This window comes from Schistocerca cancellata, chromosome 4, assembly GCF_023864275.1.
Source record: "Schistocerca cancellata isolate TAMUIC-IGC-003103 chromosome 4, iqSchCanc2.1, whole genome shotgun sequence".
In the NCBI taxonomy this organism is placed as follows: Eukaryota; Metazoa; Arthropoda; class Insecta; order Orthoptera; family Acrididae; genus Schistocerca; species Schistocerca cancellata.
Genome location: NC_064629.1, coordinates 696,586,729 through 696,730,907, shown reverse-complemented (window position 1 = coordinate 696,730,907; position 144,179 = coordinate 696,586,729). Strand labels below are relative to the sequence as shown.

Genomic DNA, 144,179 nt, shown 5'->3' with positions numbered 1-144,179 from the left:
TTTGACGTTAGATTTACTGCATTTTGACCCCAGATACAAGAGATTTTGCAAATTTTATCATCACAATTTGATTTACACTTGCGTAGTCACTATTGCGCTCTATATTTCCCCATGCAATGAGCAAGATTCTGTACCGTAAATATTTTCGCAAATTTCTTTCAAAACGTGACCGAAATATTCAAAATTTTTCTTCATTCGAGTTGTTGCCTCGCTACATTATTAAAAAAGACAGTTCTTTAATAACAAAACCTATATTATCTACGAAAATTTAAATTTTTTACAGAGAGCTAATAACCACATACCTGATGGTCCGGCGTCCGCAGCAGGAAGAAAGATCATTGCCGAGGAATTGACATTTGAACATCGTGATGATAATCGATATCGTAATTATTGAATTTTTATAGCTTGTAATTATTTATATTAAGTACAGTATGCAGTTTAGGTGGCTCGCGAGGGACTGGGAAAACTCAAAAACATTCCACAAATATTTAAAAAAATTAAATCAATTATTTCGTACTACTAGCCGGATATTATCTGTGGAGCAAGGATAGTCACTTACGATTAAAAACAAATATAATCCTTTTAATACCACAAATAATCTACATTTAAATCGAGGAATTGTACATGAATTTTTATGTTACAAAAATGGGCAGAGTAATCCTGAAATTTGTTGTTGGAGCCTAACTGGAACTTCTCCTTCGATGCGCAAACTGTAAATTGTTACTGTTCTTGCTAGTGTTATATGGTGTCTTTTGATGGCAATGCTTTTGATAACCATTTCGCACTAAGAAACAGATTCTAAAAACAGAAGCAAACAAGTAAAAAAAGGTCCACATTTTTGAAACTACGGAAAACCTTTGCACATAAACAAGTAACGTCTCAAAATACCAAATGTAACGGCAATCTTAAAGTTTGTCGTAGGTATATTAAAGATATACCGATCACTAATACATTTATGATTCTCTCTATCTTTAATCGTATCTGCACTCAGCAGTCTGGTCTTGTTCCATATAAGTGTCATTCGAATATACAGCTTTATTTCTCTGCCAAGTTTAACGTTCTCAAAAAAATGTATTTTGTGTTTCTGTTTAAGTCACTTGTCATCATTGGTCCGTCTGCTCTCGTTTGCTTATTAGTGGAGCAGTAGTAGCAGAATCAACGTTTTCATAATCGTAAAAATCGCTTGAAACGGTAGCTTGACAGACACTGCCTTTATCATTTTGTTTTCTGCTAGTTAAAAGTTCCGTACCCAAAATTAGTGCGCGTCCGTATGTAGATCGCAGCGAAGCGCATAACAGAGTGTAGGCCTGCTTCCCATTGTAGCGTAATACCGATCGCCCGACGTGACTCCCGCAGAACATTTATGAGACATAATCTCCTCCTCCCATTCTGGGTGCTTCACTTTTTTGTCAGACGGTGCGGTATCTTGTTTTGGCCTTCATCCATGGTTCACAAATTGTAATGTGTGAAAAGGATGAGCTGTGTTTCAAACGAGCTGATTTCTGGATAGAAGTGTTTTTCTCTCTAGGAAACTCATTGTATTCACCGTTAGAATATGCTTAAGGATCCAGAACCAGATTCAAATTCAGGTATTTGTCTGTAACTTTGCACATCCGTTCCTTCACCCTTCTTATCTAGGCTACGAGAACCACTTGGAACTCTTTACCGTGGGAGAGTCACAGTAAGAGTGAGCTAAGAAAGGGGCCAGTGCCGCAGAACCTTCTCTATGGAACCAAATTGGAATTCCATCAGGATCTGGTCCTCATTCGTTTGCAAATGCTTCAGTCGCTTTTCTGTTCTATTAATAATCATTTCTATGTCATCCATTTAAGAGTTTGTGCAGCGGTCGGTACTATCTTCGTATATGAATTATTTTTAAAATACGAGATTTAAGATTTCGTCCTTCTTTTTTTTTTTTACTTTTACTTGAGCAGTATATTGTTCGACGAGTAATTTAAATGAAGGATTTGAGCTGGTTAATGGCTTTACGTATAAGTAGAATCTCCTGAGATTCTCTGAAAGACATTTATGGTAACGTGTGACAGTGTTATGTGTGTCACCCTTAGCTCTCATTATAGACACACCTATTGGAAGACGAGTTCATGACCTTATAAAGCGTGCAGGAGCAACATGGTTACGAAAGACAGAAGAGCTCAATGCATGGAGAAATCTGAAGGGGACGTTTGTCCAGCATTGGATCCCAAATGGCTGACGCCGATGAGGATTGGTATACCTCTGTCTTTCTCGTGCCTCACTTAATCGACAACCTCAAGAACCTATGCGGTATGGATTATATCCCCTGAAGGATAGTGACCAAGGTTCTCTGAACGACGACGCCCTCTCCGCTGTCGTGATCACGTACGGAAAGATGTGTTGCCCCTAGTGTTATACAGTCCCGCTGAGCTTCGGAAGACACCGTAACAAACGCCAAGCAAAGGGGCTGTCGACGGCCTCACATCTCGGTAGAGCTGCTGCATGTCATTATGTACTCGTTACTGAGAACCAAATATTTCACGAAGTGCTTTGTACGCCCAGAAATGTTTCATTAAGCACGTTTTCTTGCCCATATGCAATTCGTGAATTCGTGCGCGACTCGGCGGTTCTCATATTCCTCTGATTCGTTAGCCACAACGGACTCGGAATGTCGGAAACGTTTCGTTACTCGCATGTCTTCATCTCCATACGCAGTTTATCGTGCCGACTCGGTAGTTTTAGAATTCCTCCGATTTTTTATTCTCTGCGGGTTTAGTCGGTAGTGACACGGAGAACCGAATGCATTTTGCTACTCGCCACCTTTATTTCTCCTGTGAAGTTCGTGTCCTGCTCAGCCAGAGTAGGGAGAGCTTCTCTTCAACAAGTTCAAAAGATGTTACTTGAACTGCTAGAGCGACATCATCAGCACAAATAAATCTCTTTGTCCCTTGCGGGCAGAACTGATCATTTGTGCAGATGTTAAAAAGTATGGGAGCTTGCACACTCCCTTGTGGAAGGCCGTTCTTTACCTTCCTCCATCTGCTCCGCTGACCTTGAAATTCAACAAAAAACCTTCTGTTTTGAAGAAAGCACTCTATCATTTGGGTGAGTTTGTTATCCCCAGTTACGTTAAGCACTTTATTTAGCAATGTGTGTATAACAAAGGTTGTGTAATAGCTCTTCTTTACACTTTGATAAACCTACAATGTTTACAGAGATGATTGTAATGCTAGGCTCTGGCATGAGCATTTCCCGATAGCTGGATACCATCTTGTTCATCTTATACTGAATGTGTGTTTGTTTCTGGAATGCTGGTATTCAGTTCAGTATTGGAAATCGATTCCAAGTACCTATGCAGGGGCACCACGTGCAGGAATCAGCTTCACCCCCTCTGTGAATGTTGCAAGTGAACTTTATGACTCCTCCGAACTTTGAAGGTCTTCATTGCATAGAAAAGACGTTTGATTGATTAATTACGTCTCCGTTGTGGGTTTCTGATAAAGCTATAAAAGATAAATTCTCTCAGTAGTATTTCATATGCAAAATTAATAGCAACTTTCATTATTTTCCTTTCTTATTCTTGTCTAGGTAGTCTCAATTTTTTCACATGAATCCCAGAGTTTACTTTCAGAATCGTTGTCCCGTGAGCTGCCATCAGTGCTCAGGTTGATCTGTAGCAGTAGTTTTAACATAGAAATTCTTTCTTCATGGCGAGTCCACTATGACTGAATGTGATGGAGAACAGGGTTGGACAGCAGAGAATGAAAATGGCCAAGGTTAGGGATGGCCGGTTCGGAGGAACGGAGATTTTTTTGTGGCGGAGTCTACAATCTGAGAGAAACGGTGTCACAGATTCACCAATTGGCTCTTCAGAGTGCGATTTTCTGTAGTTTATATCTTTTACTTTGAACAAGTAGATGTCAGAATAATGAATCTGAGTGAATACGGCAAATCTAACATAGTCTACATCCATAAACTTGTTGTGACGTACAGAAAAAGAGAAGAGATTTTTATGACGATTAGCATTTGATGAAATACAGGTCGCCAAATAACGTATCCCGAGTGCTAGCGAACCTCACAAGTTCTTGTGCATGACAGGAAAGTGCTAAAAGGCCAGAGCTTATGCTTCCAGACGGTGACGCTGATACCGACAGGTCTTTTCCCAGACCTGACAAAGTGTAGCCTGTTGTTGTTGTTGTGGTCTTCAGTCCTGAGACTGGTTTGATGCAGCTCTCCATGCTACTCTATCCTGTGCAAGTTTCTTCATCTCCCAGTACCTACTGCAGCCTACATCCTTCTGAATCTGCTTAGTGTATTCATCTCTTGGTCTCCCTCTGCGATTTTTACCCTCCACCCTGCACTCCAGCACTAAATTTGTGATCCCTTGATGCTTCAGAACATGTCCTACCAACCGATCCCTTCTTCTAGTCAAGTTGTGCCACAAACTCCTCTTCTCCCCAATTCTATTCACTACCTCCTCATTAGTTATGTGATCTACCCATCTAATCTTCAGAATTCTTCTGTAGCACCGCATTTCGAAAGCTTCTATTCTCTTCTTGTCTAAACTATTTATCGTCCATGTTTCACTTCCATACATGGCTACACTCCATACAAATACTTTCAGAAACGACTTCCTGACACTTAAATCAATACTCGATGTTAACAAATTTTTCATCTTCAGAAAGAGCTAAGCACTTGAAAACTATTTCTGCAGTTCCCCAAGGAGTGGTGACACGTGGCCTGCCTTACTGGACTGGCCTCTGGTGACCTGCAAAGATGAATCTCTTCTTTTACTAGGCAGAGCTAGCGAATTTTTTTGGATCGTGCTGGACTTGGTTAGTGGGGTGATGAGTTGATGGGTGAACGATGATGATATGGTATCGTGCCAATTTCTGGACTGGTTAGGAAGGGTGTTGCAATGACAGGTTATTAAGGCTGTCCATGCTGGTCTCGTCGTCTGGCCCCGTATCCGGGAGTCCGAAACATCTAGGACACATACTGGCACCATTCTTCCTTTGTTGGCTGGGAGGACATGCTGGATAGTTTCAGTGGATGGACGTTACCCATAAAGTGGACTATGTAACCCACCTCTTTGAGTTGCAGCTGAGCAGCGAGGCGCGCGCATCTCTGGTGGAGCGTGCTACCTGCTCTAGGCGTGAAGAAGAGCTGCGAAGCCGTGCTCTGACTGTGACGCAACGCTAGCGCAAATTGTCGTGTGTCGTTACTACGACTCTGCAAATTTGTCGTGTTATCGAGCGTCACAGCATGGTCAGAAACGCACAGAACAAGAAGACGCCGCAACCCAGCAGGAATGCGGATCGGAAGTGTGAAGAACTTCATGTACCTGTCCCCCCCTCTGTACATCCAGTGCAGTAGAGGGTCGTGGACAGAGATATATGATGTTATAGGCAGCTGCTGTAGCGAAGAGGTTGGCGTCGAGTCACTTGACTCAGGCGCTATCATTCAACTACAGGCAGCGAGTGCGGCCGACCACCGCGCACTTAAGAGCGCTGTGGCCGCCCACATTGTGGATCCACCCAGCGTGGAGAAGACGACGGCGCCAAGACAGCGTGAGGGGCAATCCGAGGCCCTGATAAGGGGGCTGCCTTGGATTATCGACGAGGAGACAGTCCAGGAAGGGCTGACACGAGCAGGATTCCGGGGTGCAACTATCAAGCTGCACAACCGGACGAACAGGAAGAGGCCGCCGTTGTTCATCGTCGTAGTGGGTACAGCGACGGACGGCGGCGACATCTTCGGGTTAAGGACAGCCGAAGCTCTCCCCCTGGGCACGGACCCCAAGCCACAGTGCTTCATGTGCCAAGCCGAGGGGCATGTGGCCAAATACTGCCGCAACTCACCACGTTGCGTGAAGTGCGCTGGCGCGCACCACACCCGCGACTGTGACAGAAGAAGAGAGGCGGCGCCGACCTGTGCTCGCTGCGGCGGGTCACACGTGGCCAACTGGCGTGGCTGCCCGGCTTTCACCGGTGGTAGCTGCGATGGCGAAAAGGCACAACCCGAGAGACGTCGACGAAGGCGCCGCAAGCGCCGCCGTAAGAAGACGGCGCCGGAAGGTGAGGAGACTGCTCCCACTGCCAACAGGCGGCCGGAATATCGCACCAGTGAGAGTGGGGCGGGGGACCGGCCGCCGACGGCGGCTGAGCAGGCGCCGCAAGTACAGGAGATGCGCGCCATGCTGGCGGCCGCGGCGGAGGAGGCGACTGCGGCCTTCAAAGCCGCCACGGAAGAGGACAGGGCGGCCTTCGAGGCCGCCCTGACCGCAGAGACGACGGAGGCATGCAACCTGCTGCGGCAGCTGCGCTACGTCAGCCGCCTCTCCCCCGGCGGAATAGCCGGCGGCAGGACACACCGACACCGAAGCCCATCGGCTCCGAGCAGCTCTGCTCCGGCGAGTGGGCAAGCGTGGCGATAAGGACGCTCGAGGACTTGGACTACGTCATCCACAACACGGGGAAGACGCAGCCACGGCCCTCACTGAGCCTCTCTGCACGGCCGACAAGCGAGGAGTGGTGCCGCTACGCGGTCGCTCATCTCCGAGCACTTGGCTACGACGCACGCCCGCCAGACGCCGATGGACGACCTGGGCCCTAGCCCGCGCGATGTCATCACTGACAGCGCGGTAGGGGCTCTCACACCTCAAATTGCACCGTCTAGGACTGATCTCTTATGACGAAACTTGGCATGACACGGTATCCGATTGCATGATACCCGCTTTTAACATAACCTACCCTTGCATGACCTATCGCAGTCAGCAAGACATCCGCTACTGCTCTTACTACCCGACCTACCTATCGCAGAGGTTTTTTTTCCTTGGCGCTTGCCTTGGCACTCTTTTCCCTCTGCCCTTAAAAACCGCTACCCTTCGTTCGATCTTCGACCCAATCTATCTCCAGATGAGCGCGTATAAATGGCTAACCTTAGCCAGACGTACGCAAACATCGCAGTACCCACATCCTGCGACACCTCACTTTAGTGAATACTAACCCTTTATGCAGAGGTGGCAGTAGACCTTTTGAGTTGTCCATCATGCCGGTGTGGGCGTGCAGGGGCTCCACCTCTAAAGGAAAAAAGAAACCTCTTTGAGCAACTTGATGATGTACGGGCACCACTTTCGTTTCAGAGTTGGTCTCGTCCATTGTCGCCTAGACTGTGGCTGTGCCTGCCCCTTGGGAGAGGCCGCGCGTGGCCACCTGTGGCGCCGCGGCGCGGGCGTTGCTGGGAGCGACCTGCAGCGACGCTGGTGTTGTCTGGGAGCCGTTTGCACTAGCTCTGCCGGCCCGTGCGAGCAGGCAGCTCTTAGGGCGGCCTGCTGAGTCCTCAAGACCATCTTTCCTACCAGCCGCGGCCGTTCCGTCTGTGTGGTGACCTCGATACGTGATGGCGTGGTGGCGGCTTCATTCTGCAGACTTGTAACAGCACAAACCGCAGCTATGGACGTCTTGGCTCGCCTTGCACCGCGCGAGTCGGCGTCTGCTCCCGTTCTACTTGTGGCTGTTTAGATTAGATTAGATTAGATTAGTACTTGTTCCATAGATCATGAATACGACACTTCGTAATGATGTGGAACGTGTCAGGTTAATAAAAGGTGTCTATACATGATATTACATTAGACAAAATATTACATGACACGCAATAGTTTTTTTGTGTGGGAGTTGTGAAATTACCCACTTACCATATCCAAAAATTCATCTAATGAGTAGAAGGAGTTGCCATTAAGAAAATCTTTTAATATCCTTTTAAATGCTATATGGCTATCTGTCAGACTTTTGATGCTATTAGGTAATGAAAGGTGGCTACACTGAGCCACAGCGCCAGAGATCGCGCCAGAGAGTATTGTTCCGCCGCCTCCACTAGCAGTGATTATTGAGAAGTAGCGGCAGGCAGTTCTTACCGAGAAGTTGTGGGGGACACTGCTTGTCGTAAAGTCGGAGTGACATGTGATAGTGGAGAGTGTTGTTCCATGTTTTATGCAGTGGTTTGATGGGAGAGATAGCAGATGTTGTTCCAATGGAGATATTGTAATGATCTGAGGGCTTTTCGTCAATATATATGAAGGTAACAAATTCCCTGTTTTTTTCTTTTTAATATTTCTGTATCTCAAATAATGCATCGTTACAGGTTCAGTCAACAAAGCATCTGGCTTGTGTTCTTGTATTAGAGTGTAATTCTGCTTTCCTTACGCAATTATAGTATTTCTAATTTTCTTTTATCACGTCAGTATAATTGGTATTTAAAAATTCTTGTCTTGTTGAAGAAGAACCGTGCCAGATGTGCGTTGAGTCATACTACCACACACAGAACAGCTACAATTGTGCTTTGTTGGCTTCATAGATTTTATAGTTGCTGGGGACTTAATTAATTAACTGTGTTAACGAAAATTTTCATTTCATTCTTTGTTGTTGTTCCATGCAGTCAGATTGCGTACGAAAACTAGTCAGGGCCAGCCGTTTACGAGACTTGCGTAATCGGACATACAGCTACTAAAAATATTTGCATTCTATTATTTAATTAAGCCCCCATGCACGTGGCGACCGCTGCTTCGGATCGTCCCTTGGAATTCTTCTGATTGTAAAAATAGTAGACAGTAGTATTGTAGTAGTAATTTGTAGTTTAGTAATTGTAGTCTATTTTGCATGTGTAGATTTGGTAATTGGCATTCTTCTAATGGTATTTTTCAAAATTTAATTTTTATTGCCTTGTATACGCGTTTGACGATTTGGTGCAATTATTTCAGTTGTTCGATTAATCGTGTTTGAGGGAAATATTTCGTGTGAATGGTATTGTTGAAGATGAGGAGTCATTGTGTGTAATTTTCGTACAGTGACGAATTTTTTATGTTTTGTAAATGATTACGCGATCGATGAAAAAGGCGAAAATGATGAATAGTGAGAATGACGAAATTGTTGACATGGCGAACTCGCCAACACAGGACAACAGTATGAGGAATAATGAAGTGGAAAACAATGTAATAAGTCGGGAAAATAGTCCGGAACCATATCAAAATTTTTCTCAATCAGAAAATTCACAGAATACGAGATTAACGACAGAGGATTCTGGAATAGTATCGAACACAGATAGCTTTACAGCTATGACGAAGGAAACTGGTTTTGCGGGAAATGTTCGGGGCGAAAGGAATTTTGAACTAGTTCATACGGAGCAGTTGATGGGTGCAATATTAAATTTGGGATCTGAATTAAAAACAGTGGCAACACGTTTAGAAACAGAGATAGGAATAATTAAAACAGAGATGGGAACTTTGGAAACACGGTTAGATTCACGAATAGGGACATGTTTCAAAAATATGAAAGATGAATTAAAGAAAGAAATCAGAGAAGAAGTACAACCGATTTTGAATGCTCACAATAATAGATTAGTTGCAGTAGAGATTAGCCAAAGGGAACAGGATAGAGAACAGGAAGAAAGAGATCGCGTGATAGTACAGAAATTTTCAGAGTTAAATTTACAACGTGCAAAAGATAAGGAAGAAATATTTGAGAGAATCGAGGAATCCGTACCAGATGACAGATTAAATAACCTAACACAACAGTATGAACAGTTAACTACTAAATGTGTTAATACTGAAACCCGAGTCGCGACACTTACGGAAGACGTAAATAAACAGAAAGAACGAATAGGTGATTTATCGGAAAGAGTTGAGGAGATTTCAGACAAATTGACAAGTCTTAGTTTAAATGGGGACAGAGATTCAGATGATACAGCACCATTGCCATTTGCAGAAACCGAAGAGTACCAGAACATAAATAAGCATGTTGAAAATCAGGGAAAATTTAATGAACGCGTTAAAAGGGAAGTTGAGGCATTACGAAAACAAGTCAAACAGATCGAAGGCGAAATCGTAGGAAAAGATAGCAGAAGAAATTTAGAATCACGGATAGCAGAGGGCTTTGAAGAAAATAATTTGTTTCATTTACGGGATGTAACAAGAGATCGCCAGGCGCGCGAACTTGACAATAATCGACATTGGGACTGGGACAGACGCGGTAGGTCTTTGTCGCCACGAGGCGAAAACTTTGACTATAAACACTTTTTGACTGTTCGGAAATTTAAGATCTTCCGCAATTCTAAGAATGACATACATCCATGTTCATGGTTAGATCAATTTGTGTACGCACTTCCACCAAATTGGCCACTAAGTCACAAACTGGAATTTATGTGTGGATATTTAGAAAACGAACCGGCGACGCGGATGCGCGCACTCATTAGAGATTGTAATAATCTGAATGATTTTTATCATGCATTTCTATCGGCATATTGGTCCGAAAACACGCAAGATAGAGTCAAACATAGTCTGATTATGCAGCGTAATTTCAAACAGTCTGAGTTCCGCACGCCGGCAGAACATTTTGAAGACATGATTCGAAAGAATCAGTTCCTTTCCAACCCTTACAGCCCCACTGAATTAATTCGCATTTGTTTAACTAAGCTGCCACAATCCATAAGACAAATTGTTTTAGCCGGACGATGTAAAGACGACATTGAGACTTTTAAGACTTTGTTGCAAGAACTTGAGTATGACAACGACGACGGGACTTCTTGTAACTTTTTCAGTAACAGTATTTACAATAGATTTTCAGAGAAAAGAGATAGTGATCGGAACGGGCGTTATATGGGTAACTTTGAGAATGACAGACGTAACAGACAGGACAATAGATACCAGCCTTATGACAATAACAGACGTTCTAACAGAAATTACACAGACAATTATAATAACGGTAATTCGTACCGGAATGATCAATCATACGGAAACAGTAATCGGTATCACCAAGACAGAAATTATTCATACAGTAATAGAAATTCTTACTACAGAAATAATCAGGGTAGTAGATACAACAATAATTTCAGAAGTGACAGTCGAAATTACACAAGAAGTAGTTATGTAGACAGACAGGAAAACAGAAATTTTAATAACAGACACAACCAAGAATTTGTATCTAACAGACAGGAGGGACCTAATTGGCATCCTCCACGTGACAGAACTTCAGAGAGACAAGTGCAAATCGTAGAAATGGATCCGCGAAATGACGCGAATAATCAAAGACGTGACGCAAACAATCGACAATGACTATCAGCTTCGGCTTCTGGCAGCAATATAGACGGTTCAGAAAGTAATGACACTACGACTTTACACTACGTACGCCTGGAAGACATGAGAGACATTTTGTTAGACGAAAAGGAAAATAATGTAGACGCATTTTTACATCATGTTATTGAAGTATGTGTGGGTAAGAATAAGTTCACTGCAGTTTTAAATTCTGGGAGCCCATTGAACGTCATTAGTGAATCAGTTTTTCGTGTATGTGAAAGGACTATTGCCTGTCCTGTGTTACCTATTTCTAAAACTACAATTCGAGGAGCGATTTCTGGAAAAGGTGTAGAAGTTAAACAACAGACCAACCTAAATTTCAATTGTCAAGGATACGAATTTTCTGCTAATTTTATTATTGTTCCATTACTCAGTACACAAATTATATTAGGTATGGAGTTTCTTAACGCACATAAGGCAATTTTGAACTTTAAAGAAGGAAGTGTGAATTTGACTGTTGCCGGAATGCCGAAATGTTTGAAATTTTTCGAGTGTTTAACAAGATCTGAGTCAGATACAAAATGTTTAAGGTTTCTTACTTCTGATGTTTTCGTTGAGCATTATGACGACAATGTGTTTATTCATGACAATGACAATAGATACAGAGACGCGATGGATGATATAATTAATAGCGAAGAACTAATTAATGAAAAGGTTAAGAAAGCTGAAGTGCCAGATGACGTTGCAAGAGAAGAGCTGCACCAAATTTTGACTTCACATGCTACAGTGTTTAGTCATCACACGGGAACTATACAAGGCTTACAATATTTATTTAAAGTAAAAGAACACACACCATTTCGCGGGAAAACGTACGCTATTCCTTTGGCTTACAGAGACAAGGTTAAGAATGAACTTCAGTACATGTTAGATCAGGGCATTATTGAGCCTGCAGTCAGTCCTTATACTAGCCCATTACACGTTGTTCTTAAAAAGGATGGGTCAATTCGTTTGGTTCTGGATTCCAGACAGATAAATAATATCATCATTCCTGAAACTGACCGTCCACAAAATTTAGATGAACTTCTTCAACATTTTCATGGAATTAAAGTTTTATCCACGATTGATATGCGCGCAAGTTTTTGGCAAATAGAACTCCACCCTGATTGTAGAAAATATACTGCCTTTTTGGCCTTTGGTAACTGTTACCAGTTTCGGAAATTACCGTTTGGACTTACTGTATCTTCAGCAGCATTCATTCGTAGTTTAAACGAAATTTTACCTGTTTATCTTCGTGACAATATTACTTCATATGTTGACGACATTCTTATTGCTAAACATTCTTGGAGTGAGCACAACAAAATTTTGGATTCATTGTTACGTATCTTTGCAAGAGTTGGCATTACTGTGAACTTGGAGAAATCTGAATTTGGTCGTTCACAGGTGAAATTTCTCGGTCACATTATTTCTACAGAAGGTATTCTTCCTGATCCAGAAAAACTAGACGCTATTCGTAATTATGCTGTTCCTACTACAAAACGTGATGTTCGTAGTTTCCTTGGTGTCTGTAATTTTCTTAGACGCTTTGTTAGATTGGACGATTTGGCCACACCTCGTTTATGTGAACTATCTGGAAAGAAATCGAATTGGTGTTGGGATGAGGAAGCTCAATCAGAATTTGAACAACTTCGTGATGCTTTAGTTGCTGCTCCACTTCTTTCACACCCGGATTTATCTAAAGATTTTTGTCTGCCGACGGACTCATCATACAAAGGCCTAGGTGCTCATTTATTTCAAGAGATAGAAGAAAACGGCGTTGTAGTGCAGAAGACTATTGCATTTGGAAGTCGTGTTCTCTCTAAATCAGAAAAGAGTTATTCGATTACGGAACTTGAAGCTTTGGCTGTTGTTTGGGCTTTTACAAAATTTCGGACATTTTTGTTTGGCAGACATACTAAGGTTTACACCTGGAATTTCTTATGTCGACAAAATTAACTCATGGCAGATTGTCACGATGGGCGTTGTACCTACAGGAATTTGACTTTAGTATTGTTTACATACAGGGTTCTTCAAATATTGTTGCTGATGCTTTATCACGTGCACCTGTGGGTTTGAAACAAAGTGGTGAAGAGGACTGCAAAGAAAACAATTATTGTTTGATGTATATTCAAGGTGTTGCGTTTGAGAACTTTATTTCGTCTTCGCTCCAGGACATCGCTAAGGAGCAAAATAAGGATCCAATCTGGAAGGACATTAAGGAGAAGTGGAGGAGAAAGGAAAGCGTAGCGATTAGACAGCATTATTTAGTTCGCAACGACATTCTTTTTAAACGAAAATCGGTCGACAACTCTGTTTGGTTAGTTTGTATTCCTGATGAGTGGGTTAATAAGCTGATTTGGTATACGCATTTGAGTTATGCACACTTTGGTCCCAGAAAATGTTTTCATAAATTACGGGAAAATTGCTACTTCAATAATATGGAAAAACGTATTCGATCTGTTCTGGCCAAATGCAAATTATGTCAAAAGGCTAAGCCGCCAACAGTTTCTCACAGAGCACCGTTGTTTCCTATCATTCCAGCGAAATTAAATGACATGGCTGCAGTTGATTTGTTCGGTCCAGTGGTTCGATCTACTAATGGTTTTGCGTACATTTTCGTAGCAGTGGAGTTGACATCAAAATATGTGTGTTTTACACCTTTACGCAAAGCAACAGCTCGTTCAGTATCTAATGCTTTCATTAACCATTTTCTTAAAGAAGTTGGTCATGTTGATAAGGTTATATCAGATAATGGATCGCAGTTTCGGTCTAAAATCTGGCTTCGTACTCTACGGCGTCGTAAGATTAAACCAATTTTCATTTCACTTTTTCACCCCCATCCAGAGAGATGGATGAAGGAAATCAATAAATTGTGTCGTCTTTATTGTCATCAGAATCACAGAACGTGGGATCAGTATCTTCATATTTTTCAAAACATTCTGAATGAACTCCCTAATGATTCAACTTCTTTACCGCCTATATTGATATTAAAAAACAAAGCACCGACAAATCGCATATCTGAAATCGTTCCTTTTCCGCCTACACGGAAACTGCGGCATTTTGAAGTTGTGATCATGGCTCTGCAAAATATTGCATCTGCGGCTGCTAGAAGAGAGAAATCAGCTAAACGTCCTGGTCGTTTAAAAACTTTTTCAGTTGGTCAGAAGGTGTTAATTAAGTCTCATCGTTTGTCTCACAAAGGAAAGGGATTGTGTCGCAAATTTTTTCTGCTTTATAACGGTCCATATAGAATTCGCAAAATTATTCATGATAACACTGTTGAAGTAGAAACTCTTAAATCACGACGCTCTAAAGCAATACATCATATATCTAACGTTAAAATTTTTGTGGAATGATATACTTTTGAAAAATTTTTTGTAGAATGACATACTTGTGAGAAACTAACAGCTACATGTAAACACGCAAAGAGTACAAGGATACCGCGCTGTGTTTTGGCGGCGGCATATACTCAAAGCAACAGTCAAGTCTGCGCGCCGCACAGGGCAGTCGTTGACCGCAAACAATTGCTTCCTACGTCACGCGCCTACAGCTGATCGAGCGCTCAGTGCGAATGCACTGACAGCCGTAAACAAATACACAGTTTAATTCTCCGATTAAAATCAGTATAAAGCTATAGTGACTTGATGAATTATGTTATTAACATTCAGTATTTTTCAGGATACGGTTCTATAAAATATTTAAGAACTTCAGGTAAATTCTGTGCGTGTCCGACGTTAAGAGGACTTGCTATCGAGAAAATTTCAGAAAGAATGTAATTTCCAAGAAGAAACTAATAAACTAAAAAGGTAACTATTAATTGAGTTTATTTTTCAGGTAACATATTTCCGCTTAGGTACGTACTTTAGACGTAATTTGCTGCTCACGATTACGTGATTCATACTTTGTGCTAAATTTCATGTTCTATGAAATTCCTTGTGAAGCGACGTGCTTGCGTACGTTAACTGATTTTGACAATGATTATTAATGAACTGGGTTGTAAGTTGTGTATATTATGCGTCGCTTGACTGCACTGCTTTTTCACTGATGTCATATTTTTTTATTATGTGCCTGCTGTGCTTATTTATTTAAATTATAATTGTCACCTGATTAGTTGTGCTGATATGTATGTAAGTTATACTTTGTGATTTATCTGCTTGCGCCTTCATGTTTACTTATTAAGATGACATATGAACATTTATTTGCTTATGCTGATATGATGCTAATGACTTGTTTAGTACGTAAGATATATGTTTACTGCTATGCGTATGGATTGCATATTTATACATTTCTGTTTGTCGTCACAACTACTCTTTAATTTGGTATATAGCAATGCTGATGTACAGTGTACGAACATAGAGTTTAGATTACACTATGGTATTAGTTACAGATTGTTCACTTGGCAGAGCCTCGTTGTAAGAATTGTGCTGCATCCACTTGTTGACATTCTGTTCTCTACTGGTATATTTACTCGCTATTGCTTGTTTTGCTTACGCTCAGTGCCTTATAATTTTTAAGATAGGAAAATGAACTGCTATAATCCGACGAACGACATTCGTACAAGAAACTTCATAGAAGTCACATGAGCTGAGGTTTTATGGAAGCTGTATAAATTTATGCTAATAGGAAGGAAGCTAACGACATGACATACCAAAACTAGGTTTAGACCATTGACAGTTATTACACTGCATTTTTCGTGAGCAATTGAAATAGGAAGTGACACTTGACACAAGAAATACTCCACATGTTTGCTTCTGTTTGCCATAATTCTTGAAGTGGTGTACACACTGTGAAATATTATAATCATTCACACTCCGTAATCGTACTTAATTACTGAGAGTTATTCGAACTAAGTCTGATAGAGGTCATGTATGCATTACTTTGTTTATAATTCATAATGAGTAGAAGATTTGGCTCAGATGGATTACACAGAGGTTGTGTGTTGACAGTGTGTCTTCGGATTGTATGGGATGATGAGGTTTGCATTAGGATTTTATCTGTGCTTGTTCGAGGAGACTGACTAGAGGAAAGAGTTGTTATGGAAGTGAAATGATATTGGCGATAAGGTTTATATGTGTCGACGTATTGAAGAGATATTATTGAGGTATTGAGATTGTGTGAAGTTGATGATTGTTGAAGTTTTGGTAGACAAGAGGTAAGGTAAATGATATTGATGACAAGTTTTATATGTATCGACGTAAGAGGTATTATTGAAGTATTGAGATTATGTGATGCTAATGATTATTGGAGTTTTGGTGGATAAGAGGTAAAGTAAGTGAGGTGCATATTTTTTTTTTTTGTTGGTCTATATGGAACAAGGAGGATGAAGATAGCAGACTAGAACACTAAAGTAGAAGGAAGATTGTCTACACACACTTTGTTAAATCACTAAGCAGTACATATTTTTTTTGAAGAGAGGAAGTATTTGCATATCTTGGCAGTTGTTCAGCAACCGTACATTTTGATCTGGCTTGGCAAACATTGGTCTTGACATGATGACTATGACGTTGACTCAACTATTATTGACTGTTATACATTGCTGCCACTACTACTTGATACACATGATGAACATCAAATTTTGACAGAATTGCATTTACACAGTTAACACTATTCAATTACACAGTAGTACTTAATGTGGATGAAAGATGAGTGAGTGTGTTTTGTGTGTTTCCTTCCCTAATCCTACCCACCTATCTCCTAAATATTATTTTATTTGTTTGTAGTGGCTTGCACTGACACCCATAAATATTATAGGTTTACTGATGTTTGTGATAGTTAATATGACAATTAACTGACATATTTGTGTGTTTATTAGAATTTGTATGTTTAGTGTAAGAGCATTGTAAAAGCATTTGTATGTGTATTCAAACTATTGTTCATGCTTGAACTGTCTGAGTAGTGATGGTGAATATTATGAACTGTTACCTGCACTTTTCAACATGATGTGTGACACTTAGAAATGTTTAATTTCTGCTGATGAACTGTGTGATCAGTGATAGTAAATATTATGGACTGTTACTTGTACTTTTTCTACATGATTGGTGCCACTAGGACATGTTTAATTTCTGCTGATGAACAGTGTGATCAGTGATAGTGAATATTATGGACTGTTACTTGTACTTTTTCTACATGATTGGTGCCAATAGGACATGTTTACTTTCTGCTTATAAACTCTGATGAACAGTGTGATTAGTGATAGTGAATATTATGGACTGCTGTCTGCACCTACTCAACATTGCTGGGTGCCATTGATGGACTGCTTCTACTGAAATGATGTCACCTGATGGTGTCTGCACCTACTCAACATTGCTGGGTGCCACTGATGGACTGCTTCTACTGAAATGATGTCATCTGTTGGAGTCTGCACCTGCTCATCATTGCTGAGTGCAACTGATGGAACTGCTTTTATTGAAATGATGTCACTTGTTGCTCTCTGCACCTGCTCAACATTACTGGGTGCACAGATGGAGCTACTTCTATGGAAATGATGTCACTTGTTGGTGTCTGCACCTACTCAACATTGCTGGGTGGCACTGATGGACTGCTTCTACTGAAATGATGTCACCTGTTGGAGTCTGCACCTGTTCCACATTGCTGGGTGCCACTGATGGACTGCTTCTACTGAAATGATGTCACCTGATGGTGTCTGCACCTACTCAACATTGCTGGGTGCAACTGATGGAACTGATTCTACTGAGATGATGTCACCTGTTGCTGTCTGCACCTGCTCAACATTGCAGGGTGCCACTGATGGACTGCTTCCACTGAGATGATGTCATTGGTTGGTGTCTGCACCTGTTCCACAATGCTGGGTACCACTGATGAACTGCTTCTGGTGAAATGATGTCACCTGATGCTGTCTGCACCTGTTCCACAATGCTGGATGCCACTGATGGACTGCTTCTACTGAGATGATGTCACTTGTTGCTGCAGCACCTATTCAACATTGCTGGGTGCTACTGCTGGAACTGTCAACTACTTGTTGTGAAAGCATTTTATGTGAATACTTGTATAAACTGATTTTTTGTATATTACTGTTTGTGAAAAGTTATGAGACTCTTACCTGTACATATTTGTCATTGCTGACGCTATTGATTGAACTGTTTAACCACATAATACTTGTGTAAACTATTATGTAAAGTCATATGTATGAAAGAATTTGTATTCCTTACTGTATTTTATATATTAGGCTATTGAAAGGTCAGTGCAAAGCCAAAATTTTATCTAGTTATATGATATTTACGTATTAATATTATCTTTTATTTTTGTCTGTATTTTTTTTGTGACGAATTTGGTGGTATTTTCACCACCAATGCTGGCAAAAATACCATCAAATTCTAGCCCGTGGAGGAGGGGCATATGAAAGGTGGCTACACTGAGCCACAGCGCCAGAGATCGCGCCAGAGAGTATTGTTCCGCCGCCTCCACTGGCAGTGATTATTGAGAAGTAGCGGCAGGCAGTTCTTGCCGAGAAGTTGTGGGGGACACTGCTTGTCGTGAAGTCGGAGTGAGATGTGATAGTGGAGAGTGTTGTTCAATGTTTTATGCAGTGGTTTGATGGGAGAGATAGCAGATGTTGTTCCAATGGAGATATTGTAATGATCTGAGGGCTTTTCGTCAATATATATGAAGGTAACAAATTCCCTGTTTTTTCTTTTTAATATTTCTGTATCTCAAATAATGCATCATTACAGGTTCAGTCAACAAAGCATCTGGCTTGTGTTCTTGTATTAGAGTGTAATTCTGCTTTCCTTACGCAATTATAGTATTTCTAATTTTCTTTTATCACGTCAGTATAATTGGTATTTAAAAATTCTTGTCTTGTTGAAGAAGAACCGTGCCAGATGTGCGTTGAGTCATACTACCACACACAGAACAGCTACACTTGTGCTTTGTTGGCTTCGTAGATTTTATAGTTGCTGGGGACTTAATTAATTAACTGTGTTAACGAAAATTTTCATTTCATTCTTTGTTGTTGTTCCATGCAGTCAGATTGCGTACAAAAACTAGTCAGGGCCAGCCGTTTACGAGACTTGCGTAATCGGACATACAGCTACTAAAAATATTTGCATTCTATTATTTAATTAAGCCCCCATGCAGTAAGTGACCAAAGACTTTTGTGGCAGCATAATTTACCTCCTTCTGAGCCAAAGTTAGATTTAACCTTGAGTAGTGAAGATCATCCTTTCTCCTAGTGTTGTAGCCATGTACACTGTGAGTAAATTTATATATTGTGAGGCTACAGTGAAGATTTCTAGCTCTTTAAATAACTGTCTGCAGGATGATCTTGGATGAGCTCCAGCAATTATTCCGATTGCACGCTTTTGTGCAATGAACATTCTTTTACTCAATGATGAGTTACCCCAGAATATGATGCCATACGAAAACAGAGAATGAAAATAGGCGTGGTAAGCTAATTTACTCAGATGTATATCACCAATATTTGCAGTGACACTAATAGCATAAGCAGCTGAACTCAAACGTTTCAGCAGATCCTCAGTGTGTTTTTTCCAGTTCAACCCCTCATTAATGCATACACCTAGAAATTTTGAATATTCTACCTTAGCTACCGATTTCTGATCGAAGTCTATATTTATTAATGGGGTCATTCCATTTACTGTGTGGAACTGTATATACTGTGTTTTGTCAAAGTTTAATGAGAGCCAATTTGTAGAGAACCACTTAATGATTTTCTGAAAAACATCGTTTACAATTTCACCAGATAATTCTTGTCTGTCAGGTGTGATAGCTATACTTGTATCATCGGCAAAAAGTACCAGCTTTGCATCATCGTGAATATAGAATGGCAAGTCATTAATATACAGGGTGTTACAAAAAGGTACGGCCAAACTTTCAGGAAACATTCCTCACACACAAATAAAGAAAAGATGTTATGTGGACATGTGTCCGAAAACGCTTAATTTCCATGTTAGAGCTCATTTTAGTTTCTTCCACCTACGCCCAATGGAGCACGTTATCATGATTTCATACGGGATACTCTCCCTATGCTGCTAGAACATGTGCCTTTACAAGTACGACACAACATGTGGTTCATGCACGATGGAGCTCCTGCACATTTCAGTCGAAGTGTTCGTACGCTTCTCAACAATAGATTCGGTGACCGATGGATTGGTAGAGGTGGACCAATTCCATGGCCTCCACGCTCTCCTGACCTCAACCCTCTTGACTTTCATTTATGGGGGCATTTGAAAGCTCTTGTCTACGCAACCCCGGTACCAAATGGTAGAGACTCTTCGTGCTCAGGCCGACCGTGGGGCCAAGCGGTTAAAGGCGCTACAGTCTGGAACCGCGCGACCGCTACGGTCACAGGTTCGAATCCTGCCTCGGGCATGGATGTGTGTGATGTCCTTAGGTTAGTTAGGTTTAAGTAGTTCTAAGTTCTAGGGGGCTGATGACCTTAGCAGTTAAGTCCCATAGTACTCAGAGCCATTTGAACCATTTTTTTCCTTCGTGCTCGTATTCTGGACGGCTGTGATACAATACGCCATTCTCCAGGGCTGCATCAGGGCATCAGAGATAGCATGCGACGGAGGGTGGATGCATGTATCCTCGCTAACGGAGGACATTTTGAACATTTCCTGTAACAAAGTGTTTGAAGTCACGCTGGTACGATCTGTTGCTGTGTGTTTCCATTCCATGATTAATGTGATTTGAAGAGAAGTAATAAAATGAGCTCTAACATGGCAAGTAAACATTTCCGGACACATGTCCACATAACATATTTTCTTTCTTTGTGTGTGAGGAATGTTTCCTGAAAGTTTGGCCGTACCTTTTTGTAACAGCCTGTATATTAAGAACAGCAGAGGACCCAAGACCGAACCTTGCGGCACCCCATTCTTGATTGTTCCCCAGTTTGAGAAATCACCAGTTTTTTGCATATTATGCGAACTGTTTATTTCAACTTTCTGCACTCTTTCAGTTAGGTATGATTTAAACCATTTGACCACTGTCCCATTCATACCACAGTACTTGTGGCGGGCGTAGGGGCCTTTGTCTGCTGGTCTGACCCAAGTTCGCAGTGTTTCTGCTTTCTTTTGCGTGACCTCTTCTTCTTTCGCGGACACCAGTTCAGGATCAACCGGCAGCTCCGGAAGCTGGCCACATGTTATCACCCGCAGTTTGCGCCCTTTGGTGCGGCGTGGCAGGGTTTCTGGCAGGTGCGTGTGTCATCCGACAGTGCACACGTGGCGCATCCTATGTCGTCGGGGCAGTGTTTCGCTACATGCCCCATTTTCTGGCAGTGAAAGCACTGCGCTGCTCGCCCCATGTCACAGGGAATCAGTGCGATCGACATTTCGATATGGAGGGGCCTCTCGATGGTAAAGATTTCTTCGTTTTTGGTGTGGCAGGTGGGGCCCACAAACAGGAACACGAGAGATCGTGTCCTGTTTGAGTCCACAACGCTGTGGTAGCCTCTGCGTTTTAGCACGTGGACCACTTCGTCTGGTGTGACGCCGGCCGCGGTGGTCTCGCGGTTCTAGGCACGCAGTCCGGAACCGTGCGACTGCTACGGTCGCAGGTTGGAATCCTGCCTCGGGCATGGATGTGTGTGATGTCCTTAAGTTACTTAGGTTTAAGTAGTTCTAAGTTCTAGGGGACTGATGACCACAGCTGTTAAGTCCCATAGTGCTCAGAGCCATTTGAACCATTTTTTTTTCTGGTGTGACAGGCCAGGAGAATTGCCGATTTTGGCCTTGACAGTTTCTTCAAAAATGGTTCAAATGGCTCTGAGCACTATGGGACTTAACTTCTGAGGTCATCAGTCCCCTAGAATTTAGAACTACTTAAACCTTACTAACCTAAGGACATCACACACATCCATGCCCGAGGCAGGATTCGAACCTGCGACCGTAGCGGTCGCGCGGATCCAGACTGTAGCGCCTAGAACCGCTCGGCCACTCCGGCCGGCGACAGTTTCTTCCACCTCGGTTCAGGGGTGGGAAGTTCTTCCATGACAAAGTCGCAGAACATCTCTGTGGCAGTGTAATAGGGTGTGGTGGTCGTGGTGGATAATGACAGCAGACTGCTGTCACCCTCTGTGGTAGCAGCGAAGTCTCCTTGTGAGGTTTGCTTGGAGCTCAGTCCACGACTTTCCTCCTATACAGCGTAACAGGAGACGTGGAGCTTTGTGTTTCTGGCGGTGTGGTGGATCTGACGGAATACACTGTAGGTGGCCCCTCGTCAAACATCACGCCTTCCATTTCAGTGGAAGAAGTGTTGGAGACGTTTGCGGCGCGTTTTATTTCCGCTGGCTGCATATAATCAAATGGTTCAAATGCCTCTGAGCACTATGGGACTTAACTTCTAAGGTCATCAGTCCCCTAGAACTTAGAACTAATTAAACCTAACTAACCGAAGGACATCACACACATCCATGCCCGAGGCAGGATTCGAATCTGCGACCGTAGCGGTCGCGCGGATCCAGACTGTAGCGCCTAGAACCGCTCGGCCACCCCGGCCGGCTGCATATAATCGCCGGCTTGCCTGTTCTGATGGCGTTGCCCGCTTTGCCTCTTTTCCGGCATGGCGAACCGGTACATTTCAATTTGCTTCTCGTAAGACCGCGCTACCGGGAGCGACTTCACTACGCTGCATGTCACTAAAAATGGTTCAAATGGCTCTGAGCACTATGCGACTTAACTTCTGAGGTCATCAGTCGCCTAGAACTTAGAACTAATTAAACCTAACTAACCTAACGACAGCACAGACATCCATGCCCGAGGGAGGATTCGAACCTGCGACCGTAGCTGTCGCTCGGCTCCAGACTGTAGCGCCTAGAACCGCATGGCCACTCCGGCTGGCGCATGTCACTCCGGAGGCAACGAGCGGCGGACATGCTATGCTTATGCTTCCAGAGTACACAATTAATTCACTTCCAGCTCCTTGTCTGGCTTTCATCTTGATGTGTTTGGATCCCAAACCCTGGGTCTGGCCCTTTTATTTCGTATTTCAAAACACACACACACACACACACACACACACACACACAAGCGCGCGCGCGCGCGCGCGCGCGTACGTTTCTCACCTAGAAATAACCAAAAGCTAATGGATCCTTCCGCATAAGACGCGATTCAGCGTCATTTATACAGTTACTATAATCGCAGAGATGGGATTACATTAGATAAGCTTCGGGCGATATTGCGCGAAGCCTAATTTTTGAAGGCTGTCAATTAATCGTTGGTACTTGGACACCAGAGTCAAAATACAGCAGCCTTTTTCAGTACAACGGCATAGTTTAGTGGTCAGCGTATAAACATGACAAATAATGAATAGCAGAGAAAGGAGAAAGCAAAAGGAAAAATTAGTATTCCCTCATTGCCAAAAGAGTGTCATATTTTCACCGGAAAATGTAAAGCTTTATTAACTTCCATGTAATTAAATTAAATCTGTGTTTAGCCGCATGGTCTAAGGCATCTTGTCACGGTCTGCGTGGCTCCCCCCGTCGGAGGTTCGAGTCCTCTTCCCTCGGGCGTGGGTGTGTGTGTCGTCCTTAGCGTAAGTTAGTTTAAGTTAGATTAAATTGTGGGTAAGCTTAGGGACCGATGACCTCAGCAGTTTGGTCCCATAAGACCTTACCACAAATTTCCAAAAAAATCTGTCTTAAAAATATTAGTATGCTAAAATGCACCCAAACAAGAAGTTAAAGTGTACTCTGAAATCTCATGACTAATCACTCTAAACAACGGTGTGATTGATTTAAACTACCTCTCAATATGTTTTTTCCCATCTTCCCTTCATTTCCGTCTCATTATGCATCAACTCTCCCTATCAAATTCTTAATATTGTTTAAATTATAAGCCATATCATAACCTTCGCATGCCCCGATGAAATTATAAGCCATATCATAACAATCGCATGCCCCGATGTTAAATGTCTGTGTCGCCTTTTACACATAAAATAGCTATCAAGTGAAGTCCTCAAAAGCCGGCCGGGGTGGTCGAGCGGTTCTAGGAGCTACAGTCTGGAACCGCGCGACCGCTACGGTCGCAGGTTCGAATCCTGCCTCGGGCATGGATGTGTGTGATGTCCTTAGGTTAGTTAGGTTTAAGTAGTTCTAAGTTCTAGGGGGCTGATGACCTTAGAAGTTAAGTCCCATAGTGCTCAGAACCATTTGAACCATTTTTTGAAGTCCTCAAAAAATCAAAATAAACTGAAGATTCCACTGCAAACTAGCAACAGTGCAGACCGTCAACCTACTCTCATACATTTGTATCCTATAAAAATTTGTACGCTAGTGACATAAAAATTATTTATTTGCTGTCATTAATCGTCAAACAAAACTCATACACAATGAGGAAATAAGTCAACAAACCCAAGTCGAAAGCTTAACAAAAAGACTGAAACCCTCCCCCCCCCAAAAAAAAAGAAACAAGGAAAAGTATCCGAAGTCCAAAAACAAAACGAACTCCAAACACCGAAAATATATACAATGAAAACGTAATAAAAGAAGAAAGTTTTAAAAGGAAAAACTGAAACGAAAAACAGTGTAACAATTCTTGATAATTTGGGCTATTTGTACGTATACACTAAACTGAACAAAGTTTTATGATTGTTAAAAAAAGGTAGGAGGTCGAAGGTTCGAATCTCGACATATGCAACGAAATTTCTTGTTTCTATAAATTTAATCAAAAGGCATTGATTTTCATTTTTATTCCATTAATTGGTTTAAAGGTAATGTTTTTATATCTAATATTTTGTCGCATAATTTACCTCATTTTATTCACTTTTTTATTTGCTCTTAATTTTCTTCCTAGCATTCTTTTCTCGTTTGGAATCTGCCTGTGTGGTCTATAATCTGCAGCCAAGTGCCTACCAGGACTGATCATCGGCTGGTAATGTGGCTTCCCATGTACCGAGTGTGAGGATGGTTTCAGGTAACCAATCTCAGCGAGAAACTGAAGTTTTTTTTTACTGCTAAAACTGAAATTTTGCTGCGGAAGATTGATGTGCAAACAAACAGATTATGAAATTTTTCTGTCTTGGGTTTACTGGTAGAGGCTTGCCTTAAACGCCGTAAACAAATCGATCGTGATTTTAGTTCTGCCGCACATTGTTGATCACCGTTTTTTCGGATGCATTTCACATCGCGAGATTGTACTTAAGTCAGGACATGCGTTTAAATTCAAGCTACAAAGCCAGTCGTTTGCCGCCGTTCACTCATTGGTCACTTAAAATCAGCTGACAAAACAGAGCTCCTGCCAATTTCGTCATATCGCGAATCGGACGATTCCAACATTACTCCGCGAGAAGTGACCCGCTGTGTTCGCGCATCACTCACAAGCGAGCGGCAGCCGGCGGCGGAAGTGGATAAACTGCAGCGGCAAGTGACAAACGTTAGTTATCAATTAATTTTAATTGGGCTGTAGTAAAAATTTATTATTTAGTATTTTCATTTCTGTAAAGTTCTTCTTATGTTTCTAATGTTTTCATATCCCGGAATATTCGATTTTTGTATAAACAGCAGCACTCTCTGTCCGTAAGTTCAGTTCTCTTCTGTCCGTACATTGGGTTCAATACAAATATGTGTTGATTGATGAACTGCTTCTTTCGGTTTTGACTTGATTGTGGTTATGACGTGACAAAATTACGACACATTGACACACAGCAGCTGTCAAAATATGGTGTATTAAAGAGCGATACATTCGCCACCAGCGGTTCGTGCTGTGGTGTTAGTAGAGGATATTCAGTGATGTCGCCCGCAACAAAAAGAATAATGAGATAAACACACACGCAAACACACACACACACACACACACACACACACACACACACACACATACACGCACAGTATATCGACCGTCTATTACTGTCATATACCAAATAGTATTTAGGGTCTGTCTGCAGTTTCTTTTTTTCTTTTCTTTTTTTTTTTTTGTTGTTGTTGCAAATTATGTTGCTGTTACTGCACGTATCATGTTTACAGTTCAGTGGTTCATACGTATATTACGTATCCGAAAAAAGTTTTTTTTTCATTTCGTTGTTATTATTATTGCTGTTGCAGTGCACGAAACCTGTCGTAACTTAAGTTCAGCGTAGTGAGATCGCCAATCCATTGTAACCGCGGGGCACATTTCATTTCCATGTACCCCATTCACGGTCACATCTGACTCATTATTATGTGGACACCTGTAACACACAAAGTTACGCCACGCTCCCCCCCCCCCCCCCCCCTCCGCCTTCCCACCCCTAATTTACCATTCTTCCAGATGACTTCACGGGAAAATATGCAAGGTTGCAGCTCAGGTGTCTTCGTGACAGAAGAATGCAGGTGTTTTCTGGGTCTTTTGAGCTCGTGCACATGTGCTACACAGTCGCAGGTCATCCAAAAATATTTCCCCGGGCCCCACCCGCAGCTGGACAGGTGTGGGCGGCGCCCCTGGCCGCGCCTCCCCTACACCCAGCCGGCAGCTTCATATCGATTAGGCACGGCGAGACCATAAATCAATACCCATCTCCCGGACCGTGCGCTTTACTGCGGATGCTGTCTGTCGAAAAACAAATCGCAGCACCAAAAAATAATTAATGTAGAGTAATGAAATTTCCACAGTACATTTATTTAAATGATTAACATTGCAATTCCACAGATTAATGTAAGCGTGAGGTACGTCATTGCAAATGTGAAGTGCTGGTTCATTAACAACCGGTGTAACCGCTATAATGTTGAATGCAAGCATGCAAACGTACATGCACTGTGTTGTACAGGTGCCAGATGTTTGTGGGCTGGAGTTCCATGCCTGTTGCCCTTGGCCGGTCACTACAGGGACGGTTAATGCTGTTTGCGGATGAAGCTGGTGTTTCCGTCCGATGATGTTCCATATGTGCTCGACTGGAGACAGACGTGTTGATCGAATAGGCCAAAGCAACATGCTGAGACACAGTAGAGCATGCTGGGTTACAACGGTGTATGTGGTCGAGCGTTATCCTGTTGGAAAACACTCCGTGTAATGCTGTTCATGAATGGCAGCACAACACGTCACCAGACTGACGTACAAATTTGCAGTAGGGTGCGTGGGATAACCACGAAAATTCTCCTGCTGTCATACGAAGTTGCACCCTAGACTATAACTCTTAAGTGTAGGTCCAATGTGTCTAGCATGCAACGGGTTGGTAGCAGGTCTCAACTGGCGTCCATCTAACCAACATCACTGGTAGTAGAAAAAATAAAAGACGCAGCAAATTAAGAGCTAATAAGGGAACACAGACGTATAAAAAATAAGCCTAACAGAAAGTGCAAAATGGCTAAGCAGGAATGGCAAGAGGAAAATGCAAGGCCATAGAACTAGAGGAAAGATAGACACCGCCTATACGAAAATGAAAGAGGCCTTTGGAGAAAAAAGAAGCAGCTGCATTAATATCTAGAGCTCAAATGGAAAACCAGTACTAAGCAAAGAAAGGGAAGCTGAAAGGTGGAAAGAATATATATATATATATATATATATATATATATATAGGGGCTGTACAATGGAAATGAACTCGAAGGTAATATTATAGGAAGCAAGTGGACGTAGATGTGGATGAGATGGGAAAATTTGATGGATCGCTGAAAGAATTAGGTCGAAAGAAAGCTCCTGGGTTAGACGACATTCAATCAGAACTGTTGATATCTTTGGGAGAGTTAGGCATGACAAAACTAAGGCGAAATACCCTTAGACTTCAAGAAGAATGTAATAATTCCAATCCGAAAGAACGCTGGCACTGTCAGGTGTGGAAAATTACCGAACCATCAGTTTAATAAGTCATTGGTGCTAAATACTGACACTAATTATTTACAGAAGAATGAAAAAACAGGTAGGGAAGATCAGTAGAAACAGAAGTACAACTTCAAACAGCCAAGATTGCTACTATACAGTATTTATTGTGATAACCGGTTCCAGCAAACTACGTTCTCATTATTATATCTGTAAAGCATAGATTAACATATTTAAGCCCGCCGTGAGCAGATGTAAAGGAGTGTAGTACAATTTTACGTAAACATGGACTATACCATATAATACAACATACCATCTGCAGTACATTTAACTCAATCTTGGTCAAATACATGTTATATTGTATCATATCACAGAACAACATTTCATGAACATGAGAAAATAATATATCAGCAAGTAAAGTACAAAGTAACTGCTACACAAAACAACGTATATATTGCACTGATTATATAAGCTCATGTTCATGCATTAGCAGAATAAAGACTGAGATTTTCAAGTAAACATTATAGACGTTACAACCAACCACCAGGTGGCACAGTGGTAGAAGTCACAAAAAAATATGTAACGTTACTTTATACAAATCACAATATTTACATTATCAACATGTAGCTCGACATTTAGTTTCTAGGATGGTGCTCGAGGTCTTGGTGTGAAAGACACGGATGACTAGACCACAGGAATATATAGCGTAATCCTTTAACTTGGTATCTAATACGATAAAAATAAACCTGCTATATAACCTAGTCATCACAGCTATACAAAAGGGCGATGTAACTTGCAATACACAATTCACACTTAAGTTTGTAGCTCTGTATTAGTTACTGGCATAGTGCTTGAGGTCTAAGAGTGAAATAGAAACTGACAGGGAGAAACTGAAAGAATAGCATAGTCCCAAAAATTGTAATGTCGTAATATTTAATACTTCTATTTAATAAACACCAAAAACAAAATGTGACCAAGAATGTCACAACCTAATAGTTTGTCGCCCAAAGTCTATTTGATATGTGACGTAAGTGCATAAAATAATGTTCGAGGCCAAAATGTTACGGTGAATATTTTCAGGAAAAACAATGTCTTTCCAGTGTGGGCTTCCCACAATTCTAATGTGTGAGCGAAAGGGAATATCAGTATCGAAGAACAAGGAGACGTCAAATTTGGTGGAATTATAGAAGCGCATCATTTTGACGAGATAAATACAAATACAGTTTACATTAGAAATGGAAAGACTTAATGCCATAAGTTATTTGGCTATCACCATTAAGAAACAGAATAGTAAGCATACTTTCAGCATATTTCGGAAACCGACGAATACTGATGTGCCGGCCGGCGTGGCCGTGTGGTTCTAGGCGCTTCAGTCTGGAACCGCGTGACCGCTGCTGTCGCAGGTTCGAATCCTACCTAGGGCATGGATGTGTGTGATGTCCTTAGGTTAGTTAGATTTAAGTAGTTCTAAGTTCTAGGGGACTGATGACCTCAGATGTTAAGTCCCATAGTGCTCAGAGCCATTTGAACCATTTTGAATACTGATGTGATTATTAACGCTTCTTCATGTCGTCTATTGCGTTATAAGACAGCTTATTTTAACACAACGTTATACAGAATGTTAAAGTTACCATTGGATGCCAAAAGTGCAGAACAGGAATTGGCAATACTAAAACATATTGCTGCAGCTAATGGCTATTCTCAGGGCTTAGTCGAAGAGCTTTATGGAAAACCAAAAAAGAAGTCAAGTAAAACTAACAAGTATAGTTTTACTTCAGGTCAATTCAAAAAGCTAAACCCTAAATTAAAACAGGACAAAACCGAACGGCACTTCTGGAAGTCAAATTTAATTGCTGCATTTAAAACTTCCAATACGCTGAAGTCGAAGTGAATACCACAAAATTGAGATGAGTGATGGCAAATGTAATAGAGCGAGTGCAGTGGGATTTATGTGGGACAGGCGGGACATCATTTATTACCTCATTTAAGGTGCATACTAGTACTCGTAATAAAATCATCACTTTTTTGCGTAAAGTTCCCAAGGAGAAAAGATTAGAAACCTTAGAAAAGCTACAATTCTGAAGTTATAGGAAAAGATCTCTGAATAATTTACTGAACGACTATTTAGAATCTAATGAGAAAAGTTTTCTATTTCTATTTTTGATTAGAATGTGAAAAGTCCGTACTGGAAAGACACTGTTTTACCTTTTGCTTTGACGATATTCATCGTAAAATTTCGGCTCGAGCATTATTTTATGCACTTACGTCGCATATCACGTAGACACTGGGCGACACACTATTATGTCGTGACATTCCTGGTCACATTTTGTTTTTGGCATTTATTAAATTACAGAACGTACAGAAATATTAAATATTACGACATGACAATTTTTGGGACTATGCTATTCGTTCAGTTTGCCCCTGTCAGTTCATTTTTCACACTTCGACCTCGAGCACTATGCTAGCAAGTAAACCTCGAGCTACAAGTTTAAGTGTGAATTGTGTCTAGCAAGCTACATGGCCCAATTTGTATAGCTTTTACGACTATATTATATAGCAAGTTTATTTCTATTGTATGAAATACCAAGTTGCAGGACTACGCTAGTTCTTCCTGTGTCTATCATACCAAGACGTCGAGCACCCTGCCAGTACCTAAGCGTCGAGCTACACATTAATAACGTGAATATTGTGATTTGTATAAAGTCAGCTAAGTGACTTCATTATATAGTTTCTGTGCTTGTAACGACGTGTTTGTGGTAGTTACGAGTGGAACACTTGATGTTCCCTTTGTAGGTCCTCTACGTTTGCTTAACTATACCGAGGTACCGAACAACAGTGTATGGTTCTCGAGGCTTTATGCTACCTGTATTTTATTACATGTATAATTTCATCGCATTTGTTTTTATAAGACGAACAAGCCATATAACTGACTTCACTACATGCGTATTTAGTTTCTATTTTATATAATGTTTTAAAATTATTACAACAAAATAAGTGTAACGAACTCGTATTTAGACTATTTATTGTATGTCTCTAGTGTAGCGTTCTTGGATTTTTGGTTTCTCTTAATACTATATAAGACACGACGTTACTCTTTTTTTTTTTTTTTTTTTTTTTAGCTACTACCGCTGAGCCACCTGGTGGTTGGTTGTAAAGCCTATAATCTTTATTGGAGAATCTCAGTCTTCAGTCTGCGAATGTACGAACATAAGTTTGTATAATCAGTTCAATACGTACACTGTTTTATGTAACAGTCATTTTATGCTTGGCTTGCTGATATACTACCGTTCTCATGTTCATTAAATCTTGTTCTATGATATGATACGATATAATGTGCATTTGATCAAGACTGAGTGAAATGCACTGCAAAAATTTGATTACAATGTGTTTGAATATGTAGGTCTATGCTTTACACATCTGATGATGGCAACGTAGTTTGCTGAAACCGGTCATCACAATAAATGCTGTAAAATAGCTATCTTGGCTGTTTGAAGTTGTATTTCTGTTTCTACATTCGTGTAGATCGCCCCCTAATTGGTAATATCAATCATATATGGGAAAATCAGTTTCCGGGAAAATGTAGAAACACGAAAGAAAATACTAACCCCACGTCTTATATTAGAAGACAGTTTAAGGAAAGGCAAACATATGTTTATAGCAACCATAGACTTAGAGAAGCTTTTGAAATTCTGAGGGTAGCGGGGTTAAAATACAGGGAGCAAAAGTTTATTTGTAACGTGTTCTGAAACCAGACGGCAGTTCCAAGAATCTAAATATATGAAAGGGAAGCAGTGGCTAAGAAGGGAGCGATATCGCCTTACTCCGATGCTACTCAATCTGTACATTGAGCAAGCAGTAAAGGAAATGAAAGAGAAATTTGGAAAACGGATTAAATCTCAGGGAGAAGACATAAAAACTTTTGAGATTTGCCGATGACATTGTAATTCTGACAGAGACAGCAAATGTCTTGAAAGATCAGTGTAACGGAACGGAGGGTGTCTCCAGAGGGGGATATAAGATGGACCTTAACGAAAGCAAAACAAGGGTAATGGATGTAGTCGAATTAAATCAGGAGATGCTGCGCGAATTAGATTAGGAAATGAGAACTAAAAGTAGTAGACGAGTATCGCTAGTTGGGCAGCAAAATAAATAGTGATTGCCGAAGTAGAGAGGATATAAAATATAGACTGGCAATGGCAAGAAAAGCGATAAGAATAGAAGTTTCTGAAATGTGGAAATGTAGAAGAATGCTAAAATTAGAAGGGTACATCGTGTAACTAATGAGGATGTAATGAATAAACAGTGGGAGAAAAGAAATTTTTTTCTAGCCGGCCGGTGTGGCCGTGCGGTTAAAGGCGCTTCAGTCTGGAACCGCGTGACCGCTACGGTCGCAGGTTCGAATCCTGCCTCGGGCATGGATGTGTGTGATGTCCCTAGGTTAGTTAGGTTTAATTAGTTCTAAGTTCTAGGCGACTGATGACCTCAGAAGTTAAGTCGCATAGTGCTCAGAGCCAAAAGAAATTTTTGGGACAGCTGGACTAAATGAAGGGAACTGTTAAACGGATGCATTTTTAAACAGGCTGTTCCAGAAGGAGTATCCCTCTCTCAGACAGCTTGGCGCAAGCTGGCATAACAAAAAATGGTTCAAATGGCTCTGAGCACTATGGGACTCAACTTCTGAGGTCATCAGTCCCCTTGAACTTAGAACTAATTAAACCTAACTAACCTAAGGACATCACACACATCCACGTCCGAAGCAGGATTCGAACCTGCGACCGTAGCGGTCTCGCGGTTCCAGACTGCAGCGCCTAGAACCGCACGGCCACTTCGGCCGGCCTGGCATAACAGTGCCCGCCTGCCGAGTGTGCGCGAACTGTGCACGGGGGTGCTGTAAAGGAATCTGCTTCACGCTTACAGGTATGGGAAACAGTTCGCGTGTGAATCGTGAACACCGTATGTAATAAAACCGGTTACGAAGAGGCTATGACCAAGTAATTCATTGTAGCAGGATGTGTGTGACACGAAAAATTCAGTCTAAGTGAAAAATAGTAACATTTTGTTACGTTTGTGAAACAAGACATTTCTTTTTTATTACAAGGGACGAAAAATTAGGAGTGAGGCCTGTTGCTGCTGCAGGACGCAGAACACTCTTCAGTGCTGCGTCATGGAGCTGCACATTTCTGCAGTTTTTATGCTCTTTATAACAGTTGTTCACAACAATATGTAGAGCCAAGCATAGAAATAATATTAGCTACATTTGTGTGTAGCTTCATAAATTCTTCGGCTTTAACATCACGATACCATCTTAACAAACTGGTTGTGTTGTAGTATCTTACCTTGAGTAGAGTGCAGTTCGTAAATCAGTGATTTCTAACTGTATTTCCGAAGGCACAGTATCAGGTGCAGCGGAAAATGGTGCCCTAAATAATTTGAATTGATTTTCTAGGTTAGATGGATCTCTGGAAAGGCTGACGGAGTTGCACAATATTTTGTTGATAAGCTGTGAAGTCTCGAGGTAAATGTAGCGATGAAAACGCTAGATTTCGTGTAATCAAACAGACGTAGTTTGACAATGAATACGTTTACTATGTCATACATACTAGGAATAGCAGAACCTTTCCTTGCAGTGCGAAATTTAATCGATTTAAGCGTACCGTGATAGCAATGAGAAAGGCCAAGTCTGCAAGCCATTTGACGTGACTGCGTGCTGGCTGCGTCTCTTCTTTCATTTCTATAAAGAGGGCGGTTTCCTTCCGAATGGCAAAAAATATGTTGAGAACTTCGCCTCTGCTAAGCCATCGTACCGCACAATTATAGGGTACGTCACCATTTGCTGCTGCGGGGTCTTGCAAAAATCTCTTGAACTGGCGCCCTACAAAATTCACTCATTGTACCACGACCTTCTTGACGTCGCTATATTGCACACTTTCTGCGCAAAGAGCCTCCTGGTGGATAAAACAGTGTATCCAGAATGAGATTTTCACTCTGCGGCGGAGTGTGCGCTGATACGAAACTTCCTGGCAGATTAAAACTGTGTGCCGGATCGAGTCTCGAACTCGGGACCTTTGCCGAGAGGTTCACAGGAGAGCTTCTGTGAAGTTTGGAAAGTAGGAGACGAGGTACTGGCGGAAGTAAAGCTATGAGTGCGGGCCGTGACTCGTGCTTAGGTAGCTCAGTTGGTAGAGCAGTTGCCCGGGAAAGGCAAAGGTCCCGAGTTCGAGTCTCGGTCCGGCACACAGTTTTAATCTGCCAGGAAGTTTCAAAACACTGTGCACTTGGCACGATGCGTATCCATGTTTAGGAAATGACGAGAAGCTGATTGCTTGGAGAAGCAAGCTCCCTCAAATTTTCTTACCTCTCCTGGCGTTAAGCACTATGCGGCGACCAGAAAACAGAGGTCACGGCATGCCACTTCTTGCAAAGATTGTAGCTTGCTCGTAATGCGGCATCAGTTGAATGCTCTTCCTTGTCAACTATCTAAAATTACTTGAAAGACATCATAGTCACCGTTGACTGTATGAAATATTTATTATTACGATTGCAATTTCGGCCTTAGAGCCATTTTCAAGTAACACTGCAAATGTTACCTAAACACAAAAAAATTAAGCGCAGGGTGTATATACATTATTAAACAAACATTTCATTAAGATAGTAGCATAATTATAAAAATTGTTGAGAAATGTACATAATTTGCATTCTGTCAGAATATAAGACTATCTTACTTAGAATATATGTCGTGCTGTTAGCAAAGGCACTCGAGTCGGTCTTCTGCTGCCACAGCCCATTAACGCCAAATTTCGCCGCACTGTCCTAACGGATACGTTTTGAGGTTATTTCACGCACTGACAACTCAACGCAAACGCTGCTGCTCTCAGTCGTTAAGTGAAGGCCGTGGGCCATTGTTGTTCGTGGTGGTAGGTAATGCGTGAAATGTGGTATTGTCGGCACACTCTTGACACATTGAATCTCGGAATATTGAATTTCCGAAATGGAATGTCCCATGCGTCTAGCTACAGTTACGACTCCTAGTTCAAAATCTGTTAATTCCCGTAATGTGGCCATAAGTTCTTCGGAAACCTTTCCACATGTAACACATGAATACAAATGACATTTCCGCCAATGCAGTGCTCTTTTGTACCTTATATACGCAATACTACCGCCATATTTACATGTGGCTATCGCTGTCCCCTAACTTTTCTCACCTCAATCTAACAGACGAAAAGCTGCATAGTGGACAGTTAGTTAGTTGTAGGTCGATACTTTGGCATTCTGTTATTTAAAAAATAAAGAAAGCATATGTATGTAAATATTCACGTAAATCATCGCACATAAAGATCACACTACACAGATGAGCCAAAACATTATGACCACCTTTTTAATAGCGTGTTGTTCCACTTTTCAAACTCAATACAACAGGGATTCTGCTTGCGATGGATTCTACACTACTGACCATTAAAATTGCTACACCAAGAAGAAATGCAGATGACAAACGGGTATTCATTGGACAAATATATTATAATAGAACTGACATGTGATTACATTTTCACGCAATTTGGGTGCATAAATACTGAGAAATCAGTACCCAGAACAACCACCTCTGGCCGTAATAACGGCCTTGATACGCCTGGGCATTGAGTCAAACAGAGCTTGGATGGCGTGTACAGGTACAGCTGCCCATGCAGCTTCAACACGATACCACAGTTCATCAAGAGTAGTGACTGGCGTATTGTGACGAGCCAGTTCCTCGGCCACCATTGACCAGACGTTTTCAATTGGCGAGAGATCTGGAGAATGTGCTGGCCAGGGCAGCAGTCGAACATTTTCTGTATCCAGAAAGGCCCGTACAGGACTTGCAACATGCGGTCGTGCATTATCTTGCTGAAATGTAGGGTTTCGCAGGGATCGAATGAAGGGTAGATCCACGGGTCGTAACACATCTGAAATGTAACGTCCACTGTTCAAAGTACCGGCAAAGCGAATAAGAGGTGACCGAGACGTGTAACCAATGGCACCCCGTACCATCACGCCGGGTGATACGCCAGTATGGCGATGACAAATACACGCTTCCAATGTGCGTTCACCGCGATTTCGCCAAACACGGATACGACCATCATGATGCTATAAACAGAACCTGGATTCATCCGAAAAAATGACGTTTTGCCATTCGTGCACCCAGGTTCGTCGTTGATTACACCATCGCAGGCGCTCCTATCTGTGATGCGGGTTCAAGGGTAACCGCAGCTATGGTCACCGAGCTGATAGTCATTGCTGCTACGTCGTCGAACTGTTCGTGCAGATGGTGGTTGTCTTGCAAACGTCCCCATCTGTTGACTCAGGGATCGAGACGTGGCTGCACGATCCGTTACAGCCATGCAGATAAGATGCCTGTCATCTGGACTGCTAGTGATACGAGGCCGTTGGGATCCAGCACGGCGTTCGGTATTACCCTCCTGAACCCACCGATTCCACATTCTGCTAACAGCTATTGGATCTCGACCAACGCGAGCAGCAATGTCGCGATACGATAAACCGCAATCGCGGTTGGCTACAATCCGACCTTTATCAAAGTCGGAAACGTGATGGTACGCAGTTTTTCTCCTTACACGAGGCATCACAACAACGTTTCACCAGGCAACGCCGGTCAACTACTTTTTGTGTATGAGAAATCGGTTGGAAACTTTCCTCATGTCAGCACGTTGTAGGTGTCGCCACCGGCGCCAACCTTGTGTGAATGCTCTGAAAAGCTAATCATTTGCATATCGCAGTATCTTTTTCCTGTGGGTTAAATTTCGCGTATGTAGCACGTCATCTTCGTGGTGTAGCAATTTTAACGGCCAGTAGTGTACAAGTCCTTCACAGGATCCCGGAAGTATATGGCACCCGATGTCTACGCGCAGTTCAAGCAATTCGCGAATATTTCGGGATGGTGGTTTACAGGCCCGCAGCTTGCTCCCGATATAAGCCGATGGGTGCAGATCGTGCACATTTGCTGGTCAAGACATCAGTGTTAGTTCACTATAATACCCCATAAACCACTGCTGCGCCATTCTGATCTTGCAAGATGGAGTTATCCTACTGGAAGATGTCATTGCCGTAGGGGGAGACTTCAAACATGAAGCGATGGAGGTGGTCCGCAATAATGTTGACGTAGTTCACTGCTGTCATGATACCTTCGATTACCACCACGGATTCCATAGAAGCCCAACTCAGTATACCCTGTAGCATAATTATGAATTCACCGGCCTGCGTCTGTGGCGCATTGAATGTTTCGTACAGCCATTTGTCTGAATGACGCCGTGTAAGGACCCAACCATCGACCTGGTGTAACAAGAAATGCGATTCATTCAACAGGAGGCGCATTTCTATTGATCCGCGGTGGAAACTCATTGATGCTGTGCCCACTGCAATCATAACAGGCGATGTCGTTGGGTCACACAGGAACACGTTGGGGTCGTGTGATGTGGAGCTCCATGATCAACAGTGGCCTTTGAACGGTGTGCTCCGAAACACTTGTGTCCGCACCAGTATTGTACTCTGACGTCATATCCGCCACAGATCGCTGCCTATCCCGAGGATCCTATGACTTCAGCGTTTTGTGGTGAGACTTGGCCGTCCAATACCACACAGCCTACTCGTTATTTTACCATTCTTCAACGACTTTTAATAGGTGTTCACGATAGTAGAACGCCAGTAGGCGACCTGCTTCACTGTTTAAGATATTCTCGTATCCAGCTGCAACGCTACAATAATGTGTATTTGTCGAAACCTCTTGCCCCAGTGGATTTCCGGATTTGCGGCTAGCATCTTCCCTATAATGACTGCCTATTTGTCTCTCTTCCGCTTACATTGTATCCTTGCTTCGTCAAGTGCCCGCACCATCACTAAGAGGCATTCAGTGTCACGGTGGGCAGTGGTCATAACGTTTCTATAATATCTTAACATTTATAGGCTATTAGTCCTCGTCCCTATAACTTGTGGTGGCGTAGTTTCGTACTCAGAAAAAAAACAATGGTTCACATGGCTCTAAGCACTATGGGAGTTAACATCTGAGGTCATCAGTCCCTCATACTTAGAACTACTTTAACCTAACTTAACCTAAGGACATCACACACATCCATGCCCGAGGCAGGATTCGAACCTGCGACCGTAGTAGCAGCGCAGTTCCGGACTGAAACGCCTAGAACCGCTCAGCCACATCGACCGGACCGGCCGCGGTCGCCGAGCGGTTCTAGGCGCTTCAGTCTGGAACCGCGCAACCGCTACGGTCGCAGGTTCGAATCCTGCCTCGGGCATGGATGTGTGTGATGTCCTTAGGCTAGTTAGGTTTAACTAGTTCTAAGTTCTAGGAGACTGATTACCTCAGATGTTAAGTCTCATAGTTCTCAGAGCCATTTGAGCCACAGCGACCGGCCGTACTCAGACATATCGCGGACCTATAAACGATGATCTCGCTCAGTAAGGAAAAAAAAAATTACTCCTTGCAGAGATCGAAATGGATATCCGGCGCGTACTGCTTCGATATTGCAATCTGTAAGATTTTGTTCAAATTTCAGAATACCAGCTAGAATACTGAACGACGGCTACAGTGAAGCGGAAATGGAAGGACGCACGTTTGCACTCAACCATGAAAATCAATAATATTGACGGGTAGAGACCACGCCTTTAAAATGTAGGAGAAACTATGCCAACAGATATGATAATTGCGTTTCCCCCCGTACAAACACGCTTCGTGGATGGACTCCATTTCACATGGGTCAGAACGATCTACAGTTGAGGAAGCCAGAAGAAATCTTCGTAAAGTTTCCATATACTATGAATTTTCGCCGGCCGGAGTGGCTGAGCGGTTCTAGGCGCTTCACTCTGGAACCGCGCGACCGCTGCGGTCGCAGGTTCGAATCCTGCCTCGAACACGGATGTGTGTGATGTCCTTAGGTTGGTTAGGTTTAAATAGTTTTAAGTTCTAGGGAACTGATGACCTCAGATGTTAAGTCCCATAGTGCTCAGAGCCATTTGAACCAATATGAATTTCCATACAAGGAAAAGATATCTCATATATTGGAGGACACACACGTCTCAATCAGTGTGGCAAATCAGCTGTGATGGAGCCCTATGTGGAGAAGGGATGTGCAGTGGGATGTGATAAAACAAAATAGTCAAAGCAAAAAATTATGGGACGAATGAATTTCGGGATCTTCTAACGTACGCGCGGTGGACAATGCAATTAACTAGAATTTAGGATGAAACCTTAGCAAGTCAATGATTTTGGCTTTGGTAGCTAAAAGTTTAAAAACTTAAGAACTACATCGTGTCCTGAAAAATGACATGAGAGGTACAGGAACAGTGGGATGTCATTATTGGATCAACACCTGTAAGTGAACATACGCTATGGTAGTCAGTTCAATGCTCAGGTGGGGACGAGCATCCACCACGTGACGTAATGGAAAAATGCTATTGGCACCTGTGGGTGCGTAAAGGCTGAGCAAAATGCCCAGGAGCTCAACAGCCTTCTGTCGTTAGCTGCTGATCGCCGGTAGCTGCAAATTTGAAGCTTTCTGTAGTAACACAATAAAATCTGACATTTATTCCTAGACCATTGTACATTATTTTATGATAAACGTTTGACTGATGTACCAGTAATCAATCTTAGTACTCAGGCTACCTGTGCCCGCCAGAGTGGCCGAGCGGTTCTAGGCGCTACAGTCTGGAACCGCGCGACCGCATGGATGTGTGTGATGTCTTTACGTTAGTTAGGTTTAAGTAGTTCTAAGTTCTAGGGGACTGATGACCTCAGAAGTTAAGTCCCATATTCCTCAGAGCCATTTGATTTTTTTGCTACCTGTTGAGAAGTGCACCTGGCTATCACCTGCAGCAACAATTTAGAACTCACTCGTCTCCTTTTCAACGTGACGATGTAACTGTTCATACTGCGCGGATCACTTGCCGAAACACGTTTTATTTCTGTATTTATGCGTTTATTTTAGGTGGAAAAATCAGAGGATCGTGATTCAGAGTAGCGTGACTTATCAGCGGTGTTAATCTTGATAGTTGCGGCCCCAAGTTGAGCATCGGAAGGTCTGCAGTGACTAAGCCTCATCGGCATGTCTTACGACCTATCTCACGCAGGAAATACTTAGGTCCGGGTTAATGGTGGCGTGTCTCTACATGGTGTGAATCATGATGCTGAATCGCTGGCAGCCCTCGCGTCACGTGAATCACGCAACAACTTCCAACCGACCACTGAAAAAGCCCCTGCGGACTATGACTAGAATGAATCAGGCAGAGCTCATAATGTGTAAAGTTTCAGTTTCCCCTCTCCTGCACTCATTCTGAGGTCAGTGTTCGTAATTAATGCGAGAATAGTCCACAGAACTCTCTTTTTACGTCAATAATGGAAGCTGTTACAAAATACTCATTTAAAAAAAAAAACCATGAATGAGTTATGCAAAATGGTCAAAAATCGATATTCATACAGATGTCGATTTTCTTAATATTTTTGACGTTCTCTCTCAAACGCTCGAGGGCGCGTAGTTAAACTTTGGAGTAAATTGTCAGTTGCCACGCTATTTTAGTCGCACACTGTGATACAACTGTTATCCGTACCACTGCATAGAGATGTGGTGGGTCATCAAACTTCATCTTCATTGTATGGAAAATATATTTATTTGACCCTCTCTATTATAAATTATAGTGCCAAAGAACACTAGACCTTTAATGTGCCCACCGATGAAGGGAATACAAGACGCAGAAAGAAAAAGTAATGGAAATAGATTACTGATATGATCGGCCATAACAATGACACTAACGATGCCCAGAAATATCAAGATCTGTAATACACTCCTGGAAATTGAAATAAGAACACCGTGCATTCATTGTCCCAGGAAGGGGAAACTTTATTAACACATTCCTGGGGTCCGATACATCACATGATCACACTGACAGAACCACAGGCACATAGACACAGGCAACAGAGCATGCACAATGTCAGCACTAGTACAGTGTATATCCACCTTTCGCAGCAATGCAGGCTGCTATTCTCCCATGGAGACGATCGTAGAGATGCTAGATGTAGTCCTGTGGAACGGCTTGCCATGCCATTTCCACCTGGCGCCTCAGTTGGACCAGCGTTCGTGCTGGACGTGCAGACCGCGTGAGACGACGCTTCATCCAGTCCCAAACATGCTCAATGAGGGACAGATCCGGAGATCTTGCTGGCCAGGGTAGTTGACTTACACCTTCTAGAGCACGTTGGGTGGCACGGGATACATGCGGACGTGCATTGTCCTGTTGGAACAGCAAGTTCCCTTGCCGGTCTAGGAATGGTAGAACGATGGGTTCGATGACGGTTTGGATGTACCGTGCACTATTCAGTGTCCCCTCGACGATCACCAGTGGTGTACGGCCAGTGTAGGAGATCGCTCCCCACACCATGATGCCGGGTGTTGGCCCTGTGTGCCTCGGTCGTATGCAGTCCTGATTGTGGCGCTCACCTGCAAGGCGCCAAACACGCATACGACCATCATTGGCACCAAGGCAGAAGCGACTCTCATCGCTGAAGACGACACGTCTCCATTCGTCCCTCCATTCACGCCTGTCGCGACACCACTGGAGGCGGGCTGCACGATGTTGGGGCGTGAGCGGAAGACGGCCTAACGGTGTGCGGGACCGTAGCCCAGCTTCATGGAGACGGTTGCGAATGGTCCTCGCCGATACCCCAGGAGCAACAGTGTCCCTAATTTGCTGGGAAGTGGCGGTGCGGTCCCCTACGGCACTGCGTAGGATCCTACGGTCTTGGCGTGCATCCGTGCGTCGCTGCGGTCCGGTCCCAGGTCGACGGGCACGTGCACCTTCCGCCGACCACTGGCGACAACATCGATGTACTGTGGAGACCTCACGCCCCACGTGTTGAGCAATTCGGCGGTACGTCCACCCGGCCTCCCTCATGCCCACTATACGCCCTCGCTCAAAGTCCGTCAACTGCACATACGGTTCACGTCCACGCTGTCGCGGCATGCTACCAGTGTTAAAGACTGCGATGGAGCTCCGTATGCCACGGCAAACTGGCTGACACTGACGGCGGCGGTGCACAAATGCTGCGCAGCTAGCGCCATTCGACGGCCAACACCGCGGTTCCTGGTGTGTCCGCTGTGCCGTGTGTGTGATCATTGCTTGTACAGCCCTCTCGCAGTGTCCGGAGCAAGTATGGTGGGTCTGACACACCGGTGTCAATGTGTTCTTTTTTCCATTTCCAGGAGTGTATATGAAACGAATAGCTATAGATTCGATTATCTAAAACTGCGTACATTTTGGCGCGGAATGGGAGGACTGAAGACTGCTGACTGAATCGAATGGATGTGGCGTTTGGATGAAGAGGATGTGGTTTCATGGATCCCTTACGACGATCGATGACTCTTGCGCAACTCGCCACACACCTCAGATTATGCAACAAAATGCGGTACATAGCTTACAGGTGAAAAACGTTCAAGCTTAACACTAGGTCAAAGAAACATTGTTGCACCGCTCGGAGTGGCCGCGCGGTTTTAGGCGTCATGTCACGGACTGCGCGTCCCCTCCTGCCGCTGGTTCGAGTCCTCCCTCGGGCAAGGGTGTGTGTGTTGTTCTTAGTATACGTTAGTTTAAGTTAGTTTAAGTAGTATGTAAGTCTAGGGACCGATGACCTAAGCAGTTTGGTCCCTTAGCAATTTACACACTTTTGAACATTTGAAACATTGTTGCCAATTTTCGCTCAGAAACAGACCATTTCTCTTCGTCCACGAGACTCAGAGGGCCATAGACACGGGTTCCCAGGTAGATTCCGTCTTTCTTGACTTCCGTAAGGCGTTCGATACAGTTCCCCACAGTCGTTTAATGAACAAAGTAAGAGCATATGGACTATCAGACCAATTGTGTGATTGGATTGAAGAGTTCCTAGATAACAGAATGCAGCATGTCATTCTCAATGGAGAGAAGTCTTCCGAAGTAAGAGTGATTTCAGGTGTGCCGCAGGGGAGTGTCGCAGGACCCTTGCTATTCACAATATACATAAATGACCTTGTGGATGACATCGGAAGTTCACTGGGGCTTTTTGCGGATGATGCTGTGGTATATCGAGAGGTTGTAACAATGGAAAATTGTACTGAAATGCAGGAGGATCTGCAGCGAATTGACGCATGGTGCGGGGAATGGCAATTGAATCTCAATGTAGAAAAGTGTAATGTGCTGCGAATACATAGAAAGAAAGATCCCTTATCATTTAGCTACAATATAGCAGGTCAGCAACTGGAAGCAGTTAATTCCATAAATTATCTGGGAGTACGCATTAGGAGTGATTTAAAATGGAATGATCATATAAAGTTGACCTTCGGTGAAGCAGATGCCAGACTGAGATTCATTGGAAGAATCCTAAGGAAATGCAATCCGAAAACAAAGGAAGCAGGTTACAGTACACTTGTTCGCCCACTGCTTGAATACTGCTCAGCAGTGTGGAATCCGTACCAGATAGGGTTGATAGAAGAGATAGGGAAGATCCAACGGAGAGCAGCGCGCTTCGTTACAGGATCATTTAGTAATCGCGAAAGCGTTACGGAGATGGTAGATAAACTCCAGTGGAAGACTCTGCAGGAGAGACGCTCAATAGCTCGGTACGAGCTTTTGTTGAAGTTTCGAGAACATACCTTCACCGAGGAGTCAAGCAGTATATTGCTCCTTCCTACGTATATCTCGCGAAGAGACCATGAGGATAAAATCGGAGAGATTAGAGCCCACACAGAGGCATACCGACAATCCTTCTTTCCATGAACAATACGAGACTGGAATAGAAGGGAGAACCGATAGAGGTACTCATGGTACCCTCCGCCACACACCGTCAGGTGGCTTGCGGAGTATGGATGTAGATGTAGACTTTTGACCTGAGGTTACGCTATTAATATAGAAGTCTTCTATTACAGGAGTTGTCAACCTGTTGTTGTTGTTGTTGTGGTCTTCAGTCCTGAGACTGGTTTGATGCAGCTCTCCATGCTACTCTATCCTGTGCAAGCTTCTTCATCTCCCAGTACCTACTGCAACCTACATCCTTCTGAATCTGCTTAGTGTATTCATCTCTTGGTCTCCCCCTACGATTTTTACCCTCCACGCTGCCCTCCAATACTAAATTGGTGATCCCTTGATGCCTCAAAATATGTCCTACCAACCGATCCCTTCTTCTGGTCAAGTTGTGCCACAAACTTCTCTTCTCCCCAATCCTATTCAATACTTCCTCATTAGTTATGTGGTCTACCCATCTAATCTTCAGCATTCTTCTGTAGCACCACATTTCGAAAGCGTCTATTCTCTTCTTGTCCAAACTATTTACCGTCCATGTTTCACTTCCATACATGGCTACACTCCATACAAATACTCTCAGAAATGACTTCCTGACACTTAAATCTATACTCGATGTTAACAAATTTCTCTTCTTCAGAAACGCTTTCCTTGCCATTGCCAGTCTACATTTTATATCCTCTCTACGTCGAACATCATCAGTTATTTTGCTCCCCAAATAGCAAAACTCCTTTACTACTTTAAGTGTCTCATTTCCTAATCTAATACCCTCAACATCACCCGACTTAATTCGACTACATTCCATTATCCTCGTTTTGCTTTTGTTGATGTTCATCTTATATCCTCCCTTCAAGACACCATCCATTCCGTTCAACTGTTCTTCCAAGTCCTTTGCTGTCTCTGACAGAATTACAATGTCATCGGCGAACCTCAAAGTTTTTATTTATCCAGGTCCCATCTCCTTAAATTCCCACCTTTTTGCAGTTTCTTCAGTTTTAATCTACAGGTCATAACCAATAGATTGTGGTCAGAGTCCACATCTGCCCCTGGAAATGTCTTACAATTTAAAACCTGGTTCCTAAATCTCTGTCTTACCATTATATAATCTATCTGATACCTTTTAGTATCTCCAGGATTCTTCCATGTATACAACCTTCTATCATGATTCTTAAACCAAGTGTTAGCTATGATTAAGTTGTGCTCTGTGCAAAATTCTACCAGACGGCTTCCTCTTTCATTTCTTAGCCCCAATCCATATTCACCTACTATGTTTCCTTCTCTCCCTTTTCCTACACTCGAATTCCAGTCACCCATGACTATTAAATTTTCGTCTCCCTTCACTATCTGAATAATTTCTTTTATTTCATCATACATTTCTTCAATTTCTTCGTCATCTGCAGAGCTAGTTGGCATATAAACTTGTACTACAGTAGTAGGTGTGGGCTTCGTATCTATCTTGGCCACAATAATGCGTTCACTATGCTGTTTGTAGTAGCTTACCCGCATTCCTATTTTCCTATTCATTATTAAACCTACTCCTGCATTACCCCTATTTGACTTTGTGTTTATAACCCTGTAGTCACCTGACCAGAAGTCTTGTTCCTCCTGCCACCGAACTTCACTAATTCCCACTATATCTAACTTTAACCTATCCATTTCCCTTTTTAAATTTTCTAACCTACCTGCCCGATTAAGGGATCTGACATTCCACGCTCCGATCCGTAGAACGCCAGTTTTCTTTCTCCTGATAACGAGATCCTCTTGAGTAGTCCCCGCCCGGAGATCCGAATGGGGGACTATATTACCTCCGGAATATTTCGCCCAAGAGGACGCCATCATCATTTAATCATACAGTAAAGCTGCATGCCCTTGGGAAAAATTACGGCCGTAGTTTCCCCTTGCTTTCAGCCGTTCATAGTACCAGCACAGCAAGGCCGTTTTGGTTATTGTTACAGGGCCAGATCAGTCAATCATCCAGACTGTTGCCCTTGCAACTACTGAAAAGGCTGCTGCCCCTCTTCAGGAACCACACGTTTGTCTGGCCTCTCAACAGATACCCCTCCGTTGCGGTTGCACCTACGGTGAAAATAACTGTCGCGGGAAATTTGCCTCTCGTGTGGCAAGGACCACTCACACTATGACTATGACAGACAGTTTTTCAGTTCTTCAGATGAGAAGCTTTGATGTATCCGTCCATACTTCATATACCTCGGATTAGCGGTTTTCACTTATTCCGAAATTTGGAGAACGGAACGAAAGACTTTTGCAAGCGACTATGGGTTTCGAGAGGTAACGATAAAGTAGTCGAATGGGCAGATGGAACTCTTCAACGATTTTTCAGTAAAAAGGAAGCTTCATCTAAGTTTCACAAAATGCCGATAATTACGTGCAAATGCAACAAACTGTTTTCTAGACATGCAACAGGTTAATGCTAATGTATTGTACCGCAGATACATTTCCTCTGCTCTGTATCGCCAACTCATACCTAATCCCAGCGCCCGCAAATGCCTGAACGGGAATCTGCAGACCGTTTACTGTACTGAAGGGCATGTAGATGGGACGTGTCAGTTTACTGTCAACGACACATATCATCGTATCACATTCATTGTATTTCGTCATTCTGATGAAAACAGTTTTGGTTTCTATCTAACTTTTCGTGGACAGTCTGCTTTATGACTAACGATTTTTGCCGGCCGATGTGGCCGAGCGGTTCTAGGTGCTTCAGTCCGGAACCGCGCTGTTGTTACGGTCGCAGGTTCGAATCCTGCCTCGGGCATGGATGTGTGTGATGTCCTTAGGTTATTTAGGTTTAAGTAGTTCTATGGGACTTCACATCTGAGGTCATCAGTCCCGTAGAACTTAGAACTACTTAAACCTAACTAACATAAGGACGTCACACACATCCATGCCCGAGGCAGGATTCGAACCTGCGACCGGAGCGGTCGCGCGGTTCCAGACTGAAGTGCCTAGAACCGCTGGGCTACCCCGACCGGCTTGTCCCATAGTGCTTAGAGCCATTTGCACCATTTGAACCTAGGTCTTCGAGCCACGTCAGGTGGTTGAAACCCCAGAGCTTTCGACCGAGCTCTACTCGGCCGTTGTCAAGTGGTACATGACTGCCGTGTCGCCGTGGTCTCACCGTTATATAGTCGCGCTGCTGGCTGTGACGCCACTGGTGCGCTCTCCCTCGCCGACAGTGCTAATTTTTTTCGTCCAGCGTCCGTCGCGCCCGCTTCAACCTCACGATGGCCGGGTTCCAGGCTATGATGAGCTGCGAACTGGCGTTCCTGTTGATGGTGTTTGTAGATATTTTTATTTCTACCGTTTCTTTTATGATGCTGGACCAAAATCTCTCCGCTCTCATAGGCCCTAATGGCAGATGTTTCGTCGAATAGATTACTCCACAGTACGCACTGTTTGGCCGACGCAGTAGCAGCCATGCTGACATGGTATTTTGTACACACTAGGCGTATTAAGCCCTTAATCATCCTTAACATGCCTCATTGGCTGTCGTATATTTACTGGCGGCCTGAACACTATTGCGATGTTGTGTCTCTGCAGGAGCCAGCTAATCTTTTCCGACTCTGTGTCACAAAAAGGCGAAAACGCAAGTTTCTTGTTCTCCTCTTCGGTGACGTTTTTCCTGCGTATCTCATCAGAAACAGCTCGTGGTACCTTGCGGTGATTGTAGCCGGTTTCCCGGAACATTTTCGGAGGTGGCTTGGTTCTAGTGGCAGATTTTCAGCGTCTGAGGCGGCTTAAGCACGGTGGATGAGAGTGCTCAGAACGCCACGCTTTTGTGCCAGACGGTGGTGGCTAAGAGCGTGCAGATATCGATCCGTATGTGTAGATTTACTGTACATACTGTGGCTGAGTTGCCTATTAGTTTTCCCTCTACCACCGTATTAAAATCGTTTCAGACGCTGAAAATCTGTGACTAGAACTAAGCCACCTGCGAAAAGTCTTAGAACGCCTAGAGAGTACAAAATACCATGCCAATGTGGCTGCTACTACGCCGGTCAAACAGTACATACCGCGGAGCAACACCGGTCGGGACACAAGAGGTGCTGACGTCTACGCTGTCCTGAAAAATCAGCTTTAGCAGAACATACTTTAGAAAATCGATACCGGGTTCTATTCGACACATCTGTCATTAAGGTCGGACGCTGTGGCAGAGCGGTTCTACGCGCTTCAGTCCGGAACCGCGTGACTGCTACGGTCGCAGGTTCGAATCCTGCCTCGGCCATGGATGTGTGTGATGTCCTTAGGTTAGTTAGGTTCAAGTAGTTCTAAGTTCTAGGGAACTGATGACCTCAAATGTTAAGTCCCATACTACTCAGAGCCATTTGAACCATTTGTCATTAGGGCCTATGAGGGCGAAGGAATTTTGGGATAGCGTCATAAAAGAAGCGGTAAATATAAAAATGTCTGAAAACATGATCAACAAGGACGGCGGTTTTACAGCTCGTCACAGCCTCGGACCTAGCCATCGTGAGGCTGAAGCGGGCGGGACGGACGCGGGACAAAAACATTAGCGCTGTTAGCGAGGAAGAGCGCGCCAGTGACGTCACAGCCAGCAGCATAGCTATATAACGCCGAGTCCATGGCAACACGGCAGTCATGTACCACTTGACAATGGCAGAGAAGAAAGCTCGTAGGATTTTAACCATCTGACGCGGTTGGAAGCCCGAAAAGATTTTATTAATTCATATCGCTGCGACACAATGCAGTCATACAGCTTTAAGAGTTTTCACATAAGAAATTCGAAGGCATTACTTTTCAGCAAGTCCTCGTAACTGTGGAAATAATGGCAGCTGTGGAGTAAATGAACATTATTACAGATAATCTGCATCCTTCTAAGCTTGATGTCTTTTCCATAACAGCGATGACATCTTCCAGCAAGATAACTGTCTGCGTCGCGAGGCCAGAATCCTACTGCAGTGATTTGTGGAGCAAGATAGCGAACTCGTGTTGATGCAAGGCCACCAACTGTGCCTGATCTGAACCTAATGGCCGGCCGTTGTGGCCGAGCGATTCTAGGCTCTTCAGTCCGGAACCGCGCTGCTGCTACGGTCGCAGGTTCGAATCCTGCCTCGGGCATGGATGTGAGTGATGTCCTTAGGTTAGTTAGGTTTAAGTAGTTCTAAGTCTAGGGGACTGATGACCTCAGATGTTAAGTCCCATAGTGCTCTGAGCCATTTCAACCTGATGGAATACATCTGGAACGCTATCAGACGCCACGTCCACACCTGCGAACTACCGACCCGTTATTTACGCGAATTGTGTGACCTGTGTGTATAGATCTGGTGTCACATACCTCCGTAAACCTAACGAAGGCCTTGTGGAACCCATGCCACACAGAATCGCTGGTGTATTGTTTTCCAAAGGTAGGCCAACACGCTGCTAAGCAGGCGGTTATTATGTTTCGGCTCATCAATATATATGATAAAGTGGAAGAGAAGCCTGATATATGTCTTTCAGTTGGAGAATATATTCAGCTACACAAGCACTATGGTCGTAGCTGGCGCAGGACACGACAAGCTGTGGAATCGCCAGGCTATTGTCGTTCAGCCGAGGTGACACATCCTCCCGCTGCTCGTGCAATTACCAAAGACGCTCAAAATACGCCATCGTGACTCGAACAGAGAAACTGATCGACATAAAAGTTTTCTGGGTTTGGTACCGCGTCATAATGTAAAAAACTACTGCTGCTATAGAAAAGCCAACGTTTCGGCCACGATTGCAGCGGCCTTCTTCTGGGTCTGATGGTGCGTTCTAGCTATGCAGTGTCCTTTATAATTTGTTGTTAGTGTTCACTGCGCATGCCATTACGTCATAATTTTAAAAAGGTAGTTGGTTTATTGGTCACTTAAGGAAGAAGAAGAGGGAACTTTATTTTAATAGGTTATTGCGGTGGAGGGAGAACATGACCTCTGTTGTCCATTGGCTCTTGTGTTATGTGCCATGATTGGTGGCCACCGTCGAATGAGAAGTTTGCTGTGTGTTTACCAGCTGCTGGACGTCGGCCGCGCGGCGGCAGTTACTCGCCGGTAGTGCTCGTGCCTCGTGTTGACAGTGCGGTCTGTTGGGCTCTGATTGCTGGCAGCCAAGATGGGGCAAGCGCAGTGAACACTAACAACAAATTATAAAGGACACTGCATAGCTAGAACGCACCATCAGACCCAGAAGAAGGCCGCTGCAATCGTGGCCGAAACGTTGGCTTTTCTATAGCAGCAGTAGTTTTTTACATTATGACGCGGTACCAAACCCAGAAAACTTTTATGTCGACTGACTCTGGCCGCGGAAGCCTACGCAATTAGAGAAACTGATAGTTGTGCATAGAAAGAGAAATACTTACTACATGAGCGTAACTTCTTCTTCTTCTTCATGCTCGTATTAATCAGCCCTAGTGCTTGAAATTCAAGAAAATCCTCAAGCAGTCAAAAGTGGTCCAGCTGTCGCGACTTCTGTGCCTCGAAGTGACTGTTCTTTAGCACCACCCAGGAAACATGTGTAGCTTAAGGAAGGATTCTCCATTTTCCTTATCGAAGGAACCGCTCTTGATTTTGTCTTCAGTTCAAGGGAAATGTGGTTTCCCCTTCCTTACAGTCTAGTGTCTTTAATAACTATGCTGTACGGAGCAGTATGTCCATCTGCTGTGAAATGTTTGTTCGCTGTCATTTTCATATATAACTTGCGATGTACTTTTTACTCATCGTTAGCGTCTATCTCACATAGAGTGTAATAAAACAATGTATCTTTCGTATTTTAAGAAATACATGTTTTATAGTCCGTACCTTAATTATTGCTCAATTGTACTAACCGAATTAGAAAATTACTCCTTTTATGAAGCCGAATGTATGTCGCAAGTTTACGTTTAATGTAAAGAATCACTGCACTTGACTAAATGTGTACAAAAAATACAAAAGTAAAGTAACGGAGTAGGTGGTATTTTTGTATATAAAACCGCTAACCTAAAGTACAACGAAATTACAGAGTACCAACGAAGCATTTAAGATGTACACGAAAGATGAGCTTTGTCTGATAAATGAACATAAACATATGCAGTTAGTATGAAACATAATTGAGAAGCTCTATTGTAGACAGAATCAAACGACAATATTTAAAAATTTGGGTGTTTTTCTCTGCTATTTGTTGTCTATCTGATGAGATGTTCGTAAGTGGTACTATTCCCGATGACAGCTAAAGGGTTCTAAACACCGAATTCACAATTTCATAAAACAGGATACACCAATGACTACGACCATTGTAACGATTAATGTTTTGTTATATTTTCTTATGAAAATAGGTATGTGTGTAACTTTGGGGTCAAACATTTAACAGTACTCATTTTTCTAACAGTTATAAATGAAATGATTACTCTTACTAATCTTTGCATAAATGTGTAACACTTCTTTACATTCGCAGTTCATTTACAGCATTTACAGATTTATTCATTTGTATGGCATTAGCGTGCAAATTCACACAACAGAAAATGGAACAAGAAAAAATTATGTCTTTTCTTGGATATCGCACCTTTAAAGAATGTTCAGTTTCATATCGGCCATAATGCAGTGTCTCGAAGTGACTGTATCTACAGGAACGGGAAAAATGTCTTCCACATAGCGTAGAAAATATATTAAACCCACTTCAGATAAAATGAGCTGTCACTCATTTTCATTTTGAAGATCGATATTTGAGCAATCACTGCGTTCCAGTGAACGTTTCAAGTTGCAATCACTTTTCAAGAAAACTGCTGTTCATAACTATGAGTTAGATGGACTTCACGGCACTATATGTCTTTACAGGTGAACTTCACAAAACTAGATTTTTATGAAACTAGAAAAAATTAATGAGGTCAAACATGTTCGGAGCATAGTGAAGCACTTCATGACAGTCTGTTCAGGCAGTCACGTCACTTGTCGATAATATCAACCATATATGATGGGATTGAACTCCTCTGATTTAAATTCATTATTTACAGCTGCTATTCGGAAGTATCAGACGATGACTATGAAGAAGGTAGAAAGAACTAACGACATATAGCAGACATTCCCCATTCATCGCGAAAACTAAACATTGTTCTCGATAATATCGTTATTAATTCGTATTAAAATGGCAATGACTTGTTGAGTATGTAGCTCCTCACTTCGACAATCAGACAGCGAGTCAGGAGTAACGACATGCTGAGTTGTCAGGCGCATTCTTCTGGTGTTCCGGCAGATACTTGAAATTTAGTTTTTGCGTTGTGTAGCTGGAGTCAGTCCAAATAGTTACTCCTCGTCACGTCTTTCATGCGACGCCCAGTGCCAACAGAAAGCATCGTTTTGTTTCTCATAACAAACAAAATTGTTTTTAAATTGGAAATTTACGTGCCAGTTTATAGAGCGTTTCCAAATTAGTCCGATATTCGTTTTATCGATCTGTAGTAACAGAGATGATAAAACGCGAAGAATAAAACAGAAATTCAGCAGCGCTGCGTGCTCGTCGGTGGTAGTTAACAGTGGGCCAGCGCAGTTCTGTCGCTGCTGGAGTACTAGCTGCTCTTCGAGTTTTATCGTCCTGTTAATACATATCGATAAAACACATATCGTACTAGACTAATGTGGGACCGCTTTATCGAATGAGTACATAAAATGCCACTTTAAAAATAATTTGGTTTATAACGGGAAACAAATCGACGCTTTCCGTTGACGCTGGGCGTCTCATGATAGAATTGAGGTGCACTATTTGTTTGGGCTGACTCTGCCTACATGATGCAAAAGCGAAATTGCAAATATCTGCCAAAACACCAGAGATAATGCGTCTGATAACTATTAGGACAGACACCCTGTATATATATCCTCTTGAATTTTGTGGTCGTCTACTAGTTTAGTTTCGACGTATTAGTTTAACAACTCCACCACCAAATCTTCATGATATATATATATATATATATATATATATATATATATATATATATATATATATATAACGACGCAGGATAGATAACTGTATGCACATATATAATCCTCAAGCCACTGTACAGAACATAACGGCGAGGAATTCGAACTAATATTAGATCTCTGTCCGATTCTGTTTCCCCGCAGTGATAGCGAAATTGAGTTGTCAGTGGGCCTCCTTACTTGTCCTGGTCTCTCTTATCTTATTACCGCAGACCTTAGAGTGGAATGTTATGCACACAAAAGAATCGGTTCCACAATCTAGCTCAACAATACCTTATTCTCACAGTTCCCAATTAAGTTCCCTGAACATAACCTAACCATTAGTAACTGAATGCTTACATTCAATATTGTATTCTGACGTTATTTTGCTGTATGTAAGCAACACACAAAATTGCGATATGATGTCAGCCACTTTCCTTCAAGAAAGGAAAGTAAATTGCTTTAACTGATAATGAATCTTTCTTTGGCGGTTAAGGCAGGAAGGACGTTATAGTTAGACTTTCGACGACATCGAGGTCATTATGGATGGAGCGCAAATAAATTTGCAGTGTCCGGGACATCGTTAAATACAAAAGATTTACATTCGTCTGAAATGATTCTGAGAAAACATGAGTAACCATGATTGTCATTGTCGGCTCGCGGATAAGTTTTTCATACCCGTAATATACAGGTTTGTTACATTTGTCTGAAGACTAAGATTTCGCGAAGCTTCTCTGCAGCTTTTGCGAGTCCTTTTGCCAGTTAATGGCAGCGAATGGCCATCTTGTGGCTTGGTACCGCGCGAGGTGGAGCAAGGGTAAGTCACTGGACTCGCATTCATGAGGACGGCGGTTCACATCTTCGTACTGTCATCCACATGTAGGTTTCCCGTGGTTCCCTGACTCGCCAAGGATAAATGCTGGAAAAATAGATGACCAATTTTCTTCTATATGCTTCCAATATCTGAGCTTCTGCTCAGTCGCTAATGACCTCGTCGTCGACGGGACGTTCACCCCTAATTTCCTCCCTTATAGAATTGTTGTTCATGTTCGCTGAGATCCGATCCTGATCAGTCGTGACGGTGCCTCCTTTCCCGTGGGTGAAGGGCACGAGGTGGCAAATGTGCAAATACCGCGCGGCGTGCAGAACTGCAGAGAGTTGGGACACTGCACCCGGTTCGCCACGAATCTGCGGGTCTGCGAGTCGTAGATGCACGAGTAATAGTGCAGCGACGAGTTCGGGTCTGGCATCTTGCCGCGCTGGAAACAGGCTGGAGGCGGGGCGGGGGTCGGTGGCGTCGTGGTCGTCGACGTCGTCGTCGTTGTCGTCGCCGCTGGGCTCGGCAGCGGCTGCGCAGTAACGACTCCAGAAGTGCAGGACGTCGACGACGACACCTGACGCCCGGCCGTGTGTTGAATTGGCGGCTCCGTAAGCTCCTTGAAATTCTCTTGCGGCGGTGTTGTCTCGATTTCATCCGAGTCATAATCGAACTCATCCTGATCTGCATAATAGGATTCAGTGGGGTTGTCGTCATAGGTAGCAGGCGTGGAGTCTCCAGAAACGGCCTCTTCAGCGTACCCTTCTGTCGCCTCCGAGGAAACACTCGTACTTACGACTGGGAGAAGTACCTGGAAGTACAAAGTGTGTGAAATAAATTTCATATACTACGATTTGTCAGGTTATTGCACTTGTAAAATCTAATGAAAGACGTAAATTTCAGATAAAAGACGTAGAATAACTGAGGTTAGGTTCTTACGTTTCATCCAAATCGTCACAATGCTGTGATAAAACCTTGGGCTCGTATTCGATACGATGGCCATTCAAAAACTAGTCCGACCATCTAGAGCAGGCGTCTCCAAACTTTTTAGTCCGCGGGCCACATTGACTCCTCCACGAAGTCATAAGGGCCAAGATCTACCTAGTGGGATTAAAGCACCCTAGCACTCCATGATCACCGTAATGTAAGGCTAAAGGAAAGATGAAATCGCAAAAATCTAAGGTTGTGGGAATAGGTAGCACTGAAACGAACTACGATTTTTATTTAATTACATAATTTTGATTGGTGGACGTACCTGACCGAAATTCTGGCGTATTTTATTCTGGCGAATTTCACCGACAAAAAAGTATGTCACTGCACATTCTTCACGAAAGCGTCCTGCAAGTTAACGAAATCTCAGAATCATTGTTAGCAACACTATTATTGCAAGACGTAACAGAGGTAGAGTATGTCAACGCATTGTTATTTCAAGCGGCGCAACAATAAGTTTAGTTACGTAGTCTTGTAGTGAGTAGCAGAGCCAGAGCATATATTTGATAGCCCTGTTGCGTGATTGTGTCTATGTTGCGAGTGTCTCACGAGTTTTTTAGTGTTTTATGCGCTGTACTAGATGTGAGACGACGAAGGGTGGGACAATTCAAAGTTTGAATTCGAAGAGACAAGGAAAATCTGAAAATCGGAGAATGGTCTGTCTGTTTATTGTGGATAGCCACAAGTTTATCCATGACCTTCCGCTTTGTAAAGATAGAGCTCCGACAATGTAGCGGTGTATTGGCCGCGACAGGCCTCGAAACTCAATTGTTGGCAGTATAGGTACCACCTCGAATATTTGGCGGGCCGGATACCGGGGATGTGCGGCCAGCTAACGCGGGCCGGTTTGCCGGAGACCCCTGATCTAGAGTTCAGTATCCCTTGATTTCCCTAAATACCTAATGGTGAATGCCGAGACAGTTCCTTTAAAAGTGCGCAGTCGATTAACTTCCAGAAATTTTTCCAGTCTGAACTTCTGCTCCGTCCTCATTGACCTCTTGGACGTTAAACGCTAATCTTCTTTTTCGAATCAAAGGCATTAGAGATAGAACAATAACTCGGGTAGACAATACTGGGAAGATAATCAGCCATGGACTTGAAGGAGTCATCCCAGCATTTGCCTGAAGACACTGTGGGAAACATGGGAAATTTAAATTAGCATAGTAATAGGGCAACACTGCCTTCAACACACATTGCCAGTTGCCTACTTCAGGGGCAAGAATACGTTCAGGGGGAAACCTGTTGTTCTCTTTTGATTGCTACATTCTTAACCTATTGTTCTGCTAAGTAGATTATGATTCTCTGGAGATAATTTATCCTTTTGATTGACAGGTCATTAACCTATTGCTTGGTTAAGTGATTTTCCAAGAAACCTCCACCCCTCATCCTCCCCCTCCTCCTCCCCTTTCCCTTGCTACATCCGCATTCCTCTGGAAACACCCATCGCCGATACAAGCACACTTTTGATATCAATTTGACTGACTAATTTATTAAATCGATCAATTACTTAACTCCTCCTCCTCTGGGACCCCTCTCCCACCTGGAAATTGGCGGGAAAAAGAAGTTAATAAATAATTAATTTCCGGTCACATCAAAAAAAGTTTTGCGTCACCCCAATTCTCAGAACTCCTGAAGATAGACGTTGACTATAGATATTGTATCACAGACACAGTCCCTTTGACTGTTCAGAGATGCCATTAAACCCGCTCAAAGATGTAAACAACCATGCATGAGCAGCGCCTATTAGATAGAGGGGGTCCGACAACCGATCAGTTCCAGTCATTCCACCAGGAAGAAGGTACACGGCTCGTGTTGTTTGTAGTTCAACCATGCCTAGATGGTCAATACCGCGGTTCGATCGCGTCCGTATTGTTACTTTGTCCCGGGAAGGACTCTCAACAAGGGAAGTGTCCAGGCGTCTCGGAGTGAAGCAAAGCAATGTTTTGCGGGACATGGAGGAGATACAGAGAGACAGGAACTGTCGATGACATGCCTCACTCAGGCCACCCAAGGGCTACTACTGAAGTGGATGACTGATACCTACGGATTATGGCTCGGAAGAAACCTGACATCAACGCTACCATGTTGAATAATGCTTTTCGTGCAGCCACAGGACGTCGTGTTGCGAATCAAACAGTGCGCAATAGGCTGCATGATGTGCACCTTCACTCCCGACGTCCATGGCGAGGTCCATCTTTGTAACCACGACACCATGCAGCAGGGTTCATATGGTTCAAATGGCTCTGAGCACTATGGGACTTAACATCTGAGGTTATCAGTCCCATAGACTTAGAACTACTTAAACCTAACTAACCTAAGGACATCACACACATCCATGCCCGAGGCAGGATTCGAACCTGCGACCGTAGCAGCAGCGCGGTTCCTGACTTAAGCGCCTACAACCGCTCGGCCACAAAGGCCGGCTCCATGCAGCACGGTACAGAAGGGGCAAGGAACATGCCAAATGGATCGCTCAGGTCTGGCATCACGTTCTCTTCACCGATGAGTGTCGCATATTCCTTCAACCAGACAATCGTCGGAGACGTGTTTGGAGGCAACCTGGTCAGGCTGAACGCCTTAGGCACACTGTCCAGCGAGTGCAACAAAGTAGAGCTTCCTTGCTGTTTTCGGGTGGCATTATGTGGGGCCGACGTACGCCGCTGGTGGTCATGAGAGGCGCCGTAATGGCTGTACGATATGTGAATGCCATCCTCCGACCGACAGTGCAACCATATCGGCAGCATATTGGCGAGGCATTCGTCTTCATGGACGACAATTCACGCCCCTATCGTGCACATCTTGTGAATGACTTCCTTCGGGATAACGACATCGCTCGACTACAGTGACCAGCATGTACTCCAGACATGAACCCTATCAAACATGCCTGGGATAGATTGAAAAGGGCTGTTTATGGATGACGTGACCCACCAACCACTCTGAGGGATCTACGCCGAATCGCCATTGAGGAGTGGGACAATTTGGACCAACAGTGCCTTGATGAACTTGTGGGTAGTATGCCATGACGAATACAGGCATGCATCAATGCAAGAGGACGTGCTACTGGGTGTTAGAGGTACCGGTGTGTACAGCAGTCTGGACCACCACCTCTGAAGGTCTCGATGTATGGTGGTACAACATGCAATGTGAGGCTTTCATGAGCAATAAAAAGGACGGAAATGATGTTTATGTTGATCTCTATTCCAGTTTTCTGTACGAGTTCCGGAACTCTCGGAACCGAGATTATGCATAACATTTTTGATGTGTGTATATACTAAAATCAGATGTGACATGAGATGTCTCAGGACGATAGATGTTCCCATACCAACAAGGTCGAACGAAGCGTTAACGCTCTGCACCGATGTTCCAGCGTACCAGTATAATAGAGTTTAGAATGCTAACCGAGATATACCCTGAACAGCTAGTGCCCTACCTGAAAGTTACGAAACGGAAAATATACTGCCTAAAAACTCAACTAGTGGCTTTTCGCTACTGTCTCTTGCTCTTAAGCCTCACGAGTACCACCCACAAGACCACAGCACGTCTATGGAGAAGGCAAACGGCACGACAGACTCCGTCAAATATCTGGGGTGCTCCGGCCGGAGTGGCCGAGCCGTTAAAGGCGCTACAGTCTGGAACCGCACGACCGCTACGGTCGTAGGTTCGAATCCTGCCTCGGGCATGGATGTGTGTGATGTCCTTAGGTTAGTTAGGTTTAAGTAGTTCTAAGTTCTAGGGGACTTATGACCACAGCAGTTGAATCCCATAGTCCTCAGAGCCATTTGAACCATTTTTTTTATCTGGGGTGCTACCAGATAAAACAGTACGCGCCACCATAGTAAGCGAGATATAACCGTGAGAGCCAAGACAAAGGTGTCCTACACAACACAACGAATAGTGCGGCGTGTTCACCTTCATCTACACAAACAAATAATTTTTATGGTAAATCCGAGAGTACACTGTGCCACTCTGGCCGAGTATCGAAAAAACACTCTCAAGGTCCTAAGAACAGAAGGAAGAACGAGAAAATCTTTGAAGAAGAAGCCGAAACGGAACGATGTATTGTGCCATGAGACAGGAATCATATATTGCGAAACTGATGAGTACAACTTACTGCCAACATCGTGAAAAAATGGTGGAACATCAAATGGTGGAACATCACCACAGAACTGCTCGTATAACAGACGTGCAGCTTCGGTCATCCACGCTTCAGATCTCTCACTCGCCTAAAGTACTTACAGAAGATCAGAATACAAAGGAGGACTAGAATCCAAAATATGATAATGATGGAAGACTAGCTGCAAAGGAAAAGAAGCTAGAAACTCACAGAGTATGAATAACATTGGAACAGACACAACTAAACAAAATATTATACTAACGACAGAGTCTGGAACCGCGCGACCGCTAAGATCGCAGGATCGAATCCTGCCTCGGGCATGGGTGTGTATGATGTCCTTAGGTTAGTTAGGTTTAAGTAGTTCTAAGTTCTAGGGGACTGATGAGCTCAGAAGTTAAGTCCCATAGTGCTCAGAGCCATAGTAACGACATCTTGTAAGGTTTTAAGATTTCTCTCGACGCTTGGGTAAAAGCCAGGATTAAACCAAAATTTCATTCCAGAGACATAACAAACAGTTAAACCAACTAGAGTAGAGACATTGAAAAGAAGAATTCCAATGAGAAGGAAAATTAAAGAATCCGAGCCAATGACAGATACATGGGGCCACCTTACAATAACACAAGTTAGTCTATATTGCAAAAAGCATTAGGATCTCCATATGCCTACCTTCTCCTCACAGGAGAGAGAACGAAACATAGAAAATAAAAACCACTAGAAATGAACTTCCCATGATGTGGCAAAAAAATGACCAGGAAAATGATGCGGCGCAAGTGAAAAATGTTGACACTCTAGGGAGCATGTTATCAGTGTGGTATCTCTGAACAGTAGCATCTTCAATGTCGTATTGCACTGCAATTTTGTAGTCCACTTGCAGTCGTTCAGTCCTTTGAGAATTTAGAAAATGGTGTAAAAAACCGGGATTTTAAACGTACGCGCTCCTTCTTTTTATACGTGAAGCACTTAGAGCGGTATTTAGACACTTTCTTCCGAGGCCCCATTATGCAGTACACGCTTCTGCTGATATTTCCTCATTTTCGTTGATGGTGGAAATGGGTTCCCCATTTCTTCATCTGATTTCAATTATAACAGAACTGAATGTATCGTACCAGGCCCGGTAGCGATGCGAAGCCACCCGCCGGCCGCCGCACGCTGATGCAGTAACGAATGATTTCATCGTCACCAGCGTCCACAGCCGACCGCGGAGATAGCCGCAAATCTGCAAAAAAACGATCAGTGCAACTAGTATCTTTTCAAAAGACGAAGCTTCAGAAATTATAGTTTATTCGCCCCATAATGAACAAGAATCACTGTAGTAACCTTTGTTGTCTCTAGATCTTAAAATGAAGAATAAACTACAGTTTAGCAATCAAAATATCCACGGGTATGCTGCCGGTCTATAGTGTCCAACGGGCACAATATTTCGGCGATCAAACATGTCGCCATCATCAGGTGAACTGACGGACTGAGCTCCTGTGAACGTACCGGCACGGAGATCCGTACGCTATGGCTGCTCAGAGGGAACTGGGTTCGGTCGCGGCGGCGGCCGATTTAAATACCCTCCGCCCGCGGCGCGCTCCCTCCGCCGTCCGCGCCCAGCGCCACGGTCGCGCGGTGGAACAGATTGCGACGGCGTCTGAGATGACGTCGGTGTGATGGCTCTGTCCGCCGTGGTCGTCACAACTATACGTCTGCTCGATTTACTCTTGATTAACCCGATCGCTGGTTCCCAAGCCTTGCTAAGATTATAGCCACAGTCCCGGTTTATGAGGTCGTCATTGGTGCGAATTTCGATGGCCTCTCTAACAACGCTGTCCCAGTATCTCGACGTCTGTACCAGAATCCTCGTGCGGTCATACTCCATGGCGTGATTTTCCGACAAACAATGTTCAGCGACCGCCGACTTGCTCGGATACATCAGTCGAGTGTGCCTCTGGTGTTCACGGCATCGATCCTCGACGGTACGCATCGTCTGACCAATATACGACTTGCCACATTGACACGGAATCTGGTACACGCCGGCCTTCCTCAAACCGAGGTCATCTTTGGCGCTCCCCACCAGTGCACGAGTTTTATTTGGAGGACAAAACACAGTTCCGACCCGGTGTTTCTTCAGAATGCGGGCGATTTTCCCCGAGAGTGCGCCTGTGTATGGAATAAATGCAGTGCCTACCTCCTCCCTCGTGACTTCATCCATCTCAACAGGTTGTGCTGCAGTGGTTGGGCGGAGAGCACGTTGAATCTGCCACTCTGAGTACCCATTTTTTCGAAATACAGTTCTCAGATGTTCCAATTCCTGGGGTAGACTCTCTGCGTCAGAGATAGTGCGCGCCCTATGTACTAGAGTTTTAAGTACCCCATTCCTCTGTGAAGGGTGGTGGCAGCTGTCTGCATGCAAATACAGATCAGTGTGCGTAGCCTTCCGATACACCCCATGACCTAGGGTGCCGTCAGCCCTTCTCTTGACCAAGACGTCAAGGAAAGGTAATTTACCCTCCGTTTCAGTCTCCATAGTGAATTTGATGTTGGGGTGTATGGAGTTTAGATGTGTAAGGAAGTCAAGGAGTTTATCCATACCATGTGGCCAGATGACGAACGTGTCGTCCACGTAACGGAAAAAGCAAGTAGGTTTCCATATGGATGACGACAGGGCTTCCTCCTCGAAGTTCTCCATGTACAAATTCGCTACCACCGGTGAGAGTGGACTACCATGGGTAGCCCACTCTCACCGGTGGTAGCGAATTTGTACATGGAGAACTTCGAGGAGGAAGCCCTGTCGTCATCCATATGGAAACCTACTTGCTTTTTCCGTTACGTGGACGACACGTTCGTCATCTGGCCACATGGTATGGATAAACTCCTTGACTTCCTTACACATCTAAACTCCATACACCCCAACATCAAATTCACTATGGAGACTGAAACGGAGGGTAAATTACCTTTCCTTGACGTCTTGGTCAAGAGAAGGGCTGACGGCACCCTAGGTCATGGGGTGTATCGGAAGGCTACGCACACTGATCTGTATTTGCATGCAGACAGCTGCCACCACCCTTCACAGAGGAATGGGGTACTTAAAACTCTAGTACATAGGGCGCGCACTATCTCTGACGCAGAGAGTCTACCCCAGGAATTGGAACATCTGAGAACTGTATTTCGAAAAAATGGGTACTCAGAGTGGCAGATTCAACGTGCTCTCCGCCCAACCACTGCAGCACAACCTGTTGAGATGGATGAAGTCACGAGGGAGGAGGTAGGCACTGCATTTATTCCATACACAGGCGCACTCTCGGGGAAAATCGCCCGCATTCTGAAGAAACACCGGGTCGGAACTGTGTTTTGTCCTCCAAATAAAACTCGTGCACTGGTGGGGAGCGCCAAAGATGACCTCGGTTTGAGGAAGGCCGGCGTGTACCAGATTCCGTGTCAATGTGGCAAGTCGTATATTGGTCAGACGATGCGTACCGTCGAGGATCGATGCCGTGAACACCAGAGGCACACTCGACTGATGTATCCGAGCAAGTCGGCGGTCGCTGAACATTGTTTGTCGGAAAATCACGCCATGGAGTATGACCGCACGAGGATTCTGGTACAGACGTCGAGATACTGGGACAGCGTTGTTAGAGAGGCCATCGAAATTCGCACCAATGACGACCTCATAAACCGGGACTGTGGCTATAATCTTAGCAAGGCTTGGGAACCAGCGATCGGGTTAATCAAGAGTAAATCGAGCAGACGTATAGTTGTGACGACCACGGCGGACAGAGCCATCACACCGACGTCATCTCAGACGCCGTCGCAATCTGTTCCACCGCGCGACCGTGGCGCTGGGCGCGGACGGCGGAGGGAGCGCGCCGCGGGCGGAGGGTATTTAAATCGGCCGCCGCCGCGACCGAACCCAGTTCCCTCTGAGCAGCCATAGCGTACGGATCTCCGTGCCGGTACGTTCACAGGAGCTCAGTCCGTCAGTTCACCTGATGATGGCGACATGTTTGATCGCCGAAATATTGTGCCCGTTGGACACTATAGACCGGCAGCATACCCGTGGATATTTTGATTATCAAATACGCCGGGAGAAACTCAAGAATTACAGTTTAGCACTTTATTTTCTGTGCAAACTTTTGGGACATTCTCTTATCTTCAGCTAGCTTATTGTTTAAGTCATGGTCACTGCTGTATTCCAAGTGTGTAGAAGTTTTGTTTTTAACCATGGGTACGTAAGGGTCTATAACGTAACACTAACTGCACCGCTAAAGACGGCTGGAACATTCAGAATGTAGTTAATAAATGAACGGTAACGACGTAATGACACCATAACAGCTGAAGATAAGCGAAACATAGCGGAATGAATGACAAGGAAGTAAATGAATAGTAAGAAAGAAGCTGACTGCTACATTTCTTTCTTTCCCCTCCCACTCCCCCCCCCCCCTTCCACCTCCCCCCCCTCCCCCCCCCCCTCCTGAACCACGGATGTTACCGTGGTGGGTTTGCTTGCGTGCCTCAACCATACAGCTAGCTGTACCGTTGGTGCAACCACAACGTAAGGATATCTCAGAGAGAGCAGACAAACATGTGGTTCCTTAAGAGGGGCAGCAGCCTTTTCAATAGTTGCAGGGGCAACAATCTCGATGATTGACTGATCTGACCGTTTAACATCAACCACGATTCAATCGTGACAGGGGACTGGAATTTGATAGTAGGAAAAGGAAGAGAAGGAAAAATATTTGGAGGTTGTGGACTGGGGGAAAGGAATGAAAGACGGAGGTGACAGGTAGATTTCTGCACAGAGCATAATTTAAACATCTCAATCACTTGGTTTAAGAATTATGAAAAAAGGTTGTATACGTGGAACAGACCTAGAGACACCGGAAGGTTTCACATTGATTATATACATTTAGGAACGAGATTTTAAACTGTAAGATATTTCTAGGGACAGATGTGGACTCTGACCAAAATTTATTTGTTATGAACAGCAGATTAAAACCGAAGAAAATGCAAAAAGGTGGGAAAGTATGGATATGGGACCTGGATAAGTTGAAAGAACCAGAGGTTCGTGAGAGTTTTAGAGGGAACTTAGGTAAATATTGAGTGCAACAGGGAAAGGAGTGCAGTAGAAGACGAATGGGTAGCTTTGAGACATGAAATAGTGAAGGAAGCAGAGGATCAAATAGGTAAAAAGAGAAGGCCTAGTAAAAATCATTGGGTATCACAACAGATACTGTATTCAATTGATGAAAGGAGAAAATATAAAAATGCAGCAAATGCAGCAGGCGAAACCGAATATCAACGTCTAAAAACTTAAATTGACAGTAAGCGCAAAAAGGCTAATCAGCAATGGCTATAGGACAACTTTCCTAAATTTCTCCCAATAAACCGAAGTCGACTAATCGCTTTCCCTGCCACAGTCCTCACATGCTCGTTCCATCTGATATCGCTTTGCAACGTTACGCCCGGATATTAGGACGACTTGACTGTTTCGAGCAGGCCACTAGTAATACCGTATCCGAACATTACAGGTTTGTTCTTCCCACTCATACGCGTCAACTTACATTTATCCACATTTAGGGCTAGCTGCCATTCATCGCACCAACTGGAAATTTTGTCTAAGTCGCCTTGTGTCTTCCTACAGTCACACCACTTCAATACCTTACCGTACACCAAGGCATCATCAGCAAACAACTGCAGAGTGCTGCCCACTCTGTCCGCCAAATCGTTTAGAACAAGAGTGCTCCTATCACACTTCCCTGGGACACTCCTGACGATACCCTTGTCTCTGATGAAGACTCGCCGTCGAGGACAACAAACTGGGTTCTATTATTTAAGAAGTCTTCGAGCCACTCAAATATCTGCGAACTGATTCCATATGTTCGTACCTTCGTTAACAGCTTACAATGAAGCACCGTCTCAAATGCTTTCCGGAAATCTAGAAATATGGAATCTGCCTGTTGCCCTTCATCCATAAGTTGCAGTGTATGAAGTGAAAAATGTTTGGCATCATTTCACCACGGCTCGACTAGACATTGCATTTGGTCCATATACCGCCAGAATTTCACGGTGAATCTGTGTGCAGTATAGACGTGTTGCCTAGAGGAAGCGTTCTGTCCCGTGGACCTTAACTTTGCAGTGTATATGCACTTGACGCACCATTTCACTTCCACCCTGTAATGCACCTGTTATCCGTTCCGCACCGCACAGCTGTGTCTGCGGCAAATCCAAAACATGTACTCTCTTCTGACAGTGCGCCGTTCTTGTTGCATAGTGATCTTAGAGTCGAACGACATGCTATGTAACTAGCTTTGTGGAGCCCCCTTGTATATATTTACTCACTAAGGCGACAAGTCTATGACCTCGACTGTTTTCCCATAATTCCCACCTCAATTCCTTGGGCATCTGGCGCACTTTCATGTAGACTACTTTAAATGTTTAGACACACTGAAGCCGTGCTCTATACTAGTTCGCACTAGAGGCTTGATAAGATTTCCTTTATAAAAGCATCGCATTTTCCTTCGAACTTCCGATCATTCACCTTCCCTACTACAGTGATCATTCCATTTCATATCACTTCTTACCTTTACCGCTAGGTATTTAAGCACTACAACAGATTCATAAAGCTTCCTGTTAATTCTGCAAACTGGCATTACCGAGTTCTTTCTCTCGTTGATACACATAGTCTTACATTTATCTCCAAAAAATGTTCAAATGTGTGTGAAATCTTATGGGACTTAACTGCTGAGGTCATCAGTCCCTAAGCTTACACACTACTGAACCTAAATTATACTAAGCACAAACACACACACCCATGCCCGAGGGAGGACTCGAACCTCCGCCGGCACTAGCCGCACAGTCCATGACTGGACCGCGCTAGACCGCTCGGCTAATCCCGCGCGGCACATTTATCTCCAATTAAGGAAATGTGCCATCTGGTAGACCGAATGTAGACATTGTATTTATGAGTTTTCTTACAATCACCCAGCGACTTTATCTTAAAGTAGACAGACAGCGGTGCTGTTCCCATTCGACAAATCGTTTATGTATATTGAAAACATCAGAGGTCTCATTATGCTTCCTTAAGGCACACCTGATGTTCCTTTCGTTTCTTTTGAACATTCTCTGTCCAAAGTAACGTCCTGGATTATATCATTCGGAAGCTTTTCGGTCACTCAAATATTTGAGGTGGCCGCTATGGTTGAGCGGTTCTAGGCGCTTCAGTCCGGAACTACGTGGCTGCTACGGTAACAGGTTCGAATCCTGCCTCGGTCATGGATGTGTGTGATGCCCTTAGGTTAGTTAGAACTTCTAAGTCTAGGGGACTGATGACCTCAGATGTTAAGTCCCATAGCGCTTTAAAAAAAAAAAAGAAAAAAAAAAAACTGAGGTGATACTTCGTATGATCGTTTGTTCCTTTCTTGTCAGCAGTGTTGTACAGTATAGAACGTCTTTCGGAAATGGTAACGGGAACAAGTGTATCTCCGTGAGTGGTCGTTCAGGGTTACGACCAGCATGCATCTTGGAACATTATACAGTACCGTCACTGACTATCTCAATGGCTATGAATTGCAGAAACGTCTAACAACAACGAAAACACCAAAGAAGTTGAAATCCTTTGTTCACAACAATATGCTTGTATATTCCAGACAGACCACACTAACGATGTAGTATACAGAATGTTCAAATAATTTCTGAACCAAACAGAAAATGTTCGTATTTTGACCTCTTCATTTGTCAGACTTATCGTCTACTGAACGTGTATTGTATACAGTCATCCGGCAACTAACAGCCCATCAGTTTCACCCAGAACTCGTATCTCTGTCTATAATTCAAACACTTAAATTCTTTATTGCATCAGTTGCAGTCGTACATAGTATTATCTGCATCAACTCCGTGTTCAGCCGGCCTTTTTTTTAGCTATGTACACAGCTAGAAATCATAACCAAGAGTTAAGTGGTACACTCTTATTTAAAGACATACTAAACTGCTTTTGTGTCAAAACAGGCGGTTAAAAAACACAGGATAACATGAAAATGACTCCAGAGCCTTAACGAAGTTTTCTAAAGGACCAAATTAGCGTAGCAACATCCGCGCCCCTTCCTCCGACCCTGAGCCCTGCTAGCAACTTACCTCTTGCAGATACTTCCCAAGCGACGCACGAGATTTTGATGAGAATCACACAGGTGTAGGCGGAGAAGAGTATGGAGAGCATGTCTGATGAGTGGGGACGGGTGCGGATTGACTGAGCTTTTAACGGACGGCCCCAGCGCCTAACTGTGTCGCGGACAGTTACTCGTTAGCGTCTGCTCGTCCAGGACATTGCTAACCCACTGCACTCACACACGTTCCGATGCCTGCACGGGTCGGCGACGCCTGCGCCAGTTTCCGCCATACTCAAAGCATCCGAGTGCTCTCGTTCTGACACTGCCACTCGTGTAGTACTGCAACAATGTGACACTTCTTTCTGCCCTCGCTCGCTCACCCACGCCTTTAAAGGCTTTTCTGCATATTCAAAGTTTGCGATCGTACTAGCTGATGAACTGATCGCTTTCTTAGCACGCTTTATAAGCAAGGTTTTGTCACTACTGCTTATTTTCAACTTTTCGTCCTTTTGTCGAAGCACTAACTTTATTATTTAACTAAAGAAGTACATTAGATTCAGATAATACGATGGGCAGAACTACACATCCTTTCGTATGAAACAAAACGCTTTACATACAGGTATTTAACATTAAGTTGTGATGTTTATAAATTGAAGACCTCGGCTATAATACGAGGGACAAGTTGGTTGCTTTGAGAAATTGCGCGGTAAAGTTTCAATAAAAAAAAATGGTTCAAATAGCTCTGAGCACTATGGGACTTAACATCTGAGGTCATCAGTCCCCTAGAACTTAGAACTAATTAAACCCAACTAACCTAAGGATATCACACACATCCATGCCCGAGGCAAGATTCGAACCTGCGACCGTAGCGGTCGCTCGGTTCCAGACTGTAGCGCCTAGAACCGCACGGCCACTGCGACCGGCGCCAAGACAGGATTAAACTACACTACTGACCATTAAAATTGCTACACCACGAAGATGACGTGCTACAGACGCGAAATTTAACCAACAGAAGAAGATGGTGTGATATGCAAATGATTAGCTATTCAGGGCATTGTGACAAGGCTGGCGCCGGTGGCGAGACCTAGAAAGTGCTGACATGAGGAAAGTTTCCAACCGATTTCTCATACACAAACAGAAGTTGACCGGCGTTGCCTGGTGAAACGTTGTTGTGATGCCTCGTGTAAGGAGGAGAAATGCGTACCATCGCGTTTGCGACTTTGATAAAGGTCGGATTGTAGCCTATCGCGATTGCGGTTTATCGTATAGCGGCATTGCTGCTCTCTTTGGTCGAGATCAATGACTGTTAGCAGAATATGGAATCGGTGGGTTCAGGAGGGTAATACGGAACGCCTTGCTGGATCCCAACGGCCTCGTATTACTAGCAGTCCAGATGACAGGACTCTTACCCGCATGGCTGTAACGGATCGTGCAGCCACGTCTCGATCCCTGAGTCAACAGATGGGGACGTTTGCAAGACAACAACCATCTGCACGAGGAATCTAGGTTCTGTTTACAGTATCATGATGGTCGCATCCGTGTTTAGCGACATCGTGGTGAACGCACATTGCTGCCGTGGCCAGCACATTCTCCAGATGTCTCACCAATTAAAAACGTCTGGTCAATGGTGGCCGAGCAACTGGCTCGTCACAATACGCTAGTCACTACTCTTGATGAACTGTGGTATCGTGTTGAAGCTGCATGGGCAGCTGTACCTGTACACGCCATCTATGCTCTGTTTGACTCAATGCCCAGGCGTATCAAGGCCATTATTACGGCCAGAGGTGGTTGTTCTGGATACTGATTTCTCAGGATCTATGCACCCAAATTGCGTGAAAATGTAATCACATGTCAGTTCTAGTATAATATATTTGTCCAATGAATACCCGTTTATCATCTGCATTTCTTCTTGGTGTAGCGATTTTAATGGCCAGTAGTGTAATTGCAGCACTCACAGAGTCATTTAACCCTCCTAGTACCACTAGGGTCAATATGACCCCGTAAGCACATTGGAAATACACTGCCGGAAAAAAAATCACAAAAAATGTCTTGTCTAGGTAACATATTTAAATGATTAACATTGCAAAATCTCAGGTTAATGTAAATATGAAATGTTCGTAGCCGGCCGCGGTGGTCTAGCGGTTCTAGGCGCTCAGTCCGGAGTCGCGCGACTGCTACGGTCGCAGGTTCGAATCCTGCCTCGGGCATGGATGTGTGTGATGTCCTTAGGTTAGTTAGGTTTAAGTAGTTCTAAGTTCTAGGGGACTGATGACCATATATGTTAAGTCCCATAGTGCTCAGAGCCATTTTGAAATGTTCATACATTAATAACCGGGGTAACAGAGAGAATGTTGTATGCAGGCGTGCAAACGTACATGCACTGTGTTGTAAGTTTGTGGTATGGAGTTCGACGTCTGTTACACTTGATCAGTCAGTACAATGCTGTGTGTGGATGACGCTGGAGTTGTCATCCGATGTGTCCCCTATGTGCTCGATTGGAGATAGATCTGGTGATCGAGCAGGCCAAGGCAGCATGTCGACACTCTGTAGAGCATGCTGGGTTACAATAGCGGTACGTGGGCGAATGTAATCCTGTTGGAAAACACCACCTGGAATGCTATTCATGAATGGAAGCACAACAGATCGGAACACCAGACTGACGTGCAAATTTGTAATCAGGGTGCCTGGGATAACCACGAGAGTGCTCTTGCTGTCATACGAAATCGCACCCCACACAATAACTCCAGGTGTAGGTCCAGTGTGTCTAGCTTGCAGACAGGCTGGTTGCAGCCCCTCAACTGGCCTCCTAACTAACACACGGCCTTCACTGGCACCGAAATAGAACCAGCTTTCATCAGAAAACACAGCAGATCTCCACCCTGCCCTCCAATCAGCTCTCGCTTGACACCACTGAAGTCGCCAATTGCGGCGGTTTGAGGTGAGTAAAATGCACACTATAGGGCGTCTGGCTCGGAGCTGTGCTTAGAGTCATCACTTTGTAGCGGTTCGTTGTGTCACTGTGGTGCCAACTGCTGCTCAAATTGCTGCTGCAGACGCAGTGCGATGCGCCAGAGCCATACGCCGAGCACGAGGGTTTTCCCTGTCGATAGTGCCACATAGCGCTCTGGAGCTTGGTCTTCTCGAGGCCGTACATTCTCGTGACCACCACTGACAGCAGTCATGTACAGTCTACATCTACATTTATACTCCGCAAGCCACCCAACGGTGTGTGGTGGAGGGCACTTTACGTGCCACTGTCATTACTTCCCTTTCCTGTTCCAGTCGCGTATGGTTCGCGGGAAGAACGACTGCCGGAAAGCCTCCGTGCGCGCTCGAATCTCTCTAATTTTACATTAGTGATCTCCTCGGGAGGTATAAGTAGGGGGAAGTAATATATTCGATACCTCATCCAGAAACGCACCCTCTCGAAACCTGGACAGCAAGCTACACCGCGATGCAAAGCGCCTCTCTTGCAGAGTCTGCCACTTGCTAAACATCTCCGTAACGCTATCACGCTTACCAAATAACCCTGTGACGAAACGCCCCGCTCTTCTTTGGATCTTCTCTATCTCCTCTGTCAACCCGACTTGGTACGGATCCCACACTGATGAGCAATACTCAAGTATAGGTCGAACGAGTGTTTTGTAAGCCACCTCCTTTGTTGATGGACTACATTTTCTAAGGACTCTCCCAATGAATCTCAACCTGGCACCCGCCTTACCAACAATTAATTTTATATGATCATTCCACTTCAAATCGTACCGTACGCATACTCCCAGATATTTTACAGAAGTAACTGCTACCAGTGTTTGTTCCGCTATCATATAATCATACAATTAAGGATCCTTCTTTCTATGTATTCGCAATACATTACATTTGTCTATGCTAAGGGTCAGTTGCCACTCCCTGCACCAAGTGACTATCCGCTGCAGATCTCCCTGCATTTCGTTGCAATTTTCTAATGCTGCAACTTCTCTGTATACTACAGCATCATCCGCGAAAAGCCGCATGGAACTTCCGACACTATCTACTATCGTTACATTCCTGCCAAGTCTTTCTGCAGTATCGCGGAAGGAACGTCCAACTTCTTGTGGCCCTGTTACACGACGCCATTTAAACTCAGTGAGATGTTGACAATGGCATCTTTGTCGCCTTAAAGGCATTCTTGATTAACATCAACTCACCACGTCCAGTCTCAAAGGTAGATAACGCTCACGAACGCTATAGCGCGTATTTAAAGAAAACCTGATTTGCATCCTCATAGTCGCGCTACTGGCGCCACTCTTATGCTACTGGCGCGAAATCTGAATGTACATTATCTTTCAAATGTAGAAACACGCCTACTAACGTTAGTTTATGCCGCTCTCCTTCATGCTGTTGCGATTTCTTTCCGTCAATGTATCCGAAACTATTATGTATCTCAAATTAAACTGTACACCAATGCTAAACAGAGAACTACACCATTACAGCAAAGGGGTAAAAGCTACACCAATCAACAGCACCCGACTGCAACTGGCCAATAAAGACCCTACTAAAGCAGGGTGCTTATTTTACAACAGATTACCAAACCGTTTAAAACATATCGAAGCACTTCCAATTTTCAAAACAAAACTGAAAGAGTACTTAGAAACGGCATGTTCGTACGGTTTTAAGGAGGATTTTGGAACCAGTCGAAGAGAATTACAAAGAATTTGCAGTACTAAAGCTATATCTTAAGAACTCTGCTACATACACTGTGCCAATGAAAAGTAAAGTGGAAAATCTCTCTTATGTCTCATCCATTGCAGCAGAAATTAAAGTGGTTGCCTAAATGTAAAAAATGAAATCAGTATTAAAATTTTTGTTTTTCCTATGTTTTCATTAACTATTTTACATATGTGTACATGTGTATGGTAAAATAATAATACACTCCTGGAAATGGAAAAAGAACACATTGACACCGGTGTGTCAGACCCACCATACTTGCTCCGGACACTGCGAGAGGGCTGTACAAGCAATGATCACACGCACGGCACAGCGGACACACCAGGAACCGCGGTGTTGGCCGTCGAATGGCGCTAGCTGCGCAGCATTTGTGCACCGCCGCCGTCAGTGTCAGCCAGTTTGCCGTGGCATACGGAGCTCCATCGCAGTCTTTAACACTGGTAGCATGCCGCGACAGCGTGGACGTGAACTGTATGTGCAGTTGACGGACTTTGAGCGAGGGCGTATAGTGGGCATGCGGGAGGCCGGGTGGACGTACCGCCGAATTGCTCAACACGTGGGGCGTGAGGTCTCCACAGTACATCGATGTTGTCGCCAGTGGTCGGCGGAAGGTGCACGTGCCCGTCGACCTGGGACCGGACCGCAGCGACGCACGGATGCACGCCAAGACCGTAGGATCCTACGCAGTGCCGTAGGGGACCGCACCGCCACTTCCCAGCAAATTAGGGACACTGTTGCTCCTGGGGTATCGGCGAGGACCATTCGCAACCGTCTCCATGAAGCTGGGCTACGGTCCCGCACACCGTTAGGCCGTCTTCAGCTCACACCCCAACATCGTGCAGCCCGCCTCCGGTGGTGTCGCGACAGGCGTGAATGGAGGGACGAATGGAGACGTGTCGTCTTCAGCGATGAGAGTCGCTTCTGCCTTGGTGCCAATGATGGTCGTATGCGTGTTTGGCGCCTTGCAGGTGAGCGCCACAATCAGGACTGCATACGACCGAGGCACACAGGGCCAACACCCGGCATCATGGTGTGGGGAGCGATCTCCTACACTGGCCGTACACCACTGGTGATCGTCGAGGGGACACTGAATAGTGCACGGTACATCCAAACCGTCATCGAACCCATCGTTCTACCATTCCTAGACCGGCAAGGGAACTTGCTGTTCCAACAGGACAATGCACGTCCGCATGTATCCCGTGCCACCCAACGTGCTCTAGAAGGTGTAAGTCAACTACCCTGGCCAGCAAGATCTCCGGATCTGTCCCTCATTGAGCATGTTTGGGACTGGATGAAGCGTCGTCTCACGCGGTCTGCACGTCCAGCACGAACGCTGGTCCAACTGAGGCGCCAGGTGGAAATGGCATGGCAAGCCGTTCCACAGGACTACATCCAGCATCTATACGATCGTCTCCATGGGAGAATAGCAGCCTGCATCGCTGCGAAAGGTGGATATACACTGTACTAGTGCCGACATTGTGCATGCTCTGTTGCCTGTGTCTATGTGCCTGTGGTTCTGTCAGTGTGATCATGTGATGTATCTGACCCCAGGAATGTGTCAATAAAGCTTCCCCCTTCCTGGGACAATGAATTCACGGTGTTCTTATTTCAATTTCCAGGAGTGTATATGTGCTCAAACTTTAATTTACACTGTAAGTGAAATTGTAAATATGTACTGACAAATCCAATACCGCTCTAAACAGCAACCAAAGATGAATAAATAAATAAATTTAAACAGGGGAACGGGCAGGCCAGCCCATTCCTCGAATATCCTCTCGTTCCAAGCGCCCCTCCACCTACGCTGTTCGATGCGATGTCAGGGCCGAATCCACAAACATGGAAAACGTGCAGTGTCACAATAACGTTGACCGGTGAGAGTACCTTGTTCAATGCGATGGTGCGAAGGGCATTGGGACTGGATCAACGAGGAGTGGGGTCGCGGGTTTTTCTTGGATGAGAGCAGATTCAGTCTGCTTAGTCATTCTGGAAGTGCCCTCAAATATAATCGTTTTGGTAGTTCAGGTGTTATGGTGTGGAGAGGCATAAAGTTGCACAGTCGTACTGACCTCCAAATCTTTGAATACAGTAAACTCACCAATCAACGTTATTGAGACACTGTGCTCCTTCCCCGAGTGTGTCGTTTGGGGATTGCATTCGGCCCTGACTTCAGTTTTATGGGTGACAATGCGCGTCCCGTTCGAACACCGCAGTTCCAGGAGCTCTTGAAACGAGAGGATATTTGGTGAATGGATTGACCTGCCCGTTGCCCCGACTTAAATCCCATCGATTACGTGTGGGATACGTTAGTGAGACGTATTGCAGGACGTCCACTGTCACCAATAAACATCCAGCAGTTGTCAATCGCACTGGTGTGTTGCTGGGGTAACGAAACGCCCTACCATAAGAACTCCTTACTAACCCTTAAGAACCATCCCCGCCTCTTGTAATGTCCGGGGGACCATCATATGGCAGTGACTTCAGCGTAATTATTCTCCTTGAATAAAAGTGTCATTTCTGCTCGTCTCATCGTGTGTTACTTTCTGTACTATACTGTAGCAGTTCTTTCTACAGGGTGAAAAGTATTTAAACCGACAAACTCTGGGACCTACATTGTCTCTGTTTACTAATGGAGCGATACACCTAGAGTGAGTTCACTGATATGGTTGGTGCATACTATGTAGCCCACCACAACGGATGAGCTGCACAGCGGGTTTATCAACAACAATATCCTAATCGCCGTATCCCGCATCATACGGCCTTTGCAGCTGTGTACCAATGTCTGCGTGAGACCGGGTCATTTAGCAGATTACCTGGACAGGGATGCCGTCGCACGGTAAGAACGCTGCAATTTGAGGAAGCTGTCTTGCAGCATGTGGAGCGGGATGCTTCAAAATCAGCACTCGTGCAATTGCACGTAACATGGGGACGAATCAGACAAATGTAAGGACAGTCCTTCGAGAGCAGTTGTTACTTCCATTTCTCTTACAGTATGTCTACAACCTGGAACCAGCTGATTATTCACCCAGAGCACAGTTTTCGCAACGGTACCTGGAACAGTGTGAAATGCATCCTGCACTTCCATCCTCTGTGTTGTTTACTGACAAAGCAATGTTCCGGCGTGATGGAGTCTTCAACATGCACAATTCGCATGTTTGGAGTGAGGGTAACCCACATGCCACAGTTACTAGCGCTCATCAAGTGCGGTTCTTCGTTAATGTGTGGGTCGGTGTTGTTGGGGACTGTTTAGTTGGGCCGTAACTGATACCTAGGCCATTAAATGGCAGGAACTATTACAATTTTCTCTCCAGAGCGTTGCCAGAATTGCTGGAAGATGTCCCGCTCCCTCCAAGACAGTGCATGTGTTTTCAACATGACGGGGCGCCGGCACATTTCAGTCGTCGTCTGCGTCCATTCCTGGACCGACGGTTCCCAGAAACGTGGATGAACAGACGTGGTCCTGTACCATGTCCTGCTCGATCACCAGATACGTCCCCTCTGGACTTTTTGTGTGGGGAGAGATCGCAACCTTGTTTACGCAACTCCTGTTGCATCAGAAGAGGATCTGATTGCCCAGATAGTAGCAGCAGCAGGAACAATTCAGAATACTCCTGGGGTTTTTTCCCGTATCAGACAGAACATGATCCGACGGTTTAACCTTTGTTTACGTGTCAATGGAGACATCTTTGAAAATCTACTGTAATTGAAATTTGGTTGAGTTAATGTGTTGTCTCTTGGTCATAAAAATATGGAAAAGTGTTTGTTGGTTTAATTACTTTGCTGCCAGAGAAATCTTCATCTACCGGTTTAAATACTCCTCATAGGAAAAAATGACATTATGGGAAAATATTTGTTTTGATGTCCCCTACAACCTCCCAGAGTTTGTCGGTTTAAAGGCTTTTCACCCTGTATGTATGGTTTCATTGAGCTATGTTACTTGGCAGTGACATATCATGCGAAAGTTACTTTCGTCCTTAAGTGTTGCAAATGTATTTTAATACACGGTATTTGTTGCTTAATAACTATTTATCAAGCACTATATACTGTTTCTTCTAAATCAAAATAAGTTGGATTTATATGGAGGCGAAACATGAATGATGCATTATGTGCCCTCTGTAACAAATTGTAGCTTGGCCTGTGGAATAAATATGCAGGTGTAATAACACTAGTTCACAGCTGAAAACATTTGCGCTTTTCAACTGTTGGACGGAACTGGGAATTTTTAAAAATCTGTAAAAATATTTTCAGTAAGTGTTTCTTTTCGAATGTATGGATAGTGATATGGTTTTTTTCGTGTACGATTCAGGAGGGCTCTCTTCTGTCGCGCTCTTTTCCCTGAGGTTCACTCAATTAATGCCTCTGCCGTGGCGTGGCAAATGGTTGGCCGGTTGTCACGAGAATGGGCCAATGAAAGGCAGCCATAGGTTGTCGCCACCAATCGGATAGAGGACTGAGCGTAAATCGTTCTCCAATCGATCTTCAGTCTGAGCAGTGTTGCGCTGGAAGTAGTTGTCACATCGGAAAGTTGTATGTAAGAGCAGCAGAAATCACCCCTGTAGCTTATGTGTAATGGCAGCAATTTTTCAAACTACTACAGTTCTTAACTGTTCAAATTTTATTACTGTTATTTAAATCGATTTGTACTTTTCAGAAACCTGCTGAAGTCTTTGCATCCATGAAACTACGTGGATGAAGGTGAACAGCTACTCCGAACAGTTTTAAGAAGTGTAACGACATAAAAAGGTGAGTCTCTACTGGAAAAGCAAAGCGAAATACACTCCTGGAAATGGAAAAAAGAACACATTGACACCGGTGTGTCAGACCCACCATACTTGCTCCGGACACTGCGAGAGGGCTGTACAAGCAATGATTACACGCACGGCACAGCGGACACACCAGGAACCGCGGTGTTGGCCGTCGAATGGCGCTAGCTGCGCAGCATTTGTGCACCGCCGCCGTCAGTTGTCAGCCAGTTTGCCGTGGCATACGGAGCTCCATCGCAGTCTTTAACACTGGTAGCATGCCGCGACAGCGTGGACGTGAACCGTATGTGCAGTTGACGGATTTTGAGCGAGGGCGTATAGTGGGCATGCGGGAGGCCGGGTGGACGTACCGCCGAATTGCTCAACACGTGGGGCGTGAGGTCTCCACAGTACATCGATGTTGTCGCCAGTGGTCGGCGGAAGGTGCACGTGCCCGTCGACCTGGGACCGGACCGCAGCGACGCACGGATGCACGCCAAGACCGTAGGATCCTACGCAGTGCCGTAGGGGACCGCACCGCCACTTCCCAGCAAATTAGGGACACTGTTGCTCCTGGGGTATCGGCGAGGACCATTCGCAACCGTCTCCATGAAGCTGGGCTACGGTCCCGCACACCGTTAGGCCGTCTTCCGCTCACACCCCAACATCGTGCAGCCCGCCTCCGGTGGTGTCGCGACAGGCGTGAATGGAGGGACGAATGGAGACGTGTCGTCTTCAGCGATGAGAGTCGCTTCTGCCTTGGTGCCAATGATGGTCGTATGCGTGTTTGGCGCCTTGCAGGTGAGCGCCACAATCAGGACTGCATACGACCGAGGCACACAGGGCCAACACCCGGCATCATGGTGTGAGGAGCGATCTCCTACACTGGCCGTACACCACTGGTGATCGTCGAGGGGACACTGAATAGTGCACGGTACATCCAAACCGTCATCGAACCCATCGTTCTACCATTCCTAGACCGGCAAGGGAACTTGCTGTTCCAACAGGACAATGCACGTCCGCATGTATCCCGTGCCACCCAACGTGCTCTAGAAGGTGTAAGTCAACTACCCTGGCCAGCAAGATCTCCGGATCTGTCCCTCATTGAGCATGTTTGGGACTGGATGAAGCGTCGTCTCACGCGGTCTGCACGTCCAGCACGAACGCTGGTCCAACTGAGGCGCCAGGTGGAAATGGCATGGCAAGCCGTTCCACAGGACTACATCCAGCATCTATACGATCGTCTCCATGGGAGAATAGCAGCCTGCATCGCTGCGAAAGGTGGATATACACTGTACTAGTGCCGACATTGTGCATGCTCTGTTGCCTGTGTCTATGTGCCTGTGGTTCTGTCAGTGTGATCATGTGATGTATCTGACCCCAGGAATGTGTCAATAAAGCTTCCCCCTTCCTGGGACAATGAATTCACGGTGTTCTTATTTCAATTTCCAGGAGTGTATGTTTAACATTAATCGAGTTGACTTTTGTTTTCCAATCATAACACATGTAACACCCGGGTACGTCTTGAAAGAATGCACTGAAGTTTTTGACATGTGAAACGTCATTTCCCGATATGTCGTACGAGAAAACTAACCGTCAAATAAGTCGATTTGTTTGCTGTGTGTATTTGGAATCGTGAATACTGTTGTTCCTCAATATTGCTATAAAAACAGAATTATTTGGATCGAATATCCACGGCTGCAGTAGCGAGTGTCGTGCTCTAATACAATGTAAGGCCAGGTTTACTTCAATATAATGTGCGAATACTTGTTCAGGGAAAACCTCAAGTTATCATAATCGTGTCGCACTTCTTTTGCTGAAAGAAAGGAAAACATTTTTTCGTGAGGTGACATGTTCAATAAGGAGCGTAGGGGAAAATAACGCGAATCCTGCCTGGTTTTGGAGATAAAATTCGTGAGAGGCAGATTCCCATTTATGACTGTTTAGGTGGGTAAAATTGTTTGCGTTTCTTATAGAAGCTAAGAATTCATTGGATGAGTGGTGCATTTGTGTCAACGAAATGACTGATTTGTGGTATAACATGCTCAAATACCGGCACTGTTGTGAATGCGAATTGCATTTGTTTTTGTAGAGATTCTCTTTCGTTTTTCTTTTTCTTCCGTTCAAGTTGGAAATGATGTTCACGTAGGTAACAGTTAGCACTCAGTTGTTATTGGATTAGACAGTATGATGACCATATTAGGCACCTGAATGCACAATAAAATAGTCCACAATCACATTATGAGGAGTATTCCAAACCCATCACAAGATTAAAAACATAATTGCAACAACTGTATAATTGAAGAACTCGATGCACTGAATATAAGTGGTTTATCATCAACAAATACACATTAGTGGTGTTATGATATGTTGAGTCAGAAATGAGTATAAATAAACACTGCAGCCTAATATAACAACCCAATAGCTTCTTTTTTGTCTCTTCTGAATTTATTTTTTTATTTTTTTATTTATTTTTAGGAGAATAGCTGCACTCGAAGTTATGTAAGTTCTGAAGACTGTAGTATGATCATAGTCAGATAGCTGATGTTACACTTATAACTTATGAAAAGGAATACATTTTACAGAATTAAGAACGAGAAATATATCAAATCTTAACAAGAGGCATTGAGGGATTTTGGTCCTTATCTGGCTTCAGTATCCTTATCTTGAATAGGACTTGTAACTTTCTTCATATCTCTTGCATGTTTTAGCTCCTTTGTGAGTTTGTTTTTCATCATGCTTATAGTGTATTACTGCAACAATAGAACCCTTCTTCTTACACACGGGGCAATGTGTTCCTCATGTACTCTGAGAAAGCTGTGATAAGATTACTACTATGTGAACAGCATTAAAAATTGGAAACAGTTGATGCAGACATGCTACTATGTGAACAGAAATTATTAGCATTCAACCTTAGAAACAGTTGATGCAGACAGTCTTTGGCACCACCTAGGATCTAGTTATAATTTTTCAGTGTGTGAGTTTACTGGATATAAATTATTCTCTTTCTTCTTGCCACATCAGATTAAATTAAAACTCATGCTTGTGGCAATAAATCCAGTCATCTTTACCAAGTAAAACCATCAGTGAGGGCTCAGGTCTTTGTTATAATTTGATGTTGCAAGAATACCACGAATGTTTTGTGAGACACTTCATACCCATATTACTAGGGACAGAGGGACAGTTGCTCATGGTTACTGTGTGCTGTGTGAATGCAATTGCCCATGTGTCGACTGCCATTGTTTAATTGCAGACCAAATCCATGGTCTGTTGAAGAACTACGTATGTATTGGCTATGTGTAAGAATTAGCTACATTTAGTATGTGATAGTCAAAGTATTATCATCAAGTGAGCTGTCAGTATGTGATAATTCATTGTATGAAATTAAAGTAGAGATTTTATGTCCATACAGTAGAATTTAATTAATGTTAGTTTTTATACCTCATGTAATACGTGAGCATTTACAATACGAAATATTAATATTGTTCATTTGTTTGTGGAATAAATATTTAAAAAGTCATATTAGCAGATTCAAAGAGCACTAGATGAATCTTTACAGGTCAAGTAGGTACAAACTATACTCCCTCTCTGTAGAATCAGCATGTTATTTTTGTTCTCCCTTAATTCATTACATTTACATTTACAGGGTACTCAAATGTCTAGATTTTCATTATGAACTGTTGTGAAAAGATCTTGACATACTGTGTAGTTCACGGCTACAATGGTGTCCAAAATTAAAGCAACGAATGGATATTTTACAGGATTGTGTTCATTTTGCCACAAAACAGTATAAATACGTGATAGTAAAGTAGAAAAAATGTAAATAACTGCAAATGCATAATGGTAGACGAAAATGTTCTTTGTTTTTTCCAACCTAATGATTTGCACACACATTCTGACAACTAGTTAATGTGCTCAGCATGGGGTGTGACCATCTCTGGCAGCAACAGACCTGACAATAGCAGGGCATGCTGTGAATGATACCATTAATCTCATGTTGAGGCAATAATGCCATTCTTCCTGGAGAGCTGCTTGCAAGTCTTGAGAGTTGTTGGTGGATGCTGACATGATGCAACCTGTCTCCCTAGTGCACTCCAGACTAGCTCTACGGGATTCAAATTGGGAGAGTCAGCAGGCCACACTATGCAAGCAAGAAAACATCAGCTGCTCTTTCTCTACGAGGTTGATCATTATTGTCCATCAATACCAGCTCACAACAACTGCACATGAGGTCCCAAGATCTGATCATGATACCTGACAGCAGTTAAACCTTGCTGATCCACCCATACAATTTTATGAGGAGCTGCTCATGAGTTCAACATAATTTCTGCCCACAACATTAGGGATCCTTCTCCATATCGGTCTCTTTTCATTATGTTTGGGTCGTGAAATTGTGTTCCATGTTCCCTCCAGATGCGAATGCATTGAGAATCACTCTCCAGACCAAGTTTGTACTCATCTGGGAAAAGAACATTGGCCCACTGTTTGAACGCCCAGGTGGCATATTGCCAGCTCCACTCTAGATGTTCCCTTCTGTGAAGAAATATCAGAAGTACACATACAGTAGGTCTCCAACAATAAAGGCCACTATGCCTAAACCTTCTGTATGCCATTTGCCTCTATGCAACATGTACAGCGGATACTGTGAGGTCAGATGCCAGGTGCCATGCAGTACTAAGGTGGTACTGATGTGCCTTTACATTCAAATAACAGCCCTCTCTTTCTGATATCACAAATGGTCTTTGGGGTACCGTTTTGGTCTCTGTACATTGTTGCCACATCCAAGAAACAACAGAACAATCCACATTAAGCCATCAGGCCTTATCAGTTTGCGACTGTCCTGCTTCCATTCTTCTTATGGCCCTCCATCGCAGAGAGTCTGGTAGGCATGTTCTCTGTGCCATATTGCACCACCAGTAACTGTATAGACAGCGATGATGTGGGACTATTTAGTAAACACTACCCCATTCAATAGGTGCCCTGACATCATCACTGACATGGTAGTCCATTGACTGGAATGCCATTTTCCATTCAGATTACGGTTGTACAGACATTTGTTAACAGTTTGTATAAATATAAAGTGAATTATACACAAGACAGGGAAATAGTGGTTTTTTGCTTTAATTTTGGACACCAGTGTATATTTGTGGCAAGAGTAACAGACTACAATTCATTTTACAAGATACCTGTCTTACAGAAACTTATAAATTGCAGGAGCTGATGGATACGAAAGAGGCTACAGTATCAACTGATGGCCCTGAAGCAGCCAATACAGGGGACAGAGACTTGAAGAATTTCCCCCACGGAAATGGTAGGAAATCCTACTGCCAATTTCCATATATTTTATTATATTTTCAAACGCGACCTTCTTTCCGCATGTTAAGCCACATTTCCAGTTTTACTCCAGTAATAGTACAAAACAAATACAATGTGAAGTGTTACATGTGCTTTATTCATCTTGTAACTCACTATTTTCAAATCACTTGCTTTGGTTTATAGGAGACATATCAAAATATACAGTAAGACACATTTTTTAAGAAAAATACCAAATTTTACATTATTTTATCTACATTTCTGAGATACTGCTACGCAAATGTGTACACACTATAGTTTCCAACAATGGAAAATCCAGGATGGAATGTAACAATATTATGAAAAGGATAGTTGCTACTCACCATATAGTGAAGATGCTGAGTAGCAGATAGGCACAACAAAAAGACTGTCACAAAATCTGCCAGAGGCTGTGGTCATGCGTGTGTGAGTTCTGTTGGCCAAAAGCTTATTTTGTGAAAGTCTTTTTGTCATGCCTATCTGCGACTCAGTATCTCCACTATATGGTGAGTAGCAACTATCCTTTTCATAACATTGTTACATACTATAGTTTCCAGTATACAAAAAAAAAATTGTGTAACTACCCTGTTCAGCATGTGAAACTGCCCTCAACAATTTCATCAATAGAGTAATAAAACATTTTTCTGCCACAAGAGTGAAGAGCAATCTTTTAAGTGAACCAAATTCCATATTACATACATTACAGCCTTTTATTTTATTGTAAATTTTTAACACCATATATTCTGGTGTATGTGCATACAGTTTTAAACAGTTTTAGTTAGAGACAATCATTAGTTTTACTCCTGGTATACAATCTTTTTTTACAAATAACTTATTACATAATGTAATGCCACACTGTTCACTCGTATCTCACTATCAGTCACTGCACACACTATACACACATTGTTTCATAATACTTCACTCACTACACACACGAACACACACACACTGGTGATCTCTGGGCCATTTTCTGAACCACAAATTCCCATTTGCTACCATGAAAAACTGAGTCAGCATCCCTCTATAATGAGTGAGATGTTGAGCTCAGAAAGAGGAAGAGGTGTTACTATTGTACAATGCATAGCTTGGGAGTAAGTTTTTCTAGCAAAAGAAAAAAAGAAGGAAAAAACATAGTTTGAAGATGTTATGTGGAATGTTGGATGTTTTATAATCATTATTATTATTTATTTGTATAACATTTTTTTACCAAACCCCTACTCAGTTTTATCTAAGTAATCCTTCAGTGTATAAAATGTATTGCATAACAGGTACTTTTTAGCTGTCTTTTTAAATAAGTATATTTTTGCGATTTCTTTGATCTCTTTTGGTAATTTATTGTACAGTTTTATTCCTTGGTAGATAATACTGTTTTAAGTTTTATGTTTATTTTTTCTGGGCAAATGTAAGTTGAGTCTAGCTCTTGTTCCATGGTCAAGGACAGCACAGTTTGTGCAGTAATTACCAATGTTATTTTTTATGTGTACAACTGACTGGTAAATGTATTCACACAGAGCAGTTAAAATCCCCAGTGTTTTTAACAGATCTTTGCAGTGAGCTCGAATACCATTTTTGGTTATGATTCTTATGGCTCTTTACTGGAGTTTGAAAATTGTGTTCATATTTTGTGCATTTGTTCCCCAAAAAAGAATGCCATAGCTAAGAATTGAGTGTACATATGAATAGTATGTAACTAAAAGACACTGCATGTTACAGATGATGATAGGATTCTAATGGCATAACATGCAGATGACATTTTGTTTGCAATTACCTTTGTGTGTTCACACCACTTCAACTGAGAATCAATATTAATTCCTAGAAATTTTGCATTTGTTACACAGTCTATAGAGGTGCCATCTACATTTAATTTAACATTGTAATTTTCCCTCTTCAAACCGAAATTCATGTCATTAGTTTTCTTTATGTTCAATGTCACTTTATTGCTTATTGACCAATCGTAAACTTCCTTGAGAGCTTCATATGCTTTCTCTGCAAGGAGTTCTCTTGCTTTCTCAGTGACTATAATATTGCTGTCATCAGTGAAGAGAATTTTTTTCATCATGAGTAACACTACTAGGAAAGTCATTGATGTATATTAGGAATAGTATTGGTCATAATATGCTACCTTGCGTTACGGCTATATTAATGTATTTTGGTTCTGATAAGTATTTTACTAAATGTTTAGATCTATTTGAATTTTGTGTTATCTTTACTCTTTGTACCCTATCTGCTAGGTATGATTGCAACCAGTCATTAGCTACCTCTCTTATTCCTAATGCTTCTAATTTATTTAATAGAATCTTGTGGTCAACTGTATCAAATGCCTTACAAAGATCCAAAAATATGCCTGTGAAATGCTCATCTTTGTCAAGACCATCAAGTACTACCTTTGTGAATTCTACTATGGCTGACTCTTTATTTTTGCCACTTCAGAAACCAAACTGTTATTCATTTAAAAGATTGTATTTATTCAGGTAATTCATTAATCTGTTTTTCATAATTGCTTCTCTTAATTTTGAGAATGGTAACAGCAGGAAAATGGGCCAGTAATTTTCTATGTCTTCTGCATTACCTTTCTTAAGCAAAGGTACAACTCTTGCCTGTTTTAACTGCTCAGGAAATGTCCCTGATGTGAAGGATTCATTTATTATACTTGTTAAGGGACCTTGTGTAATCTCTATGAATTTTTTCGGTACACACATTGGTATTCCATCTAAGCCTACTGACTTTTTATTTTTTAGTTTTTTAACAGTTTTATTGACTTCATTCTCTGTGGTTGGAAGTAACATCATTGTATTTAGTGCAACATTTTTTGCAGGTGTTGTATTAGTTGTTTTGGGGAATTTTTGCTGTTACTTCTCTGCAGTACTCGAAATATGCTCATTTAAATAGATTGCTAAGTGTTGTGGGTCATTTATTACCTTATCCCCCTTCCTTAGCAGTATGTTATTCTGGGTTTGTTTGTCTCACCCCGTTTCATTTTTTATAACATACCAGACTGCTTTGCTTTTATTCTCTGCATTATATATTATTTTGTCATTAAATGACTTTTTTTCAGCAATCAGCTCCTTCCTAGGGAACTTTTTGTATCTATGATAGAAATTTAAGAATACTGGATTGTTGCAACTCTTTTTCATGGAACTGAGGTACTTAAGTGTTTGGGAGGACTTCTTAATACCTGCTGTTATCCATCTGTTTTTGTGAGATGTTGATACAGACATGCATACTTTTGGAAATGCCTTTTCAAAGTTAAATTTAAATAATGTGGAGAATTTAGAGAATCTCATATTCACATTGGTTTCCTTCTACACTTCATCCCAGCTTTGGTTTGCTAGTTCCTTTGAAAAATCTTTTATTTTGATTTTGATAGATGTCGTTTGTAGGCTTGTAGTTTAGGGAATGATTTGATGCCTGATTTTACTGTTGTTATTTGACAGAGATGGTCTGGTAGTCTGAGATCTTTTACAGCTATGTCACATTTTTCACTGTGCATATTTGTAGTCACATGATGAATTACTGATGCAGTCATTTTAGTAATCCTTGTTGCACTATTGACCAACAGGGACATGACCAAACTTTGAAGGATATTTATGAGGGTGCTGCTGGATTCAGTTTATGATATTAGTGTTGATATTAATGTCCCCACACAAAATTATGTTGACCTTTGTACTTGAGACTTATCTAGAACTTCTGTTAATCTATTGAAAAAAATGTCCACGCTACCACTGGGAGATCTATACACACATAAAGTGATTAATTTCTTGGTGATATCAAGCCCTGTTAATTCAATAGCTGATATTTCAAAGTGTTTGTCTTCACTTGCTGTACTGAGGTCATATCTTGATTTGAAATGTGTTCCTTTTCTGATATAAATGCATGAACCTCCACTCCTTGAAGCAGTTCTGCAGAATAAGTATGATGATAACACTACATGTTGGATTTCTGTCTCTCTCTACACCAGTGCACAGTAACACAAACTTCTGTGCAGTTCAAAGATTGGAGCTCAACTTCTAATAGTTGTATTTTATTATTTATTGATTGCATGATTTGATGGAGGATCATTAAGTCTGTGAAATGCCCCATGTTACTCTTTCCAGTAATTTGTTTTTCTTTGCGACATCTGGTATATTAATCTGGTATTAAAGTCTGTTTTGTGAGTGATTGTTTCAGTATTTTTTAAACTTCTGGAGATACTCTTTAGGCAGAGGAACCAGTTGTCTGGATTTATCCTAAAAAAGACCTTCTTTTTCCTGCCTATGACAACAGGTATTTGACCATGTGTGGCCCAAGATCCACCCCCTATACTTTCATGAATCAGCTGTACCAATCTTCCCTTCCCAGTCCTGTTTAGGTGTAGGCCATGTCTAGTGGAACCCTGTCTGTTGATAGGGGGGGGGGGGGGGGAGGGTAATCCACATAGTTGTGTCTAATCACTGTGCCAAGGTGGTGCAGATGGTTAACACAGTTGCCTAGTAAGCAGGAGACCTTGGTTTGACTCCCAGCCTTGGTAAAAATTTTCATTTGTCACCAATGAATTCTTTCTTTGCCAAAATGCGACAGAGATTGGAATGTCTGAAAGAACAGACACCACTAATACTGATATAATGATGTGAAAAGGAAAGCTGCATATAGTGGAGATGCTGTGTCGCAGATAGGCACGACATGCAGACTGTCACAAATACAGCTTTCAGTCAGTGAGGCCTTCATCAAAATTAGAGGACAAACGCATACATACACACTCGTGCAAATGCAACTCACATGAACATGACCGCAGTCTCAGACAGCTGAGGCCACACTATGAACAGCAGCACCAGTGCATGTTGGGAGTGGTGACTAGGTAGGGGTAAGTAGGAGGCTGGGGCAGGGAGGGGGAGGGATAGTAGGGTAGGCGGGGCAGACAGTGACATGCTGTTGGGGAGTGTGCAGGGACGAAGTGGAAAGAGGGTAGGGCAGCTATGAGCAGTTAGGTGGTTAGATGGAGGGGGGAGGGGGGGGGGAGGGATATCGGAAAAGGAGAGAAGTGAAAAGACTGGGTGTGATGGAGGAATGTAGGGCTGTGTAGTGCTGGAATGGGAACAGAGAAGGGGCTGCCTGGGAGAGGACAATGACTAACGAAGGTTGAGGTCAGGGGGTTATGGGAATGTAGGATATATTGCAGGGAAAGTTCCCACCTGCGCAATTCAGTAAAGCTGGTGTTGGTAATTCTACATTATTTACATAATTTTTTGCATTTTTTCCAACACCACTGATTGTTGCTCCTTCTATCTGCATCAATACAGGAAAGTTACCTTATCCCTAGCCAGAACCCAATCCCACATACTGTTCCTGCATTGTTGCTTTGCTCATGGAATCCCCCCGAATGGCCTTACTGTCAAATTACCCATCTCTGGCTGCCACCCCTCCTTCCACCATGACCTCCACCTGTTCAGATTCTGCCAATCCTTCACCATCACCATCATAGTCCTGCAAAACCATATCAACCAAGCCCAAATTTCCTTGCAGTACCTTAACTCCATCTGCAAAATTCTCCTGCTATGTAATCCTGAATTCCTGGAACCCATAACATACATTGAAACTCTTCCCCTCCAGGAACTAGAGCAACATGCACTACACCACATCAAAAAGCTCTCCACTCTTCTCACTTCCTACTCCCGCCTTAGAGTATCACTGTCCACCCCCGTACAACAACCTCCAAACCTCCTCCACATCCCCTGACAGACCCTGTCTCGCAGACCTACTACATTTACTCCATCCTCCAAAACACCCTCCCACCACTACACAGAACACAGAACCTAACAGACCTGAAACACAGTCATGAACCTTTCCTCCAGAAGCCTTGGCCCCACAGAAATATCAGTCCTTTTCAAAGGCCTCACCTTCTGCCCCACTCCCAAATTCAAACATGCAGGAGTTGTTAATGACCTTCTCTCCTTCTCCTGGTCCCACTTTTGTGCCACCAACCCTATCAATCACACTCAAACAAAGACCAATTTTGAACCTCGCCTAACTCAGTTCACTCCTCCAGCCAATTGTGATCCCCCCCCCCCCCCCCACTTCCCCCAAATCATTCCCTTTTAACTTTTCAGAATTTCTTAACCTCAAAACTTGCCTCACCATCATTGCCCAAATCCCTCAACATGCAAACTAACCTTACATCCACAGACCAAACCACAATACAACATCTAAAAACTGAACCTGACATTAATAATACTACCTGTGGACAAAGGCTCCACTGCTGTTGTTTTGAGCCACAAGGATTATCTGGCAGAAAGACTCTGCCAGCTGTCAGATACATCCACCTACAGATCCCATTCCAGAAATCCAGCAGGATCTCCAGTCACTCGTCAGATACTGAGGTCCCTCCCAGAACCTCTCCCTGGTGTCCATGCCTCTGCTCACCCCTACCACTTCCCTGTACTCCTGCCTTCTATATGCTTCCTAAAGTCCGTAGACCCAACCACCCAGGATGCCACATTGTGGCCAGTTACTGAGAGAATCTCTGCTCTCATAGGCCAACACCTTCAACCTATTACCTGGAACTTACCCTCCTATATAAAAGATACCAACCATTTCCTCCACTGACTCTCCAAAGTTCCTGACCCTGTACCACACGGTGCTCTGCTCATCACCATTGATGCCAACTCCCTTTACACTAACATCCCTAATGCCCATAGCCTTACTGCTACTGAACACTACCTTTCCCAATGCCCAACAGATTCGAAACCAATAATCTCCTTCCTAATCACCTTGACCAAATATATTCTCACCCACAATTACTTCTCCTTTGAAGGCATTACCTACAAACAAATCCAGGGTACAGCTATGGACACCCGCATGGCACCATCCTCTACCAACCTATTCATGGGCCATTTAGGGGAATCCTTCCTAAACCCCTCACCTGGTTTGGATTCACTGATGATATCTTTGTGATTTGGATCAAGGGTGAAGACACCCTATCCATATTCCTCAAGACCCTCAACAACTTCTCCCTCATTTGCTTCACCTGGTCCTTCTCAACCCAACAAGCCACATTCCTAGATGTTGATCTCCACCTGAAAGATGGCTACATCAGTACCTCCATCCATATGAAACCTACTCCATCTCCAAATATACCAAGGGTCTCACTGAAGCCTTCACAAACTATAATTATCCTCCCAACCTTGTACAAAAACAAATATCCCATACCATATCATTCCAGTCTCCCACCATGTCACAAAGTCCCACCATCTGGCCACAGAGGAGCATTCCCCTAGTAACTCAATACCATCCAGTACTGGAGCAACTGAATTACATTCTTCACCAGGGTTGCGACTACCTCTTGTTGTACCTTGAAATGAGAAATGTCCTGCCCACTATCCTCCCCACCCCTCCCACAGTAGTATTTCACCATCCACCAAATCTACACAATATACTCGTCCATCCCTACACAGCCCCTGCTTCCAAGCCCTTACCTCATGGCTCACACTCCTGTAATAGACCTAGCTGCAAGACCTGTCCTAACATACTCCAGCCACCACCTGCTCCAGTCTGGGCACAAACATCTTGTATCCCATCAAAGGCAGGGCTACCTGTGAAACCAGTCATGTGATCTACAAGCTAAGCTGCAACCACTGTGCTGTATAATATACGTGCATGACAACCAACAAGCTGTCTGTCCGCATGAAAGCCCAACGACAAACTGTGGCCAAGAAACAACCTGTTGCTAAACATGCTGCCAAATATGACATCCTCCATTTCAATGACTGCTTCACAGCCTGTGCCAAATGGATCCTTCCCACCAACATCAGCTTTTCTGAATTGCAGAGGTGGGAACTTTCCCTGCAATATATCCTACATTCTTGTAACCCTCCTGGCCTCAACCTTCACTAGTCATTGTCCTCTCCCATACAGCCCCTTCTCTGTTCCCATTCCAGCACTACACAGCCCTCATTCCTCCATCACACCCAGTCTTTTTACTTCTCTCCTTTTCCAGTATCCCCCCACCCCACCCCAACTCTCCACTGCTCTCCATCTAACCTCCTGATTGCACATAGCTGCCCTACCCTCTTTCCACCTCATCCCAACATGCTCCCGAACAGCACGTTATTGTCTGCCACCCCTCTCCTACTATCCCTCCCCCTCCCTCCCCAGCCTCCTCCTTACACCCATCCAGTCACCATTCCCATCATGCACTGGTGCTGCTGCTCGCAGTGTGGCCTCAGTTGTCTGAGACTGTAGTCATTTGCATGTGAGTTGCGTTTGCATGACTGTGTATGTATGTGTTTGTCATTTAATTTTGATGAAAGCATTACTAGCTGAAAGCTATATTTGTGACAGTTGTTTTGTTGTGCCTACATGTGACTCAGCATCTCCACTATATGGTGAATAGCAACTTTACTTTTCATAATATTGTTACATTCCATCCTGAATTTACCATTGTTTGTTATAATGATATCCTTTATGATGCAGGAGGAATGCATTCAAAGACCATCCATAAAGTTCCAAGATTGATTTCACTGCTGCTGTATAAGCAACCCAGTGCTGTAACTATGGTGGCAGCTTGAATTAACAATTGTAAAAACAAATGTACATTCAACCAGGCAGTTGTGAGCAGACGGTGTTAAGCAGTGAATGTTTAGCTGTAGAGGATCAGTGTTGTTGTGTAATAAATTGCAATGTGTAAACATATCTACACAAAGTGTTCAAGACATTATTCAGAATGTTCTGAATAAGCAAAAAGTGTATGTATACTATGACCCGCATGCCTTGACTATTGGCCAGAAACAATGAAGCATATGCTGAGGTCGTAACATGTTTGAACAAAGCTCATACCTCTTTATCAAAACATTTGCCAATAAGAGATAACTATTCTGAAAGTGGAACTTTTGTGAATAAGGATACCACAATGAAGCTGACTAATAAATCATAACTGTTCAGATTCAGTGATTTAAGAGTGCCAATGAAGTCAGCAGAGTTGCGTATGTGATGAGGACATTTTCCCACAAGAGATCTTAATAATGAAGTTAAATGTCTGGCGCAGTCATAAGTTGAAGAGCCATTGTTACTCTCTATTGATCACATAGGACCATCTTTCTTACAGACCTTTGGAAATTCATAAAACCTCAGAGGAACCACACCACATGCTTTCAATCTTCACACAGCTGCTGGCAGAAAGGCGAAGTTGTTTAGAAGTGAAGGAGTCTTCCTTATCACCTGGTTAGTGGGGTATTTACTGATCTTCTGATGTGTACTACCAATCAGTAAATGGTATTTTTTTTATCATGAGTCATCATGAGATATTAATGTTGAAGGAGTTGCAGTAAAATACCACTGATTCTCACTGCAGGGTGTTTCATTGCTAAATGGGTACAAAATGTGTCATGTAGCACACACAGCAACACAACCATATATAAAAGGTGGTCTTTTTCACAGTAAATTTTCCATGCAGATTTCAGATGTCAGCACAGTATTCCAACTGGAGAGTGTGCCAAATACAAACAGTGGAGGTATAGCACTGTTTATGAATATAGGAGAAAGAAACAAAACTGAAAATTTTTAATTGAGTATTATAATACTCCCACTTCAATTAATAAATGTTTAACACTTTCACTGTCTTTTATCATGAAGATCTTCAGTACCAACTACAGAAAGCAGCTGACTTATTTTATTGAAGGTGCTTCTAGTGAGTGGCTTGGTGAGAATATCTGCTTGCTGATCAGCAGAGCTGACATGTTCCAGGTGGAAGATACCCAAGTTGAATTTTTCTCATACAAAATGATACTTCACTACTATGTGTTTTGTTCACTTGTGATGATCAGGATTGTTGATCAACCATATAGCACTTTGACAGTCCATATACAAGGTGGCAGTTATTTCTTTTAGCCTCATTATATTTTTCAAAATGGACTGGATCCACTTGGTTTCTTTTACAGCTTGATACAAAGCTAAATATTCTGCTTCTGTTGTTGATAAGGCTACCACTCTCTGCCTCTGAGAGTTTCATGCTATGGTGGCTTCATCGAGTTTGACAAAAAAACCTTTGGTTGATTTTCGGGTAAGGACATCTTCCGCATAATCCGAGTCACTGAAAACATACAAATGATTATCCCAAATCCTTGGGTAATATAAGACATAAGAATTTTTTTTCCTTTAGGCATTTTAAGATTCTCTTCATAGCATTCCAGTGTGTCTTTTCTGGTTTTTTGAGGTGCTGACTAGCATTATGCACTGCAAAGGTGATGTCAGGTCTAGTCGCCACTGACAGATAGAGCAAGCTTCCAACAGCTTGACGGTATGAAGCATTGACAATTTCTGAACTGAGGCCCAGCTCAGAGTGAACTTGACCATGATCAACAGGTATTGCCACAGCATTGTAGCTTTCCATGTTGTACCATTCCAGTACATCCCTCGCATATATCTCTTGACTTAAAGCCATCTTTAAATTACTCTATTTGCAAACCTAGATAATGACTGAAACTGCTCATAGTCACATCAAATTTCTGCTCAAATCATTCAGCAATGTACTGATAACTTCTTTATACTCTGATACAACCAAACTGTCATCCATCTGAATTGCTAGGATGGTCAAGAGCCCACCCTTGTCATTTAAAAGAGCCCAAGGATCTGCATCTATTGCTATTAGACCCAATTTCTTTAGCACACTGGTGAATCATTGATCCCACAGTGTAGATGCTTGTTTCAGCCCATAGACACTTTTCTTCACCTTGCATACCTTTTTGGTATACCTCCAAGCTTTCTGGATGTTCGACATTTATCTCACTATCAATTTTTCTGTATAAAAATGCAGTTTCAATGTCAAATTGCCTCATGTTCAACAATTTGGATGTTGCAATAGAGAATATTATTCTTATGGAGTCGAATCTCACCACTGGGCTGCAGATTTCAATGTAGCCCATGTCGTGTCTGTGCCGAAATCCTCTAGCAACAAGTCAACCTTTCAATCTATCCACCGTTCCATCTGTTTTTATCTTCATTTTGAATACTCACCTACTGTCAAATATTTTTTGGTTTTCTGTGGGTTAAGTCATGATCCAAGTTTCATTAAGATTAAGTTCATGAATTTCTTCTTACGTCGCCTGCTTCCATTTTTCTCAGTTTTCACAGTCCATTGCATCTTGGTATGAGGCAGGTTCATTACATTGTATTGCACATGCAGAGATTACATTGAGGTTGGTGTATCTAACAGGCTTTTGATTTTTGCCCTATTTCATAAACCATTCATATTTGATTTACAGATTATGTGCAATCTTCATTGGCATTCTGTTAAAGTATTGTTGATTACAGAATATAGTCTGTCTTCATCCAATTTAATTTCATCATAGTCTGTCTGATTGAGGCTCTGCTCTTGACTAACTGTTCACCCTCAATGATCTGAGATATCAGGAAGGGTTCATCATCATGTTTGACAATTTTATCAAATTTACAATCCTTGCATAATCTGCCCACTAAAACAGCATCATGATGTATTGTAACTTAATCATTGTGAGGACACCAAACCTCTGTGTCATACCCAACCAGAAAACTTTTTTCAGCTTTGTAATCCCATTTCCGCTGTCTCTCCTTTGGAATGTGTGTGTGAACCATCTCTCCAAATATCTTGAGTTTGGCCGCATCACAGTTCAATCTAGTCCATAACATGTTTCTCCAAGAACACTGCTTGTGCCTTTTCTATTCAAGATATAAGTTGCCATATTTATGGCTTCAGAACATAATCCTATTGGTAGCCTACCTGCGTGAAGCATTATCCTTGCAGTGTCCACCAAAGTTCAGCTCTTCTGTTCAGCTGCACCATTCTGGTGTGGACTGTAGGTTACTGATATCTGATGTATTATCCAGTGGTTTTGCATTATGTTATGTATCTCTTGATTAATAAATTGCAGTCCATAATCAGTTCTGATCACTTTAATTCCATGCTCAACTTGCTTATCACTGGTTTTTATCAAATATTCCAGGTAATTGGGCACTTCAGACTTATTTTCTAAGAAACACACAGTACACCAATGGGAATAGTAATATTTTAATAAAGAGAAGCACCATGAGTCACCAGCTGAACTAACTTACATAGGACCACAAAAATCACTGTGAATAAGCCCACCTATCTTTGCTGACTTTGAATCGCTTTTGTGGAAGGGCAACTTATGAATTTTGTCCACAATTTAATCCTTACATACGCTTCTATCTTCTTCCTGAAATTGAATTTGTCCATCTTTCAAATACCTTTTTACATGAGGAAAATTTTGGTGTGCAAGTATTTGTGCTATATCTTAAGCTCTACCATGGCAGCCACATTTCCCTGAATATCATTTTCACTCAATAAAATCTTAAACTTTATCCTATACAACTTTCCTTTATGAACTCCCACAGCAATATTTTCTCCATTGAGTCTGCTTATTGTCTTGTCAGATTTAAATGTTATTACCTTGTCAGAAGCTGCTCCAAGTGAGAATAAACTGAGGTGAATCCCTAGCACATATAAAATATTTGATAGATGTTTCTCACTCCATCTTCCTCTATCAAAGGCTAAAATCTTTATGTCACCTCTTCCTAGTGATGGAACAAAGCTATCATCACCAGTACAGATTGGGACTTCACTCTCAAATGGACAGTCTTGTAAACCACTCAATCTGAATACACATGTGATCAGTAGCACCAGAATCTAAGAACCACCCATTTTCATCAACATGCTTGCCTGCTACTGATAGACAGTTTTTAATATCAGGGTATCTCCTGTCAATTTACACTGATTCTGACCTTGATACTTTCATATAAGGTTTCTGCTCTTTTTTTATAATGGCCAGATTTATTACATTTGAAGCAAACTCTTTTGCATTATTTTGCCCAATGGTCAGGCTTATTACATTTAAAACATTTTCCTGGTTTCCTCAACTTCTTATCATCACAATGATGGTTATTCTTAAGGTGGTTGCCCCTCTGTTGTTTACCTGCCAGGAATGCCTCTTCCATCTTGATATCAAATTCTCTAGTGTTTGCTGATCAGGATGTGTTGACTACCATGCACTCAAAAACTGGTTGTAGCTCATTGGTAACATCATTAACAATTTTGTGATCACCACAGAGTTTGTGAAATATTTTCACCTTGGTTCCTCAGGTAATGTACCTGGTCTTCTATCTGTGAAATACCGTGCCACTTGAAACATCGTTTTTTTTTTTTTTTTTTTTTTTTTTTTAGTTGTACCATGCTGCTGAAGTAGATGTATGCTTACATTGTTTTCCTGTTCATAAATTGAAAGTAGTTTGGTCCACATGGCAGCTGAAGATTCACAATTTATGATGTGTAGCAAAGGTTTCTCCTCAATTGAGGTTCCAGTAATTTTCTACACTGCATTGTCCATCTTTCCAAGCTGTGAGGCTCTTTTCATATGCCTGTATTGCTGCAGAGTTCATGTTGTCTTTACACATTGGTTGGGTTGTTTGACCTGTGACATCATCCCAAGCTCCCATGGCACTTAAGGCCACACATATTTCCTTGCACACTCTGGAAATAACCACAAAACTTCTCACACACGTTTTTGATACTGCTCTGTACCTGGTATTTTGTTTTTATTTATGTCACTCAGTGATTACTGGGCCTATAACCTGTGCTGAAGGAGTCATAACACTGTTTCTCATTCCAGGATAATGACAAAGTTTTATTGCTAAGTGGGCACAAAACATGTCACATAACACAGACAGCCCCATACACACAACAATATATAAAAGGCATTCGTTTTGCCAGTGAGTTCACTGTGCAAGTTTCAGATGGCAGCATGGTGTATGCAACTGGACTGCGCACCAAATACAAACAGTAGGAATATAGCACTGTTTACGAATATGGGAGAAACAAACAAAACTTAACATTTTAAATTGATTATTAATACAGTTAAAACAGTGATATTACCTTTATCAGCTGGAAGAAACACCATCTGGTGAGCCTGGTGAAACATATGGAGTGCAGCACTCTCAGCCACAGATATATGATTCCTTTGGAGGCAGGCCTTCATAACAGCTTGGCAAGTTTCATGCGTTATTACAGAATCTGTCATTGGCAAACCTTTTACCGCCGTTGGATAAGCAGCTGCAGCAGCAAGTCGTATACTCCTAGCTTACTCATTTGTTACATAGTTTAATTCTTAATTTCTTTGCGTGTTTTTGGTACTTGCATTGTTAATTCATAAATTTCGGACGTATTATAGTATTTGAGAGTTGAAGCATCGCGTTTTAGTACCTGAATAGTGTAAATTCGCGTAGTCGTCTGTCATCTGTTTTTGTTTTGAACGGCCAATGTCGGTTGGTCACAGTCAGTGTGCTCCCTGCCGCCGTTGGAGAAGCAGCTGCAGCAGCAAGTCGTATACTCCTAGCTCACTCATTTGTTACATAGTTTAATTCTTAATTTCTTCGTGTTTTTGGTACTTGCATTGTTTAATTCATAAATTTCGGGCGTATTATAGTATTTGAGAGTTGAAGCATCGTGTTTTAGTACTCGAATAGTGTTAAATCGCGTAGTCTCCTTCCGCCACCGAGCAGTGTGTCAGCAGTGCACAAGTGGCAGCATTACTGCATTTACTAGGCAATCTTGTATTTTAATAACCGATTCAATTTTGTGTCGTTTTGTTTGCGCTCTCTGTAGATTAGTTCAGACGTTCTTTGCACAACAGTTTTTAGCATGGATAGGGACTGCAACTGCTGTGTTCGGATGCAGGCTGAGTTGGCATCCCTTTGCTCCCAGCTTCAGGCAGTGTTGGCTTTGGTCACACAGCTTGAGGCTGTTGCCAATGGGCATCACTGTGGGGGTCCGGATGGGGGTTTGTCGGGGACGGCCAGCTCGTCCCATGCATCCCCCGATCGGACTACGACTGTGGTTGCCCGGGATACTGCCCGCATTGAGGCTGATCCCTCACCTGTGGTAGAGTGGGAGGTCGTCTCAAGGTGTGGCAGGGGGCGAAACACATTCCGGAGGGCTGAACGGAAGGCCTCTCCAGTTTGTCTGACGAACCGGTTTCAGGTTCTGTCTCAGGCTGATACTGATCTTCGGCCTGACATGGCTGCTTGTCCTGTTCCAGAGGTTGCCCCTCAGTCTGCAAGATCCGGGCAGTCGCAGAGGGTGGGCTTACTGGTAATTGGGAGCTCCAATGTCAGGCGCGTAATGGGGCCCCTTAGGGATATGACAGCAAGGGAGGGGAAGAAAACCAAAGTGCACTCCGTGTGCATACCGGGGGGAGTCATTCCAGATGTGGAAAGGGTCCTTCCGGATGCCATGAAGGGTACAGGGTGCACCCATCTGCAGGTGGTCGCTCATGTCGGCACCAATGATGTGTGTCGCTATGGATCGGAGGAAATCCTCTCTGGCTTCCGGCGGCTATCTGATTTGGTGAAGACTGCCAGTCTCGCTAGCGGGATGAAAGCAGAGCTCACCATCTGCAGCATCGTCGACAGGACTGACTGCGGACCTTTGGTACAGAGCCGAGTGGAGGTTCTGAATCAGAGGCTGAGACGGTTCTGCGATCATGTGGGCTGCAGATTCCTCAACTTGCGCCATAGGGTGGTGGGGTTTCGTGTTCCGCTGGATAGGTCAGGAGTCCACTACACACAGCAGGTGACTACACAGGTAGCAGGGGTTGTGTGGCATGGACTGGGCGGTTTTTTAGGTTAGATGGCCTCGGGCTAGAACAGAAAGGGCAACAGCCTCAAAGGGTGCGGGGCAAAGTCAGGACCTGTGGGGACCAAACAGCAATCGGTATTGTAATTGTAAACTGTCGAAGCTGCGTTGGTAAAGTACCAGAACTTCAAGCGCTGATAGAAAGCACCGAAGCTGAAATTGTTATAGGTACAGAAAGCTGGTTGAAGCCAGAGATAAATTCTGCCAAAATTTTTACAAAGGCACAGACGGTGTTTAGAAAGGATAGATTGCATGCAACCGGTGGTGGAGTGTTCGTCGCTGTTAGTAGTAGTTTATCCTGTAGTGAAGTAGAAGTGGATAGTTCCTGTGAATTATTATGGGTGGAGGTTACACTCAACAACCGAGCTAAGTTAATAATTGGCTCCTTTTACCGACCCCCCGACTCAGCAGCATTAGTGGCAGAACAACTGAGAGAAAATTTGGAATACATTTCACATAAATTTTCTCAGCATGTTATGGTCTGAGGTGGAGATTTCAATTTACCAGATATAGACTGGGACACTCAGATGTTTAGGACGGGTGGTAGGGACAGAGCATCGAGTGACATTATACTGAGTGCACTATCCGAAAATTACCTCGAGCAATTAAACAGAGAACCGACTTGTGGAGATAACATCTTGAACCTACTGATAACAAACAGACCCGAACTTTTCGACTCTGTAAGTGCAGAACAGGGAATCAGTGATCATAAGGCCGTTGCAGCATCCCTGAATATGGAAGTTAATAGGAATATAAAAAAAGGGAGGAAGGTTTATCTGTTTAGCAAGAGTAATAGAAGGCAGATTTCAGACTACCTAACAGATCAAAACGAAAATTTCTGTTCCGACACTGACAATGTTGAGTGTTTATGGAAAAAGTTCAAGGCAATCGTAAAATGCGTTTTAGACAGGTACGTGCCGAGTAAAACTGTGAGGGACGGGAAAAACCCACCGTGGTACAACAACAAAGATAGGAAACTACTGCGAAAGCAAAGAGAGCTTCACTCCAAGTTTAAACGCAGCCAAAAGCTCCCAGACAAACAGAAGCTAAACGATGTCAAAGTTAGCGTAAGGAGGGCTATGCGTGAAGCGTTCAGTGAATTCGAAAGTAAAATACTAGGTACCGACTTGACAGAAAATCCTAGGAAGTTCTGGTCTTACGTTAAATCAGTAAGTGGCTCGAAACATCATGTCCAGACACTCCGGGATGATGATGGCATTGAAACAGAGGATGACAAGCGTAAAGCTGAAATACTAAACACCTTTTTCCAAAGCTGTTTCACTGCAGTTCCTTCTCTAAATCCTCGCACCAACGAAAAAATGGCTGACATCGAAATAAGTGTCCAAGGAATAGAAAAGCAACTGGAATCACTCAACAGAGGAAAGTCCACTGGACCTGACGGGATACCAATTCGATTCTACACAGAGTACGCGAAAGAACTTGCCCCCCTTCTAACAGCCGTGTACCGCAAGTCTCTAGAGGAACAGAAGGTTCCAAATGATTGGAAAAGAGCACAGGTAGTCCCAGTCTTCAAGAAGGGTCGTCGAGCAGATGCGCAGAACTATAGACCTATATCTCTGACGTCAATCTGTTGTAGAATTTTAGAACATGTGTTTTGCTCGAGTATCATGTCGTTTTTGGAAACTCAGAATCTACTATGTAGGAATCAACATGGATTCCGGAAACAGCGATCGTGTGAGACCCAACTCGCTTTATTTGTTCATGAGACCCAGAAAATATTAGATACAGGCTCCCAGGTAGATGCTATTTTTCTTGACTTCCGGAAGGCATTCGATACAGTTCCGCACTGTCGCCTGATAAACAAAGTAAGAGCCTACGGAGTATCAGACCAGATGTGTGGCTGGATTGAAGAGTTTTTAGCAAACAGAACACAGCATGTTGTTATCAACGGAGAGACGTCTACAGACATTAAAGTAACCTCTGGCGTACCACAGGGGAGTGTTATGGGACCATTGCTTTTCACAATATATATAAATGACCTAGTAGATAGTGTCGGAAGTTCCATGCGGCTTTTCGCGGATGATGCTGTAGTATACAGGGAAGTTGCAGCATTAGAAAATTGTAGCGAAATGCAGGAAGATCTGCAGTGGATAGGCACTTGGTGGAGGGAGTGGCAACTGACCCTTAACATAGACAAATGTAATGTATTGCGAATACATAGAAAGAAGGATCCTTTATTGTATGATTATATGATAGCGGAACAAACACTGGTAGCAGTTACTTCTGTAAAATATCTGGGAGTATGCGTGCGGAACGATTTGAATGGAATGATCATATAAAATTAATTGTTGGTAAGGCGGGTACCAGGTTGAGATTCATTGGGAGAGTCCTTAGAAAATGTAGTCCATCAACAAAGGAGGTGGCTTACAAAACACTCGTTCGACCTATACTTGAGTATTGCTCATCAGTGTGGGATCCGTACCAGATCGGGTTGACGGAGGAGATAGAAAAGATCCAAAGAAGAGCGGTGCGTTTCATCACAGGGTTATTTGGTAACCGTGATAGCGTTACGGAGATGTTTAACAAACTCAAGTGGCAGACTCTGCAAGAGAGGTGCTCTGCATCGCGGTGTAGCTTGCTCACCAGGTATCGAGAGGGTGCGTTTCTGGATGAGGTATTGAATATATTGCTTCCCCCTACTTACACCTCCCGAGGAGATCACGAATGTAAAATTAGAGAGATTAGAGCGCGCACAGAGGCTTTCAGACAGTCGTTCTTCCCGCGAACCATACGTGACTGGAACAGGAAAGGGAGGTAATGACAGTGGCACGTAAAGTGCCCTCCGCCACACACTGTTGGGTGGCTTGCGGAGTATAAATGTAGATGTAGATGTAGATGAAAAAGGTTTCAATTTTGTGCAGACATGCTATGACCTCAACATACTTTTTAGTTAAATTTTGAAACAGTCTGACAGTGTCACCACGGCCAGTCTCTTGTCTGCCTTGGAGGCCAGTTTGTTTATGGAGGACTTGAAGGAAAAGGTGCTGCAATCTTCTGGTTTGAAGCCCACAGTAGTTTGGAGATATGTAGGTAATACATTTGTAGTATGCCCCCATGGTGAACACAAATTACAGAAATATTTAAACCATGGTGAACACAAATTACAAAAATATTTAAACCATCTTAGTTCCATCTGTGGATAAATTGAGCTTAAAATGGAAAAAAGGAGGAAGTCCTTCCATTTTTGGATGTTTTGGTTCAGTTTAAAGATGATGGCACTTTGAGACATGCGCTATATCAGAAGTCAACACTCATGGACTTATATTTACATTCAAATAGCTGCCACCATCCTTACTGAATGATAAGTTTTCTCAGAACTTTGGTTTGGATATCGTGCATAATTGCTGTTGAAATCAGTCTGCGGGATGAGTTTCTACACTTAAAGTTAGTTTTTGGACCCAGCGGGTATTCTCCACATTAGATATGTAAGGTACTATGAGTAAAGGTGGGCATAAGGAATGCAGAAGAAAACAAAGAAAGCCTTTAATACATGGCTTTCCTGCATATGTGGGAAGCCTGTCATCTAAAATAGGATGGATCCTTAGCAAGTACAAAGTAAAAGTGATGTTTTGTCCTACACCAAAGACAGCAGCATTTTTTGGTTAAAGATGATTTGTTGCTTCAGAAGTCTAGGGTTTAAAAGATCCCCTGTGAGTGTGGCCTTTCATACATCCAACAGACAACTTGTGCATTCTATGAAAGATGCATGGGACAATGTAGGTACACACAGCTCTTATAGCTCAATAAATTGGCTGTGGAAAAGCACTGCATTGGACACTGGTCACCCTATGCTGTACAAAAATGTCAAAATTCTAGTGTTGACTTAATATTTTTGGGATTTGGTGGTGGAAGAAGAAGTTGATATTCACTTGGCAAAGACTTTAATTAATAGAGATAGTTGTTTCAACCTAGACAAATCATAGAATTTGGCACTTTCTTTAATAAACTTGCAAAGACATAACCACAGTGCAGCTCACAATGATTCATCAACTTAACAGTGTTTATTGCCTGCATAGCACAGATTCAATACATGCATATATGTACTTCTTTGCTACCAAACAATATCTCTGATACATGTATATCTGTGACCACATGTGTAGTGACACAGTCCATGGATTTAAAAGGACAGAGTGAATGCTGTAGTGTCTGTCTTTTGGCTCACACTGAAGAGGGCCATATGATATACAGCCAAAATATTAGAAGAAGAAGTAGAATTTATGCAGATGCATGCCCAAAATTTAATGAAGCAGTCATTGTGCCATGAAAACATGAAGCTGCACATGATATATTAGCATTTCCATGCTTATGGGATATGTTTATTAAAATTTCATCTTTACAGATTTTCAGTAGTAAAGTACAGGTGAAGAATGGTGTAAATACATTATAGCTCTTGGATGTGGCTAACATAAGGTGGAGATCATACCACAACATGCCAAGAGGACGTCCACATCAGCTTACTGTCATCTTGGACAAAGTCAGGTTGAACATTGGCATGTGGAACATGGCAGCATCACAGTGACAGATCAGAACCAGTGGTGATGAAATGGACTCACAAGGTTGCAGGCAGTGTGTCAACATGAAGCTCGATTAAGATCTTGAGTTTCTACACATTGTTTACTACTGAAACCATATCACAGTCAACAGAACCTTCCAAGGTATAGAACCAAGGTCAATTGGAATGCTCAGTGGTATTTTATAGTCTTCAGCAATGAGTCTTGCATCTGTTTGTCTGATCAATGTCATAGACAGCTTAGAGAAAGGATTCTGGTAATGACAACAGGACTGATTTGGTAATTGTTGAAGAGAGGCTGAATGATCACCAGATGTGGCAAGAATGGTAAAACCTTTTCTTCATACCTTCATGACCGGGCAATGAAAGGCAAATTCTAATAGAATAATGCAAGGCCCTACACTACAGTTAATACCACAGATACCTTGAGGAATGTCTGGGGTGTGATGGAACATGTATACTTTCATATAAAACTCCAGTCAGCAATCTTCATGATCTGAGACTGCTCGAGTTTTTGCAGAGTAACAAACTCCTCAAGATGAAATTCAGAGGCTGTTTGATTTCATGTCACAATAAACACAAGAATATATCCATGCCCATGAGGGTCACACTTCACACTGATAAAATGAAATTTGAATTATTTAGTACTCATTTTGTGATGAAAATGTCTACAAAGTTTGATAGATATTGGAATGATAAGGTATGGTAAACACACTGAAAATAAATTAGTAGAAATTAACAGGAAAGTCAGTGATGCAGTTGATGAGCTTTTTTACATACGGCAGTTTAAGGTAGAAAATTTGTGGTAAGTTGCTATGGGACAAAACTGCTGTGGTCATCGGTCCCTGCAGTTTAAGGCAACCATTGGATGGACAGCAGTAGAAATAAACAGAAAGGTAAAAATGACCTGGAGTGGTTTTGGTAAACTGAATAGTGTATTCAAAATGAAGATTCCATTGTTTCTGAAACACCAAGCTAAATTCAGTGTATATTAACCATTTCAGCAATGAGACAATGTCTTTGAGTGCAAAATCCTTGAAAAACTGAGGACTGCTCAGCAAGCAATTGTAATCTTAGCCTCCCACACATCACTATTAAAATTCTTTGTCTCTGCATAAGTTTTGAAAGCTTCAAGAGGCATAAGGTGTACAAAAGAAAAACTTTTTTTTACTTATTTTCATTTTCTCTCGTTGTTGTTGTTGTTGGCTGCAGTTCTTGCGTCTAGGGGTACATTCTTGTGGCTGAAATTTTGAGTTACTGGGTTCCGGATGACTAAATAACTGAAGAAGTACTATCTGTTGCTATGATTTTCTTTTATTTTATCCCATTCTTCTATATCACACTGACTTCACAATCTCCATTTTCATAAAACCATCAATTACACTGTTGTACACAAAATTAAAAGAACATGCACTTCCATCAGAGGCAATGAGTCTCTTGAGGACCAAAATCAATGTATGTTTACAATATTTTGTGACCGTCTATATGGTTTGCCAAATAGTGTACCAAATGATGCCCAGGATAGCATATAGATGTATAGAAGTAACTGATACATAACATATTACAGAAAACATAAGAAAAATATCTACTATACAAGCCATAATCTATACATATATCAGGATATGGTACTCAGATTTTCAGATCTGTGGAACATACTGATGCAAGACAAATAATACAAGGACAAAACTACAACATCACATCACTAAACTGTAGAAATAAATACAGAAACAATGTAAAATACTAAATTTCCAAATTGTAAGTTAACATCCATATAATCAGACCTTCAAAATCTTCAAAAGAGAAGGAAAAAAATGTCAGATCCTAAGTGTACAACGAGTTATCCGACTCAAAAAACTCACAACACTGGGTACGGACCAGAAGAATATACTCAACCATGAGTAGGCATATAGTACAAAATCAATCAGCCACATAAACCAGAGTATTCAAGGATATGTTGGCTCGTGAAAGAACAAAATAATGGAAAATTATAAGGACCCAATTTTACGATGTGGGGACCGACCCATGAATCCGAACTACACTGGGTACAAACCAGCAAAAAATGTTTTGACACAACAAAATAAATAAAGTTCATAATCATACCAATAAGTTCAATCATATGCAAAGACAAATAATCCTGTTGGGGTAACATCTGCAACTGAGCATTATACCAGAATTTGAAAATACTGCTTCAGTTGTAAAGTTCTTTAATATCACACGACCGGCTTCAGGCTCTTATAAGCCCATATTCAGGTGTCGTAACTTAGTGCTGTGGCCCCAGCACTCGGGGGCCACAGAACCAAGTTGACACCTGAAGATGGGCATATAAGAGACTGAAACCAGTTGTGTGACAATAAAATAACTTTACAACTGAAGCGGTAATTTTCACATCTGTCAACACCTGCTTTCTTTGGGATTGGAATTATTATATTCTTCTTGAAGTCTGAGGGTATTTCGCCTGTCTCATACATCGTGCTCACCAGATGGTAGTGTTTTGTCATGACTGGCTCTCACGAGGCCATCAGTAGTTCAAATGGAATGTTGTCTACTCCCGGGGCCTTGTTTCGACTCAGGTCTTTCAGTGCTCTGTCAAACTCTTCACGCAGTATCTTATCTCCCATTTTGTCTTCATCTACATCCTCTTCCATTTTCATAATATTGTCCTCAAGTACATCGCCCTTGTATAAACCCTCTATATACTCCTTCCACCTTTCTGCCTTCCCTTCTTTGCTTAGAACTGGGTTGCCATCTGAGCTCTTGATATTCATACAAGTGGTTCTCTTCTCTCCAAAGGTCTCTTTAATTTTCCTGTAGGCAGTATCTATCTTACCCCTAGTGAGACAAGCCTCTACATCCTTACATTTGTCCTCTAGCCATCCCTGCTTAGCCATTTTGCACTTCCTGTCGATATCATTTTTGAGACGTTTGTATTCCTTTTTGCCTGCTTCATTTACTGCATTTTTATATTTTCTCCTTTCATCAATTAAATTCAATATTTCTTCTGTTACCCAAGGATTTCTATAAGCCCTCGTCTTTTTATCTACTTGATCCTCTGCTGCCTTCACTACTTCATCCCTCAGAGCTACCCATTCTTCTTCTACTGTATTTCCTTCCCCCATTCCTGTCAATTGTTCCCTTATGCTCTCCCTGAAACTCTCTACAACCTCTGGTTCTTTCAGTTTATCCAGGTCCCATCTCCTTATATTCCCACCTTTTTGCAGTTTCTTCAGTTTCAATCTGCAGTTCATAACCAATAGATTGTGGTCAGAATCAACATCTGCCCCAGGAAATGTCTTACAATTTAAAACCTGGTTCCTACATCTCTGTCTTACCATTATATAATCTATCTGATACCTTTTAGTATCTCCAGGATTCTTCCAGGTATACAACCTTCTTTTATGATTCTTGAACCAAGTGTTGGCTATGATTAAGTTATGCTCTGTGCAAAATTCTACAAGGCAGCTTCCTCTTTCATTCCTTCCGCCCAATCCATATTCACCTACTATGTTTCCTTCTCTCCCTTTTCCTACTGACGAATTCCAGTCACCCATGACTATTAAATTTTCGTCTCCCTTCACTACCTGAATAATTTCTTTTATCTCATCATACATTTCATCTATTTCTTCATCATCTGCAGAGGTAGTTGGCATATAAACTTGTACTACTGTAGTAGGCATGGGCTTTGTGTCTATCTTGGCCACAATAATGCGTTCACTATGCTGTTTGTAGTAGCTAACCCGCACTCCTATTTTTTTATTCATTATTAAACCTACTCCTGCATTACCCCTATTTGATTTTGTATTTATAACCCTGTAATCACCTGACCAAAAGTCTTGTTCCTCCTGCCACTGAACTTCACTAATTCCCACTATATCTAACTTTAACCTATCCATTTCCCTTTTTAAATTTTCTACCCTACCTGCCCGATTAAGGGATCTGACATTCCACGCTCCGATCCGTAGAATGCCAGTTTTCTTTCTCCTGATAACGACGTCCTCCTGAGTAGTCCCGGCCCGGAGATCCGAATGGGGGACTATTTTACCTCTAGAATATTTTACCCAAGAGGATGCCATCATCATTTAATCATACAGTAGAGCTGCATGTCCTCGGGAAAAATTACGGCCGTAGTTTCCCCTTGCTTTCAGCCGTTCGCAGTACCAGCACAGCAAGGCCGTTTTGGTTAATGTTACAAGGCCAGATCAGTCAATCATCCAGACTGTTGCCCCTGCAACTACTGAAAAGGCTGCTGCCCCTCTTCAGGAACCACATGTTTGTCTGGCCTCTCAACAGATACCCCTCCGTTGTGGTTGCACCTACGGTACGGCCATCTGTATCACTGAGGCACGCAAGCCTCCCCACCAACAGCAAGGTCCATGGTTCATGGGGGGGACCTACTTCATATCACATGAGATATGTTCTCCTTGGTAGCTTTTCAAAGTCAGTTATATGGGATTTATGTCAGGTGAAATTAAAAAGTGTTCACATGTGAAACATTAATAAAGAGTGTCAAATGCAATGAAAAGAATTGACTAATAAGGTGATACACACAGATATTCTCAGATACTATTTCTAATCTTTGCAGTACAAATTATGAACATTGTTCTATTTGAAAATTGCAAAAATATCTAATTTAGTCTCATGGCATCTATGTATCAAATTCTATAGCACAAATCTAATACAGAACATAATTATATAGTGTATCATAGATTTTAACTCAGTCAATAGATAGGACAGAAATTCAAAAATCACATAATCTTACATACTAAATCCTAGACAAACAAAACACAATCATATAGTTTTATGAATCTACAAACAGATTTAAACTCAGTCACTGGATAAGACAGAACTTTAGAAACTACATAATCATACATACTACATTCCTAACAAACAAAACACAATTAAATAGTCTTAAAAATCTACAGACATAGTGAATATTTTCTTCTAGATTAGGTAAAATCTGAATCATCATCTCTGCTATTACACACTTCACGTAAGAGATCACTTTCAATTTCATCAAATGCTACATCCACACTGATTTTGTAGGGTTTTATCAACTTTATTGGTATCATAGCGTTACTCTGGTTACACAGTTTGTCAGGTATAGATTGAACACACCGAACGGTTCTATAGCACAACTAACATCACTTATTACAGAAGGAACACAAAATATATTACTGCCAAACTTACACTTCCTGCTTAAGTCTTCTTTCACTACATTCCACCAATTTGGATACAAATTTTGACTAACCACAGATAACTTATTCCACAATGCACATTTATCTAAGTTTTCATCAATCTGGTCCCGAACAAACTTCAAAAAGTTTTCACCTTTATTCTCTAGGCTTACAGATAACTCACCTTTACTGTTTGGGTCATTACTCTGCATGACATTAATAAAAAAACTGCTTTGACTGGACTGTTATTCCATGACTCTCACTTTCATCATCACATCCATCACTTACCTTACCTGTAACTGCTAACAACTCTGAAATTTCATTATTCTTAAACTCCACAAAAACCTGATACTCATCATCATCATCATCATCATCATCATTATATTCTCCCAAAATTACTTCATCAGTAACATCATTAACAACATGAGTCTCATCTCCATGAAAGTCACACACCTCATCTACATTCCTTTTTCAAGAAGCTACCTGTCTCAGACTTACCAACATCAGTCATTTCACAGCTCTCATTCACATCCACATAAAAAATATCACCTAATTCAGATCCAATATAATCATCACCTGTTTTACATACATGAATAACACTGTTTGCTGATCAAGAGAAGAAATCATTAGTACATGCTACATCAGGTTTCTCATTACTCTCACATTCTGGTTTGTGATAACTATCTACATCACTATAATTAAACATAGTACACCAAAGCTTTTGATCAAAACATAAATGAGAAACTTGATGTTCCTTCTGTTCAACTTCAGATACCTGTGCTACATTATGAATACTGTAATTATTGTCTAAATGTAAGTGTAAATTGGGGGTTCCATACTTGTTGTGTTTCCTCACCCCAAAACTGTGGACCTTCATTGAGGTGGTCTGCTGTTTCCCAAATAGTTACTGTTATAACCTTTAATCACCAATAATTGCATGGATATTCAAACACACTCACTTAGAAACAATAGCTGGTTACATGATAACAACTCAGTATCTCTCATTCGACTGCCGTGCCGTGACATGCAGCTGGTGCCGTTCGTAGCTAGGTGGCGCTCCCGCGCTCAGCCGAGTTGCGGAGCGCCTCTATCGCCGTTTGCGCATACTGTCGTGGCGTCACTGTTAAATGTCGTGGCACTGTCACAACACTTTTCCCCTCTTGGAAAAAAAACACTCACTTCCTTGGAGACATGGACAGTGCAGAGACATCCATGGCCTCTTGTGAGGCCCCGAGAAGATCCCGCGGAGAGACATGAGAGTATGGTCGAAAATGTCCAGGACGGAAGCTCGTGCGTGGAACATGCCTCCTGGACGAGATGATGGGTGAAAACTCCGGAGCAGCATCCATAGGTGTCATGGACCTGGGGGTGTGCTCCAGCGAGATGGGTCCCGGAGAAGGCGGCGTCGTGACTGGGGCTGGTTCCGGCGTACTTAGAAATGGTAGTGACATCGGCTGCATCAACATGTACGGTAGATCGGCAGCAGAGACAGGACGGGCTTCTCGGGCTGGTGGAGATGACGGAAGGGGCGGTGGCACCGGCATGGCCACCACTCGTGGGCGCATCTGGTCGTAATGGCGAACAACCATGCCGTCGTCCATATGTATTTCACAAAGCCGGCGGCCACGAAGAGCCTTGACCACCCCTGGAATCCATTTAGGGTGAGATAAATACCCTCGTGCCCACACGTTGGCGCCCACCGAGTATTTTCCCGCACTAGGGGACACAGCACAAGGCCTGACAGAGTGAAGCAGGTGCAGTAGAGTGCGCAGTTGGTGGCCATGCAAGAGTTCAGCAGGGCTGCAATCACCCAGAGGCATGAAGCGATAAGAACTCAGAAATTGCAGCACAGTGTCATCTGTGGAAAAATCACTAAGGAATTTTTTCATCTGGCTTTTGAAAGTGCGGACAAGGCGCTCGACCTCCCCATTCGATTGCGGATGGAAGGGTGGTGCTGTAACATGATGAATCCCTTGTCCAGTACAAAACTCACAGAAGGCCTGCAAAGAGAACTGAGGGCCATTGTCCGTGACGATCGTGGATGGAAGACCTTCTAGCGCAAAGATTTTGGACAAAGCCAGCGTCGTCGCCGCAGTGGTGGGCGACGGACATCGAACAACAAACGGAAACTTCGAGAAGGCGTCAATCAACAGTAGCCAATAAGTACCGAGGAAGGGGCCGGCAAAGTCAGTGTGCACCTGTTCCCATGGCTGCATCAGATCAGGCCACAGAGAGGGCATTGTACGAGGTGCAGCCAGTTGTTGAGCACACTGACCACACGCAGCAACCATGTGCGTGATGTCCAAATCAATACTGGGCCAATAAACGTGCCTACGGGCCAGGGACTTAGTCCGAGAAATCCCCCAATGGCCTTCATGCAACAGTTTGAGAAGATCTTTGCGAAGAGAGGCTGGCACCACGACCCGTGGAGATGTGCCATCCGTGGCCAGAAGAACAACACCATCACGAACAGACAGACGATGGTGCAAAGCATGGTAGTTGCGAAGGGGATCCGATGCCCGGCCCTTGGTCCTGTCCAGCCAACCCCGTTGAACAAAACCGATCACCTGACGCAGTACCGGGTCCCGCGCAGTAGCCGACGCGACCTGCAAACCTGTAAGTGGAAAACCCTCAACCGCACGATGTTCTTCCTCATCAATATGGAAACAGAGTAGTTCATCATGATTGAAAACCGGGTCGGGGCCCATCGGCAATCTTGACAATGCGTCAGCGTTGGCATGCTGGGCCATGGGGCGATAGTGAATCTCATAGTGAAAACGAGACAAGGCCCAACGTTGCAGGCAGTGAGCTGCCTTTTCCGGAAGTGACACCAATGGGCTGAACAGAGAGACCAGCGCCTTGTGGTCGATGATGAGGTGAAACTTAGAACCATACAAAAAAACGCTGAACTTTTTTAGAGCATAAATGATAGCGAGCGCCTACTTTTCAATTTGAGAGTAATGCCGTTGCGCATCGTTGAGGGTCTTGGAAGCATAGGCAATGGGTCGTTCCGACCCATCCTCATACCAATGGGCGAGAACAGCCCCTAGGCCATACTGTGACACGTCAGTCACCAGAACCAAGTGCTGACCCAGATGGAATGTGGCAAGACAAGGCGCCGACTGCAAATGAGCCTTCAGGCAGACAAAAGCCTGCTCACACTCGTCGGACCAACAGAAAGGGACATTTTTGTGTAACAGCTGATGCAGAGGATGAGCTACCGCCACCACGGATGGAATGAATTTCTGATAATAAGCAATCTTGCCTAGAAACGCCTGAAGTTCTTTGACCATAGACGGCCGGGGTAGAGCGTTAATGGCCGCAACGTGCTGACGTAGAGGACGTATACCCTCAGGGGACAAGTGGAAATCAAGATACACAATGGAGGGTTGGAAGAACTGTGACTTGTCCAGATTGCACTTCAACCCAGCCGAATGCAAAACCCGAAACAGTGAACGCAAATTGCGAAGGTGCTCCTCAGTGGAGGCCCCTGTGACAACAATGTCATCCAGATAGTTTATGCAGCCGGGAACGGAAGCCGTGAGCTGTTCCAAAAACCACTGAAAAATGGCCAGTGCACTAGCGACGCCAAATGGTAACCGCTGGTACTGATACAACCCACAAGGAGTGTTGATGACGAGAAATTCCTTGGAAGAAGCATCCAACGGCAACTGATGGTACACCTCCGATAAGTCAAGTTTGGAAAAGAACTGGCCCCCAGCGAGCTTGGTAAATAACTCCTCAGGGCGGGGGAGAGGATAAGTGTCAATGAGGCTCTGAGCATTGATGGTGGCTTTAAAATCACCACACAATCGCAGACTCCCGTTTGGTTTAGAAACCACCACGATGGGCGATGCCCATTCGCTGGAGGTAACAGGAAGGAGAATCCCTGAAGCTGTTAACCTGTCTATCTCAGCCTTGCAGGTGCACGCAACGCCACCGGAATAGGGCGTGCCCGGAAAAACTTAGGGCGAGCTGTAGGTTTAAGAGTAATGTGGGCTTCAAAATCCTTGGCATGACCCAGACCAGCAGAGTACATGGACTAAAATTCAGAATACAATCCATCCAGCTGTTGATACGGAATATCCTCAGATATGAGGTGCACATCATCATCAATGGAGAACCCGAACAACTGGAAAGCATCATAACCGAACAGGCTTTCAGTGCCCGCATGATCCACCACATAAAACATGAGGGGCCTAACAACAGACTTGTAGGCAGTGGAAGCATCCAACTGGCCAATGATAGGAATTTTCTGTTTACTATAAGTTCTCAGATTTCGCGTAACTGGAGACAAGGGAGGGGAGCCCAACTCCAAATACATGCGAGAATTAATCCAGTGCCACTTGCATGCGAATGTCTTTATCCAGAACACGAACAGTAACAAACAACTTATTTGTTTGAGAAAGCACACAGTTAACATCCATGTCCGATGCCTCGTCCTCGTCGACAGGAACTTTAGGGGACTGACACACAGAAGCAATGTGGCCTTTTTTCCTACATGAATTACACGTGGCCCGACGTTTTGGACACGCGGCCCTGTCATGCTGTATGAAACAACGTGGACAAGAAGGAAGTGCGGAACGAACCTGCTTCTGTGGTTGCTGTTTTCGCTGCGAGCGTTGCGGCCCAACGCGACGTTGTTTACACGAGTGAACCGCCACGACATCTTCGTTCTCCTGTGAAACAGGCAAATTGTCGGTGTCGAAAGTTGACTGTACAGCACCTACATCACACCATGCGTCTATTTGTGCGCCAGCAGAGTGAGACACTTCAAAGGATTGAGCGATGCTTAGAACTTCCAACAACGATGGGTTTGGCAGTTGTAGGGCATGTTGCCGAACTTCTTTATCAGGAGCAAGCCGTAGAATAGCATCCCTAACCATTGAATCAGCGTAAGACTCATGATGAGTGTCCGTGACAAACTGACATTTCCTACTCAGACCGTGTAGTTCCGCCGCCCAAGCCCGGTAAGATTGATGGGGCTGTTTACGACACCGGTAGAACGCCACATGGGTGGCAACGACATGGGTGTTTTTGCGGTAATAGTTAGACAATAAGTCACACATTTCTTGGAAGGACAGGGAGGCAGGTTCCCGCAGAGGGGCTAACTGAGATAGCAGCTGAAAGATCCGTGGGGAAATCCAAGATAGAAATAACGACTTACACATAGGAGCGTCGACAACGCCGAAAGCCAAGAAGTGTTGCTGAAAATGCTTCTCATAATCCTCCCAGTCTTCAGCGGCCTCGTTGTAAGGAGGGAATGGAGGCTGAGAAGGGGAAGACAGACAATGAGTAAGCAACGTCGACAACGCCTGAATAGCAGCCGTCAGCTGTGTTTGTAGTGCCTGAATAGCAGCCATCAGCTGTGTTTGTTGTTCAATGAGCGCTTGCATAAGCTGTTCCATGTCTGCCCCGTCACGAACACACAAATCCACAACACAGTGAAAATATCCCATCCTCGTCGCCAAAAAGTGTTATAACCTTTAATCACCAATAATTGCGTGGATATTCAAACATACTCACTTAGAAACAATAGCTGGTTACATGATAACAACTCAGTATCTCTCATTCGACTGCCGTGCCATGCCATGACATGCGGCCGGCGCCGTTCGTAGCTAGGTGGCGCTCCCGCGCTCAGCCGAGTTGCGGAGTGCCTCTATCACTGTTTGCGTGTACTGTCGTGGCGGCACTGTTAAATCTCATGGCACCATCACAACAGTTACCTCCATGATTGTTTTTCCTATTATATTGCTCATGGTTATCCCCATTATTCCTATTCTGCTGATGTTAAAATTTCTGTCTCTATTACCATTTTGGCCCTGATAGAAAGTACCATTCTCTCTGTTTCTGTAGTTATTACCATTGTAATCTCTATCATTTCGATTATTATGGTACATTTCTACTGCCCTATCCAGGCTGTCAACATATTGTAAAAACTGTTCAAGGCAACCGTGAGGTCCATGTACTAAATCCCACCACAACTTCTCTGGTAATCTCATTTTTAGTGCATCAGTCAATGTCATTTCGTCAAATGGCTTGTCAAGGTGTACTGATTTCTTAGGTTGATTCTTACAAAACTCTTTCAGTGTAACATCCCTATTCCTATAATTTGGACCATTCAGAAATTCACTTTTCATTCCCCCTTGTCCAGCTTCTGACCAAAATGAATTAAAAAAATTTTTTTTGAAACTTCGGTATGTTTCTTGCTGACTTAAATTTAGATTTACCCAAGACAGAGCTTCGCCTTGCAGACATCTTTTAACAAATATAATCTTATGGTCATCACTCATGCCTGACACAAAACTGTCTCTACAGTGGTGCAGAAAATCCAGTGGATGTAAATTGTTTGATGGGAAACTTCTGATTGGAATGTTGGAACACGCAATACCATTGTTTGAATAAAGATTTTTGTGAATACAATTTTTCTGAACTACTGAAATTTTTTGATCTAAAACATTTACATTAGTTAGCATACTGTCTTCAACATTTAAAATTTTTTGATGTTTACTACTAAAATTCTGTTCCATGTTTTCCTCTACGACCTTCTTCTGAACTCTGATGTCATTAACATTCTTCTCCTGTGCTATTACCTCATTTTCCAAAACAATAAATTTATTTTCTAAGACATCAAATTTTTCATTCACAGTTTTTAATCCCTCTGACAACCAATTTTTCAGTTCTGAAAACTGATTACTAAGTTGGTCTATTTAGCATTGTACCCTGTTCTTTTTACTATTGTTTTCATATCGTATTTCCATTAACTGATCATTGACTGCACTAAATTTGATATTGTTATCTGTTTTCATTTCTGTTAACTGATCATTAACTACAAAATCAACTGCATAACGTCAGTTTTAACTGTTTCTTTGCTGACTACACTTTCACATGGTTCAAACATATCCAGGCTACGTCCTACAGTTTTTACTTCATCACCACTACCCTCATCTCTGTTCATTTTCCTAGCAATCACACGAGTCCACTGAAAAAATTAAGTTTAGAAATAGTTTGTACTTTTCTTTTATAATGTCCTACATCGTAGTTGTAAAGTCCACTTTCAATTCATCCGGTCTGTCATTGTTGATATTATCTCATCACTGTTGATACGACTTTGGTGGGCAGCTCTCAGGTATTCTTTCATCAAGTGATTGCAGTTCATTTAGTTAAAAACTGCAAATACATAAATAATTGTCCTTCCTTCTTCTGCAGCAGACAAAACTTCATTATCAGTCAACAGATCACAGCTGATGCCCCCACTTGTAATCTTACCCTCCCACAGCTTCAAGAGGCATAAAATATAGAGAAGAAAAACTTTTTTACTTATATTGATTATCTCTTTGTTGTTGTTGTTGTTGTTGTTGCTGGCTGCAGTTCTTGCGTCTAGGGGTACATTCTTGCAGCTGAAATTTTAAGTTACTGGTTTCCAGATGACTAAATAACTGATGAAGTACTATCTGTTGCTATGATTTTCTTTTATTTTATCCCATTCTTCTATATCACATTGACTTCACAATCTCCATTTTCATAAAACCATCAATTACATTGTTGTGTACAAAATTAAAAAAAAACGTGCACTTCCATCAGAGGCATGCCCACTACTACTACATTCTGTGGTACTCACAATATTCCAAGGAGTTTACAAAACAAAAAGAGTTTACAAACTTTCTTGACAAAAGAAGAATCTTTACTAGTTTATATCATTATTTTTAATGAGTCCAGAAATAAATTTAATGATTTGCATTAGATTGCATAAATAACACTATCAATTTTAAGTATGCCAGATATTTCGTAATTTCAAATATTTCTAAAAGAAGAAGAATTTTAACTGTACAAATTAATTTCTTCTTATACATTTTAGTATGAAATATAATACGTCATATACAAAATCATATGAAATTCTTTTAGTTAAACAGCTGAAATAATGTTCACCTATACAAGAATCAATTTATAAATGGTATCGGTTATTTCTATAAAAGAAAAAAAGGCAATGCTAGAAAAGGGTGTCCCATTACAGTATGCAAGTTGTAATTTATTAGGTGAGAAAAGAAAGCAAACAAATTGCTGAGGGAACAGAATTTTTGTGAATTCACTAGATAAAATGCTCATTCAGCTACTTGTATAGACAATATCATAACAAATTACATATTTGACAGTGAAAACAAGTTCTGTTTAGACTTAGGAACTTCTGACCATTCTGCACTGTTTATTCCACTGCCAGAAATAGCTAAACCAAATTTTAAGAAAGGTTTTATGAAAAGAAACTTTTCTAAAAATCACCTGAATCTGTTCCAAGAAAAGATAGAGGCAGTAAAATGGCCCATGGATAACAGTGTGTCAGGTACTGAGAACTATGATAAATTTCTTAAAAGTTTTTGAGAGGTGTTCAATGAAACATTCCCACCAATGATCTGGCATGAAAAAGCAAAAGGTAAACTAATCTGGATTACTCCAGGCTTAACCCTTGAACAGGTGTGCCAATTTTTGTAACATGAGAGAGTGTGCAGTGTACTTTGTGCATATGTAATGAATAGCTATCTTTATGCTATCAAGGTAAACATGCATGAGAAAAATCACAGTTTACTCTTTGTTTAATTAAATTACAATAAAATAACTTACTTTATTTGAGCTAAATCATTGTTTAATTAAATAATAATAAAATAAGCTTCCATTGTATCACTCTGTTGTCGCATACAAATGTTAACCCATAGTTACAACCCACTCAGAGCATTAAACAGCATAGTTGCATCAGATCCCTGCCAAATGCTTATTCAATTACTAATTATTTGATAGATTACTGCATCATTGTGGGATTGTGCTGCTAGCTCAGAAGCTTGGTCATATTCTTGCACAGATCACAAATTTTTTCTCACCCGGCTCGCTGTTTGTTTTATATTATTGCTGTTCACTTGGATGTATGGAAATACAACTTACCACTGGTTTAGCTGAAGCAGTGTTGAAGGAATAGGTATGAGCTCACAATTTTGAAACAAAAGTGGAATGGTACAAGGCAATATTACTTGTGGTTGGTGCAGTTTATACTTAAGTGTGCCAACTCAAGTGTTAAAAATATCTATTGTAAGAAAATGAGAGCTGCATAAAGAGCTGAGATACAATGTCTTATACTGCTCCTACATGTACTGCTTTGTGATTTATTTTGTGTTGAAATATGTATTTATTTCTCAGAATTAACATTCCAGTTTGTAATTCAAAATATTTTACATTAATAAAAATTCTGAAACTGTATTTGTATGATGCTGCTCGAGAACTATCTGTACACATTTAGTTCTTTAATATTGCTTACAGTATTTAGAAGTTATTAATTTTTTAAGCCAACAACTATTTCAAAGCCTTACATCTACGATATCTTAAGTACCATTCTGTCTACAAAGTAGGCATTTAGATGCATTTTATTGTCTTTCCTCCCTCTTTCATTTGATGTTCTCACCTAATTTGTAACTAACATAGTTCTTATTTTATCTATTTTGTGGCTGTGGAATCAATTTTTGGTTACTTACTATGCACCATGGCAACATCTCAGACCAACAGTATCCTGCAACGGTCAAGTGCATGGGTTTTATTGTACCTGGCAGTAACACTATAGTGTACCTAATGCTGTGGTGTTAGCTGGGTTGCATTGTGGCCTCTAATTCCACCGACTGCAGGGTTTGGAAATGTCATCTGCTGTTAGTGGAAAGCTCTAGTCACCATTCCTCATGAGTGATGTTTGCTTGTGAATGAACTCTTGTATCACATCCTGTCACCTGTGCAACCAGTGCTCATGTAGCCACATCTGTCTGTAGTATCCCAATAACCCCCACTTGTTACTCCATAAATGCAGTAATTGGAGTCACTAGTAACACCAAAGGCACTTAAAATTCCAGCCATAAAAAACATTATTTTTAGAAGCACACAAAAGATTTTAAAATTGTTAAACAGTAGCCCTATGTAGCGGTACATTTTCTAACCTAATAAGTATACTAAATATATTCACATATAGCACTGTGTGTTACAGTGAGAAACCCTAAATTGAGAGCATATTTGCAAATAAACATTCACTACTAAAGCATAAACATGATAAATTAGTACATCTAAACTATTTTCTGTTATTTGTGTGTATATGTACCATGTGTCTGGCAAACACAATTAATCAAAAGAAGCACAAATCTCAGTGGTCACAGTACCATAAATAAATAAATTTTAGTTCTATAACTCTCACAGTTCATTTTCCTACTTTCAGATTATTAGTTTGTTTTGCTTTCTGTCCTTGATTTAATTTTGTTGCATATATAATTATTTTTCATTACACAGATACACTTTTATCACTACAACTTACATTGCCTTCTCTGGCAACTCCCATACTCATTGCTTTAGCAGTCTCAGTTAACCTTTTCAATATTGATATATTTGTCAGCGCATCAACTGACATATCCAGATGTACTGACCTCCTTCATTCTCCATGACAGCATTCCCTCATACAGTATCCTCTTCTATCCCATCTTAGAACAGATCTGGTTTTGCATTGCAAACCACAATCCTCTGACTCATTTCACAAAGAGCCTGCTTCATCTCTGCATACTTAGCACCACACATCTGTTTGCTTGAATCTATTTCTCCCTATAATTCAGCTTTAACTGTTTCAACCCCTGACAACAGCATCTGATCTACTTCAACAAACTTTCCATTAAAATCCCCCAATTTACCATCTGTACTCCCAATTGTACTGTCTAAATCATTTTAAAGTCGTCTTTAAACTCTCCATTTTGTTATCTGTTTGCCCATGTTTGTCATCTAATCATTTTTAAATCAGCAAAATTTCTTATCATAATATTTAGTTGGCTCAAAATTCAACTTAACATAGAATGTAGAGCTAACTGGAAGTCTTTCTGCTTCATCCTACCTTTTCTTAAAATCATTTTTAATATTTCCTATAATAACATTTAATTGACTTAACATTGAACCAAACATAGAGCTAACTGAAATTTCACCTACATCATCCTGTCTCTGTGGACTCATGGGCTTGCCTGCTCCCACTAACAACCAACTTGAAATCATTGACTGATTCCTTAATTTCTTACTCCATGGCTAGTTAGCAAGAAAACTGAAAAATAACAATCATGTGTTGCTATTTTATTTAACTTATTCAGTGACCTGCAACTCAGCTCCATTGTCACAACAGCTACCTGAGTCAGTTTGTAAAACAGCCAAATCCCAGAGGCACAAGCCCATATCTGTGATGTACTTATTTCCATTTAATTCACATAAATCTTCTGGCAAATGAATTAGCTTAAGTGTGTGACTGATTTGATGTTTTTTTGGCTACATTGGTGTTTAGGGGATGGTCACACACCTGTCACATTATATAATAAATAGTTTTATCAACTTCTAAATGACTGTTAATCTCAGGCAGGATTGTGACCAGTGGAGAAAAATAAAAAAAAATGTTCTGAACACCAGCTAGTTATTGTTTAGAAATAAAAATGTTTATTAAACCTTTAATATCATAAAAGAAACACAATGACCGATGGAGTACCTTGCAATAACAAAATTGCCAAGTGTGGCACACCACATTACTGTTCGATATTACAGTTCTTGAAGTTAATTGTTCAAAAATTCACAGTCCAAACTTGATTCTATTTAAATTTAATCTCAGTGAAGCTAACTGTCATAAAGTGCAGCTGCTTCTGCTTAAAAGTTTAAGTTCACCAGGCTAGCTACCAAAATATTTGCACTTTCATCCAGGGAGCTGCTTATAGTTAAGAGTCCATGACTAATTACAAAAACTTTTCTAAGTTTTCAGAATCTCTTGGAAAATTTTACAAGTCCACAAAACATTTCAATCATTTAAAGTCTTGACCAACATGCCTCTCATTCAACTTTACATCTGCCGTTGGCCAAATGTCAAAGAGAGCTGTTGTGAGCAATATGGCTGCCAACCTTAAACAGGCACAATCTGTTGTTGCAAAATTTACAAATTTACATTTTACTTATTGCTACTACAATGTTACATATCAGTTAAGTTAAGAATTTCACCAGCTTTCTGTGGCATCCTAGGATTTCAGCTGGGTCCTTAGTTTTCTTGTTATTTACATTTCAGTCATTGGAGTAGTTAATCTATCCATATTTACTAGTAATTATTATTAAAAATAATTAAATTTACATGACTATAAATAGCTACTGTAGTCTACTATCTGATAATGCTGCCACATTTACTGATTTGTGGTTTATTTTGCATTAAAATACATCTTTACTTCTTGGATTAAACATTCAGGCTCATAATTTAAAATAGATTACATTGATAAAAATTCTGAAACTGTATTTTGAAAGTGCTGTTCAGGTACTGTCTGTAAACATATGGTTCTTTATAATTGCTTATAGCATCTAGATGTTGTTGCTTTCTTAAGTCAATAGGTATTTCCAAATCTTACATCTACAGTAAAGTACTGTTCTGCATACCAAGTTGTCATTTAGACACACTTTCTTATCTCACTTCTCTCTTTTGTTTGATGTTCTTGCCTATCTTGTAACATAATAGTTCTGGTTTTATCTATTTTGTGGCTGCAAAATGAATTTTTGCCTGCTGACTCTGCACCATGGCAGCTTCATACACCATCAGTGTACTGCAATGGCAAAGCTCACATGTTTTACCCACCTTGCAGTAACAATCCAGGCTACCTGCCATCCTCTTGGTTTCTGGGTTTCTTTGTGGCCTCTCATTTTACCAATTGTAGAGTATGAAAATGTTGTCTACTACCAGCAGAAACCTCGAGTCACTACTTTCCCAAAAGCGATGCTCGCCTGTGTCAGAACTCGTGCACCTCACCCTGTCACTTGTCAAACAGCACCTGTCTAAACTTGCATTCTGTAATGTCTCAGTTGGTTGATAGATTTCCTGAGATAATAAAAGATGAAGATGACAATGAGGACCTACAGTAGCTACATAGATTAAATTAGAAAATGCAGAGAGCAACATGAATCTATATTGCTGAGGACTACCAAACATGTAAAAGTATAGAGGAGCACTTTATGAGCAATGATGTTCGATGCCTTATGATGATGATGATGATGATAATGATGATGATGATGACAATGTACATGTTACAACATTTCACGCTGTCTTCATAGAAAATTTAATGCATCACCACATGACTATTTGACCAAATTACTCATTGATAACTGAGTTGTCTTACATTTGAATTTAGAGTCTTACAGTACATGTCAAGAAGCCAGTGGGGGTCCCAAATCATACTGATGTTGATGGTGGACCTTAGTTCTGAATGGAATGAATGTTTAATCATTTAATAGCTGTAATATTGTGAACAACTCCATAAATTTTGGTAAATAGTGAATGAGTACATAATGTTGTATCACTTTCCATTTTAGTTAATGTACAGTATGGTGTGCATACTGTGGTTTACAGGGATGCAGTGATGGCAATAGTTACTGCCTTCATGTTAGTGATGAGTGAGGGAGAGGAGGGATGTGGCATTTGTTATTTATGAATGATGCAAATTCACCTCTAGCTGTCTTACCATTGTGGTCATTTTTCATTCGAATTGGCTTCTAGCACAGGACCATCAGAAGTTTTCATTTGAGTTTTCTGTAGATATAGTTTTTTGTCTGTGTTAAGAGTTTAAGTTCTTTGATTTGAGTTATAAATCTGTTTATATTCCACTGAATTCTGGGAGTCATAATTCGGTAAAAGATTTTTTTTCCCATTTTTCTGTGTGATTGTGATATAGCAGATGACAGGAAAACAGTTGCAGGCTTTTTGTCCCTCCATGGGACATTGATGTCTACCCCATTACCATCAGCATCATTTGGTGACAGTTCTTCATGAACTGTTGATTGTACTCCAGTTTTCTTTGGCTTCAGTCATCTTTTGCCTTTTGTAAGGAGCAAGATGGTTGTTTTTCAGTGCAAGTAATGTAGATTCCTAGGAAAATAGAACATTAGATTGAAAATGATTGCAAGGTATTGGTTTTATTCAAACATAATTACATAATGGATAATAACTACCATGGGAAATTACTTGAGTCATGTAGGGATAAGTAACATATTATACATGTTGATAACCACTGTATAATTCCTTCACCAGTATCACTTCAGATCTTCATTTTTTATCTTTAGTGGTATAAATTAATGTTTTATATGTATAATCAGTAGACAGTAATTCATTTTTGTAATTTTATTATGCCATTGATAATACTTGACATTCATGCACTGACTATAAGCAAGTACATAAAAATGGCAGTAATTTCATCATTCTGCATGCCTGACAGACTGTTGTCAGTTCCTCAGAAACTGAAATTCATTGTGATTTTCTTTTACTAATAAGATCTACGTCTACAACTTCATAAAAGACATTTAAGTTTTTGCCTCCTTTTTTTAAGTGTTCATGATTTTATTTGGTCATGTATTTACTGGTAACATATGGGGTGAAAATGATGAAATGTGCATGTAAATTCTCAGTGAACAGTCCACTGGATTGTACAAGCTAGCCAGAAACAGATGCAAGGTAAAATATAATTGAAAATGTTCACAAAAATTTAGCCACTGAGGATGCTATTGGAATGAAAAATATACAAAACATCAATGACAAACACTTAAATGTTTTTATTTATGCCTAGAGCTGGAGAATAAAAATCATAAATGATTTCAGTAATTACTTTTATCTTGTAGTTTTCAAAGTTACTTTTTGTATTGTTATCATCATTTGTCAGCTCCATTTCCTGATGTCCCACACACTCTGTCCTGTATTCCAAACATGATTTAATTTAATGATAAATGTTTTTGTTTCTTTGTAGGTGAGCCATTACGTACCCATGACCATACAGCTACTGAAAGAAAAGTCCATACTACATCAACAGAGGAAGAAACAGGTATCAGTAAAAAATCTGAAACATTTGTATCATATGATAGTGATTCTGATGATTCTGCCACAACATGTAAGAGGGCTAGATTTGATGTGAATTTGGCAAATGAGCTTGAATGTTCAAGTGAAACTGTTAAGGAATCCAGTGCCATGAATTATGTGAAATACAGTGGAATGACAGTCTCAGAGGGTGAAGAACAACCTAAAAATAAAGTAACTCCTAAAGGCGTAGAAATAATATATGATTTGAGTGATGTAGACAGTGAAATAATGTTTCATACAGAATCACCATCAGCATCTGCTATGAGCACATCTTCAACAGAAAATACACTGGAAGCTCAAATTACTGAGACAAATGAGGAAATTGTAAAAAGATTTGAACAGGTTCTGGTATCAAAGGGACTGATCCCAGATGGTGCAATTAACTGGCAAGCTGTTGCAGAACAAATTACTGATGAAGAAATTGGTGGCTTAACTGCAAAAGAATTAGAAGATTTTTTTCTTGACAAAATTTGTAAAATTTTTCAAATCTCTAGTTATCCTAAAGACTTAGCCATTGCTCATTTCAAAGACATAAAGCTTACTAAGATGATGGATAATATTAAAAGTGAAACTTCAGATACTCAGAATCGAGTAAATAGAGTGCAGAAATTCATAGATGATCACAATCTTGCATTAAGAGCCAGAGAGGCCAGCAAGTCAGAACAGCAAATACCATCTACAGCTGGAATGTCAAGTGGGCAGGAGACTAGGAAAGAGGGAGCCCATTATAAGACATCAACTACACTTGTTCATGACAAGAGTACCTCAGTAGAACACATAAATGAAATTAAGGGAAATACATTGCCAGTAAGAGAAACAAAGTCAGGTATGGTTCCCACACAAGGTGCTCTGTACTCGTTCCATGCATCATTGGAAGCTAATACTGAGGAAAGTGCTAACAGTCTTCTTGGTAAGAGTGGGGAGAATACTCCAGTACTGCCTAAACCAATGAGCAATGCAAAGACATTGGTGTCTCAAAAGCAGCAAAATCAATTAGCCAGGGAAAAAATTAATACATTGCCAGTAAGAGAAACAAAGTCAGGGATAATTCCCACACAAAGAGCCATGTGCTTATTCCATGCATCGTTGGCAGCTAATACGAAGGAAAGTGCAAACAATGTTTGTGTTAAATGTGGTGAGAATACTCCAGTACTGCCTAAACCAGTGAGCAGTGACAAAGCATTGATGTCTCAGAAGCAGAAAAATCAATTGGCTGGGAAAATATTTAATACTGCCTCTCAAACTGGGCAAAGAACAAAGATGTTCCCTGTTCATCAAGCACCAAAGTCAAACCCTTGCAAAAATAATACAAATACATGCATTGAAGTAATTGATCTTACAGAAGATGATGATGATGATGAACAGTTTACAAAATCTGCTACAAGTACTAGCTCAGTTGCAGAAACTATGGCTACAACAAGTAAAGCAACTGGGTCAACTTTGGCTCCTAATACTTCAGTTGGCAAAATTAAAGCATCAGGAAGTACTGCTAAACCAGTACCTGCTAATCCAGTTATGGATACTACCTCAGTTACAAAATATATAGCTTTAACAAGAAAGGTATCAGGTACCAGGACAACTTTGGCTCCTAGTACTTCAGTTGAAAAACAAAAAATAGAAATAAAACTACCAGGAACTACTACAAAGCCAGCACATTCTAACCTAGTTACAGGTACCAGCTCAGTTACAAAAAATATACCTTCAACAAGTAAAGCAATGGGTTCTAGGGCAACTTTGGCTACTAATACTTCAGGTGGAATGCGTGGTAAAAGGATTCAAGGATCAAGAAGTACTGTCAAGCCAGCACCTGCTACCACAGTCCAAATTAATGCAGAATCAGGTGGATCATCAGCAGGTACTTCTACAAATGTGGCACCTAATAGTGAAACTGTAAAACCAGAACCTCAGCTTGGAGTATCTGCAATAATTGTACTGTCTGCAAATGGAAAAAAGACAAACATTTTTCTTGTTCCACAGTCAGCTGGCTCTATACCATTATTGACTCTTGGTACACAAAACAATGTAGTTATGACAGTGGAAGACATAAATCCACAGCAAAACCAAGAAGAACATAACAATTAATCATCAGAGACTGACACAGATCAGTCTCATTAGATGGAACAAAAAATGAAATTTGTTGTTACATCATACATGAATTAATATCAAAACTATTGAAAATGTGTTGTTGATGAGTGAGAGGACTGTATTTTTATTGTCAGATTTTGTGTGTTAAGATAACACAGCTAATAGTGAATGTGCTCACTGTAAAATAAATTTTATACAAAAATATAATTTGTGCTGTCAAGTATAACTTTCGTAAAATATTTTGTGAATGTAAATAAAGACTGAACATATGATGTGTTTTCTGGAAAGTAAAAATTTTAAACTTGTCACCATAATTTTCAACAATGTAGTAACTAGTGTGGAATGATAACATATGAAACAGACATTTGTTCTGTGATTTAACCATCTTATTGTTAATGCAGTGGCAGACCATCTATCACAAACTGAGTGGGGAGGCACGGTAGTGACAAACTGGAAACATGCAGGGTAGGCGATAGCTTGAAACACTGATCCAGCTATCCTAATTGAGAGTTATCATGTTTTCCCTAAATCTCTGGAGGTTATTTTTGGGATGGTTCCTTCAAGAAATATCTAATAATAACTGCACAATATGCACAAACCTCAGTAAACAATATGATAAGGAGAGTATTTGTTGTTATAGTGATTCAAAACTAGGCACAGAAACCAGTGTGAAAATGATATATTATAGCCTGAGATCATGTGACATCAGCCTCATAATGTGGTAGCAGTAATAAATTTGAACAAGCTGTGAAAGGTTTGTTATGTATTAAATGCAAAATGGTACAGTGCTGTTGGTGTGTTGATGCTAATTCAAATCAGAGAATATGGCTATGATGTAAGTGCAGTGAGGAAGAATTAAGCCTAAAGATTGACACAAATGAACTTACTTCTTAGTTGCTTGGTGAGATTTCAAGCTCAAAATACATATTGTAATAAAAAAAACTAATTCTTAAATGTAGAAATTATGAGTCAAAAGAAACGTGATCAATTTGCAAGAGGAAACACACAGATCCTCCATGTTTCTATAAATAAATGTTGAGAAGCCAGAGAAAAAAAGGAAGTTTTAAAATTGTAAAAGTTTTGTTACACTATATATGGACTAATATCAAAACTATTGAAAATGTTTTGTTGATGAGTGTACAGGAATGTATTTTTATTGTCAGACTTGTGTGTTAAGATAAGTCATGTACAAGTGAATGTGCTCACTGTAAAGTAAATTTTGTATTAAAACATAATTTCTACTGTCAAGTATAACTTTCATAAAATGTGTTGTGAATGTAAATAAAGATTGAAAAATTATGTGTTTGCTGGAAAGTAAAATTTTAAACATGCCACCATAACTTTCAACAATTTATTGAAAACTAGCGATGAATGATAACATATGAAACAGACGTTTGTTCTGTGTTTAATTATCTTATTGTTAATGCAGTGGCAGAATATCTATCACAAACTGAGTGGGGAGGCACAGTTGTGACAAACTGGAAACATGCAGGGTAGGCGATGGCTTGAAACACTGATCTAGCTATCCTCATTGAGATTTATCATTTTTTCCCTAAATCACTGGAGATTGATTCTAGGATCATTCCTTCAAGAAATATCTAATAATAACTGCACAATATGCACAAATCTTAGTAAGCAATGTGATATGAAGAGTACTTCTTGTTATAGTGATAGAAAAGTAGACACAGGAAACAATGTGAATACAGTGGATTACAACTATGAGTTCATGTGACATCAGCCTCATAATGTGGCAGCAATAACAAATTTGAAGAAGCTTTGAAATGTTTGTTATGCATTAAATGCAAATAGGTACTGTGCTGTTGGTCTGTTGATGATAATTCAAATCAGAGAATATGGCTGTGATGTAAGTTCAGTGAGGAAGAATTAAGCCTAAAGATTAACACAAATGAACTTACTTCTTAGTTGCTTGGTGAGATTTCAAGTTCAAAATACATATTGTAATAAAAAAACTGATTTTTCATTGTAGAAATTAATCGATTAAAAGGAGCTGTGATGAATTTCCAAGAGGTAACAGACAGGTTCTCCATGTTTCCATAAGTAAATGGTAAGCTGACAGAGAAAAAAGTCAGTACTAAAATTTTGACTATGATTATAATCTAAAAACAAGATACACAGAAAATTTAGATAAAGATGCAAAAGGGGTGTCAATTAAAAGTAATAAAGTATTTGTACTTTCTAATGGGTATGGGATGTTAGATATAGTGGGAATTAGTGAAGTTCGGTGGCAGGAGGAACAAGACTTTTGGTCAGGTGATTACAGGGTTATAAATACAAAATCAAATAGAGGTAATGCAGGAGTAGGTTTAATAACGAATAAAAAAATAGGAGTGCGGGTTAGCTACTACAAACAGCATAGTGAACGCATTATTGTGGCCAAGATAGACACAAAGCCCATGCCTACTACAGTAGTACAAGTTTATATGCCAACTACCTCTGCAAATGATGAAGAAATAGATGAAATGTATGACGAGATAAAAGAAATTATTCAGGTAGTGAAGGGAGACGAAAATTTAATAGTCATGGGTGACTGGAATTCGTCAGTAGGAAAAGGGAGAGAAGGAAACATAGTAGGTGAATATGGATTTGGGGGAAGGAATGAAAGAGGAAGCCGCCTTGTAGAATTTCGCACAGAGCATAACTTAATCATAGCCAACACTGGGTTCAAGAATCATAAAAGAAGGTTGTATACCTGGAAGAATCCTGGAGATACTAAAAGGTATCAGATAGATTATATAATGGTAAGACAGAGATGTAGGAACCAGGTTTTAAATTGTAAGACATTTCCTGGGGCAGATGTTGATTCTGACCACAATCTATTGGTTATGAACTGCAGATTGAAACTGAAGAAACTGCAAAAAGGTGGGAATTTAAGGAGATGGGACCTGGATAAACTGAAAGAACCAGAGGTTGTAGAGAGTTTCAGGGAGAGTATAAGGGAACAATTGACAGGAATGGGGGAAGGAAATACAGTAGAAGAAGAATGGATAGCTCTGAGGGATGAAGTAGTGAAGGCAGCAGAGGATCAAGTAGATAAAAAGACGAGGGCTTATAGAAATCCTTGGGTAACAGAAGAAATATTGAATTTAATTGATGAAAGGAGAAAATATAAAAATGCAGTAAATGAAGCAGGCAAAAAGGAATACAAACGTCTCAAAAATGATATCGACAGGAAGTGCAAAATGGCTAAGCAGGGATGGCTAGAGGACAAATGTAAGGATGTAGAGGCTTGTCTCACTAGGGGTAAGATAGATACTGCCTACAGGAAAATTAAAGAGACCTTTGGAGAGAAGAGAACCACTTGTATGAATATCAAGAGCTCAGATGGCAACCCAGTTCTAAGCAAAGAAGGGAAGGCAGAAAGGTGGAAGGAGTATATAGAGGGTTTATACAAGGGCGATGTACTTGAGGACAATATTATGGAAATGGAAGAGGATGTAGATGAAGACGAAATGGGAGATAAGATACTGCGTGAAGAGTTTGACAGAGCACTGAAAGACCTGAGTCGAAACAAGGCCCCTGGAGTAGACAACATTCCATTTGAACTACTGATGGCCTCGTGAGAGCCAGTCATGACAAAACTCTACCATCTGGTGAGCACGATGTATGAGACAGGCGTAATACCCTCAGACTTCAAGAAGAATCCCAAAGAAAGCAGGTGTTGACAGATGTGAAAATTACCAAACTGTCAGTTTAATAAGTCACAGCTGCAAAATACTAACGCGAATTCTTTACAGACGAATGGAAAAACTGGTAGAAGACGACCTCGGGGAAGATCAGTTTGGATTCCGTAGAAATGTTGGAACACGCGAGGCAATACTGACCTTACAACTTATCTTAGAAGAAAGATTAAGAAAAGGCAAACCTACGTTTCTAGCATTTGTAGACTTATAGAAAGCTTTTGACAATGTTAACTGGAAGGGGTGAAATACAGGGAGCGAAAGGCTATTTACCGTTTGTACAGAAACCAGATGGCAGTTATAAGAGTCGAGGGGCATGAAAGGGAAGCATTGGTTGAGAAAGGAGTAAGACAGGGTTGTAGCCTCTCCCCGATGTTATTCAATCTGTATATTGAGCAAGCAGTAAAGGAAACAAAAGAAAAATTCGGAGTAGGTATTAAAATTCATGGAGAAGAAGTAAAAACTTTGAGGTTCGCCGATGACATTGTAATTCTGTCAGAGACAGCAAAGGACTTGGAAGAGCAGTTGAACGGAATGGACAGTGTCTTGAAAGGAGGATATAAGATGAACATCAACAAAAGCAAAACGAGGATAATGGAATGTAGTCAAATTAAGTCGGGTGATGCTGATGGAATTAGATTAGGAAATGAGACACTTAAAGTAGTAAAGGAGTTTTGCTATTTAGGGAGTAAAATAACCGATGATGGTCAAAGTAGAGAGGATATAAAATGTAGACTGGCAATGGCAAGGAAAGCGTTTCTCAAGAAGAGGAATTTGTTAACATCGAGTATAGATTTAAGTGTCAGGAAGTCGTTTCTGAAAGTATTTGTATGGAGTGTAGCCATGTATGGAAGTGAAACATGGACGATAACTAGTTTGGACAAGAAGAGAATAGAAGCTTTCGAAATGTGGTGCTACAGAAGAATGCTGAAAATAAGGTGGATAGATCACATAACTAATGAGGAGGTATTGAATAGGATTGGGGAGAAGAGAAGTTTGTGGCACAACTTGACTAGAAGAAGGGATCGGTTGGTAGGACATATTTTGAGGCATCAAGGGATCACAAATTTAGCATTGGAGGGCAGTGTGGAGGGTAAAAATCGTAGAGGGAGACCAAGAGATGAATACACTAAGCAGATTCAGAAGGATGTAGATTGCAGTAGATACTGGGAGATGAAGAAGCTTGCACAGGATAGAGTAGCATGGAGAGCTGCATCAAACCAGTCTCAGGACTGAAGACCACAACAACAACAACATGGGTATGGGAAGCAAATCTCATATAAAAGGAGTAATATCTACAGTTGTATGATTTTTCTGCAATTTGCACTTCACTGTCTGGTAGAGGGTACATACAACAACTTTCAGACTATGAGGGTGTTTTGATAAGTCTTGTAAAAAAAGCAAGAAATATCTACATCTACATCTACATTTATACTCTGCAAGCCACCCAATGGTGTGTGGCGGAGGGCACTTTACGTGCCACTGTCATTACCTCCCTTTCCTGTTCCAGTCGCGTATGGTTCGCGGGAAGAACGACTGTCTGAAGGCCTCTGTGCATGCTCTAATCTCTCTAATTTTACATTCGTGATCTCCTCAGGAGGTATAAGTAGGGGGAAGCAATATATTCGATACCTCATCCAGAAACGCACCCTCTCGAAACCTGGACAGCAAGCTACACCGCGATGCAGAGCGCCTCTCTTGCAGAGTCTGCCACTTGAGTTTGTTAAACATCTCCGTAACGCTATCACGGTTACCAAATAACCCTGTGACAAAACACGCCGCTCTTCTTTGAATCTTCTCTATCTCCTCCGTCAACCCGATCTGGTACGGATCCCACACTGATGAGCAATACTCAAGTATAGGTCAAACGAGTGTTTTGTAAGCCACCTCCTTTGTTGATGGACTACATTTTCTAAGGACTCTCCCAATGAATCTCAACCTGGTACCCGCCTTACCAACAATTAATTTTATATGATCATTCCACTTCAAATCGTTCCGCACGCATACACCCAGATATTTTACAGAAGTAACTGCTACCAGTGTTTGTTCCGCTATCATATAATCATACAATAAAGGGTCCTTCTTTCTATGTATTCGCAATACATTACATTTGTCTATGTTAAGGGTCAGTTGCCACTCCCTGCACCAAGTGCCTATCCGCTGCAGATCTTCCTGCATTTCGCTACAATTTACTAATGCTGCAACTTCTCTGTATACTACAGCATCATCCGCGAAAAGCCGCATGGAACTTCCGACACTATCAACTAGGTCATTTATATATATTGTGAAAAGCAATGGTCCCATAACACTCCCCTGTGGCACACCAGAGGTTACTTTAACGTCTGTAGATGTCTCTCCGTTGATAACAACATGCTGTGTTCTGTTTGCTAAAAACTCTTCAATCCAGCCACACAGCTGGTCTGATATTCCGTAGGCTCTTACTTTGTTTATCAGGTGACAGTGCGGAACTGTATCGAACGCCTTCCGGAAGTCAAGAAAAATAGCATCTACCTGGGAGCCTGTATCTAATATTTTCTGGTCTCATGAACAAATAAAGCGAGTTGGGTCTCACACGATCGCTGTTTCCGGAATCCATGTTGATTCCTACATAGTAGATTCTGAGTTTCCAAAAACGACATGATATTCGAGCAAAAAACATGTTCTAAAATTCTACAACAGATCGACGTCAGAGATATAGGTCTATAGTTTTGCGCATCTGCTCGACGACCCTTCTTGAAGACTGGGACTACCTGTGCTCTTTTCCAATCATTTGGAACCTTCCGTTCCTCTAGAGACTTGCGGTACATGGCTGTTAGAAGGGGGGCAAGTTCTTTCGCATACTCTGTGTAGAATCGAATTGGTATCCCGTCAGGTCCAGTGGACTTTCCTCTGTTGAGTGATTCCAGTTGCTTTTCTATTCCTTGGACACTTATTTTGATGTCAGCCATTTTTTCGTTTGTGCGAGGATTTAGAGAAGGAACTGCAGTGCGGTCTTCCTCTGTGAAACAGCTTTGGAAAAAGGTGTTTAGTATTTCAGCTTTACGCTTGTCATCCTCTGTTTCAATGCCATCATCATCCCGGAGTGTCTGGATATGCTGTTTCGAGCCACTTACTGATTTAACGTAAGACCAGAACTTCCTAGGATTTTCTGTCAAGTCGGTACATAGAATTTTGCTTTCGAATTCACTGAACGCTTCACGCATAGCCCTCCTTACGCTAACTTTGACATCGTTTAGCTTCTGTTTGTCTGAGAGGTTTTGGCTGCGTTTAAACTTGGAGTGAAGCTCTCTTTGCTTTCGCAGTAGTTTCCTAACTTTGTTGTTGTACCACGGTGGGTTTTTCCCGTCCCTCACAGTTTTACTTGGCACGTACCTGTCTAAAACGCATTTTACGATTGCCTTGAACTTTTTCCATAAACATTCAACATTGTCAGTGTCAGAACAGAAATTTTCGTTTTGATCTGTTAGGTAGTCTGAAATCTGCCTTCTATTACTCTTGCTAAACAGATAAACCTTCCACCCTTTTTTTATATTCCTATTAACTTCCATATTCAGGGATGCTGCAACGGCCTTATGATCACTGATTCCCTGTTCTGCACTTACAGAGTCGAAAAGTTCGGGTCTGTTTGTTACCAGTAGGTCCAAGATGTTATCTCCACGAGTCGGTTCTCTGTTTAATTGCTCGAGGTAATTTTCGGATAGTGCACTCAGTATAATGTCACTCGATGCTCCGTCCCTACCACCCGTCCTAAACATCTGAGTGTCCCAGTCTATATCTGGAAAATTGAAATCTCCACCTAAGACTATAACATGCTGAGAAAATAAATGTGAAATGTATTCCAAATTTTCTCTCAGTTGTTCTGCCACTAATGCTGCTGAGTCGGGGGGTCGGTAAAAGGAGCCAATTATTAACCTAGCTCGGTTGTTGAGTGTAACCTCCTCCCATAATAATTCACAGGAACTATCCACTTCTACTTCACTACAGGATAAACTACTACTAACAGCGACGAACACTCCACCACCGGTTGCATGCAATCTATCCTTTCTAAACACCGTCTGTACCTTTGTAAAAATATGTTTGTTTCATAAAAAACTCACCTTAATTCTTGTCACAGTCTCCTTGAGGGATATACATTTAGTCCAGCAATGATCCAGCTTTTGCATCCCATTGGAAACATAGGTTCTTTCAAACTGTGGAAAATACTCATTAACTGCAACTATCACTTCCTCATTTGATAAAAATTTCTTCTCAACAAACCAAAGGTTCAAGTTAGGGAACAGGAAGAAGTCACTTGAGACTAAGTCTTGTGAATAGCATGGTTGAGGAACCAAGTTAAAGCACAATTTATGCAATTTTGTTATTTTTACCACTAGTGTGTGGGATAATGTATTATCCCTGTGGAGACCATATTTTTGTGTGCCAACTTTGGTCTTCTTTCAGCCAATTCAAGTTACAAATGATCCAACAATGTAGCATAATAGAATCCAGTTATGGTTCTACTGTTTTTTTTTTCAAGTAATCTATGAGTATTATTCCTTGGGAATCCCAAAAAACAGTAACCATGATGTTACCAGCTGACAAAATGGTCTTTTTCTGCTTTGGTGCACTTTTACCAGCCTTTATCCATTATTTTGACTGTTGTTTTGACTCTGGTTGTGTAATGATGGATCCAGGTTTCATCAACAGTCACAAATTGGCACAAAAAGTATTGCAGATTATGATTAAAGATCACCTTACATTGCATTGAATTGTTGTGTAGTGTGCACATTTGGTTGACTGTGATACCCACCTTGCACACAGCTTCTTCGTAGCCGATTCTCCTTACAGTATATTATGCACTCACTCAGTTTAGATGCCTACAGTTCCAGCCACCCAAAGAACTTTTATTTGGCAGTCTTGCATTACCATATCTTGGATTTTGTCAATGATTTCCTTTGTGGTGACCCCAGTTGGATGCCTGTAACATGCTTCATCTTTGGTGCTTGTCTGACTAAGTTAAAATTCATTTATCCAAACATAAATGGTCTTCAATGATGGTGCAGAGTCTCTGTGAACTTCATCTAATTATGTTTTGATTTGTGTGGCAATCCAGCTCTTCAAATTAAAATGTTTAATAATGGCATGAAACTCAGTTTTTCCCATTCTCAGTCACATTCAGCATCTTGACCAATTCAGAAGGCTGTCAGTGGTGAACTGTATGCCCTACACTGCTGAAATTCTTTATAAGATTCCTGGAATAATCAAGATTACCAGCCATTAAGGCACAAAACAAATGTTCTGTTTTTTCATGGAAATTTACCAGACTTAAAAACCACCAAAATAATAATACAGTATTCATGTTTTCTAATAGGTTTGGGTAACAAATCTCATATAAAAGGAATAATATGTACATCTGCATGATTTGATTTTTCTGCAATTCAGAGTCAGGTGTGTGGTAGATTGTGGACTGTTTCACTCTTAAATTACATGTGAGACTAATGAGCACCTAAATCTTTCTGTGTGAGTTCTGATTTCTTTTATTTTATTGCAGTTGCCACTTCTTAGGAATTTCAATAAATGTGTAAGAACACTCTACCGGAAAAAGGAAGGAAAATAGTTATGATGTGCATATACAGTTACCCATGGCAGAGGAGTTGCTGAAACTTTATGTACCATAATGGATAGCCTGTTAAGTTAATGTGATTTGCAAAACCAGAGGTCTTCATCTGTGAAATCATAAAGAACACTCCTAGCAATAAACAAGATATTCAGTGCATTCTGCAAGCAGCAAAATCAAATTCCATCTGCCAAAATAAACTCAAAAAAGCCACTTGCATTTATGTGAAATATTGTTTGGTCTAAAACTTACTGGCAGATTAAAATTGTATGCCATACTGGGACCCTAATGCAGAACCTTGCCTCTTACAGACAATGATCTGTCAACTGAGCTATCCAAGTATGGCTAAATCTCACAGCTTTGCTTCCACTTCCACTAGTACCTCTTTTCTATTTTACAAAATTTACAGTAGTTCTCCTGTACCCCTTGAAGAATACATCTTCTAGAAGAAATGAAATATCTCAAAACTGACTTAGCCACATCCTAGGGGTTGTTTCCATAATGAATTTTCACTGTTCAGTGGAGTGTAAACTGATTTAAAACATCCTGGCAGATGAAAACTCTTTGCTGTACCAGAGTTATAAAAAAATCTATATGTCTGTGCACCTGTTCCACTGAGACTTCACAAAGAAGGACGCTGTGTCTCATCATCAGCAACATTGGTGCTCCCACCTAGCTACTCATCAAGCACTTCAAGGACATGCTTTTCCTATGTGGATAAATGCGCAAATCACAAACATAACTCAATGTATATCACACAAGCATTACTGATGAGTGCAAAGGACACTCTTGCACTGTTCAAGACTAGAGTGTGTCAAATACACTACCAATTTGTGAAATTGTGCATCAGACAGACAATACGTACTGGCAAGAACATCAATGGCATACTCATTTAATACAGTCATGTAAGTCAACCCTCACAGAAATATGTGGAATGGAGTACAGCTGCACCAAAGTCCTGCTTCCAGCAGCATATTACTGGGACTGTAGCATCACGAAACCTATTGAGATTTTAATGAGGGAACAACAAATCAATCATATGTTGGCTACATCTCTAGCAGTTATTTTAGTTAGAACAAGAATGAGATTTTCAGCAAACATAGAGAACTGATTTCTAGGATTGATGGAGCCACTTCTACCCTCATTATAGTGCACTCTGCAGGGGATGTGACTTTACTGAACTGCTTCCTATGCCTCTTAAGTCTTGATTTTCACCAACATTCTCATGATAATCAGGTGATTTAAAATAAACATAAAATGATTGTACACAACCCTGGTGATATTAACTTTCACTTCATTCATATTTATTGTTCATAAACACTTTAAATGATACTTTTCATGAACTACTCCAATTCAGCATCACAGGACAGTAAGCTACATAGGCTATTATTATTGGCTTGGCAAACATTAACAAGTGACATAAAAAGTAAAACAAGTTTATTTTGACTAGAACCCAATGTAATTACTCCCAGACACAGAATAATTGACACAGCAGTTACATTATAAGTACCAAACACCAAGTATAGTGACTTGGCTAGTTGAATGCTAACCATCAACTAACTATAGATATCTATATTTTGTCTATGGGACACAGACATACTGTGACTTATTGTGCAATGCCTATTTATGGATGTATATATTATGGAAATTACACTGATGGAAAAAATAACAACACCAAAATATAATTAATGTAGCATAATGAAATTTCAGGAGTACATTTGCCTAGGTAATATATTTAAGTGGTTAACACTGCAAGACCACAGGGTAATGTACGTGTGAATTAAGCCATTGCAAATGTGAAATTCTGGTTCATTAATAATCAGTATAGCTGCCAAAATGTTCAATGCAAGCATGCAATGCACATCCATTGTATTGTATGGGAGCCAGATATCAGTTTGTTGGATGGAGTTCCATGCCTCTTGCACTTGGTTGGTCAATACATGGACGGTTAATGGTGGTTGTCGATGATGCTGGAATTGCCATCTGGTAATATCCCGTATGTGCTCTGCATGTTGGGTTACAACAGCGGAATGTGGGTGACCATTAGCCTGCTGAAAAACATTGCTGGAGTGCTGTTCATGAATTATAACACAACATGTTGAAACACCAGATTGATGTACAGATTTGCAGTCAGGGTGCATGGGGTAACCATGACAGTGCTCCTGCTGTCATACAAAATTGCACCCCAGATCATAGCTCCAGGTGTGGGTCCAGTGTGTCTAGCACACAAACAGATTGGTTACAGGTCTTCCAGGTGGCCTCCTTCTATCCAACATAAGGCCATCACAGGCACTAAACAGAACCAACTTTCATCAGAAAACATGACAGACCTCCACCCTACCATCAAATGGGTTCTCATTTGACACCAATGAAGTCACAAGTGGTGGTAGTTTCAGGTCAATGGAATGCATGCAACAGGGCATCTGGCTTGGAGCTTTCCTTGAATTAATCAATCTGCAACAGATTTTTGTGTCACCGTAATACCAATTGCTGGTCAAATTGCTGTTGCAGATACAGTACAATGCGCCAGAGCTATACAGCAAACACACCATGTGGCTGACTGGAGCCCGGTCTTCTTGTGACTATACATTATCGGGACCACTGCTGCCAGCAATCATGTACAATGGTGGCATTTCTGCCAAGTCTTTCTACAATGTTGGGGAAGGAACATCTAACTTCTCATAGTCCTATTACATGACCTCATTCAAACTCAGTGAGGTGCTACTGATGGTGTCTCTGTCACTTTAAAGCCATTTTTGATATGTCTAGTCTCAAAGGTAACTAACACGCATGACTGTTAAGGCATGTATTTAAAGCAAACCTCATAGTCACACTATTGGTGCCACTCTTATGTGACTGGTGTAAAATCTGAGTAATCATCTTTCACATGTAGGAACATGGCTTCTAACTTTCATTTATGACATACAACTCCTTCTTGGTGTTGCAAATTTAATGTAAAAGACAGCAAAAGGAAAAAAGATACAAAAAAATTACACAGCAAACTAAATTTGCTTAAACAAAAGCTGTATCCTCTTAAATTGGTATAAATGAGAGATACTGTTACATGAGAGGGAAGTTTGAATGTACTCAGGGATTTTCAAAGTTTGCCAACACTTTTCTGGAATATGATAATTTTTCTAATTATAAATTTTGAACTTCACAGTCTTCATAAAAAGTAAAATGTTCACTGGATAGCTTTCAGATAAGATAAGTCAACATTCAAACAGAGAATTATTAGTGGGACTGAATTTTGATGTGTACATGGTTCAGAGGTATTGTAAATTTAGAATATTTCTTTAAATAAATTGTTTTTACATGAACTATTTACACTGTTGTTATCAGCAGACTGTAAACTATAGGGTGAATAATAAAGTTTAGTAAAATACACTGTGAATAAATACAAGTAATTTTAACCATCCGGGGTATGCATATTACATGTAAAAGAAAAAAAAAATGTATGAAACTGTAGGAAATGGAGCTATTCCATTTTGCTACATATCAAGTAGATTATGATACATGGAATACTGAATGGAGCAGAGCTCCAAGGAAACACTAGGCAGCAAAACAGTTGGTGTGTCAGGATATAAACAAACCTGACCCATGAAATGGTTTGTTTAACAGCACATTTGACGATGGCAACAGGATGGATCACCAAAATATTGTGTTGTTTGTACATTTACAGACAGCAATACAGTCATAAATTAATTTCTTATAACATTTGTTGTGGAAAACTAAAGAACAATTGAATATGTTTATTTCTAACTTTGCAGACCTGTGGCTCATCCTGTGCAAAGTTGTTCCAAAGGCAGAATCACCATCCATTGTTATTAGTATATAGTTACTGATAATTTTTTGAATAATATTCTTTACTTCTTTTGTATTCACCAAATAAGTTTGGCACCGAACATGAAAAGTAGTGGGAAGCGACCCCCCCCCCTCCCCTCCCCCCCCCCCCCCCCCCCAAAAAAAAAATCACAAAAAAGTAGTTGATTTAGTGAGAGCAGGCATTGCCCGCACAGGGAGTGACTGTTAAAACTAAGTTTTTTTAAAACAGCCACAAGTCACACTTTGTACTTTTTATTTAGCATTTTCACTCTTCAAATGAAAAAGAGCATCGTCAGAATAAACACCTTAAAGGTGGTTGACAGTATTTAAAGATTTCATCTTTGGTGCTGTCAGTGTCATCATTTACTACTGCACTTTAAACATACTTTAAACTTAAGTTTAAGTACTATACTACAGCCAGTTTAATCTTTAGAGCTGTCAGTCAACTTTAAAATGCGATCTTTAATGCTGTCAACCAACTTTGAACTGTATATTCTGATGATGCTCTCGTTAATTTGAAGAGATAGACTGCCAAATGAAAAAAATACAAAGCATGGCTTGTGGCTGTTTTCAAAAACTTATTAGTTGCTGTACTTAGGTGGCCTGCTTGCACACTTGGAACTTATCTCATCAAAGGAAAAATACTGATATAACAAACAAAACAGATAACACAGTAAGAAATCATTAATTATCCTTTACAATACAACGCCAATTAACCAAACTAAAGGGAGGGGGTGGGGGGGGGGGGGGGGGGGCCATTTCGGATAACAACTTTTTCATTTAAACCACCAATATCTAACATGCTATATAGCATTTGTATTGTAATTATAGTACGTATTTTTGAAAAGTTTTGAAGGCCAAACAAATTCAAAGATCTCTTTGTAGGCTATGCTTATGTTCTTTATTAAAGTTAACAGTTTCATTTTTTGGATTACAGAACATTAATATACAGCATACTGTACTCAATACAGTAATTAGTAACATACACATTATTCATTCAAAAAACTCAGTAATGTTTGTTTGTTTCATGTTTTCCTCCTAACATTTTCAAGCAGTTGTGTACTACCATCTTTTCCTTAGAAGAAGGTCACCGGGCATTTACTCACTGCATTGTTCAATAAATGTTAGGGTAACCTGTAATAACAAAGATGTACTGTAATTTCTGTGTTATCATATACTCAATATGTTTTTGAAAAATAAACTCTTTATACAGACTTACCCCTCCTGCTCAAGAAGCATTAGCAGCTGTCACTCAGTCATCCACATGTTCTACTCTTGACTGTTTGATCACTTCAGCATTTGACTGCAACACTGTTTCCACAGTTTCTTGGTACAGGATTTCTTATGAATCATCTGTGACAACCCATTCATCCACATTGCACATGTTCATGTCTTTTCATCTGGGAATTCTTTTTACCATATCTGTAAAATTTTCAAAATTTTCTGGCTAGTCTTCTTCATGCTCATCATACAGTTTTCTCCACCATGTATTGAAGTGTGTCTTCTTTCATATTATACCAGTTTTGTGCACATCAGTAAACTATTTGTTTCATATTTACTGCCTTCAGCACATCATCTATGTTTTTGTTTTGCATGTCACTATCTTGCAGGATGGTTCTCAAAAGTAACCCATTGTGGTCCCAGTTCAATTTGTTGTTATGACTGGATTCAGTGGCGGAAATAGACTGGTAATATGTGGTACAAGGAAATCCACAACAATATCACCACTTTTGAAATGACAAGGATGTGTATCTGCTTTGTCAATTAATAAGATTGACCTTTTTCAATCAAATATTTTTCAACTCTCAGTACAAACTAATCATAAATCTATTCAACTTATTTGAGCCCTATAGAAAAGTGGTAGAGCATTTTGGGCAGCATCCTTCAAGGTTCAAGGTTGTTTTGACTTCCCGACAAATACTGGGGGCAATCTATGTGTGTCAAAAGCATGCTTTTTTCTTGTTGTTGGCTGAACTAAAGACAAAGAGCTTCACCTACTTTTTCGAAGTAAAATATTTACAGCATCTTTCTAAGACGATTTTTCACAGTTGCTCTAGAAGTATAGATTTTGACTGAACCATTCTCAAATGATAGAAACACCAACTCATAATTATCCACAACAGTTTTCAATAAACTACCTTTTTCAACTCATTGATAGCAACTAATTTATCAGTGAAAGTAATCACAACACAGCTGGACTCAGTTGCCATAGAACATAAATATACATGCAATGAAAAGAAACAACCATAAGAATGCATTGTCGTTGGCAGTATAGCTTTGTTTAGACAGGTGAGTCAGTGTGTAGGGAAGCAAGTTGAGATCAGGCCTTAACCTCTGTCTACTAATCACAGCACTGCACACTCTCACCTCGAATCATTTTCTTTCAGTGTACGCATTATACTTTCTTTCCTTTCTTTTGCAATTTTCAGAGGTGTTTTGGATAAACTGGATTTTGGTTGATCTGAGTTTTATTGGAAAGTCCAAGTTGTGCCAGTCTGTGACTCAACACTTCTTTTATGTGGTGAGTAGCAATAATGTACAAGGTACATACTCACCTTTAGTTTGGTGATGAGCAGGAATGGTACAGTAATAAAATGTATGAACATTGATCTCAGTGATAACTAACAAGTCTAATCATTCAGTCTGGATTGCTGATATACAGTTTACAGTTCAGGCTCAATAACTGATTAACAGTTTGCTACGTGGCATTAACTGTCTGGCAATCACTCATTAATAGCTGCTGAGCATAGGGGCAACTGTAGATCTGTGACAACTCATCAGTAACTGGTGTCTGGCCACTTTTATCCACTATAGGTGGAAGAATCATCATCTGTGCTCTATTTAGTAGTTGTAGGAAATACTTCCTGAAGTCAGAGCCCTCTTTGGAAGCTAACGTAACTATAGGCTGATGGTAGGACTATTTTAATGTCTTATGATGGTAGCATAATAAAGTTCCAATTATATGTGACTCCTCAGGGAGTCACACCTAGTGATTACATGGCTGACGACTACAGAGTCCCAAGCTGAGTCCTGGCATTGCTTCCACTTACTTATCTGGCTCCTCACTTTTATCTTTCCTATCTGGCCACCCTCGGCCATCTCTTGTTCTTTTCCGACCCTGATGCTATTAGGTTTCAAGGGCTATGGGTCTTTTATTTTCTAACCTATACTCCTCATGCAGCGTCTGACCAAGAGCGGGCGGCTGCAAAAGGCATCTGTATCCCAAATTGAAAGGAGGCAAAAAATCAAAATGAGAATTGGTAACTGGAATGTTAGAACTCTGTTACAAGCAGGAAAACTAGAAAACCTTAAAAGAGAGATGGAAAAGAATCATATGGACCTCGTAGGAGTTGCTGAGGTAAGATGGAATGGACATCAAGAGTGGCAGTCAGATGAATATGTGTTGTACTAGTCAGGAGGAGAAGTAAAAGGAATGAATGGAGTAGGAATGATTATGACAAAGGAATTGGCTACATGTGTGGAATATATAGACTATGCAAATGACCGGGTTATTAGTGTAAGGCTGAAAGGAGCACAAAAAGATTTACTGATTGTCCAGGTGTATATGCCAACTTCAGAACATGATGACCAAACTGTAGAGGAAACGTACAATGTAATAGAGAGAATAATGGACGAAAATAAAAAATGTTGCAGAATAGTAATGGGAGACTGGAACACCATTGTGGGTAAAGAGGGAAACATAGTAGGCAGTCATGGTCTTGGAAAGAGAAATGATTGAGGTGTATGGCTAATTAACTTCTGCAGGGAAAAGCAGCTGATAGCGGCAAACACATGGTTCAAGAACGACAAGAGGAGGATCTACACTTTGAAATCACCAGGGGATAAATACAGAAACCAAATCGATTTTATACTGGTAGAAAAAAGATACAGGAATGGAATCAAAAAATGGTTCAAATGGCTCTTAGCACTATGGGACTTAACTTCTGAGGTCATCAGTCCCCTAGAACTTAGAATTACTTAAACCTAACTAACCTAAGGACATAACACACGTCCATGTCTGAGGCAGGATTCCAACCTGTGACCGTAGCGATCGCGTGGTTCCAGACTGTAGTGCCTAGAACTGCTCGGCCACCCTGGCTGGCGAAATGGAATCAAGAAGGTGCACACATTACCAGGTGCAGATATTAATAGTGACCACAACTTACTTATGGCAGAAATAGAAATATGAATGAAAAAACTGAAGAAGGCGACCATGGTTAAGAAGTGGGATCTAGAGAATATAAGATCTAACAAAGAACAAATTACAGAAATGGTGCCTCAGAAGTTTCTAAACACATTACAAGACAAAGAACCACCTGATAATGCCAACGAGTACTGGAATATGCTGAAAGAAGGAATCATTAAAGCAGGACAGCAAAATATAGGATATGTAAAAGGGAAAAAAAAGAAAAAAAAAGAAAAAGAAACATGATGGGTCACACAAGAAATGATTTCCAAGATGGAGGAGAGAAGAAAATTGAAAAACAAGAGCACTGAAGATGCAAGAAAGATATATAGATGGTTAAATAATGAACTGCAAAGAGAAACAGAGCAGGCTAGGAAAAAATGGCTAAAAGAGGAATGTGATAAAATTGAAGAACTGGACAGGAAGGGAAGATATGACTTACTATACAACAGAGTAAAGACTATGACATGGGAACAAAACAGAGCAGGAAGTGCTACTATGTAAATTTTGAGTAAAGACGAGGACGTAGTGTACAAATATCATGACGATGTCCTCCAGAGATGGGAAGAATATCTAAATGAGCTATATGACACAAATAGCAAACCAGAAACTCTAGAACTTGAATCACACAACAGTGTAAGTGATGATGAGAAAGGACCAACCATCATAATGGAGGAAGTAAACTCTACCATAGCTGCAATGAAATATGGCAAAGTAGTAGGTACAGATATGATACCAGGAGAAATATTAAAATGCTTGAACCAAGATGGGATAAGAGAAATATTGAGATTATGTAATGAAATATATGACAGTGGTGAATGGTCTGAGGACTTTCTGACAATAGTAATGATTCCATTACTGAAAAAACAAGGAACCAAGAAATGCAGCAAGCACAGGACAATCAGCCTCATTTCACATGCAGCCAAAATGATGTTAAGAATAATTAATAAAAGACTTGAAAAAGTAATGGAGGAGAATCTTGGCGAGGAGCAGTTTGGCTTTAGATGGAATATGGGCACCAGAGATGCAATTGGGCTCCTACGAATCTTGGGAGAAAGGTTTATTGAAAAAGGAAGAGACCTATATATGTGCTTCATCAATCTAGAAAAGGCATTTGACAATGTGGTTTGTGACAAGCTGGCGACTATAATGAGGGAAAAGAGAGTGGACTGGAAAACCAGAAGACTTGTAAACTCATTATATCTTAATCAAAAAGTTTCAATTAAAGTGAGAGGAGAAAGTACAAACTGGATCGGACTAGGAAAAGGAGTAAGACAAAGATGTTGTTTATCACCTGCTCTTTTCAACCTCTACTTGGAGAACATGATTGGCCAATGCTCATTAGATGACAAAGGTGTAGAAATTGGAGGAAGAAGAGTAGGGTGTTTGAGGTTTCCTGATGACATGGTCCTTCTAGCCACAGGGGAAAAAGAATTACAGGAGTTGGAGGACACCATTGAAACTAGCGGAAAAAAATATGGAATGAAAATTACCACAAATAAAACAAAAGTATTGGCACTAGGAGGAAATAAGGAAATAAAATATATGCTGAATGGAGAAATACTAGAACAGGTGCAAAATTTTAAGTATCTGGGAAGCAGGATAGACACTGACTGGAAGTGCACCACAGAAATTAAAACAAGGATATCAATGGCAAAAGAGGCATTTTATAAGAAAAGGAGAATTTTCTGCAGTGGTCTGGACAGAGAACTCAGGAAGAGACCCATAAAATGTCTTGTATGGAGTGTTCTTCTATATGGCACTGAAACATGGATTATGAGGAAGAAAGGCAGAGAAGGGCTGGAGGCTTTTGAGATCTGGACACGGCGAAGGATGGAAAGAATAAGTTGGATGGACAGAGTAAAAAATGAAGAGGTACTGAGAAGAGTGGGAGAGAAAAGACAATTACTAGATGTAATAAAGAGAAGAAAAAGAAATTTGATTTGGTATATATTAAGAAAGAATGACGGACTGATAAAAACAGTTTTAGAAGGTTATGTAGAAGGGAAAAGGAAGCGAGGAAGGAAGAGGTTCCAGATACTGGATGACATGATGGATGGTACAACATACAGCAGCCTTAAGAAGGAAGCAATGGATTGCAGAAATTGGAGAGGCAAAGGACCTGCTAATATAGCAGATAACTGATGATGATGATATATGTGCTGTCTGCATGGTGACTGTGGTGCCATGCTAAAAGCAGTGCCCCCTAGTACAACAGCAGACCAAATTTGCTCTCTCTGTTATTATTAGTAGTTACAGGAAGGTCAGCTAGTGTACTTGTATGAGTGTATGGCTTTTTATGGACATACTAAAGCAATTCTGTTCTGCTTGCTTATCTTACAAACTTATTGACAATCTGTTATGCTGATCATGGAGTTTAGTCATAACAGTTTAACACCTGAAATGCATTGTATGATGTATACAAAAGTGGCGGTCTAGCCATATTTTTTGTGAGTGAATGGAAGTCTATAATTGCTCATGAATGAGTATTAGGATTTTATCAAATCAAGCATTTCCACTCTTCACTAAAAATGGAGAAATAGCAAGCAGCAAGAAGGTGTAAGCTGTAAATGATCTGGACAGAAGGTAAAGTCACTTCAAATTCTGGACTAGGAGAAACAGATGCAGGAAGCAAGTTAGTAGTAACAATGAACTAACAGCCAAGATTGAAACTGCCCTAATGTACTAGAAACTATTATGTCAAAAATGAGAACTAAACTTACAAGAATGGTAAACTGAAAATTAAAGATGAAGAAGAACAAAAAAAGATAATATAAAGGTAGGGAGAAAGAACAGAAGAGAAAATTGGTAAAAATATTAGAAAGAACATGTGAATAAACAAGACATATATGGATAGAGAGACAAAAGAAACTTACACATTAAAGATCAACAACAAAGGCATGAGAACTACCAAGGAAAATAGAGTAGTTAAAATGGAATAAGTCAGTATAATTTAAGATCAGTTATATAGCAATAGCCAAATACTTTCTGGAGAGGCAATTCCCATCTCCAGAGTTCAGAATCCATGGTTGATCGTACTGTTTTATTGCATATCATGCTTAATGACATGGTAATATCCATCATACTTGTTCGTACTCTATTTTTGGCCACTCAGTCTTACTGAGAACATGGTAGTGGTTGTATCAATGTAGTAAAAGAAAGACTTCGCAGAATAGCTGAGAGATCACATTTATACATTTAGAGCTACACTGGATTGTA

General features: G+C 41.8%; 1 protein-coding gene across 1 annotated transcript; it reads left to right on the top strand.

The window, feature by feature from the left end:
* Nucleotides 1–25,341: 25,341 nt before the first annotated feature.
* LOC126183715 (mucin-19-like) lies at nucleotides 25,342–124,849 on the top strand. Its single transcript, XM_049925902.1, has 3 exons — nucleotides 25,342–25,428; nucleotides 81,186–81,282; nucleotides 121,461–124,849. Exons 2-3 carry the CDS (start codon nucleotides 81,192–81,194, stop codon nucleotides 123,650–123,652), a joined length of 2,283 nt encoding a protein of 760 aa, XP_049781859.1. The 5' UTR covers nucleotides 25,342–25,428; nucleotides 81,186–81,191; the 3' UTR covers nucleotides 123,653–124,849.
* The last annotated feature ends 19,330 nt before the right edge of the window (nucleotides 124,850–144,179 follow it).

Excerpts from the sequence above, each read along its gene's own strand:
- LOC126183715 (XM_049925902.1), top strand. The coding sequence starts at position 81,192 with ATGGATACGAAAGAGGCTACAGTATCAACTGATGGCCCTGAAGCAGCC. Across the intron at positions 81,283-121,460 it reads GAATTTCCCCCACGGAAATG|GTGAGCCATTACGTACCCAT; the intron begins GTAGGAAATCCT and ends GTTTCTTTGTAG.